The 143,199-nt window shown below is 45.4% G+C and overlaps 3 protein-coding genes and 1 non-coding gene across 10 annotated transcripts; 1 reads left to right on the top strand and 3 right to left on the bottom strand.

Moving 5' to 3' along the window:
- Nucleotides 1-26,096: 26,096 nt before the first annotated feature.
- SNX5 (sorting nexin 5) lies at nt 26,097-53,076 on the bottom strand. 3 transcript variants are annotated; one of them, XM_027620914.2, is made up of 15 exons: nt 52,922-52,969; nt 52,600-52,682; nt 43,449-43,554; nt 42,070-42,174; nt 40,228-40,338; nt 39,290-39,411; nt 38,016-38,139; nt 36,273-36,368; nt 35,014-35,119; nt 34,853-34,928; nt 33,843-33,882; nt 33,668-33,754; nt 31,855-32,014; nt 28,011-28,096; nt 26,097-26,877 (listed from the first exon to the last, which is right to left on the bottom strand). In XM_027620914.2, exons 3-15 carry the CDS (start codon nt 43,458-43,460, stop codon nt 26,827-26,829), a joined length of 1,176 nt encoding a protein of 391 aa, XP_027476715.1. In that variant the 5' UTR covers nt 43,461-43,554; nt 52,600-52,682; nt 52,922-52,969; the 3' UTR covers nt 26,097-26,826. The 3 variants fall into 3 exon arrangements, with proteins under 3 accessions (XP_027476715.1, XP_027476712.1, XP_027476713.1); XM_027620911.2 differs by lacking the exon at nt 43,449-43,554 and having other exon boundaries at nt 52,922-53,076; XM_027620912.2 differs by lacking the exons at nt 28,011-28,096; nt 52,600-52,682; nt 52,922-52,969 and having other exon boundaries at nt 43,449-43,515.
- LOC113938829 lies at nt 46,656-46,892 on the bottom strand. Its single transcript, XR_003525028.1, has one exon. It is a non-coding gene; the product is annotated as a small nucleolar RNA SNORD17 (small nucleolar RNA).
- Nucleotides 53,077-53,202: 126 nt separating the features above from the next.
- MGME1 (mitochondrial genome maintenance exonuclease 1) lies at nt 53,203-76,234 on the top strand. 3 transcript variants are annotated; one of them, XM_027620916.1, is made up of 5 exons: nt 53,203-53,332; nt 53,980-54,559; nt 58,217-58,433; nt 69,685-69,817; nt 74,604-76,234. In XM_027620916.1, exons 2-5 carry the CDS (start codon nt 54,046-54,048, stop codon nt 74,697-74,699), a joined length of 960 nt encoding a protein of 319 aa, XP_027476717.1. In that variant the 5' UTR covers nt 53,203-53,332; nt 53,980-54,045; the 3' UTR covers nt 74,700-76,234. The 3 variants fall into 3 exon arrangements, with proteins under 3 accessions (XP_027476717.1, XP_027476716.1, XP_035584648.1); XM_027620915.2 differs by lacking the exon at nt 74,604-76,234 and adding an exon at nt 70,205-71,672; XM_035728755.1 differs by lacking the exons at nt 53,203-53,332; nt 74,604-76,234 and adding an exon at nt 70,205-71,673 and having other exon boundaries at nt 54,023-54,559.
- A 13,853-nt stretch (nt 76,235-90,087) lies between these two features.
- Nucleotides 90,088-117,832, bottom strand: OVOL2 (ovo like zinc finger 2). Of its 3 annotated transcripts, none has more exons than XM_027622749.2 (4): nt 117,270-117,832; nt 116,376-116,596; nt 103,207-103,396; nt 90,088-90,790 (listed from the first exon to the last, which is right to left on the bottom strand). In XM_027622749.2, exons 1-4 carry the CDS (start codon nt 117,367-117,369, stop codon nt 90,477-90,479), a joined length of 825 nt encoding a protein of 274 aa, XP_027478550.1. In that variant the 5' UTR covers nt 117,370-117,832; the 3' UTR covers nt 90,088-90,476. The 3 variants fall into 3 exon arrangements, with proteins under 3 accessions (XP_027478550.1, XP_027478551.1, XP_027478552.1); XM_027622750.2 differs by lacking the exon at nt 117,270-117,832 and adding an exon at nt 116,912-117,043; XM_027622751.2 differs by lacking the exons at nt 116,376-116,596; nt 117,270-117,832 and adding an exon at nt 109,046-109,124.
- Nucleotides 117,833-143,199: the final 25,367 nt, after the last annotated feature.

Genomic DNA, 143,199 nt, shown 5'->3' with positions numbered 1-143,199 from the left:
GAAAAGAAAACTATATCCAACGTCTCTCATGAACATAGATGCAAAAATCCTCAACAAAATATTAACCAATTAAATTTAACAATGTATTAAAAAAATTATACACCACAACCAAGTGGAATTAATCGCAGGTAGGCAAGGCTGGTCAACATTTGAAAATCAATTGATGTAATCCATATATCAACAGACTAGAAAAGAAAAAATCATATGATCATATTAATACATGCAGAAAAAGCCTTTGACAAAATCCAACACCTGTTCATTATAAAAACTCTCAGTAAACTAGGAATAGAAAAGAATATCCTCAACTTGATAAAGAATATCAACAAAAACCCACAGTTAATATCATACTTAATGATGAAAAACTTGCAACTTTCCCACAAAAATCAGTACAAGGCAAGGATGTCCACTGTCACCACTCCTATTCAACATTGTACAGGAGGCTCAAGCTAATGCAATAAGACAAAAAAAAAAAAAAAAAGGAAATAAAAGACAAACATACTGGGAAGGAAAAAATAAAACTAAAACTTTATGGCTGACATGACGGTCTGTGCAGAAAATCTGAAATAATCAACAAAAAGACTCCTGGAACTATTATAGAAGGTTACAGGATACAAAGTCAATACATAAAAGTCCATTGCTTTTTTATATACCAGAAATGAACAAGTGAAATTTGAAATTAAAAGCACAATATCACTGGAGTGCCAGGACAGACCCAGGAACTGAGTGGGCCTCTGGCCTGAGCACATCCTCCCAGATCTTGTGTTCCCCAACTCTGCATCTTCTCCAGCCAATTCACAATCAACAAAGAAATCTCACACCCTCTCACTCCTTCCTTGTCCAACCCCTGCCTCTGTCCCTGCCCTAGGGACCACCACCACTCTAAAAACATTAAGTCTGGGGCACCTGGGTGGCTCAGTGGTTAAGCGACTGCCTTCGGCTCAGGTCATGATCCTGGAGTCCCAGGATCAAGTCCCGCATCGGGCTCCCTGCTCAGCAGGGAGTCTGCTTCTCCCTCTGACCCTCTTCCCTCTCGTGCTGTCTGTCTCTCATTCTCTGTTCCTCAAATAAATAAATAAAATCTTTAAAAAAAAATAAAAAAATAAAAAAATAAAAACATTAAGTCTGTTTAGAGAGGGGGCAAAAAAACAAAACAAGACAAAACAAAATCAGAGAAAAAACTAACCTGGAAGAAACGAACCATTGTAGGAAGCAGGAAAAAATTTCTCTATTATTATAACTATAGATTAAACATGAGAGAGATATAAGAAAATAATGCAGGGGTGCCTGGATGGTTCAGTCAGTTAAGCGTCCAACTCTCGGATTCAGTTCAGGTTGTGATCTCAAGGTCTTGAGAACAAGCCCCTCACTGAGTGGCACCTCAGCATTGAGTCTGCTTAAGTTTCTCTCACCCTCTGCCTCTCCCCACCCCCCACGCTCAAATGCGTGTGCCCATGCTCTCTCTCTCATTAAAATAAATATATAAGTATTTTAAAAATATAGAAGAAAAGAATGCATCCAAGAAACAAAAACAGGATGTCAGGAAAAAAGGTAACAATTAGAAAAAAAGAAAGAGTCTTTGGAAATTAAAATATGATAGCCAAAATTTTTAAATTCAATGGAAGTGGACTTCTGTTTCCAGGAAGATGGTGTAAACATAGTTTTCCCTCTTCTTCCTTCTGCATTTAACTAAAACTCCTGAACATTATATGTAAAAGAAGTATAAGAATACTTGAAAGGTAGAGAGAAGAAGGTCTTGGTTTTTCTTGGTTTTGTCTTGGTTTTTCTTTTTGCCTTATATATCCCATAGTTTCCTGAGAAGACCACAACCCAGAAATGCCAACAGGCATCCCTCCCCCCAAAAAAGAAGAAGAATACCAAAAAACCCTCCTCTTTAGTCAAAGGACTGGGAGAAAAGCAGACTTGCTAAAAAAATTGAAAGATAAAACTATAGAAATTACTCAATCTGAATAACAGAGAGAGAATGGACTTTAAAAAGAACAAAACCTCAGAGCCCTGTAGGACCATAACAACTTGAATCTAATATTTGTGTCATCAGAAGCCTGATGACATAAACCTATAGATTCAAGTTGTAAGGTCCTCACACAAGATAAACCTAAAGAAATTCACACCAGGGCACCTGGGTGGCTTAGTCAGTTAAGCATCTGCCTTCGGCCCAGGTCATGATCCCAGGGTCCAGGGATGGAGCCCCACATTGGGCTCCCTGCCCAGTGGAGTCTGTTTCTCTCTCTGCCCCTCACCCCACTCGTGCTCTCTCTCTCTCTCAAATAAATAAATAACATTAAAAAAACAAACAAAGAAATTCACACCAAAACACACTATAATCACACTTCTGAAAACTAAAGACAAAAAATCTTGAGGGGTGTCTGGGTGGCTCAGTTGGTTAAACGTCCACCTTTGGCTCAAGTCATGATCGAGGCCCTGGGATTGAGCCCCAAGTCAGGCTCTCAGGTCACCAGGGAGCCTGCTTCTCCTTCTCCCTCTGCCTGCCGCTCCCCCTGCTTGTTCTCATTCTCTCTCTCTGTCAAATAAATAAATAAAATCTTTTTTAAAAAAATCTTGACAGCAGTGAGAGAAATGACATATTATCTATAAGGGAAAATTTGAATGTTACATATATATAATGTAATAACCATCAAAAAGAGCTACTCAAAAAGATACACTCAAAAATACTATAAATAAGTCAAAATAGAATTCAAAAAATGTTCAAGCCACCAACAGAAAGGAAAGGAAACAGAGAAACAAAAAACAGAGACAGCAACAGAAAATAAAAATAAAATGGCAGATTCAACCCCTAGCATATCAATAATTACATTAAATGTAAATGATCTAAATATACCAATTAAAAGACAGAAATTGGTAGAGTGGATCAAGAAACATGACCCAACTATATGCTATCTACAAAAACAAAAAACAAAAAAACTCATTTCAAATATGATATAGGCAGAATGTAAAAGAATGGGAACAGATACATCAAAAGCCTCTCCCCACCCCTTAGAGTTACACTGGAAATGGTTAAAGAAATGGTAGTACATCCATACCATGGAATACTACTAAGTATGAACTATTGGTACAATCAATAACCAGGGTGAATCCCGATTGTGTGATTCCATTTATGATTCCATTGTTGAAATGACAAAATTATAGAAATGGGTTAAGAAAGGAATGCCTGCAAGAGGCAAGGGGGTGTGCTTCCACTAGTGCTACTAGAGAGATCCTCGTGGTGATAGAAGTGTTCTGTATCTCAACTGTAACAATCTCAATGTCCTGACTGTGGTGTTGTACTATAGTTTTGCAAGACATTACCAATAGAGAGAGGGATAAAGTGTACACAAGATCTATCTGTATTATTTCTTACAATTACATGTGTATTTAATTGAAAAAATCCAATAGAAGCATTAGAGGATGAAGTTGATGACATTATCCAAAAATAGAACAGCAACAAAAAATGATAACCTGGAAACCAGGAAAGAAAATATAAGAAAACTACAGCATTAATTGAGATGGTCTGACACCCAGCTAAGAAGAGTTCCAGAAAAAGAACAGAGACAACAGTGGGGGTTGGAAATTATACAATGAAACTACCAGAATGGAGGGAAGTGATTTTTTTATATTGAAAGATTCATATAAAGGTAAATCATCACAAAATGTCACAACTCTTGGGTCAAAGAAGCTGGAGAGGAGAAAATAAAAGAGCCTTTTGGGGGTTCTGTGGTATAAGTCGTGTAACTTTTCATTTCCCCACTGCCTCTTGTCTGCTAAGTCCATCAACAACTCCTCCATTAGCCTTCCAACTCCATTCTTTCCATCTTTGTTGAATTTTGTTTCCCTTTACTGTCATTTGAGCCAAGATTCGGGAGGGAGCCAAGACTGAATACCTGCGCTAAATCTACCCTTAGCTCAGAAGTCAGATGCTAGAGTTTTACTTTATGTTTGAATCTAAAATCCAGATTCTTCCTTCTGTCTCTGGCCACCTCACAGGGGGCCCATATGCAACCAACCAACTAGTCCCTCTCTCAACCTCTCAGGCTACAACTGGGGCCAGGGTGCCATCTTTTTTATGGGAGTTTGCCCTTCATACTTACTATTCAATTCATAGTGCACCTGCAGAGCAGAGCGGATGGTGTGTTCCTCTCTTGGGAGGTAGGGAAAAGTTCCCAACATTTGGTTTCCAGTGTAACTTTGAGGGGTTGGGGAGAGGCTTTTGCTTGCCTTAGATCAAACTTACCTAGATGTTAAATTTGTTTTATGCAAGTAATATTTAAATGCATTGTTTTCATAAAAATTAAAACATAACAGGGGTGCCTGGGTGGCTCAGTCAGTTAAGTGTCTGCCTTTGGCTAGGGTCATGATCCCGGGATCCTGGAATTGAGCCCCACGAGCCCCCACTTCGAGCTCCCTGCTCAGCAGAAAGCCTGCTTCTCCCTCTCCCTCTGTTTGTGCTCTCTCTCTCTGTCAAATAAATAAATAAGATCTTAAAAAAAAAATTCAACCTTACAAAAGATTCCCCTCTACCTACCATTCCCAATACCAGAGGCATGCATTTCCAGTCCCTTTCTATTATTTTCATTCATATTTATGTACCTATAGAAAATATAGAGTGTTAAAAGAATATATAGAGTGCTGTTTGTTGTTGTCTTTTCCCACTCAATGTGTCTCAGCCACCTTTCCGTGTCAAGTTTCATGTCTTTATATTTTACTATTACACGGATTTTACAGTATGAACATAAAATGTTTATTGATAAATATTTAGGTTCTTTTTTATTTTGTTTGTTTTGCAAGAAACACAGCAGAAGAGCTCTACCCAAAGACTGTGATCTAGCACGTGGTGCTGGCCCATGAGCTGTTTATCAGCAGTCTATGATGGGATACAAATAGAAACCGAAGTTAAGCACTGAGGTAAGCACTTTTTTTTTTTAAGATTTTATTTATTTATTTGACAGAGAGAGACAGAGCGAGAGAGGGAACACAAGCAGGGGGAGTGGGAGAGGGAGAAGCAGGCTACCCGCCGAGCAGGGAGCCCGAAGTGGGGGCTCGTGAGGCTTGTGGGGTTCGTGGAGTTCGTGGAGCTCATGGGGTTCGATCCCAGGACCCCAGGATCACGACCTGAGCCAAAGGCAGACACTTAACCAACTGAGCCACCCAGGCACCCCAAGCACTGAGAAACTTCTATTTGACAGAGTGATGTTATGTTGAATCCCACAATAAAAATTGCAGGCTTGTATTTTGTAAGTCTTGAATTTAGAATTTCATTCTCTAGTAATTCATTCTTATTGTAAAATAAAAAATGTGCATGTTTGCAGCTGATCGGAAATTAAAAGCCTACAGATGGTTGAGAAGCGCAGCTTTGGTGAACAGCCTCATGCATACCTACTTCCTTATGCTTGTGTGCAAGGAGGGGTCTCTCTGCAGTAAATTTGAAGAAGTGATTCTCTGGGTTTTGGATATGAACACTTTTTATTGTATGGGCATACCTCAAAGGTATTACTGGTTCGGTTCCAGATCCTGCAGTGAAGTGAGTCAAATGAATTTTTTGGTTTCCCAATATATATAAAAGTTATGTTTACAATATTCTGTAGTCTCTGAAGTGTGCAATAGCATTATGTCTAAAAAAACAATGTGCCTAGCTTAATTTGAAAATATTTTATTGCTAAAAAATGCTAACCATCAGGGAGTTGGGTGAGGGTATGAGTAAAATAGGCGATGTGGATTAAGGAGTCCACTGGGTGATGTATGGAAGTGTTGAATCACTGTATGGTACACCTGAAACTAATATAACACTGTATGATAACTAAAATGTCAACACTTAAAAAATTAAAATTTTTTTTAAAGATTTTATTTATTTATTTGAGAGAGAGAGAATGAGAGATAGAGAGCACGAGAGGGAAGAGGGTCAGAGGGAGAAGCAGACTCCCTGCTGAGCAGGGAGCCCGATGCGGGACTTGATCCCGGGACTCCAGGATCATGACCCGAGCCGAAGGCAGTCGCTTAACCAACTGAGCCACCCAGGCGCCCAATTAATAAAAATTAAATAAAAAATGCTAACCATCATCTGAGCTTTCAGCAAGTCATAACCACTGATCACAGACCACCCTAACAAATATCATAATAATGAAAAGTTTAAAATACTGCTCGAATTACCACAATGTAATACAGAGACACCAAGTGAGCAAATGCTGTTGGAAAATCGTGCCAATAGCCTTGCTTGATGCAGGGTTGTCACAAACCTTTGGTAAAAAATACACTACCTGCCAAGTGTCATAAAGCAAAGCACAATAAAATGAAACATGCCTGTAATACCTAGTGTCAGCTTACTAGCTAGACACCCTCTCCCCATCCCTAGCATCTTGCTTTAATTCCCGTGTACCTGAATACCCATGAGATGGAGCCTCTTTTTATACGCTTATTGTCTGTTTATAGGTCTCTTGAAGCCTCAAGCCCAGGAAGTCAGCCAGGCTCTGGGTGGTAACGATTCTTTTGTAACCTCATTGGCTTTGATGTTCCAGGCATTTCTAGGAGGTGGGCTGGGGAAGGGTAATTTCCCCTTCAACACTGCGATTCCTCCCTCGGGGAATGGAGGCTGGTGTTCCACACGTGTATCTGTTGGCAAAGCCCAGGTCCCCTGGCCCAGATGTCCCTCTCCGGACTCAGAAGGATGGCCCAGGTGCAAAAGTTCACCAGGAGAACAGGCTGGGAATATACAGAGGGTCAGGGAGGGCCGGGGAGGGTCAGGGAGTCAGAATAAGAACCAAGAAGTAGATTTGGGCGGGGCGGGGGGGAGGGGGAGAAGGGGGGGACAGTGAGAAACTGGGACACACATCCCAGTGCTGGGAAATTGCAGCTCCTGGAGGTGTCAGAGGAACCTGGGACTAGAGATTAAACGGGTTCTCTGTCTGGCCAGCAGTCTAAGCAAACAAAGAAGCCAGGAGTTTCTTCCGCCTATTTGCCTAATCTTTTAACACAGCTTCTTGGTGGGTTGACATAACTCGAGCTTCCCTGAAACAGGACAGGAGCAAGTCCCCATCCAAGTCAAACAATGAATGTACAATTACCAAGACATTAGGCTGAACCAACACTCATTCTGATGGGATGTGACATTGTGCAAACATGCACCCATTTCTGAGCCAGTCCACCTTGTGGCAAGTGAGCAGGCAGCAGAGGAGGAACTCGCCATGAGAAGCAGAGGCAAAGGGAGAAGATTTCAGGGTCGGATGGAGACTTAGAACCATTTAACGCAATCTCTACCCGAATCACAGCACTCAGTACCGTTTCTGTGAACCTCAGTTTCTTCAACTGTAAAATGGGGATATGCCTGTAAGTGGGAGCTATTGGTGCCCCACCTGTGTCCTGTAGAAGACCCTTACCATCTCCAAGCACAACTTTGCCTGAGGGACTTTCTCTAGTAGCAAGAGCCCACTCTTGCCTGCATGCTTAGAAGTGCTAGAGAATTAACATGCCCAGGAGGAACCCTCAACCGAAAACTGACAGGAGTTGGTATATAAATACCCCAGCTCATGAGGGACAGGAAAACTCTTACATACGTGTTCTATATGGTCTCCCTCGAGGTTATCCAGTGGGATTGAGCTCCAGGGGCACGTAGTGTTAATGTGCTTGATAATACGACAGCTACCTTCCACTCCCTGTCTCACTTCCCCACACCCCATCGAGATCACGTCCCAAAGCGAAGACTTGCACCTGAATCCTTGTAACAAGGTCAGCTTCTGGGAGAACCCAAACTAAGAAACTTCCCAGCTTTCTCAGTTGTTGGTAAGATCAGGTGAAGCTCTTGGACAAGGGTCAAGTTTATCATCATGAAATCTTGGTGCTATTCTGTATGCCAGGCAAAGGGAGCTAAGGTCAATATGAGCTGGATATTCTGAGGCTTTTGAACTCTAGGTTTTCACTGAACAGACACTAAGGTAGAAGGAACATAATTTGTAGAAGACAGTAGACGTGGAGCCTACTGGGTCCTGCCTGGTTTTACCAGCTCCCAACACAACAATCATAACATCCAAACTCCAAATGGTGGGAATTTCTTCCAAAGAACCAGGTCTGCCAACACACCAGTCAACGAAGGAGTAGGTTTGGAGCACAATCTGGCCCATAATTGATATCAAACAGAAAATGTAATTTGTGACCACAGTAGATCACAGTCTATGCAGAACACAAAGGATACCTAACAGGGGCACCTGGGTAGCGCAGTCGGTTAAGCATCTGACTCTTGGTTTCGGCTCAGGTCGTGATCTCAGAGCTGTGAGAGGAAGCCCCAAGCAGGGCTCCGCACTCCGTGCTCAGGGTTGTCAGAGACCACTTGACCACAAATCTAGGCCATCACTGTGGAGTCTGATTAAAAGATTCTCTCTCTTAGGGCACCTGGGTGGCTCAGTCGTTAAGTGTCTGCCTTCCGCTCAGGTCATGATCCCAGGGTCCTGAGATCGAGCTCCTCATCGGGCTCCCTGCTCCACCGGGAGCCTGCTTCTCCCTCTCCCACTCCCCCAGCTTGTGTTCCCTCTGTCGCTGTGTCTGTCTCTGTCAAATAAATAAATAAAATATTAAAAAATAAAATAAAAAATAAAAGATTCTCTCTCCCTCTCCTTCTGTCCCTCCCCCCCACCCTGCACTCGTGCTCTCTCTCAAATAAATAAATAAGTCTTTAAAAAAAAAAAGGGGGTATCTAACAGTTAGCTGAGTGAGGCCAGCAGCAAATTCTGGAACTTCATGTGAAACCATTAAAAAGGGGGCCTGTTGAAAGAACACAGGAGCTCTGAGCAGCCAGGGTTGGAATCATCTGAACAATAAAATAAATAATGATGGTATTAGAGTATAACCCACAGAATAAAATATCCATGAGTCCACACTGATATAAATAACTACTTGATTAAATAAATCGATGGAGCAGAAGTGACAGGTCTTTCTTGCAATGGAAATTCAGTGAATAAATGTGGAAGGAAGGAGAGAAGGAGAAAATCAGCACTGGGCAAACAGACACCTGCTATGGACCAGATCTGCTGATAGATGCTAGAACCTGTGGAAGGTTTAAGAAGAAAAGGGATTTGTGTAGCCTCAAGGCATCTCTCCCAGTTTGTTAACTGGGGGTCAGGGGGTAGTGAGTAGATATAATCCTACAGAAGAAAAGCTCCTCAGAGACTACCTGACCACAGATCCAGGCCATCAGTGCAGAAGTAAGAGGCGTCAGTGCCATGACCCCGCAGCATGGCGCCTTGAGCAGCACACTGCCCTTGCCTGCGATGCACGACCTCCACCCAGTTGTGAGAAGCCCCAGACAGGCCTGCACTGAGGGGCGTTCAGCAAAGTAACTGTTCAATAACTCTCTGTGGGCGTCCAGGTCCTGAAAGACAAGGAATGACCCTTGCAGACAACAGCACACCAGAGAGAAAAAACCAAGTGAATGCCAACATGGGGTCCCAAAGGACCCCATGGTCCTTGGAGCAAAAGACGGATGTTAGTGCAAAATCATGGGAGGTTCTTACAGGGGCTTTAGTTTGATTAGATGTTAATACCAAGGTCCATATCCAGGTTGTAATCACTATGCTATGGTTTTGTAAGGTTCGGGGAGGTTGTGGGAAGGACAGAGGGAAACTAGGATTTTTTTTTTAAGATTTTATTTATTTATTTGAGAGAGAGAGAGAGAGAGAAAGAGCACCAGCAGGGGAAGGGGAGGGGCAGAGGGAGAAGCAGACTCCACATTGAGCAGGGAGCTCGACTCGGGGCTCAATCTCAGGACCCTGGGATCATGACCTGAGCCAAAGGCAGACACTTAACTGACTGAGCCACCCAGGTGTCCCAGAAACTTGGATTTTTGTCGATAAGTACAGTACAGGACTGTAAATATATTTCTCTTCCTTATGATTTTCTTTTATTATTATTATTTTTAAAGGTTTTTATTTATTTTTTGACAGAGAGAGAGACAGTTAGAGAGGGAACACAAGCAGGGGGAGTGGGAGAGGGAGAAGCAGGCTCCCTGCAGAGCAGGGAGCCCGATACGGGGCTTGATCCCAAGACCCCGGGATCATGACCTGAGCTGAAGGCAGATGCTTAACGACTGAGCCAGCCAGGCGCCCCTTTATGATTTTCTTAATAACATTGTCTTTCCTCTAGATTACTTTAATTGCAAGAACATAGTATATAGGGACGCCTGGGTGGCTCAGTTGGTTAAGCGTCTGCCTTCGGCTCAGGTCATGATCCCAGGGTCCTGGGATTGAGTCCCACATCAGGCTCCTTGCTCAGTGGGGAGCCTGCTCCTCCCTCTGCCTGCCTCTCTCTCTCTCTCTCTCTGACAAATAAATAAATAAAATCTTTAAAAAAAAACACAGAAAACAAAACAAAAAAAAAGAATACAGTATATTATACATATAACCTAAACAATGTGTGTTAATCGACTATGTATGTTATTGGTAAGGCTTCCAGTCAACAGTAAGCTATGAGTGGTTAAATTCTGGGGGGAGTCAAAAGGTATACATGGTTTTTGACTGCACGGGGGTTGGAGATCCTAATCTGCCACCTTGTCCAAGGTTCAACTGTATTTCAAATTCCAGGAGTGGGGAGGAAAGAGCCAAGGCATTCTCCCTCTGAAACATGCCCCTGAGGTTCAAAGGAGACAAAAATTAGATCTCAGCTGAACGGATTTGGAAAAAAATAAATGTTCAGTGACCTGTGTGAGGGCTTCACACATTTATCCATGGCTCCGTGGCTCCATGGCTCTATGGCTCTAGCTTGGGTCTTCCTGGCCTCTGCCAATGCTGGGATCTGATTTCACAGAAAATGATGCTCACATCTGTCTGAAACCACACAACCTTTCACCACAACGACCTCCCTGGGGCTTGTTCGGACTTGGATCTGGAGCCGTGCTGCAGCTAGGAGATTTGGGGAACATTTAGAATGTTCTGAGTTCTAGGTCCATAGTGCAGACACACGACGCGTATGGAACCAGAGGACAGGTTTGGGGGGTCTCTGAGGGGAAGTGGAGTCAAGGGTGATGTGAGAAAGCTCTCCTCAGGCCTGGAGTCCTGCGCTGGAGCCAGGGGCAGAGGCGGGCTGCCCGGTGAGCAGAACGTGCCGAGGACCAGGCAGCCGCAACAGAACACCAGGAAGCAGAGCACAAGGTGTGCCACGTCTGTTCCTGCCCTTTAAGCAAATACCGGGCTGTTGGAGGCTGGGGAAGAAGTAAATATTGACAAAGGTGATGCCCGAGGCCTGGGGGCTGAGGCCGCAGAGAGAAGGTGGCCTAGAGAGGGTCCCCTGGAGGGAGCTCCCAGAAATCCCCAGGCCACTGAGCTCCCCTCCCCTCCCCGAGGTCCTTGATGCCTTTCAGCTGATGCTCCAGGACCCTGGTGGACTCTGCATCAGGCCTCCAGGATGGGGAGCCGTGCCAGGGGCTCAGCAGCTTGTGTTTGGCAAAGGTGTAGCCTCAAGGGGCCACTTGTAATCTCTGGTGAGTGCCAGGGCTGGGAGGTCCTGGGCAGACAGTGCCCCTGCTGCAGCTGGGTACTTGGTGGATCCCGGGTCCAGAGGCAGCTAGCAACCTCAGTGAGTCAGGAGGAGCTTCTCAAAGCGTGGGTGCAGTGCTGTCGTAGAGGCCTCTGGGGTGCTAGGTGAGCAGGCACATTCCGAGGCTGCTTCTACCCCACATCATCCCTCGAGACACTCAGGGATGAAGCCCAGGAATGCGCATTTTTAGCACCTTCCCTGGTGATTCTGATGCCCATTCAGCTGTGAGGCCCATCAGACCCGCTTGACAGAAGAGTAAGCCAAGGCCCCGAGCGGGGGTACAACTTTCTTTGGCCACACAGGGAGTGAGGGGCAGTGAGGGAGGACAGCCCTGGCTTCTTCCTCTCTCCACAGCCCCACCGAATGGAACAGTCAGACCTGCTTTTGTCACTTTGGCTGGGAATGCTTGCCCCTCCCTCCCACCCAAATTGTCCAGTGACCACCACCAAATAACCACTCCAAGCCATGAAAGTCTCAGCCCCTTCCCACAGGAAGGCTTCCCTGATGCCCCCCGCCCAACCCCTGGGCTTCCCTCTCTCGCTGGAGTGTGACAAGCCACTGACCCTTGGCTGCCCCACAGCAGCATGGTGCCTGGCAGGTGGACACAGGGGCAGGGGCGAGGTCACCAGGGTTCTCTCTGCAGTGGCCCACAGGAAAAGCTGGGGTGAGGACGTTTACTCGGGGTAGGAGGGGCATCACCCAAAAGAGAGATGGCAGATGGTAGGCAAAGCCAGCACACATCAGCATCCAGCCCCACCTCCCCTCCTCCCCTCCCCCCACCAGGGAGCCTCATCATGAGAGCTGTGCTGGTGATCAAAACTCTTCAGGATTGAGTCCACTCCTGTCTCCCTGTCTCTCTTATACCTCCTTCTGCCTTTTTAGGGCTGCCCAGAACAACCTTTCCCTTTGTTGGCCTGATGACCCTTCAAGGGTTTGCTGACAGCTCTCAAGTCTTCCACCAACCACCCAAATGCACTCCCCTCACATGGGTGATTCCCTGGCCCTGCACTCCCACTTCCTCTGCCCAAAATTCCAGACCCTTCCCATGCCAGCTGCCTGCCCAACCCTGGACACTTGCTGTTCATCACACACAGACCACTCCCCCTGCTCCAACCCTCAACAGTACCCCATTCCCTGCCATCCCAACCTTCACTCTAAAATCCATCTAAACCTGGCCCCCCAAATAGAACTGGCAGTTAGTCATCCCATAAACCTGTTCTGATTATTTATAATGAAAAAGGTAAATATCTCCAAATTCTCTGACCCTCCTGGAGACTGGACCCACTCGTGGGCACTCTTTTCTTGGGCAAGCTCCCAAGACAGCAAGTGGAAGGTCCTGGGAGCTTGCCTGTCTGCTGAGAGCAAAAGCCTGCTCTAGCCCTCTGGGGGGGAAGGGGATCACATGGAGCCCAGGTGAGCCATCCCAGGTGGGGCCATTCTAAACCACCAGCCCCAACCCACCTGGCAGGTGACCTCAGACAACCAAGGGACCCCAGCTACCAGAACTGCCCAGCTGGGCCCATCCATTCAAAATACACAGTGCTATTTTAAGCACTAGGATAGTTTGTTATGTAGCAACAGCTAACTGAGAGCACACTGGAAATGTTGGTCTATGGCATTGCCCCAAGGTCTCGGCTCAGTGAGGTCATCCTGGCAGGTCCATATAAACCACCCCCACTCACTCTCTCTAATAGATACCTCGTTGATAGCCCGCATTACTTCACCTCTTATATTGGCCTATTGTTTATTGTCTCTCCTGCCCCAACGCTCACAGTAGAGACTAAGCTCCATGAGAGGAAAGATACTATTTTCTCTATGCTAGCCCTGGTGCCCAGCACATAGTAGGGGCTCAGCTGTTGTGGAATGAACGAAGGAGTTCGTCTCACACCCTGGTGATTCCAACCCTCTGGGCATGGACCACCATTCTGGGCATCCCTGCACCTGCCCGCCTTGCTCTGGGCCCTCAGCTTCCCTGAATCACAGTGGTCCTTGCATTTAGATAATCCTGTTAGCGTGTAAAAGGGCCCTCCGCACTTCTCTGTTTGGTTCCCCCTTTCCTTCAGTCCGCCAGTGGGGGACACTCTCACTCCTACTTCTCAGATGAGAAACCAGAGGCTGAGCGGCTTGCATAAGGAATATTCTGAGGCCCATCTTGCCTGGAGCTCCCTCAGATCACCAGACAGAGGTACCTCCTGCTACCACCCGGGCCCCCCCCAACCAAGACTCCCAGTTAGGAGACCTCGCTCTGAGCCTCTCTCCTCCTCCCAGCCTGTGCGGGGGGGGGGGGTGGGGGGCCTGGCCTGGCCCTCCAGTGCAGACGAAAGCCCGCCCTCCCCCTCCCCCCCAACCCAGTAGGAAGCCGCTGACAACCCCAGCCCCTGATTAAATGGACTTTCATTTTGTTGAATGCGAAGCGATCAAAGGAAAAGGCAACAGGGGGCTACCAGGTCTTGGCTGTGGGCCCCTCCACTCAGAGCTTGACGAACTAAGAGAGAGGGGAAAGGAGGGGGCTCCCCTGCAGCCTCAGGTGGCTCCCACCTGCATCTCAACCTCCCTCACTCCCTCGTGGGCGCCTCAGGGAGAATGCTGGGAATTTGGGAGGGAAGCCACAGAGAGCAAGTGTCTGGAGTTTGCTGGTAACGTTTGCCTTAGTCTAGGCTCTTTCCAGAGCGGACACTTTGCTTGGGAGGTAGACCCAGGAAGTCCTGGCAGGGTGGAGGGACTGTGGAGAATCCACGGTCAAGTCATCCCACCGAGGGGCAGGGCGAGGACCCACCAGCTCCCGCCTCCAGCCAGGTGGGGTCACTCCTGGGCGCTGCAGGCAGGCGTGGCCTAGGACTGAGAGCCAGGACCTGTTGTAGGGCCAGGCTGCGTGTGCAGGGACAGCTGAGGTGGCCGAGGTGGCCAAGGCCCAGGGGTGGGGTGAGGGGGGGGACTGAAAACCCCGCGGATGTATCAAAGAATGGCTCCCTAGGGGGTCTTTCTGCAGAGAAGGCCAAGGCTTGGCCCTGGAGGGCTGGGGCAGGTGACTCTGCACCCTCAGGCTGGGAAGTAGTGCATTGTCCAAGCCCGCCGGCCCACAGAGGCACCTACCGGGTCCTGGCTGCTGCAGGAGCTGCCTGCCCAGCCATAGGAAGTCATGACCTGTTGCCTCCAGTTATATTCTGGAAACTTCTTGGGCAGAACTGGAATTTCTAGAATTAGCCCCCAGGTAAATGGCTCCAAACCAAGGGTATGAGATAGCACTGAGGGAGAGTCCGCCTGAGCACAGCCTGCACCGCCCACAGCCAGGAGAGGGCAGGGACCGATCGTAAGACAACAGTCCCATTTATTAAGAACTGTCTGCCGAGTGCTGTGCTTAGAAGGCTTTGCGTTGGGCCCCTGGGTGGCTCAGTTGTTAAGCGTCTGCCCTCACCTCAGGTCATGATCCCAGGGTCCTGGGGTCGAGTCCCACATCGGGCTCCCTCCTCTGAGGGAAGCTTGTTCTCCCACTCCCACTGCTTATGTTTTTGCTCTTGCTATCTCTGTCTCTATCAAATAAATAAATAAAATCTTAAAAAAAATAAAAATAAAAACGCCTTAAAAAAAAAAAGAAGGCTTTGCGTGGACTCCCCCGACTTTTGATCTCACAGCCCCTCAGACTCGTCTGAATTATTCATCACAGAGGGAACCGATATTGCAAATGCCTCTTAGGTGCCGGCGAGGGGGCCAAAAACGTCACCAGAGACCCTCTGCCCGTGCTCACAGTTCCCCCACGTTACGGATGCTGAAAGGAGTGTGTCCCTGGCCACCGCTGCCGGGAAGGGAGACAGCAACCCACCCCTGCAAGGCCTGGATGATTCCAGAACGCCACAGAATCCTTTCCCGCGGGAGCCACGGGTCGGTGGGGAAAACAAGACCCAGAGGAGAGCGCACAAGAGAAGTTAAACCCCAACACAGAGCCTTCACACGGTGACGGTGAGCGCCCAGGTGTCCTAGCCGCTTCTCCCCTGGTGTGGGGGCGGGGGGGGGCCTGCTCTCTTTACATATTCTGGGAAGTTTCTAAGAAGGTGTCTGAAAGACTTACTCCCGAGTGGCACTTGGTGGACGGAAGGGGTTGTGGCTTTCTACTCTGAAACATTTGCCACCGGATTTTGCCACACCCCCTGTAGGGCTTTAGAGCTGCTACCCCCCTCCCCCTGCCCCCCTCCCCCCACCCCCAGGACAGGCAGCCAGCTGCAGGAAAGCAGCCCCTTTCATTAAGTCAGGGAGGGGCCTCCCGCTGGAAACGGAGCCCCCAGGTCCTGGGAAACTGCTGAGGAGGCAATAAAATTAGAGGGAAGGGTGGAGAGCAAATTACAGAGGGGGGGAGTGGGCGGGGCCAGAGAGCCTCTCATTAGCCTGATTAGCTACGGTTGAGGGCCCGGATGGAAGGGAGGGCCGGCCCTGGGGGAGGAGGTTATCGGCCTCCTGTGGGAATAGAGGGCTCTTCCAAAGAGCTCGGGCCCCTAGCCCCAGGCCTCTGCCTTCTGGTCAGACCCTGTCCAGTCACTGCACCGGGTGGGGGGGGGACCAAGAGACTCCCAGATGCACCATTTCTCACCCTTGGCCTCCGGGTACGCGGCAGAGCCTCTGAGCCCCATTGTCCTCATCTGTAGAATGGGGCTGGCTCACGGCAATAACCAGGATTCATGTAAACAAGTGGTTTTATTTATTTATTTATTTATTTTTAGTAGGCTCCACCTCCACGCTGGGCTTGAACTCACGACCCTGAGATCAAGAAACGGATTCTTAACCGACTGAGCCACCCAGGCGCCCCTAAACAAGTGGTTCTTCTAATCCTGCCTGAACGTCGGAACAACCAGGTAAATTTTGTAAACTGCCAACATTTGGGCTGTACCCTGTACCATCGAAATCGGAAACTATGGAGGTGGGCCCAGGCACCAGCTTTTTTAAAAAAATCTTCCATGGTGACAGGCTGGGACAAGACCATGCCTAGGAAAGTGGCTAAGGTGCTGCGTTCATGTCACCAACACCAAGTTAAACCGCGATTCACCCTCTGGGAACCTCACCCTCTTAGAGGAGAGACTACTTGAGGACAGGGCCATCCCCTGTCATGGGCACCTCTGTATCCCCAGGTCCTGGGACAGTACCTGGCATGGAGTGTTTGTTGAATGAATACTCTTAACAGGGAATCTAGGGACAATGAACAGCACAGCCATACCTGAGGGGCATCTGGGAAGATGTCACCCCCTCATCCACTTAACATTCGTTCACTCATTCCACAAATATCTACTGAGTACCCATTGTGTGAAGGGCACTCTTCTCAGCATCTGGGGCACACCAGAAAACAGGAAAGGTGGAGAGTCCTGCCTACCCTCCTTGATCTTATGGTTGAACAGAAATAGATGGAAAATAAGCTGTATGTATAGAGTCAGGATGGAGAGGTTTGTGAACATTTTTTATATAGAGTAAGGTAAAGTGAATCAGGAATTAAATAGGGTTGTCAGGGAAGGCCTTACTGAAAAGTAAGCTTTGAGCAAAGATTGGAAGCAGGTGAGGGAATGAGCCAATATAAGGGAGAACATTCCTGCACAGGAAGGGGATGAAGCAAAGGGCCTGAGGCAGAAGTGTGCCTGGAGTTCCCTAGAGTAGAATGAGGGAGGGGTCTAAGGAGAAAAGGTTGTGGAGAGGACAGGGGAGTTCTGCCACTATTGCTGAGAGCAAACCACCACGATGTCATTGCTTGAAACCACCACTGTCATGCTTCAAGACAGGGTTTAGTGGTTACACAAAGTCTGAGGCTTCAGCTAGGGAGATGTGATTGTCTTGGGGTGACAGGAGTGACTGGATCTGGAATTCTCTAGAGTGCTCTATCCAATGCAGTAGCCACCAGGCACATGTGGCAAATCAAATAAAAATTTAAGGGGCACCTGGGTGGCTCAGTCGTTAAGCGTCTGCCTTTGGTTTAGGTCATGATCCCAGGGTCCTGGGATCCAGTCCCACATCGGGTTCCCTGCTCGGCGGGAAGCCTGCTTCTCCCTCTCCCACTCCCCCTGCTTGTGTTCCTGCTTTCACTATCTCTCTTCTCTCTGTCAAATAAATAAAAATTTAAAAAATATATTTTTAAAAAATTTAAATTAAACAAAATGTAAAGTCGCTTTCTCAGGGGCACTAGTCACATTCCAGGTGCCAGACTTAGCCAATAACCATGCAGGATGCCCAGGTAATTTGGATTTCAGATACACAATGAATAATTGTTTTTAATGTAAGTATATTCCAAATAGTGCATGGGACATACTTTTACTACAGAAGTATTTACTGTTTAACTCAAATTCAAACTGAACAGGGTGTTCTGTGTTCTCTCTACACCTTAGCTAACATGCGGCTAATGGCCACTGTATTGGACAGCACAGATATAGAACATTTCCATCAGACACGAAGGTCTATGGGACACCGCTGATCCAGAGACTTCTAAAATGGGTGCATTCCTAGAGATGTATCAACTACCAAAATTGAACCAGGAAGAAATAGAAAACCTGAACAGACCTATAACCGCTAAGGAAATTGAAGCAGTCATCAAAAATCTCCCAACAAACAAAAGCCCAGGGCCAGATGGCTTCCCAGGGGAATTCTATCAGACATTTAAAGAAGAATTAATACCTATTCTCCTGAAACTGTTCCAAAAAACAGAAATGGAAGGAAAACTCCCAAACTCATTTTATGAGGCCAGCATTACCTTGATCCCAAAACCAGACAAAGACCCCATCAAAAAGAATTACAGACCTATATCCTTGATGAACATGGATGCAAAAATTCTTACCAAAATACTAGCCAATAGGATCCAACAATACATTAAAAGGATTATTCACCATGACCAAGTGGGATTTATCCCTGGGCTGCAAGGTTGGTTCAACATCCGCAAATCAATCAGCATGATACAATACATTAACAAAAGAAAGAACAAGAATCATATGATCCTCTCAATAGATGCAGAAAAAGCATTTCACAAAGTACAGCATCCTTTCTTGATCAAAACTCTTCACAGTGTAGGGATAGAGGGTACATACCTCAATATCATAAAAGCCATCTATGAAAAACCTACAGCGAATATCATTCTCAATGGGGAAAAGCTGAGAGCTTTTCCCCTAAGGTCAGGAACGCAGCAGGGATGTCCACTCTCACCACTGCTATTCAACATAGTATTAGAAGTCCTAGCCACAGCAATCAGACAACAAAAAGAAATCAAAGGCATCCAAATCGGCAAGGAGGAAGTCAAACTCTCACTCTTTGCAGATGATATGATACTGTATGTGGAAAACCCAAAAGACTCCACCCCAAAACTGCTAGAACTCATACAGGAATTCAGTAAAGGAGCAGGATATAAAATCAATGCACAGAAATCAGTGGCATTCCTATACACCAACAAGACAGAAGAGAGAGAAATCAAGGAGTTGATCCCATTTACAATGGCACCCAAAACCATAAGATACCTAGGAATAAATTTAACCAAAGAGGCAAAGGATCTGTACTCAGAAAACTAGAAAATACTCATGAAAGAAACTGAAGAAGACACAAAGAAATGGAAAAACGTTCCATGCTCATGGATTGGAAGAACAAACATTGTGAAGATGTCAATGCTACCTAGAGCAATCTACACATTCAATGCAATCCCTATCAAAATACCATCCACTTTTTTCAAAGAAATGGAACAAATAATCCTCAAATTTGTATGGAACCAGAAGAGACCCCGAATAGCCACAGGAATATTGAAAAAGAAAAGCAAAGCTGGCGGCATCACAATTCCGGACTTCCAGCTCTATTACAAAGCTGTCATCATCAAGACAGTATGGTACTGGCACAAAAACAGACACATAGATCAATGGAACAGAATAGAGAGCCCAGAAATGAACCCTCAGCTCTATGGTCAATTAATCTTTGACAAAGCAGGAAAGAATGTCCAATGGCAAAAAGACAGTCTCTTCAACAAATGGTGTTGGGAAAATTGGACAGCCACATGCAGAAGAATGAAACTGGACCATTTCCTTACACCATACACAAAAATAGACTCCAAATGGTTGAAAGACCTAAACGTGAGACAGGAGTCCATCAAAATCCTAAAGGAGAACACAGGTAGCAACCTCTTCCACCTCAGCCGCAGAAACTTCTTCCTAGAAACATCGCCAAAGGCAAGGGAAGCAAGGGCAAAAATGAACTATTGGGATTTCATCAAGATAAAAAGCTTTTGCATAGCAAAAGAAACAGTCCACAAAACCAAAAGACAACCGACAGAATGGGAGAAAATATTTGCAAATGACATATCAGATAAAGGGCTAGTATCCAAAATCTATAAAGAACTTATCAAACTCAACACCCAAAGAACAAATAATCCAATCAAAAAATGGGCAGAAGACATGCACAGACATTTTTCCAAAGAAGACATCCAGATAGCCAACAGACACATGAAAAAGTGCTCAACATCGCCCGGCATCAGGGAAACCCAAATCAAAACCTCAATGAGATACCACCTCACACCCGTCAGAATGGCTAAAATTAACAAGTCAGGAAACGACAGATGTTGGCGGGGATGTGGAGAAAGGGGAACCCTCCTACACTGTTGGTGGGAATGCAAGCTGGTGCAACCACTCTGGAAAACAGTATGGAGGTGCCTCAAACAGTTGAAAATAGAGCTACCATACGATCCAGCAATTGCACTACTGGGTATTTACCACAAAGATACAAATGTAGGGATCCGAAGGGGTGCGTGCACCCCGATGTTTATAGCAGCAATGTCCACAATAGCCAAACTGTGGAAAGAGCCAAGAGGTCCATCAACAGATGAATGGATAAAGAAGATGTATATATACACAATGGAATATTATGCAGCCATCAAAAGGAATGAGATCTTGCCTTTTGCAACAATGTGGATGGAACTAGAGGGTGTTATGCTGAGTGAAATAAGTCAATCAGAGAAAGACATGTATCATATGACCTCACTGATATGAGGAATTCTTAATCTCAGGAAACAAACTGAGGGTTGCTGGAGTGGTGGGGGGTGGGAGGGATGGGGTGGCTGGGTGATAGACGTTGGGGAGGGTATGTGCTATGGTGAGCACTGTGAATTGTGCAAGACTGTTGAATCACAGATCTGTGCTTCTGAAACAAATAATGCAACATATGTTAAGAAAAAAGAAAAAGAAAATAGCAGGAGGGGAAGAATGAAGGGGAGTACGTTGGAGGGGGAGAGGAACCATGAGAGACGATGGACTCTGAAAAACAAACTGAGGGTTCTAGAGGGGAGGGGGTGGGGGCATGGGTTAGCCTGGTGATGGGTATTAAAGAGGGCATGTACTGCGTGGAGCACTGGGTGTTATGCACAATGAATCATGGAACACTGCATCAAAAACTAATGATGTGGGCGCCTGAGTGGCTCAGTTGGTTAAGCGACTGCCTTCGGCTCAGGTCATGATCCTGGAGTCCCGGGATCGAGTCCCACATCGGGCTCCCTGCTCAGCAGGGAGTCTGCTTCTCCCTCTGACCCTCTTCCCTCTCATGCTCTCTCTCATTCTCTCTCAAATAAATAAAATCTTAAAAAAAAAAAAAACTAATGATGTAATGTATGGTGATTAACGTAACAATAAAAAATTAAAAAAAACAAAAACAAAACAGAGACTTCTAGAGACTTGTCTGGTTCCTGGGCTGGGATGACTGGAAGGCTGGCCTTAGCTGGGACACATGGCCTCTCCCAAATGAGGCTTGGCTTCTCCTAGCATAGCAGCTGGATTGAGACAGAGAGAGGCCCCGGGGGAACAAGGGTCATCCAGAAAGCGAGGCTTCCTCTGGTCTATTTTGGAAAGGTACCTCCCCACGTCACTTCTGTCCCATTCTGTGCCTTACACGTGTCACTAAAGCCAGCTCAGATTCAAGAGGGCAGGGAGAGGAGATTCACTTCCTGTGACAGGGAAGGAGCAAGGTCCCATTACAGAACACATGGGATTGGAAATAACGTCTTAGACGGCTTTGGAAAACACCTCTGCAGGGCAGGGGCAGGGATTCAGGCAGGGCCTTGTCATTGGAAGGACTTCGGCTTTTCTATTGCATCAAATGGAGAGTCATGGAAGGTGGAGGGGCCATAATCGGACTTAGGTTTAAAATACAGGGTAAGGGGTGAAGGTAGGTATGGGGACTTATCTGAAATGGAGCTAGGCTGCCATGCCAGGACCCGAGATGCAGGCACTGCAGGACCGTCCCAGACCTGCACCCCTGCACCCTTCTCCCTTCCCCGCAAGGACCCTTGCAGCCCACCACAGAGCATCTCCATCTCCTGTCCCCAACTCTGAGGCAAGTCACATCTGGCCAGCTCCGTGTCCCCTGCCCCTCCTAGTGGGATGAGCGCTTTAACAGACAGTGCAAGAGCTGCAGACACAAACCAGACCTTGGAAAAACACTGCAAACCCCGTAGGGACCCAGCAGGCGTTTCCAGCGTTTCCCTCGAGACCGCTCAGACGGGATTTCCTGTCTTCTGGGGCATTCGCTGAGCAGGCCAAGATCAGCTTCACCGAAGGAAGGAAGGAATGGGGCTTTATCCATCGCCTATCTGCACACGCTCCCTGGCTCCTTCTCCTCTGCCCCCCTGAGGATCCTTTCCCTGTATTCTTCCTCCTCTTGCTGCCCCTTTTTCTGCCCCTGAACACGGGCTCAGCCACATGCCTCCCAGCAAGACCAAATTAGGGGCTCGTGTGATACCAGCAGCCGCTCCGAGGGAGCCAGCTGCAATCCCGAAGGCTGCCTCTGGCTGGAAGCTTCCACACTGAGCAAACCCCTTTGCAGAAACCTCCCTTGCGCTGGCAGGACGGGGCAATGGGGAGTCGCAGCTTCCACCAGCTTTGTCAGAATGACCATGTGTATCGGACCGGAATCAGGACTCACTGGCAGCCCTATTTGCTATTCTGGAATCTTGCCTCGTCTTGGGTTCATCATCCAGGGCATGAAAAGTTCCTTCTGTGGCTTTGTGGTGTGGAGGGGACATGGCAAAGAAAGGACAAGCCATCTCCATTCCATCTGCAAACAACTCTAAAGTGACTGGAGAGATCCACGTGGCAGCTAAAAAAACAAGACCAGTCACAGACGGTTCCTGAAACACAAGCAGCCCACCAGCCTCCCACCACGCCCCCAGCGCCCAGATCCCTCCCCTCTGAGGGAGGCTAAAAATTCTCCCCACCCCCACCTCCACCCCCGTGGCTGAGGGCACACCCCATGAATTAATGCAAGGGCTGGAAGGCAACTGTCAGAAACAAAAATGGCTGTGGGCTGGGACTATGGGTCTCCTTTTCCTGAGTTTTGAATATTACAGGTCCCACAGTTTAACAAGCTTTAAAGTTTTGTAAAGCATAAAAATAAGACCCAATTAAAATTAAAACCCTCCTAAAATGACCACAGACTTCATTCACAGTCTCAGTAATGAAGCCTTTGCAGAAGGGGGGATGTCTGCTGACAGAGGGCTGGGGGCAGGGAGATGGGCAGTAAAGACAAGATGCCAAAGAGATGTTCAGGGCCATGGAGACCATTCCAGAGAGATACTCAACAGCTAGGAACCTCCAAAAACCACCCCAACCCTGGCATCCCTAAATTGCTTTCCGTAAACCACACTACATATATGGCTAGGGGGAAAAAAATCAGAAACCTATTTAATAACTTTTAAAAAAAGTTTTTAGTTTTTAGTAACCTCTATACCCAACGTGAGCCTTAAACTCACAACCCCGAGTAGCACACTCTTCCAACTGAGCCAGCCAGGCGCCCCTAATAATGGACTTTTATGGGATTCGTAAACTAGAGAACTTTTACTTTCTAGTTTATACGTATTTGTATTGTTTGGGTCGTTTCTAAGTATGTATTGCTTTTATAGTCAGAAACAGATTAAAATCAAAAAGTAAATGCCTTTGGATGGCGACCAAACAAATCTCTGATAAGGAATCTGCTCTGCCCACCCAGGCAAGGGGAGCCATGTGTTCAGGCGACAGGATGGGGAACGGTTCTCCTGGCCTTCCTTCCAGCGAGGTCACATTACCTCATGGCTGTTTGACACCAGTCCCAGAGGCGAATCTCCAGAAGGAGCAGCCTCAGCAAGATGTTGTGTCGTGGGTCACAAGGGATCAGGGGCCCACGTGAATCCTGGAAAGGAATGCCGGTCTGGGAACACACCATCTGGAGTCACTGGAAATCTCGGGTCCCGAAACATTTTTTTTATATGTTTTATTTATTTATTCATGAGAGTGAGAGAGAGAGAGAGAGGCAGAGGCAGAGAGAGAAGCAGGCTCCCCGCCTAGCAGGAAGCCCGATGCGGGGCTCGATCTCAGGACCCTGGGATCATAACCTGAGCCGAAGGCAGACGCTTAACCATCTGAGCCACCCAGGCGCCCCGCCCCCCCCCCCCCCCCCCCCCGTCCCCGTGAGACATTTCTCTTCCTGCCTCAAGATGATCCTTTGAGGGGCGCCTGGGGGGACTCAGTCGGTTAAGCGTCTGCTCAGCGGGGAGTCTGCCTCTCCCTCTCCCTGCCACTCCCCCTGCTTGTTCTGTCAAATAAGTAAATAAAATCTTAAAAAAAAAAAAAAATTAAAGGGCTCCTGGGTGGCTCACTCGGTTGAGCGTTTGCCTTCGGCTCAGGTCATGGTCCCAGGGTCCTGGGATCAAACCCCATCGGGCTCCCAGCTCAGTGGGAGCCTGCTTCTCGCTCTCTCCCTGCCCGTGCTCTCTCAAATAAATAAAATCTTTTTAAAAGATTAATTTAAAAAAATGATCCTTTGAGCAACTGTGCAGAACCACCAGGCTTTCCTCCCCCTCAGTTGCACCCAGAGAAGAGGCCCCACAAGAGGGCGTGTGGCCGCCCTGGGAGCCTCTGCCGCCTACAGGCAGAAGGCTGATGGTGCAAGGCGCTTACTTCCCCGTCGGCAGGGAAGGGCTTCCAAGAGAAAATCCTTACAGGGCTGGGTCTAGGCCTTCTCTCAAATGAAACTTTTAACCCCAAAAGGTGGGCAAGGCAAATACTGACACCCAAAAAAATGGGGTGGGTCATGTGGGGAGGTAGCTGTCCCACAGCTTGTGCTAAGTGACCAGAGTGGTCTTCCCTTGCCTGTGCAGGCTACGCCCTGCAACACCCCTAGGGTGGCCAGCAGGCAATCTCACTGAAGCTTTACTGACACCCCCACACAGCATTCTGAAGCAACCCCAGGTCACCCAGTGGCCCCTTTCACACTCAGAAGGCTCCTCAGCAGCTAGTTTGCCACTGACTTTCCCCCTGCAGAGGCCCACGCAGAAACATTCTTTGCTCTGCACCACGTGGGAGACACACCGGCACCTGAGACACTGCCACGCCTTCAGGTCCCAGGATGTTGGCTACCTCTCTGCGGGTCCACCTGGTGCCTCAGGAATACTGAGCACGGGACAGCACAAAGGCAGGGATGATTCTGTTGACAGACACCGGTGGGAAAGGACTGGAAACACCCCTCACCCACTCAGAACCCATGGTTTCATGGAAATGACTCAGACCCAGTTGTGACTAAATTATTCTTGAGACCAAGATAGTGCAGAAGGTGCACACCTGGAAATGTGCCCAAGATACTTGGAAGTCACTGGTAGAAAATTGGGGAGTACCTAAAGAATTGCTTCTCTCAGCATGCAGGGCCAGGGCTTAGGACCCCAGCATCCTGGCTGCTTATCTGACACCCCGCCAGACCTAGTCCAAAGTGCAACAAGGCCCCAGTTGAGCGTTGAAGCATGGGAGGCCAGCCGCTGGAGCACCTTAGACCAGTTGTGACCCACCCCAACCACACCTAACACTTGTGCTACCATGAACAGTATAGTATGGGGCTGTCAGGTAAGCAGGAGAGAAATAGGGTCAGGAACCCAGACTGGAGTTTCAGCTGTTTAAATTCATTTTGTGCAGCACCATGCTTCCTAAATATGTAACATGGAGAAGCAAGCGGCTGTGTCTGGCCCGTTTAGTAAATTTAGGTATCTGGCTCCTTTTATTAACTGGCTGGGTGGGGAAGCTAGACTTCAATGACAGTTTAATAGAAGAAAAACTGCTCCCTGTGGTGTTCAGACATCAATATTTTGCAACTCTTTTACCAGCTACAGCTAATCCAAGAACAGGATGAAAGTGGTGGGTAAACATCTCTCACAACTAAGAGAAAGAAAAGCCCACAAAACCAATTCTCAAAGGATCTTCCCAATAGTTACCTACAAAGGGTAAGATGTAAAACTTCACAGGGGAATGCCTGGCAGGTACTAGTTATCACCAGCTTAGTTATCACCAACAGGATTGATGCAGCCTTTCTGAGGACATAGCATCACTTATGCTAAGCCTGTCAAAAATGCAAACCCGAATTGAACCCATGAGCAAGCCAGACAAACCCGATCTGGGGACCTTCCAAAAAAAAAATGGCCGTATCAGTAGTCTCAAAAGATGTTAGGATTAGAACAGAGGCTAGGACTGTGGGAAGAGAGACCTTGAAGCCCTCAGCATCAGAGGGTTAGTACCAACCGCAGTCTTGGGGCACACCTGGGCCTTGTTTTCCACAAGAACACTCCATATGGTAACATGATTTATTATTTTATTATACAAAGTACACACACACACACACCTCCCCCTACGGTCAGGAAGGGGGCTCACATCTTAGACTGGCCATCTTCTAAAGTAGGCCATGTTATTTGTTTTTATACCCTAAGATATTTCTCTCCCCTCAAATATTTATATCCCAACTACAAAAAATGGAGCTGCAAAGGGTATATAAATGAGATTTTCTCGCTCTTGTTATAGTACAGTCACTTAAGGTGACTAAAGAACCATGAGTATAAGGAGGGGGGGATCACATTAAGGAATGGAATGTATATGTTACCTGCAACAAGCAGCTGACTTATTTGTTGTCAGTGGCACCTACTCTAAATTACCGGTTTGGAGGGACATGGGCACATGAAACCATGAGACAACATGTGCCAAGCCATTGCTTGTACTTGGTTCCAGAAGGCACATGTTTCCTGCACTCTTTATAACTAAAGACAAATTACAGGAGAACTCAGCATGTAGATTCTGCCCACTTTGAGGTATTAAATGCATAAGGAAAAGATTCGTTATGTCCAATTAGCATGCAATAGAAATATTTTTAAACCAACATGGTTAAGTGTTAAGATTTTTAGAAATAAAAATATTTATTCACATAATTTTAAACTAAAGTCAAAGGTAATAAATCTTGTGATGATTTAAGTGCAAGTGATGCTGGCTTTCTTTCACATTCGTGTCCTTCATTCAGAGAAAAGGCAGATCAGTTGTTCTTGAACAAGTCAATGCAGCTCTGCAGAAGGGAGACATTGTTCTGGAAGAAAGACAAAAGTCGAGGCAGACCAATGAATCTCTCTATATATAGAGTCCAGACCTACATATCTGTAAGAATTCAACTCAAACCCAGAACTTAAAACTTTTCACAAGAGATTTAAAGCCAGCCAAACTGGGTTGGGTCCTTTTCTTCATTAAATCTCAACTGAACCTCATCCTACAACCTGCACCCCAATTTCATGTTAGTGAGTTCCTCTCCCTCTGAGGGTCTGGGACTGCCACCTGGAGAGGCTCACAGCTCCACCGCAGATCTGCTCTCAATGCAATCCTGCCCATTTTGCTTACTGTGACGTAACCTAAATGCTATAGAAGAGTTGTTCTTTGAAACTGAAGGCCTTGGAAAGACCGGATAAAAAAAGTGCTAAAAATTAATTGAGATTACAAATGATAAATATTCGTAAAGAACTTAGCACAAACTGCTTTACAAAGAGGAACTGAGAAAACTCAGAACACCCAGAACATTACGGGTATGATTTACATATACAGGACACTCTAAAACCCCAATTTAAAAGGTCATACACAGCAGGACCTGGACTTAATCAAAAAGTAAATAAATGTTGTAGTCAAAATAAAGAAATTCAAAATACACACATATGTTCAAAGTCTTCCTGCTTAACCAATGCTGATGGGCCAGACAGCACTTCTGGGAATCACACGCAGATGTACCTAGGAACCACCGGAAGAGCCATGCCTAGAAACTGAGCCAATTGCTCTGGGCACCAAAAAGTCTTTAAAAGCTCCTTAAGGAGATTCTAATGTATACCCAAAATTGAGAACCATTTTTCTCCATCTTTTCTGTACCAAATTAAGCTACAGACATTAAATACACAAGGAAGTTCTTCCTTTCTAAACAAAACAAGAAATTAATATTAAGACACTAATATGCTCTTCTCCAAAGCAGTATTTCATCATGATGTTGTAGAATTTTGGTTTGCAGCAGAAAAAAATCCAACAAGTGACTCCCACCTACATCACAGGAGATTAATTGCACAGGAGATTAATACCACAAAGCAAAGCTCATCTGCCCAATGATAGAGAGATAGTGAACTGGGAAATAACCTGAGGGGGGGAACCCTAAAAAGCTTCTGGCTTAATTTGAAGGAAAACACTTACCCTGGCATGCTTTATTTCCAGTTCAGACATTTCAATTAGATTCTTTCTAAATGCTGCCACTCTCTTTCGTTTGAAATTGATTAGTTCTATAAAAGAATGTATACCAACAAAAGCTGAACAATTTCCATCTTTAACTTCTAAATATCATCCTTACATATAATATAATCTCTAAAGCTTTGATACATACATTTTCTCATATTCTTACTATTTCTGCAATTGGGACATATACCTGACATTTTATGGACAATGTAGTGATATGCCTGCCATTGCCTTTATTTATTTAAAGATTTTATTTATTTCAGAGAGAGAGAGAGAGAACATGAATGGGGAAGGAGTGAGAGAGGGAGAAGCAGACAGACTCCTCTGCTGAGCAGGGAGCCTGATGCAGGGCTAGATCCCCGGAACCTGGGATCAAGACCTGAGCCGAAGGCAGACACTTAACCAACTGAGCTACCCAGGTGCCCACCTGTTTTTTAAGATTTTATTTTTAAGTAATCTCTACACCCAACATGGGGCTTGAACTTAGCAACCCTGAGATCAAGAGTCCCATGCTTGACCTACTGAGCCAGCCAGGCGCCCCTGCCATTGCCTTTAAAATGAGCACTAGCACTGCACCCAATTATTGGGCATCAAAATTCAGAGAATGCGACGGACTCGTTGGATAATCAATGAAATGAGCAGTCTTGCCCTGAACTTCTAGCTACCAGTACTTGTAGAAAGAAGGCTGGGGAGGTAGTGAGCCACATATACATACCCACACCAATGGCTATTTCTTTAATGATTATTTTTAAATTTGTGGTGAAACTACTGCTTATGTTCAGACTGCTTTTCTGTAGATATGATCTATACAACATGCCACCTTTACATCTATTATTTCCTATCACCAAACACTATTCAGGATTAATGCCCCATTAGAAATTAGGGTAAACCAAAAATAAGTACTTCCTCCCTTGGACTCCTTTCATGAATGTGTAGTTCTGGTCATCATTCTGTTGGTCAAAACCCTCCCCAGCTCAAGCTGGCGCTCTAGTCCTCAGGAGCAAACTTACCCTCCTGTACCAGGTCTATACAGCACCGACCAAAAGAAAGATGAAGCAGCCAACATTAAAAAGTGAAAACTTACAAATCTTATCATGAGGGCTAATGACATTACCTCTGATATACTAAATAGGTCTTTCCCAGAGGTCAGGATAAACTCGTCTTTCCTCTAGGCCTGCACCCAGGACCAGGACCCAACGCTAACCTGTCTCATCTCCCGTGATGCCTGTCCACACCCCCACCTTTTGTACTATGCTCCCATTCAATGCAGTATTCTACACAACACAGTACTTTTAAATATAGCATAACCAGGCTTATTTTGAATAAAAAGGATAAAAATCTAACACAGGAACAAACCTTAGGTAAGGACAGGCCTAAATTGGCACCATTTTAAAGCTTTGTGGTTTTTCTTTAATCCCCTCAGAAGTTGTCAGGGCTAGTAAAGTCTGGCCTATGTAATAACCTAAGATTTCAACTCAGGAGTTTTGAAGTTTGTTCTTTTCCTCATAAATTTAAATTAGCTAATTAAAGTGCAAAAATTTATTTTACCGTGGCAGCAAGGAGATTCCTTTGAAAGAATCCAAAAGACAGCCAAGCGAGGATATGTGCATGCCCCTTTCAAGATTTTTGTACAGAGAAGCTCTGTCTCTTACAGCTAAGGAATTATAGTACTGAAAACAATGCGCCAACACACTCACTGCTATTATCAGAACGTTTTCAAATAATGCTTAGATTCCGGAACCATAGGGGAGGGGGAAAAAGTTCTGAGAAAACAAAGTCTTAAAACAACACAGGGGGCGCCTGGGTGGCTCAGTTGGTTAAGCGACTGCCTTCGGCTCAGGTCATGATCCTGGAGTCCCAGGATCAAGTCCCGCATCGGGCTCCCTGCTCAGCGGGGAGTCTGCCTCTCCCTCTGACCTTCTTCCCTCTCATGCTCTCTACCATTCTCTCTCAATAAATTAAAAAAAAAAAAAAAAATCTTTAAAAAAAAAACAACATAGGGATTTCTCACAGAAACTCAAGTTGGGGGTGAATTCGGTACAGACTATCAGTATAATTACATTCACATTCAGGAAAATACATTCTTTACTTTTTGGCGTGTTCCATGTCCCCTGAGAACTGCCAGGTAGTGAGACCCCCCCCTAAGGCGAAGACTACAATTTACACTCCTATTCTGTGGAAATGGAACCCTATCTCCTGAATTAAGGTAAGCCATATTCCCCCCTACTCTGGAATTGGGTAGGCAAGAAACAACCCCAAGGCTATAGATTGGAACTGAATCACCACCATGGACTCATGATTTCTGAAAAGAGAGTTACACACCCCTCCATTTCCTGGCTCTGTCTCCTGAAGGGCCTAGAAGCAAACATACCCCAGGAGGAATGAGCACTTAGTACCCAAATCTTGTCACAATTCTGTAAATAGAAACCCAGGGGCGCCTGGGTGGCTCAGTTGGTTAAGTGTCTGCCTTCAGCTCAGGTCATGATCCTTCCTGCTCAGTGGGGGAGCCTCCTTCTCCCTCTGTTGCTCCCCCTGCTTGTGCTCACTCACACACTCTCTGTCAAATAAGATCTTAAACAAAAACGAAAACCCAAGACTCTAATAATGACAAGGAAGGAAATGTGGTAAAGAAGGGAAGGCTTGTGTTTAAAGGATGATGATGCCAAGGGCTTGGAAAGAGAATGCTAGAACTGGGGGAGGGGAACTGCCTTTTCTGCCACCATCACCGTAAAGGCTGGCGCAGACAAGAATCAACATAGACTAAATTTAGGGAGAAAGTATGATGAAGAGCAAGCTATCTGCAAGGTCTAAAACTGTCTCCCCACACACTGCTGATTAGTGGCTGGTGGGGGGGATTAACTATACAGTGGAGAAACTGGGCAACACCTTGATTGGGTAATCAAAATTAACACCACAAATGAGGGGAAAATGGGACATAGGTGCCCTCAGATGCGACACCTGAAAGACATTACTCAGACAGTATTCTGCTGGAAACGCATAACCAGAACCTATTCATAAGGGAATAGACATTCCGAAAATGAAGGACACTATTTGTAGAGACTGTGGTCCCCAAAAAGGCAAATGCCATTTTATTTTAATATGTATGTATTTTTTTAAGAATTTATTTACTAACTTTTCAGAGAGAGAGGGAGAGAGCACAAGCAGGGAGAATGGCAGGCAGAGAGAGAAGCAGGCTCCCCCGTGAGCAAGGAGCCTGATGCGGGACTTGATCCCAGGACCCTGGAATCATGACCTGAGCCGAAGGCAGACGCTTAACTGACTTGAGCCACCGAGGCATCCCTGCAAATGTCATTTAAAAAAAAAAGGCAGGGGCAGGGGTCCCTGAGAAGGGTTCCTTCCAAATTAAAGGAGACATAAGAGCTATGGTAACCTAATGGCAACCCTAGAGAGGAGGACGTTATTGGGACAAACAAAATGAGAATATAGACAACAGGTTGGAATGTATTGCATCAAAGTTTACCAAAGTCAGTAAAAATACTATAGGGATGTAAGAGAAATACACAACCAAGTTTTTTTAGGGATAAAAGGACAGTAGATACAACTTAATCTCAAATGGTTGAAAAAGGAAAAGAAAATTCCACCCTGTGTGCATTTATAAACATACACGTGCCACTACATGTGTGTGCAAGTGACAAAGCAGAAGAGGCAAACTGGACAGCTAGGGGACTCCAAGCAAACAATGCACAGGTGTTCTAGAACTGCATTATCTGTGCAACTTTTTTTTCTATAAGCTTGAAATTATTTCCAAATAAAAAGCAAAAAGTAAAGAATAGCCCTGCTCAACCTTCTTTTGCAGATTCAGAAAGCTGTTCAAATTTCTGGCAGCATTCCTGCTGGTTTGCCTCAGCCAACTTAACATCTTTGCTTTTCAAGCGGGCCTTATCCAAGGCTTTGTTTGAGTTCTCATAGTCAGTGAGGGCTTTGGTGCGTCTGTATAAGAGATCCTGAGAAAAAAATTAACAGATAGGAAATAGTAGTTAAAGTTATCCTGAAAAATGGCTAGAGAACAAAACAGGAGGAGTAATTATCTAAACTACTCTAAAATTTCTAAAATTAAAAAAAAAAAAAAAAGGCCCAAGTATCACGGTGCCAATGCACTCTCTGAAATGTCAGAAGGCAACAATCTAGTCCACTTCTACCTCCCCCTCTTCCATTATGTTTATTTCAAGATTATCCTAGGAACAGCAATTCTTGCAGCACTGTTGAGAGCTTTTTGAAATTTATATGGATCAAAAAAAAAATCCAAAAAACCCCCCAAAAACAAAACAAAAACAAAAAAAACACCCAACAGTGAAAACTAAAGGATCGAATTTCCATAATTCACTCATGGGAAGCAGTTTCAGAAAATTAACCACCTTCTACCAAAACAGCAGGCACTGCTGGGTGTGTCAAGTGATGCTACTAGAACACAAGTGAGGCAGCAGGAAGAACATTCTTCTAACCTCACCCCACCACAAGCCCTGCCTCAAGTCCGACAGAGGCTCTCACATGCGAAATAAAGATTATTTGCAATCTCCAGCAATGTACAACTTACCTCCGTATTTAAAACAGAATAGATACGGGAGGCTCAACATACATGATTTTGTGTGCACTCAAAAAACCTGGGTTTATAATCAGCTCTCAAGTCCATTAAAATACTAAATAAGAAATACAGTCTGAAGTATATAAAATATATCCAAATATAAGACTAAGGAAACATGCCAAAAGACAAGTTGACTAAAAATGAAACTATGAGGAAAATCATGAATTTCTACTTCCTAATGACATTTCAGGGCAGTGTTACGGCCAGTGAAAGCATGTTTCATTCCCAAAGGTCATTCTGCTTACCACTTAGTCTTGGTTTTGGTTGAGTAATGGTTTATAGACTCAAAAACTGCAATTCAATAAAAAACTCAAAAAACCCAATAATCTCTTCTCCCTCAGAGCCCTTTTGGAATGTGTTCAGTTATACCCGCATCCAATAACCTACAATCCCCCAAATTACTATCTGTCCACTCAGCACCACTCCTACTGCTCCTGATATGAACTAAGGACACAATGCCAGAAAAAGGTATGTTACTTGTAAAAAGATTTCAATCTAAAATGGAACCAGAGGCTATGAAATAGAGAATCTCACACACATGCCCTCAAATGAATGAAACCTAAGAACTAAGGGACTGATTGCAAATGCCCAATTTATAGAAGACCCAGAAGATACTTATCTCCTGTCTGATCAACTCACTTCTTGGCACAAACATCCTCAAGCCAATGAATTTAACTGCTTGGATGTCCCTCTCTTCACACTCCTACTAAATACAAGCCCAGCCCAAACCCTTAATGCACTTGCCTGTAGCTTGCTACAGCGTGTGTTTCCTGAACTGCAATTCTTCTGCTATTCCCAAATCAACTCAATTTCTGGTCAAACCTGTCTCGGTTTACCTCTTTATTTAGTATTACTTACACAAACAATCCTGACAAATTCCTAACCTTCTTTCATTTTCAACAACACAAACAACAACAACAACAACAAAATAATACATCTCTAACAGGAGACCTCTTCTGGGTCATGGCAAGGTGGTCTTGTATTGTTCTGATGAGTTAAACACCTGCTGCCTTACCTTAGCAGCCTCTATGTTGAGCATGTAGTATCGGAGAAGCTCTGTCAGCTTTAAGTCTTCATCTGAGGAGACTCGACTTTCTACTTTCTATTAAAAAAAGTAAAGGTCACCATCATCTAAGCAAAAATCTACAGATTATAAAATATATAATGAAGACCAACATAAAAATCCTTACCCTAAGTTTTTCAAATAGCTCAGCAACCTTCAATAGGTACCTGAAAAGATACACATGATTTTGTCTTAAGGTCTTAAAATCATGTATGAAACAGGACCTTCTCAGTAAGACATGAATGAGTAAATGCAGGAATCTGAGCATTTGGTGCTTTAGAATTAATTTATCAAAGTAGTACTTTCATCACCAACTGGCCCAACCTAGTAGAGAAGATGGTTACAGAACTGAGCACATCTACAGTGCCACACTCGTGGCTATCAACCTCTCTCAGTGCCCCTCAGCCACCTTGCCATGCCGATACTGTGTCCCTAGATAGTCTTTAACCAACGTCAACGCTGTGTTAACTAAGGGCAGGTTCTAATGAGCTGCCACCATGGGTGTCCCAAAACCATAAATACGCTATTTAAATAAAAAAAATAAAAATAAAATTTTTAAAAAGCTACTGTTTCATTTTGACATTAGCCTGACGTCCATCTTCAAATCAGAAATACCACCACCACCACCTGTTATACCAAGCCTTAAGTGTTAAGTAGAGTGCAGTCTCACACCAGAAATACCCAGGATGGAGGAACTGTGAATTCATATAAAAAAGCTCAAACCAGACTGGGGTCATTGCATTACCCTTAAGACCACCTTAACCAAAACAAATTTCTTAAGTCCAGGGCTTTACCAGGTGAAACACCACTTGCCAGAGAACATAGAAGGCAAACATCATTCAGAGACAACTCCAGAATTGAATCAAAAAAAGGAGACAGTTTGACAAAAATAAGTTCTTTGACAATAGCTACCACGTTTGGTATAGAAGTGCCCTCTGAGTACCCCACAAACATCTTAAACTGTGTCTATGTTCAGATGGTATATAAAGATTTGAGTGCTAGAAACTATACTATCCTCTACTCTTGATGAGCTGGTACTCAAAAGCAGAAGTGAAACTATACAGTCGTTCCTCATTATACCACTCAGGACTTTTCAATTAGGGGAGCAGGGAAAATGCTTTTCCAACAAAAACTTACTTTTTGATGACCGTGGGCTCTTCTAAAGCCAGGCTATGCAGACAGGCTGCAGTGTGGATATAGTCATCTGCAACATCTGCAGAAACAAGGACAGCCCTTTTTATATGAACAGAGCTAGCACGTTAGCAAAGCTACGTGGCTAGTGGGCGAATGGTATTTACTTTTATGAGATCGGGTCATTTTGTCAGCTTTTGCACATGAATCCTTGATCCTATTGTAATAGTTAATAAGGAAATTCTTCTCTTGCTCAAAGAAGTCATCTACCTCCTAAAAGGGGAAAAAAGAAACTTAAGAAGCAAAACTCTTAAAAATACGAATGTATTATGCATTAAAAGAAACATTAAGGAAATAAGCTCATGCATTAAATACTTTAACTTCTATGGACAAGGAAAGCCAAACTGACAAAAGACAGCATTTCATACCCAAGATTAGTAAACCTCAAGCACTGGCAGGAAATGTCAACAGAGAAAACAATTAAAGAGCCATTCAACAATGCCCAGGAAAACTCTGGTATCCTAACATCCAGCAATGCTGGCAGAGAAGTGGTTCTGGCTGGCAGGTTGCAACTCAGTAGTGGATACCCACATGTTTGTATGTGGGGGTATATTTGGTGGGCACCAGTCAGAGATGCCAAACATCCCGTGATATGTGGGTATAGGACAGCCCCATACACCTTAAAATGCACCAAAGAGAAATTCCTAGAGTTTCCAAATTCCTGACAATGTCCACTACTCAGCACCTATAGTCTGGGCCCCTTGCTCAAGTCCTCAACAAGTGGCAAAGCTAAACACAAGATGGTAACTCAGTTAAAAAATGGAAGGGGCTGAGATGTGAGAGATAATATCACCCTGAGGGTAATGAGAGACCTGTTTGTTAGTCTTTTAAAACAGCTCTGTCCAACAGAAATATATGAACCACATGTGCTACTTAAAAATTTTCTAGTAGCCACATTATAAAACAAAAACAAAACACAGATGAAACTACTTTTAATATTTTACATTCTTTTCTTCACATCAGATCCTTGAAATCTGGACATACAAATAAAATTAAAAATCTGGTGTGGCTGGGACTACCAAAATGGACAGTAGTCCTGGAGAATGGCATGAAATACTAATCTTGTAGCTTATTTTCTTCTTAAAAAATAAACTGAGTAACCGCTCTCTGTACAGAAAAGGAGAAAATGAAGAACTAAGTGTGAGACTGTTCTTAACCCCTCACTTAAGAGAACAGGATATTTTAGGAATATAAGCAAAAATTCAGTGAGTAGATAAAAATAACCAAAATTTAAAAAATTATTTACATTTCTGTGAGGTTAATACTAATACCATTTGTTTTACAAATCTCTTGTGAAGAAATAAATGCAGCAGCAGAAATAAAATGTCACATGAAGAGTTTTCTACAAACAGCTAAAAGCCCTTACCTTAACTCCAGAAAAAAGGACCTCATCAGCACTTTTCACCACACTTTTGAAAAAGCCACCAAACATCTCTTTGGTATTTTTCCGCCTAACACTTAGCTGGAAAAAAAAAAGAAAATTAGGAAAAAATAGCTTACGGTATACATATTTCTCTAAGTACTTTAAGCTCTAAGTATCTTCCAAGTGATACTGTGTACTAGCATAGGAACACACATAAGATACCTTTTAATTCCATCTTAGCCACCAAATCTAAATAGGAATAAACAGCAAAACCTAAACACAGGTCATAATTCTAAAAGCGTGACCTAGGGGCGCCTGGGTGGCTCAGTCGTTAAGCATCTGCCTGCTCCTTGGAAAGCCTGCTTCTCCCTCTCCCACTCCCCCTGCTTGTGTTCCCTCTCTCGCAGTCTGTCAAATAAATAAAATCTTAAATAAAACAAAAGCGTTGACCTAAAGATATTTTGGAAATAATACCTGGCACTAAGTCTCAGTGGCTTTTATTTTATACCTTATTTTTAAGTAGGCTCTACACTCAACATGGGGCCTAAACTCACGGACCCAAGATCAAGAGTTGCATGCGCTTCCAACTGAGCTAGCCAGGCATGTGTTAGTGGCCTTTAAATCCTTGGCTGAATTACTATACTGTTCTATGTTGTTCACTGAACTTCACTGGTTAGACGATACTGAGTAACTTAAGTCAGGGCTTGCCTCACACATATTAATTAAAAAAATTAAAAGAAAACAAGGCCAACAGGGCACCTGTGTGGCAGAGATGGTTAAGCATTTGCATTCAGCTCAAGTCACTATCTCCAGGTCCTGGGATGGAGCCCCATGTTGGGCTCCTAGCTCAGCAGGAAGGCTGCTTCTCCCCATCCCTCCTTCCCTAGCTTGTGTGCGCACGCACTCTCTAACAAAATCTTAAAAATAAGGCAAAATATACAACTCCTTCCAACAAACAGGTAACCAGAAACAAATGTTAATTGAAATTCCTCTTAATCCCAAAACTGGGGTGCCTGAGTGGCTCAGTCAGTTGGGTGTCTGACTTTAGCTCAGGTCATGATCCCTGCACATCAGGCTCCCCGCTCAGTGGAGTCTGTTTCTCCCTCTCCCCCCACACCCTCTTGTTCTCTCTCAGATAAAACCTTTCAAAACAAACAATCCCAAAATTAACTGAAGGCAAAAACTGGTCCTTTATTAAAAGGGGAGAAAAGTAATCTACGCATTTTATAAAAATGTCTTGAAATGGATCTATGGGGGAGGTGGAAACAGTATCTAAAAAAAGGATTCCATTGTGCCATTAAAAAATTCAGTACTTTAAAAGTCAATTTTTCAGAAAATGTATCAGGCCATCAAGTATATTTATTTTTTTAAAGCAATCTCCACACCCAACATGGGGCTCAAACTCATGACCCCAAGATCAACAGCTGCATGCTTTTCTGACGAGCCAGCATGGTGCCCCTCAAGCGTATTTTTTTTTTTTTTTTAAATAGTCACACGTGGGGGCTCCTGGGTGGCTCAGACAGTTAAGCATCCATACCTAACTCTTGATTTCAGCTCAGGTCATGATCTCAGGGTTGTGGGATTGAGCCCCGCATCAGGCTCTGTGCTAGGCATGGAGCCTGTTCCGGATTCTCTCGCTCTCCCCCTGCCCCTCCCCCGACCCCCTTCCCTAAGTGGGGGGGATAGAAAAAAACACCGTTATGCGCATTTTCACTGGATCATGGAAATGGAACAAAAATGCCTTACATCCTGATCATATTCCAGGAACACATGGAAGTTGCGATCTTTACTGAGAACAGGGTGAGAAGAGAGCCGCTGTAGAAAGACTTCATGGGAGGACACGGTCTTCTTAAAGACCGCAAGATACTCACTGGAAGAGAAGCACACAAGGCATTCAGCTGGCACCGCTCAACTAAACCAGTATTGGTCCTGGTTATCACCATTGTTCTCCTCATGCTACTAAGGGAAAACACCTGAACTGGACCAAAACATTTTGGTATAACCTTTTATCTAATTAGTAATAAGGCATTTGCCATTTGGGAACCTGTGGAATAAACCAAAGAAAGGGCAAAGTAATATTATAACCGGAGTTGAGAGAGCAAGTCTACAAAGCCCAAACCTACATGCAATTACTGCTAGTATTTAGCAGCCACAGAACACTGGTTTCTGTCAAACAATGAAGAAAACGCCTTAGTCCTGCACCCACATACATAGCACTGAATGCTTGGAATTATCACACATTATAAAGTGACTTTATCTCAACCTAAGTATTACAGATCACTCTAAACTTCTCCATGGTAGGACTTCAGTCTGTTGTGCTGTATCTTATTCTCAGAACAGGCCATGACAGGTACTCTAGCATGTGCGGAATGACTTAGTACCTGGAGGTGTGTGAACACTGGCCCTTGAGAATACGGCCATGGGGCAGAGCAGAGGACAACTGCTGAGATGGGCACCACACTGATGATGGAAGAGGGGGAGGGAGCCAAGTTAGAGATGTAAGGGTAATTTAGTAATTTTAATGCAAATCCCCAACTGTGATACAGTTTTGTTTGAAATAATTACAACCAAATTAAAACATGCTTCCTGTGAACCTAGGACTTCTTTCAAACCATCAATGTGATTACTATTCAGAGTGCTTCTCCGCAACTGCATCAGTACAGTCTAGTTTCAGCTATACTTTAGTCAGCGAACTTCAGGGAATAAGACTTAGTACACTATCAGCAGCCTGAAGAGTTCTTTATCTATAAAGACACAAAGGCTTACTTCTTCACTATGCCAGACCAGCATTCTAGAACAAGTAGTCCACATGGGGGAAAACAATCAATCTATCCAGTGTCCCCCATCCCCGCCCCCCGCCCAAGGGAATCAACAGCAAAACACAGTTCTACAGGACAGCGCACTAGGCAACTAATTAGCTGCCAAACTTTTAGAAAACCGCCAGCTTCTCCTGATTTCTGTACACATCACCACTTTGGTTCTTCTCAAAAGATACAGCCCCATCAAGAAAACCCACTTACGCTTCCAGCTCTTGCTTCATCTTAGCAAATTCTTCTTTGGTCATAGACCCTTCACCCTCTCCCAATTTCTGCATCTTTTCTCGAGGGCCATCAAAGTCAGGCTTTGTAGGAGCGGGCGGAATCTGTAGGAGAGGCAGGTTAACTCGCAAGCATCCTTGTCCCGGCAGCGATGTTCTACTCAGTGCCTATGCACAAGGAGGCAGCCACCCCAGTGGGGCTAACAGGTCAAGCACTGTTTTTCTCTTAACCTTATTCCTTTTGGCCATATAAAAGAAGTCTCCTCCCCACAACTGGGCACTCAGACTGTAATCATTTGTTCAGGTTATCCATTACGGATGATCTGTAGGGGATAACAGTGTTTAACCTGCTCAATGTCAGTTTAAAATGTATATATGACAATCAGTGCTAAAATGAAGTCTATGAAGCACCATCAAAATTAGTCTCTAGACATCAAAGGCAATTTTTAATTCCACAGGATAAGATTCTAATTTTGAGTGAACAGAATATTCTCAAACACAAGCTTCAACACTACTTTTATTAGCACAAAGACAACTGCTTCCTCTACTCCTTGAGCGGAGGACACTTTTGAGAAATTTATTGTACACCATTACCATTTTGAGGTTTTCCTAGAAATCAATTCTACCTGATGCCTGGAAGTACCAGAGAAATACCAAACCCAAAGGTAGAAAAGATTCAAACCATGAAACCATTTAGTCTATCATACAGGTCTTAAGAGTGTATGTACGCTTCACCTCACAGCTACAATACGATTCTCATGTAGTTCAGCCTTACCAATAGTACATCGTCTAGTTGGTAGATGAAATCAGACAGTTTTCACAATCCATTATAAAAAAATGGGTAAAAGTCTCAAACAAAATGAGTAAGAAGGTAGAAGAAACTGGCTTCAGTGATTATTTGATTTTCCAAAATGCACTTACGATAAGCCCAGCATAGTCTGCAGTTTCAATAAGAGTGTCATGTAGCCACACAAAGTCTTCATGTTGCCTTGTAACAGAAAACTCTGGGCTCTGAAACGTGGGCAGCGTGGTCTGTGAAGAACAGAGTAAAAAGTTAACTGGTAACCACCACTTTCTGATATAGCGGTTTGGGTTTCCTGGGCTGTGCTATGGGAAAATTCTGTGTAACAAAACAGCTCAGTGAGACCCAGTCAAGAACAAAAGCAGCAACACCTGATCTCCTCACTATAAAAGTCATTGCTGAAGATTCAACATGTTCTTTAAGGAATTCTTTTCACAAAACTCCACCTCTCAGGTCAACTCAGGCAGATATAATTACATAGTCGTCACACTGTCTCCTGAGCGAGGTACGCTAATCAAGCCACCAAGGTATTAAAAGAAAACCACATGGGGGAAGACTGTACAGACAGCGTGTCTATATGCGGGAGATGGCATGTAACCCAAAAGCTTTGTACAGAATCAAACTGCTCAATTCAAATTGTGCCTCAGCCATTTATTTTACTTAAACCTGTGGCTCGGTTTCCTCACCCATATAAGGGAATAATACGATACTATCATAACGTTATTAAGAGAAAATTAAATCTATGTAAACTCTTTACAATGCCTGGTGTAAGACAAGCATTCAATACATTTTAACTAGTATGGAAGGAGAAAGGATACTGAAAATGTTCCCGAAAGGATGGATTCTGAAACATTACATTTACTCTCCACATTTTTCAGATTGGCATTATTGCCTTTGTCAAGTTAAAAATTTGTACATGTGGGCGCCTGGGTGACTCAACTGGTTGGGCGACTGCCTTCGGCTAAGGGCATGATCCTGGAGTCCCGGGTTAGAGTCCCGGGTTCAAGTCCCGCATCAGGCTCCCTGCTCAGCAGTGAGTCTGCTTCTCCCTTGGACCTTCCCCCCCTTTCATGCTCTATCTCATTCTCTCTCTCAAATAAATAAATAAAATCTTAAAAAAAAAAACTTGTACATGAGGCATCTGGGTGGGTCAGACTGACTCGATTTTTGGCTCAGATCATGTTCTCAGGGTTGAAGATGGAGCCCTGCATCAGGCTCCAGGCTGGCTCAGTGGGGAGTATGCTGAAGATTCTCTCTCCCTGCTCCTCTCCCTGCTCATGCTCTTTCTCTAAAATCTCTAAAATAAAATCTTTTAGGGCACCTGGGTGGCTCAGTCATTAAGCGTCTGCCTTCGGCTCAGGTCATGATCCCAGGGTCCTGGGATCGAGTCCCACGTCAGGCTCCCTCCTTGGGGGGAAGCCTGTTTCTCCCTCTCCCACTCCCGCTGCTTGTGTTCCTGCTCTATCTCTGTCTGTCAAATAAATAAATAAAATCTTTAAAATTAATTAAATAAAATCTTTTTTAAAAATTGTATAAGGAAAAAAGTGTTTTGATTACAAGAAACAGGAGGGGCTAAGGCCAATAACTTACTAAATATGGGAAAAAGCAAGCACTTCTCACTCATGCAAATAAAAACAAAGGTGGAAGATCTGAGCTGTGTAGGAGGTAGTGGCTCCACACATCACTATGCCTGGTTTGCTTCCTCATAGAGCAGAGTATATAAGCCACACAAACATCAGCAATACCCACACCCTAAGGCTCCACCACAGTGGAAAATGCTGAAGCAAAAGAGCACTTATCTGATGCTCACTACAACCAAGATGAGGGATGTTCTCAGCAGTAGTGCTATACTGCAAACAAACAGCAACCATTTCGGTTCAGGACATCTCTTCTTGCCCCCTGTGAATCGCAAAGCTACAACATAGCACTGCTTTGATTACTGAAGTCATTCTGTCACTTACCTTGGTGTGCACTGTAAATTTGACCTTATCTCTCTCACTCAGTGCATCGGGTATGTCAATCTGAAGCGAGGGATCAACATTCAGGTCCACAGATACAGATCTCAGCTGAAATACATTTTTTGGCTATTAGTCTCAATTTCACTGTAGTGTTAAAAAGTATCCTTCCAAAAATGGAAGCTAGGAATTAAAAAGCATTCTATATAAGATCATTTATAACAAAGTGAGTTTAGATATCTCTGAAGTTTATTTGAAATTGTGGGGAAACCTCTTTAAATGAATGGGTAGGTCCAAAATATTCCTGTATTTCTGAACAAAGCAACCACATGATTTTAGGTCTACACGAAAAATACACTTAACCAAATATTTCAACTAAAGCGGCGTGGAAGCAGACAGAATGAGATCTTGAACTTCTCACATAAATGCCCCAACTACAAAGAAGCATTACCAGACAGTACACAGAACTGAAAGAAGTTAGAAACTAAGAAAAAGAGAAGATACAAGAGAACAGGCATGCGGTATAGGGTTCCTAAGTAGAAGGATAAGAAAGAAGGATAAGAAAAATCAGCTCGAGAAAACAATTTATAGTCAGGGATTGTTTCAAAGAGATGAGAAATCTAGACACAAGATGTGATTTATTATAAAAACAAAGGTCTCAATTAGGAGAATCCCACTGTGGTGACACATAAGGACAAAAGTGTGAACACTGCCCTGGAAGCAAAAGTAACAGATTTGGTGATCCGGAAATTCAGAGGAAAAGAATCTCAATTTCCTTTTCCCAGTTTAAGAAGAATTTTGGAAGAACTAGACCGTTGGGGGTATGTGGTTAAAATGGCTTTCCTATTAAATTTAAAACATAATAAATTTCCTAATTCTGAAAGCAGACAATGATGGTCAATCTGAAGATCTGACACAAACACAGCATGGCAGTGTATGTGGAATAAGCAGCTCATCCCCCTCTCACCCAACTAGTAATCTAGTGCTGAAGCATCACAACACTGATTAATGAACCCGGTGAATGCCAAGTGAAGACTGGCATTAAGGGGATGACAGAGCAAATTCCCTCTGAATTTCCTTTTGGATTCTTTGCTTCAAAATTTGAAGTTCAACACCAAGGTTTAACTTCTGAAACTAGAAAGTCTGGTTCAATCAGTTCTATAAAGTTTAAATATATTCACATACAAAAAATGGATTATTTCTCTCCCCTATCTTAGAAGCGATCATTACTCTCCTTTCCCAGTGAGCACTGCAACTAAAAATTTTAAACTGTAAAAACCAGTCAGCCCTAGAACAATGGCTTTCCTCTAAGAAAGAAGCTTCGAATAATAAAGTTATTATACAAAGAAAAGCTTCAGGTATTAATAAAATACAGTATACTTAACAGTCCCTGACATCTCAACCCCATACTTCTTCCAAATGGATTCTTGATGACTCCTAGGAAATATTTGCTTGTTTGGCTCAATTTCCACATGTCCATTTATGAGATCTCTGCAAACAGAGATAAAGTTTCAAGGTCAGGGATACTTCATTTTATCACAACTGGGACTCCAGCTCTGACATTTCTGATAAAAGCTTCCTACCTTCTGTTCATTTACCACTGGGCAAATACAGTGTTGGAAAAGACCTCAAAATACACACAAAATTTGATTGCAGAGAATACTGGCCATCCCAACTATCTTGTGTTTTTATCTGGTAGTCCAGGAAATATAAAGTAGGCCAGGTACAAAAGAGACAAGAGATACTGCTGGGAAGATAGGGTAGCCCATGGGACAGGTCTAAGGTGCATTTAAACTGTTCTTTCCTAAGATTCCAACTCCCAAGTAACAAATCCTGGTTTCTAGCCAGCTCTCAATTTTTGAACACTGACCATTCCATTTTGGCCCACTACAAGTGAAGCAAACTCCATGAGTCTACAAACTCCACATGGACTACATTTTGAATTAAGATTGAAGGACCCAAGGGGAACATAATCTAGTAAATGGGTTCATTTAAGCACCTCAGTCAAAGCTACAATGGACTTTCCCAACTGCTTTTTGTTCCACTCAACAAATTATTCTCGTTTCCTCTCTTCCCATACTTTCAACCATGGAGAGGTAAAACCCCAGACTATTTACTATTATTACCACCTTCCTTTTTTGTCAGCACAGAAATAACGGGTTTTGGTTTTTGTTTTTTGCAACGAGGACATAAATAAATAGCAAAAACCACTGGAGGTTTCAAAATACTTTCCATCATAGGACACCAAGCATCCAAGCTTCTTCAGCACGTCATCATTTTTTGCAGAGACAAGGGATTCAAACAAAAATCCAACCACCTGACATGATAGTCTTAACCACCAAAAAACCCCAGATAACACAGTAAGTCTGCATTTGAGCCTTAAAGAATTGTTGTCTGAAAAAAAGATACTAGCAGAATTCTAAGCATTCAAGCCATCACCAACTCAAAGAGTTCTCATTCACAAGTTAAATGAACTTTCTTGTACTGAAGAAGCATATAACCCTCCAGATAATGAAGCAGATACATCATCAAGGAGTAAAACACTGAAATGTTCAAAGCTTCTAAGTCAGCACCGTATCCTGACTCGAGAAGCACAAGTGTGAATGAATAAAAGGTCAGCATTCCTTCTGCTTAGTCAACAAAAACAACACCAGACAGCCCCATGCCACAGTACTTGCTAAATAAAACACCAGGATGGAGGGTATAAGGATAACACCCCTCCATATATTTTTCCCATTCATGCACCTCCATCCCCTATCCTAAATAAGTATTCAGACTACTGCTTAGCACTGCAGGCCAACACTGTCAGTCTAACTTGGGCCACAGAGGCCAAAATGCCTAGAATGGCTGTTTAAATCAGCAAGGAAACGGACTTCAGAACTATCTGACCTTAGGCATATTAATTTTTGTTTCCCAGTTCCCTTAGGTACCTCCTGAGAATCGAATTCAAAACGTTATCTACTCTCAAACAACAAAGTTTTAAAACTTTCTTCTGGGGCGCCTGAGTGGCTCAGTAGTTAGGCTTCTGCCTTCGGCTCAGGTCACAGTCCTCGAGTCCTGGGATCAGAGTCCTGGGAACCTGCTTTGCCCTCTCTCTCTCAAATAAATAAAATCTTTAAAAAAAAAAAATCTGAATGCTTGTAAGAGAACCTGAAAAGGAGAAAAACTTGATACAGAATTCCTGTGCATTTCCTCACCTGTTTATCACCTTTACAGCTGAGACATCTGATACTGCTTGCAGAGCTCTGAGCTGCTAAGGACCACTTTTGGTCCAAATCTTACTTATGACTCACCCTGGTACAAGACAATACCACTGCAAAGCTCTCTCTTCAAATGGCTTAATGGCTTACAGATGGCAAAGGGTACCTACCTCTGTGACTGGACAACACAGAAGGCTAGATTCTGAAATTCAGAATCACCAAGAGGAACAGAGAAATACTTACATAAGGTATATGTTATGGTGACTACAGACTCCAGTTTACACTACCACCATACAACCAAAATGACAAGACACAACACAATGGGAAGAAATTTATCTCACAGTAACTCTGTTCTGCTATAATGGGGGCTAGCTGAATAGCCATTTACATCGAACTTTTAGGGCAGGGGATGGGCTAAATAAATTGATGGGTATTAAGGAGGGCACTTTCGATGAGCACTGCATATTATACTAAGTGATGAATCACTAGATTCTGCTCTTGAAACCAATGTTACACTGTATGTTAACTACAATTTAAATAAAATTTGAAAATAAAAAGTAAAACCAGTTTTGCACACAGGAAGAAGTTGGATATGCTAGCACATGTGACACTAGTGAGTCTTCCCTTTAAACTGTTTCTATCTCCTAAGGATTTTGCCTTGTTATCCTTCCTACTGCCTAGGAACTAAGACCCCTTTCAGGGAGAGGGGCAATATGACATGTCATCCATGAATGGTCTGTTAACATGAGCCAAAACAGGCAAGAAGCCTGCCTTGTAAAACAGATTTTCATTTTGATCACAAGAACCAAGAAACGAGGGATTTCAGATAGAAAAGTATGTATACCTTGCTCAGCCCAATATTCATTATTGAGGAAATAAAAAAAATGCTCAGCTGCAGACTTACTCTAAATTTGTATTAGTTCTGAAAATAAGACTCACATGATCCTACTTATGAAACACTTTGCCATTTCAATTTGTAAGACGTGCTCTATTAGAAATTCTAATACCATATCCTCCTCCAAACCCCTCTTTATGGTTCAAGTATTGCTACTCCAAGTCTTTGTTACGTTTTCCTCCATCCTGAAAGGTAACCACAAGCTATTTATTATCTGAATTCAATTCCAGCTTTTCATCATAGCACTGGTGCATGAAAAACAATTCAATCAACTATAAGCAATGTATGAGCTCTACTTTTACAGATATTTGTCCTCATCTCCTGCCTCCCTCCCCCCACACCAACTGGATCTCCCCTTCCTATAATTCAGGCCTGCCAGTATCATCTTAGTCCTCAAAGATAACAGAACCACAGACTTCTGGAAAATTTCAGTCTACAAACACAGTAATAGCTATGGAAGTCATATGCTTTTAAAACTAAATAAAGGGATGCAGCAAGTGATCAGATTTCCACCACTCATCTTGGTGAGATGGGACCGAGAGGGACCCATCCCTGCTGACACCAACCATTCTAACCGGTAGTCTACCAACACACAAGCTGCCCACGGTAGAACACCGCAGACTGCAGGGCATTTGGAGGCTACGTAGCCCCAAGTTCCTAGAACAGGAACCGAGGCTTGGAAGAAGGTCAGTGCAGCGCACTCAGCGAATGGATAAACTGAATCATCACTTCACAAAGCTGCAAGCCTATGAACTAGTCAAATTCCAACAAGGAACCAGAAAGATTAAGTTGAATTACTGGCTTAAATACATTAATTTCAAGAAATCCATCTATATGCCAGATACCTGAAGTATTTTGAAATGAGCTCACAAAACAAATAGGTTGAACTATATGATCTGTAATGATCTTGTAGCACAGAACTTTTACTAGGAAGCAATAAACCAACACTACAGAGGAAGTAGCTCCAACAAATCCATTCAGAGCTCAAGTCCTTTGCCTCCCCACCAAGGCTGCTCCCAGCAGTTTCCTGGTCTATCAAGTCCAGGGCCCTCCTGAAACAAACCTGGCATTTTACACGCTAGTTATGTTGACAGGGTGTTTAGAAACATTAACTACCATGCTTGCTTAGGCAGCACATATACTAGAAACATTCACTACCCGATCCTCATGAACTTACTTTATGATCAACCCAAGATGAAAGACACAGGTTTGAGAATAAAATTGACCTTTACAACCAATGAAGGGGTAGAGCAACATGGACAGAGAACTGTCTGAAGTTAAGCTTGTGTCATCTAAATTTGAGACACAAATGGTAGCATACAAAGAGAAGGCAGCCTGCTTTGTGGTGGTGTTTCTTCTGCTTTGAGTCAGAGGTAAGGCACATTTCCCAGATCATTCAGATGCAAAGAATGCAATACCAGCTTTTAAAAATTTTATCATTTACCAGCTCTCTGTATCCATCAACACAAGGTTCAAGCTTTGTAGTGCTCTCCGTGAAAGGTCAAGTGAAAGCCTTGGAAGTTGGTGACATCTGCATTTGTACTCTTCACGATTTACATGGACTAGAATGAAAACTTTTGAGTCTGCCCCACCAAAACAAGTAAACCGTAAACTCTTCGGGCAGAAAACGCACAGCGCAGGTTAACATAAGCAATTATCTTGAGAAAATTACCCTTTCTCTCCAGACCATAGTAGTACTTTAAAAAATTACACCAAATTTGTGAAAGGAAAAGCAGGAGGGAATCAAGCCAAGGACACAATTTCTAAAGTGAAGTTCAGTCATTTCTCTGCTCCTCCAACTACAACTTACACACTCCCCCCTGTGGTATTTATGGTTTGCATTTGGGGTGTGAAACAGCTGATGATTTCCACATTCCTCTTTTGGGGGAAGATCTCTTTTTAAGAGTTAACTCATTGGCCAATTATAAATAGGTGTAAAGAGGTAAAGAAATAGCTTTTTGGAAAGCTAGATCATGCAGACAAACTTCAATTTATACTTGTGAGAAGTTTGCCACATTCATGTGAGACAAGATGTCCTGCAGCTGTCTTCCTGCCGTTTCAAAAAGTAAAGGCAGAATTTTACAAAGCTCTGAAATACTTTCCTCAAAAGAACCGGGTTCATTATAAGTTAGGTCGTTTCCTTAAATACTGCCTAACTTCACTGCATGAGCCTTTCACCACTGGCTATTTGAAGCATTCGGAGTACTAACCTAAAGAACTACTCTTGCCTAATTTCCTCAAGCACTCAGGCCCTGACAAAGCAAGATGTTCAAAAAGCAGGATTTTACAACAGTTCTACCCACAGCACACTTCTCAGTGAGCTTGCATCTCGACCCACAACGCTCTGCAAGTGCTGTGTCAGAGCCTCAGCAGCCTCAGGTTTCCGAAGTGGCACTGAACTCCACTGAACTCCACCATGGTAAACAGAGCTGCCCCTGTAACCTTCAACTGCCCAGAACCTGCTGAAGAAAACCACCTTTTTTACCATCTTTTGATATGGTTCCTCAATACTGGTAAGAAAGCTAATTCCAAAGATGATCAATAATGCTTATGTTTTTATACAGCATATTATTTCCTTAGGATTTATCAATCCTAGACCTGACAAAATTTGAAATGGGCTTACTAAATATTAACCTCTGTAATACAACCTGACCCACACATACTACACATTTTAGGGAGAAAAGTTACCAACTGATTCTCAAGGGACCTTTGACAATGCATAATTTTACTCTCACTACTGGAGGGAAGGGAGCGATCACCTAATAGAGGCCAGGAATACTGATGAACACCCTACAATGCACAGGACAGTACACCACAACAAAAAATTATCAAGCAAAAAATGTCCACAGTATTTAGGTTGAGAAATCCTGCTTTAAAGTAAAGCTCTGTATTAGATGGTTAGGTCTCACCAAATGAGAATCTCAAAGTGTAGAAAATTCTCCTCTAGCCATTTTTTCCTCACAGCCATAAAAAAAAATGAGAGATTATGACCTGCCAAAGTAGTATTCACAAATAAGGATCCTAAGACACAGTGTACAAGTTACTGATCCAGAACTAAGGTTTGGGCAGCTGTGATTAAGTCACACTTCTGGGGTGTAGAAAACAAGGGAAAAAATGAAGTCAACCATCTAGTATAAACTTCAGTCCGGAAGAATTAGTAAATTTGGACTTGTAATATTATTAAAAGTTCAAGACTGTTCCTGTAACAAATTGTAGGTCACTCTTCATTCAAGCTGAAAGAGGACAGTGTCCCTGCAAACGTCCACAAATAAATAAAATCTTTAAAAAACAACCAAAAAACACAGGGCGCCTGGGTAGCAGTCTCTTAAGCATCTGACTCTTGGTTTCAGCTCAGGTCATGATCTCAGGGTCCTGGGATTGCACCCCCCAGTCAGGCTCCACTCAGGTTCCACACTGCGTGGAGCCTGCTTAAGGTTCTATCTCTCCCTCCCCGTCTGTCCCTCCCACTCGTGCTGTCTCCAAAATAAAAATCCTTAAATAAATAAAATAAAAACAACTAGTTGTAAACCAGAGCAGCACCATAAACATTAATGACTGGCTGAGAAGACCCCATTCAACCAAATTCCACATAACCAACTAGTTAAGGGGCCAAGCTGTAATGGCAGTAGATGGGGAGGAGTTATCACCACAGCTTTTGTGTGTTAAACTTAACCACACTCTAGTAGCAATTTGTCATTAAAAAAAAAAGTCCAAGAGGCAATCAGGACCCACAATTCAATTTACCATAGGTTTGCTAGACTAACAGGAATGAGACTCATCAACTTAGAAAGATACAAAATGACACTTTAAGTAGAAACTCAAAAACATGCTGTCCACCTATTTTAATGAATTTTTGGCAAAGGGAAGGCCCAGAAAGCCTAGAAAAGCACAAAATGACTGAAGGCCAGGGTAACTAATTTGTAAGAACAAGGTGCTGCATAATCTCCAATTATTTTTGCCTATCTATGAAAAACTCCAAGACACCAGAGAACTCTGGAGGAATGGGGAATCTCAGTACTAGTTTATCATGACAATAAGGCCTAAAATGGTGTTAATATTTTAACCCTTTCAGGAGCTAGACTGGGTAAAACCTTACTTTTCTAAAGATCAAAATACAATCTTCTTATCACTAAAGGTGGAGTTAAAAACAACAAAATTAATCATGTATCTCTTTTCCTCAGCTGTTTTCTGGGAAAGGAGACAAATCCCAACACCCTCAACTAACGGATGTAACTAAACGGAAATATCAGGCTACCAGATACAAACCAATACTCCTTTTAGTTTTGCTGAACAAGCTGAAAAAAGTACTTGCTGCATGAGCATTCAAAATCCTCAAGAGTCTTGGGGCGCCTGGGTGGCTCAGATGGTTAAGCGTCTGCCTTCGGCTCGGGTCATGATCTCAGAGTGCTGGGATCGAGCCCCCATGAGCCTCCCTGCTCGGTGGAGCCTGCTTCTCCCTCTCCCACTCTCCCTGCTTGTGTTCCCCCTCTCGCTGTCTCTGTCAAGTAAATAAATAAAATCTTGAAAAAAAAAAATCCTCAAGAGTCAATTACGTTCCCTACTTTACTAGTGGACCTAAACCCCATGAACCCTTATCCTCATGTAAATCCCTAAGTAAGTGGGAGGTTTACACTTAAAACATTTTCTGTAAAAATGTAAAATACTTCACTTGACTAAAAGCTATATTATGGCAAGAAAATAGTTTGCCCAAGATTTGACTTCCTGTTATTTCACATTTGTCCCAAACTCCCTTTTGCTTAACAGTGAAAACCACCTAGACTCAATCCATAGCACAGGGCTAGCATCACAGACATAAGAAAGCAAAATGAGGGTGCCTGGGTGGCTCAGCCGGTTAAGCGTCTGCCTTCGGCTCAGGTCATGATCCCAGGGTCCCGGTGAATCCCACATCGGGCTCCCTGCTCAGCAGGGAGTCTGTTCACCTTCTACCTCTGCCCCTCCCCCTGCCTGTGGCTTTCTCAAATAAATAAAATCTTAAAAAAAAAAAAGGGTAAAACAAAGCCATGAGTTAGAGTAGTATTTTATTAAGTTTTTTTATTTCCTGATTTCTGTAACTTAATAATGCTGTATAATCCTTTCCTGTATCCGCTAAAACTGGGAGGGAATAGCCTTTATAATCTTCCATGGAGTTCAGAGTGGTGGGAAAATTACTTTAAAAGCCCGCTACAATATAGTGCAGTAACATGAGAAGGTCAGTTGAAGGAGTTAAGTCCTTTTAAATAGCTGTATAAAACAGATTCTGGATCAAGAGATGAGGTACCAGATGGGGGGGCTCGTCAAATTGCTGTCAAAATTCCTATTCAGCGTCTAAACTTCTATAGAGAAAACTCTGTCTATAGTATTCTAAGAAGAATCATGATCAAGCTCCCACTTTTAGTTAAAAAAAAAAAAAAAAAACACTTCAACTCTCAAAAAATAAAAAATACCCCAATCAAGAACCCTACCTCACAAAGTTGCATTTCAATAACTAACGCAGCAATGATACCCTTGTTGGAAGAATTCAGCTAGCTGTGTGTTAACTTCGGTACTTCCTAGATGAAAAAAAGGCTCTCCACACGTGCTGTGTGGATCAAAGGCTGCCTTTGACTTCTAAGTAGACGGAATTCTGTAAGATGCCCTCCAGGTTACTTACTTGAGAGAGCTTTGTATTCTTAAATTTTATTTTCTGTCAGAAAAACTTTCACGGTGATGATTCGGCACTTAACCTTGTGGCTCGAACCCACCTCTATGAATTGCGAAATAAGTGTAAACGACCAATGAAAGATAACCTGAACTTACTGCGTTAGTTTCTAGACCTCAAGATTTAAGAAGCCTAGGGCTAGCTTACATAAACACGCAAGTTTTTGGAGGGCAAAACTTAAGTTTAACAAGTATTTGAGTACCTACTAAAAATGACACAATTCCCGCAGTGACGCATTTGGCGTTTATAAAGTTCTAAAGAACATGCTTCAGATTTGACTTGATGGAATTTCCTCAGTATATGGGCCAAAAGGGGGGGGGGGTGCAGTTCGAAGGCAACAAAACCAAAATACACCATTTACTCCATGTCAAGTGGATTTCACGTTCACCGTCAAATCTTTACAAAGCTAGAGTTCTCACAACTTTTTACGTGAGAGTACTTTCTCGAGTCTCCAGAGAAAAGCTCCAGAGACTCGCCGCGCGCCCTCGGTACCGGACACGCCGACGCGTGCTACCAGGACCGGCCCCGCGACGCTTGCTCTCGCCTTGGGTCCGCAGCCCTCAAAAAGGAGGAAACAAAGGGCACAAGGGGTCCGATGGGTGTCTCCGCGTGGCGGGGCGGGTGGATTTCGCGGGCAATGAGAACTGCAGGAGTGGCCCCTGAGGAATAGGGGAAGGAATGTGGGGCTCCGGGAGGTCGGCGGGGCCTCCCGTCCTGGGGCATGAGGGCGAGGAGGGCCTCACCTTGCTGCGGTCCTCCTCCTGCTGCTGCAGCAACTCGGGAACCGCGGCCATGGCGACGCGGGCCTCGAGCGGCGGCCTTCTGGCTGTGCGAGGAAAGAAGAGGCTGGGCCGCCGCCGCCTCCGGGGCGCCTCTTAGGGGCGGCCGCGGCCCCGCCTCCGCCAGCCTCCCTGCCCGACGGCGGCGGGAGGCCTCCGGACTCCGCCACCATCCCAGCAGCCCCGGGAAAGGCCAGCAGCGCGCCACGTGCTCCCCCAGAACGGCCTCCCCCGTCCCCGCTGCCGTCCATCTTGGAGCCGGGCAAAAAAGCTACGCGTGGCCTACCCTCGCTCCGGGCCACGCGGAAACGGCCGATCGCAGGGCCGCGACAAGGACTCGGAGCAACGAGTACTCTCAGCAACGCCCGTCTCAAGAAATCCCGCGCTCTCGTGCGGGGCAATTTATTACTCAGCCAGAGTCCAAGATGGCGACAGGCTGTGACGTAAACAAGATATCGTGAGAGCGTAAGGGCGCGATTTGGAGGAGCCCGCGCTAACGCCCGAGGGGAGGGACTCCCCAAGGATCTCGGGAGTGTCAGTAGCAGTGAAGAAGAGGTAGCGGCGCCGCAATGCATGCCGGGACCACCGCCCCTTAGGCGGAGCCTAACTCGAGATCAGAGCGCGGGACCGAGGAAAGTACGGGTCCCGAGAGGTTGACGGCGCTCTGGCAGTTGAGTGAAGTCTGGTGGCTCCTGAGGTATCTATCCGGGCCGTGAGCTGGGCTTCTATTTAAGCCATCTCTTCCTAATCCTGACTCCCACGCCAGGGGCCCCAGCCGTCCTGTCCCCACCGTGTTTCCCCACGTATGGCGGAGCGGGAGGGCCCCTTCTGGGGATCACGATGATGGGCCCCGCTGACCACTGCTTACCCGCTCTTTCCTGGTGGGACCCTTCAGAAGCTCAATTTCCACGTCTGTAAAACGGTGTCGCAGAAGTAACCACCTTAAAGGGTGTGAGAGTTTAGTGAGAAGTCTTCTCCTGGAATACTTAGTAGGGAGCCTGGTATCTAGGAATCAGTGGTTCACCGTGACCGTCGTGGCCGGTATAGGACGGGTTGTAGCGTTCTGTTTTTCTGTCTCACACATGCCTCCCCTCCTAGGCTTCCCAATTCTTCTGATTGAATATTGGGGACGTCTTGCCCCAAGCTGTACTATTTCACATTTAACAAGTGCTGGTCGTTCTGGCTATTGAAGAGAGTCTTTCTTTGGAAATAGCTTTGTCCAAACATGTTGAAAAAGCTTAATGGAATGCAGGTTAATGCGCCTTATCGTACTGATGCAGCTTACATTTTAGCCGTTCAAATATTTAATACATTGGTATCTAACTCCACTTTTCTCTTTACTAGGAGTGCAAAAATAAAAGGCCCTCAACATTGCAAGTAGCCTAGAGGGAAGTGAGAAAGCATCTAAAAATGAAGGCTTTTCAGACCATCTGCAGACAGCTCAGAAGTTCAAAGGGGTTTTCTCTAGAACCAACCGCCCATGTGGATTTTTCCACTTCCTCTTACTTTTGTAGCCGGAAGAAAAAAGTGAACCCTTATAAAGAAGTAGACCAGGAAAAGTACTCTGATTTAGTACAATCTGTCTTGTCATCCAGAGGCCTTGCTCAGACTCCAGAATCATTGTTTGAGGAAGATAATTTACTCTATGGACCTGTGAGTAAGTGTAAGCCCCAAAAGCAAGATGAGGAAGCAAAAGCTCCACGAAACTGGTGTCCTCTCTTAATTCCAGAGAGAAGCGTAAAACCAAATGCAACAAGCACTCCTACAATTCCTTTGAGAATCCCTTTGCAAAGAAATACCATACCAAGTGTGACCAAGATCCTTCAGCAGACCATGACATCAGAACAGATTTTCTACTTGGAGAGGTGGAAACAGCGGATGATTCTGGAACTGGGAGAGGATGGCTTTGCCGAATATTCTTCAAGTAATTTTCTCAATCCTGGTTCTGTATGGTTACTGTGTTTTCTAGAATATAGAGCAGTGTCAAAAGACTGAGGGTGTTTTTGACCTGAACTAGTGAGGCACTGCTTTCTAGTGATAATTAGCATCAAATAGCAGTTTATGTGTATTAACTCAATCATCATAACAACCCTATGCAGCATATATACTATTATTCTCATTTCACAGATGAAACTGAAGCACAGAGAGCAAGTAGTTTGGCTAAATGATGTGGGAAATTTTCATAAGCTACAAACTTAAGTATTAAAGTTGCCTGTTTTCTTTAAGGAAAAGAATCAGTCACCTGATAATGGAATTCTGTTTGTTTGCTAGGCATTCTATTCAGAATGTAGTAAATACCCCTTGCTCTGCTTATCCTTATTGACATGTAAATTTAAGACTTGGAGTAAACTGGAACACATGATTTGTATTTAGATTTTAGTAAATTGAGATAATCTGATGCTCTTAATTAGTAACTGAGAATAAATAAACTTTAGCTTTCAACTCCTAATTTACTAACTTCTTAGGTAAGAAGAATAGCTTCCTTAAAACAGGCTCCATTCAGAAGCAAGGTGAAGGACCATTGGCACAGGTGAATTAGCTGGTCCCCATCAGGATCATATAGTTGCCTTTTATTAAAGCTAGGTTTTTTGTTGATCATTCCTTAGCCCGTGCTTCCCTAGTGGTTGGTAGAGAGCACTTTTAATTTTAAGGGTAATGCACTTATTTTGTGGCATCTTAGAAAAAACTGTGTGTGGGTAACACATTAAACGTGTCACATATATTAAGTATATAGACAGCACCTGGATATGGCAAAAAAAGGTCAAGGTCCTCATCCTTTAGAACATTCCTCAGCTGTGTGGGGGGAGGAATATATGCGAGAATTAACTGCCTTTAGGTAATAAGTAACAATACTAAGCTATTCTTTGCTTTCTAAATAAGCAACATAAAATGAAATTTTTTAATGACGTCTTATGTTTTTTATTTGTACCACTAGAATTTAGAATAGATGTTGTTTCCTCAGGGGAAGTTGTTTTTTATTTTCCTTAAACCTAGAATGTCATAGTTTATGGGGATCCTGAAATCACTGATAAGAAAAGTAAAGGCAGAAACCTGCTAGGAGTGTGGGAACCTAGGACTTGTAGCCCTTGGCACAAAGTAAAAAAGTACTCTTGGAGGCCTCCTTGATAAAGGAATTTCTGTTGGGAATGTGAAGGTGCTCCACTATCCCAAGCAGAGATAAAACTATGGTTGTTTTCCATATAATCAGCTTTGTTGATCTAGATTATTACTCTGATGTGTTTCTCAGTTAATTCAGGATCAATTTTAAGAAACAAGCAGAATCACTTTTTTCTCATAAGAGGCAATCACAGGATTAGTGTCATGCTCCCCCCTACCAACAAAAAAGAAGGGAAGAAAAGAATGAAAAAGCATGTCATTGCCCACTAAATTGATTAATGGGTCAGGAGAGGCAGTTTTTTAAAATACTGTACTGATAAATTCCTTTCTGCCTGCTCTTCCAAAGGCTAGAGCACAGAGATGTGCCCAGAGCTGGCGTTCTCCACATTTGGTCAATTTCTCAAGCATCGGTTTACCTTCTGAAGATTGCCAAGGATAAGAAAGTCTGACTTGGATTTATATTTAAGTGTTGATCATAGTGGAAAGGGATGGGGTTTATTTTTTCCAGTTTATTGCTGTAGTGACTTTTTAATCTTAAAATATTATCCATCCTGCCAGTTTATCAGTCAGAATCTTGGAGACTCATGGATTTTTTTTTTTAAATGCACTTTACATACTGGGACTTGAAAACATTTCATTTTCATTGGTCAATTTAATTTACTGAATGAATATTCTGACTTGATGCTATCTGCAATAAATCTTGTGCTTTTTAAAATTTACTTAGATGGGGTGCCTGGGTGGCTCAGTCAGTTAAAGGTCTACCTTTGGCTCAGGTCATGATCCCAGAATCCTGGGATCAAGTCCCGTATCAGGCTCCCTCCTCAGTGGGGAGTGTGCTTCTTCCTCTCCCTCTGCCCCTTCCTCCTGCTCATGCTTGCTCTCTCAAATAAATAAAATCTTTAAAAAATAAAATTTACTTAGACAAATTCAATGATATTTAATGTTCTGAGCCTTACAATCTAGGGGATCCTATAATCTAGATTCCCATGTTTGCTGCCTCTTTTTTATTTTTTTAATTTTTTTAATTTTTTTGTTTGCTGCCTCTTTTATGTGAAGAACCCAGCCAAGGGTTAAGTCTGCAGTGGAAAATGAATTGTTTATTTGCTTGGCAATTGATAAAGCAGTTTGTTTTTTTCCTGTTTTGACCAAGCTTCATTAAGCTTGTCTATAGATGAATGCTGTACTTTTACCTAGATTTTAATTCCATCTGTCTTAAAAATCTTGTAGGCCTTTCATATGCTAATAAGTCCAATTGAACCGAGTAAATTTGGAGTGTAATAGCTCAGTTCTTCAGGTGAATTTCATTTAACTCTCCAGGTAATTTCCCAGAAGTGATTCCATTTTTTGACAGTGGTAGAATTGACCTTTCAAAATCCTGGTAAAATAGTATTTGACAAATGTAAAATATGGTTTAAAATTACCTTATTAGATCAAATTTTCCTCATTTTCTATGGGTCTATCTCTATGCATGTATATTTCCTACTCTGCTTCTGTGTATATCTAAATGATGGTCCCTAATTTTGTCTTACTCTGTTCTATGATGGACTGGAATTGAACATGGACTCTGGTGCCAGGCTGCTAGTCTACCTTTTTTGCCTTGGGGCAAATTAACAGCATTGTGTAGGCCTCATTCGTTAAAGTGGGGGTAATGATTCTTATCTTGCTGGTTTGTTGTGTTTGGAAAGTTAAATATTTTGAAAGCGCCAAGGCCACTGCTTAGCACAATGCCTCCTCTTTGTTTCCTTCCCTTATCAAGGAGGAAGTGAATTTGTCCAATTTCTTGGATTTGTTTGTGTTTTCTTAACTTAAAAGTGTGTGAGGATATACAGATAGCAAATCGTTATGTTGTATATCTGAAATGAATACAATCTCAATTATACATCAAATTTTTCTTAAGCATATGAGGAAAATTTTCAGGACAGAGCAACTGTCTTAAGCTGTTCTAGCCCCTCCAAAAAGTGCAGAAGAGTGTTACATATTTCCTCTTGCCCCCAAGCCCAAAACATCCAATTTGTTTTTGATATGCCTTGATTTTCATACCTTGCCATTCATTAAGCCTGTTAGTAAAAGGATTCTCCCACCTATATTCATTAATTCAGTGTTGGTTGTAAAAAAACTGAAAACTGAACAGAAGTTACTAAAATGGATACTTAAAATCACAGTATGGTACACTAGGTGTGGTGCTATTGCCCCCAGATCTTCAACTGTAACTTTGGCCTAATTCTACTAGAAATTCTTTATTTTAATTCATTTTATTGTTCAAACTATTTTAGTTCCTTTGCTTTTCAAAGTGCATTCTTAGATTTCACAAGAGGCTAAATAAAATGTGGTATCTTAGCAGTTGTCACTTAAAGGTAACTTAATATTATTTCTAATTTTATTGTTCAAAGGTTTTTAAGTATTTGTTTTTTAGTACTAGCTTTGTTCTTGTTTGTTTTTCTTTTCCCCCTGATTTTCTTTTCAGATATATTTTTACAAGGGAAACGGTTCCATAAAGCCTTGGAAAGCATACTTGCACCCCAAGGGGACTTGAAAGAGAGAGATGAGAATCTCGAATCTGGATATATCGAAAGTGTCCAGCATATCCTGAAAGATGTCAGTGGAGTGCGAGCTCTTGAAAGCGCTGTTCAGCATGAGACCTTAAAGTATGTAGGTCTACTGGACTGTGTGGCTGAATATCAGTAAGTATTAGATTTTTTTTTTCTATCAAAGTGTGGAGATAAAGTAATGCAGGTCTGTCAAACTCTGTTTTTTCCTCTGAACTCCTGCTTCAGGGTGCAGCCCTGTGAAGTCAAAACCTCTACGATACATAAAAGAATTGGGTATGGGGCAGGAGGTAAGGACAGATACAGGAGGAAGAGCCTCATAATTCTTGTAAATCTGTGTTCCAGAATCAAAGTGTTTGGTGGAGAAAAGGTATAATTTTTCAATATCCAGCATGTTCCTTCTTCCCTACCCCCAAGCAAGCTACTAACCACTAGATCCAATTTGATGGGGCACCCAAGTGGCTCAGTCGGTTAAGCGTCCAACTCTTGTTTTTGGCTCAGGTCCTGATCTCAGGGTCATGAGATCGAGCACTGGGTCAGGCTGTGTGCTAAGTGTGGAGTCAGCTTAAGACTCTCTCCCTCTCCCTCTGTCCTTCCCCCTCCCCCCCGCAACTCGCATGCATGCTTTCTCACTCTCTCTCTAAAATAAATAACTCTTAAAAAAAAAAAAGATCCACTTTGATTCCTGCATTTTCTTTCCCATTTCCCTAAAAATAGCACCTTGACCTGTTTGCCCTGAAAATCATTTCTTTTTCTGACTTCCAGGCTGTGTTTGACATGGATAGGAACCCTGAGCTTACTAAAGCTTCCTGTGGTTTTTAAATAGCTGCTCTGTTACTGTTTTCCCCATTTACTCCAGATTCCAAGGGGAGATCTAACCTGCAGATACCCCTATTCCAAAAAGATGTGGGCGACCCACAGGATAGGTAAAAACCTGTAACTCTTGGGGCGCCTGGGTGGCTCAGTTGGTTAAGCGACTGCCTTCGGCTCTGGTAATGATCCTGGAGTCCTGGGATGAGTCCCGCATCGGGCTCCCTGCTCAGCAGGGAGTCTGCTTCTCCTTCTTACCCTCCCCCCTCTCATGCTCTCTCTATCTCATTCTCTCTCTCAAATAAATAAAATCTTAAATAAAACAAAACCTGGAACTCTAGTCAAAATTTAAATTTTAAAAAAATTGACAATATTCATTAGTCTGGAAACTGTTCAGGCCACCCAGCAGTTCTGTGCCATAATTGCCTCATATCTGAGAAGAGCCCTGTGTGCCTAGAAATTTAATAGGCTATTTTTAGCTGCCCTTTAGTTAACCGAGGTAGCCATACAATCAATTCTACCCAAGGCCTTCCAGAAGTTCCTGACACCATGGGTACCTGGGGGCCTCAGTCAGTTGGGCATCTACCTTCGGCTCACGTAATGATCCCAGAGTCCCTAGTTAGAATCCTGAGCAGAGAGTCTGCTTTTCCCTCTAACCCTCCCCTCTCTCGTGCTTTCTCTCTCTTTCTCAAATGAATAAGTAAAATCTTAAAAAAAAAAAAAAAAAAGTTCCTGACACCAAACACTTCACAGTGATGTCCACAGTACTGATGTTTGTTTTCTGCTCTTTAGGTGGAAAGCATCAACATTGAGAATATATGCATTGAATATTTTTGAAAATTAAGGTTTCAGAAATTTTAAAATTTCAGAGTAATAATCTAATATATGTGTTTGGTTAACCCAAGCTACTAAAATAAGTCTCCCATCTCCACTTTTTCTTTAAAAAAGGTTTTTAATGTGGTAAAATATACGTAGCATAAAATTTACCATAAACTTCACCATTTTTAAGTATACAATTGAGTATCATTAAATACATTCATAATGTTGTACAGCCGTCAACACCATCCATCTCCAGGACATGTCATCTTATAAAACTGAAATTCTGTGCCCATTAAACAGTAATCACTGTACTCTCCCCTACTTCTAGCCCCTGGCAACCATATTCTACTTTTAGTCTCTATGAATTTATTCTTTCCTACCTCATGTGGGTAGAATCAAAGTATTTGTCTTTTTGTGACTGACTTATCTTTATCCTTGCACTTTACACACTTTTTTTAAAAGTTTTTCCTGTAAGCCAATTTGTTTATTTTGTTGTTGTTGCCTGTGCCTTTGGTGTCACATCCAGTAAATCACCACCAAATCCAGTGTAATTAAGCTTGGACCCTATGTTTTCTTCTAAGAGTTTTATGTAGTTTTAAATCTTACCTTTAGGTCATGGATCCATTTTGAGTTAATTTCTGTATATGGTGTTGGGTAAGAATCCAACTTCATTCTTTTGCATGTGGATGTCCAGTTTCCCCAGTACCATGTGTTGAAAAGACTGTCCTTTCCTCATTGAACAGACTCGGCACCTTTGTCAAAAATCATGTGTATGTGAGGGTTTATTTCTAGGCTGTCTATTCATTTCCATCGGTCTATGTGTCTGTCTTTAAACAAGTACCATACTATTTTAATTATTAGAGCTTTGTAGTAAGTTTTGAAATTAGCAAGTGTGAGTCCTCCACAGTTTTGTTCTTTTTCAAGTTTGTTTTGGCTTTTCAGAGTCCCTTGAGATTCCATGTGGATTTTAGGATGGGTTTTCAATTTGTCCAAAAATCGTCATTGAGATTTTTATAGATTGTATTAAATTTGTAGATCACTTTGGGTAATAATGAACATCTTAACAATATTAAATCTTCCAATCCGTGAACATGGGGCATATTTCCATTTCGGTCTTTAATTTCTTTCAGTAATGATTTGCAGTTTTCATTGTGCAAGTCTTTAGTCTCCTTGGTTAATTCCCAAGTATTTTATTCATTTTGATGTTATTATATGGAATTGTTTTTGTAATTTCCTTTCCATATTGTTCATTGTTTATGTATAGAAATGCTCTTGAATTGTGTGTTGACTTTGTATCGTGATACTTTGCTGAATTTATTTATATAGTCCTACTAGTTTTTGTGTGGATTCTTTAGAGTTTTTAACATAAAAGATCATCCATCTGTGAACAGAGATAATTTTACTTCTTCCTTTCTAGTTTGGATGCTTTTTTATTTGTTTGTCTTGCCTAATTGCTCTGGCTAGAACATCCAGATCTGTTGAATAGAAGTGGTGAAAGCAGACAGCCTTGCCTTGTTCCTGATCTTAGAGGAAAACCTTCCAGTCTTTCAACATTGAGTATGATGTTTGCTGTGGGCTTTTCATATATGGCTTTTATTATTTTGAGGTAGTTTTTTTTCCTATCCCTAGCTTGTTGAGTATTTTTTTCATAAAGGGTATTTCATTTTGTCAAATGCTTTTTCTTCATCAATTAAGATGATTTTAAGTGGTTTCCTTCATTCTGTTAATAAGGTATATCACATTGGTTGATTTTTGTGTTAAACCGCCCTTGCATTCCAGTAATAAAGCCCACTTTGTGATGGTGTATAATTCTTTTAATATGTTGCTGAATTTGATTTGCTACTATTTTGTTGAGGAGTTTTGCATCTGTATACATAAGGATTATTATTCTGTAGTTTTCTTGTAGTGTCTTTGTCTAACTTTGGTATCAGGGTAATGCTAGATTCATAGAATGAGTTAAGAAGAGTTCCCTACTTTTCAATTTCTTTGGAAACGTTTTTATTATTGGTATTAGTTATGTAAATATTTGGTGGCATTCGCCCATGAAGTTATTGGATCTAGAGCTTTTAGTTGCCAGGAGATTTTTGATTACTGATGAAATCTCCTTTTTAATTATAGAGCTGTTCAGATACTCTATTGCTTCATGATTTAGTCCTGGTAGGTTTTGTGTTGTTAGGAATTTGTTTATTTCATCTAGGTTATCCAACTTGTTGGCATATGATTTTTCATAGTGCTCTCATCCTTTTTATTCTGTAGAATTAGTAGTAATGTCCCAGTTTCATTGCTGATTTATGTAATTTGAGTTGTCTTCCTTTTTTTCTAAGTCCATCTAGCTAAAGGTTTGTCAATTTTGTTGATCCTTTCAAAAAACCAATGTTTATTTTCATTGATTTTTTTTTTCCTATTGGTTTTCTATTCTGAATTTCATTTATCTTTAATCTCTCTTATCTCCTATAAAGGTTTACTTTGAGGTTGTTGGTTTTTTTTTTTTGGTTCCTTAAGTTGTAAGATTAGGATGTTGATTTGATTCTTACTTGTTTTTTAATAGAAGTATTTATTGTTGTATAGCTTCCTTAATACTGTTTTCACTGTGTCCTGTAAGTTTTGGTATGCTGTGTTTTCATTTTTATTCACCTCTAAGTATCTTCTAATTTCCCCTGTGATTTCTTCTTTGGTTGATTATGTTAATTTCCACACATTAGTGACTTTTTTCCAATTTTACTTCTTTTATTGATTTCTAACTTCATCTTGTGATTGGAGAAGATACTTTGTGTAATATCTGTCTTTTTAAATATATTGAGGCTTAATTTATGGCCTAATAAATGGTTTGTCCTGGAAAGTGTCCTGTGTGTGCTTGAAAAGGTGTGTATTCTGTTGTTGGGTAGAGAGTACTATATGTCCATTAGATCTAGTTGGTTTATTGTGTTGTTTTAAGTCCTTTATTTCCTCACTTCCTTCTGTCTGGTTCTATCCATTATTGAAAATAGGTATTGAGGTCTCCAACTATTACAGAACTGTATTTCTGGAGGACCTGGCTGGCTCATTTGGAAGAGCATGTGACTGTTGATCTCAGGGTCAGAGCCCCATGTTGGATATAGAGAATACTTAAATAAAAGTTAAAAAAGAACAACAACTGTATTTCTCCCTTCAATTTTGTCAGTTTTTGCTTCATATATTTTGCTAGTCTGTTACTAGGTGCACAAATGTCTATAATTGTTATATCTTCGGGCACCTGGGTGACTCAGTCGTTGAGCGTCTGCCTTCGGCTCGGGTCACGATCCCAGGGTCCTGGGATCAAGCCCCGCATCGGACTCCCTGCTCGGCGGGGGGCCTGCTTCTCCCTCTCCCACTCCCCCTGCTCCTGTTCCTGCTCTCGCTGTGTCTGTCAAATAAATGGATAAAATCTTAAAAAAAAAAAAAATTGTTATATCTTCTTGATGTATCGAACCTTTTATTAATATATAATGTCTTTCTTTGTCTCGTCTTTTTCTATTTAAAGACTATTTTGTCTGCTATTAGAGCCACCTTTGCTTTCTTTTGGTTATTATTTGCATGGAATATCTTTTTCTATCTTTTCACATTCAGCCTATTTGTGTCTTTGAGTATACAGTGAGTCTCTTGTAGACAGCATATAGTTGAATCATGTGTTTTATCCATTCTGCCAGTCTCTGTCTTTTGATTGGACAGTTTAATCCATTTAAATTTAAATTAGTTATTGATAAGGGGAGGTGTCATTTTATTTATTTTCTATAGGCATTATAGCTTTTTTGTCTCATTTCCTATATGTTACTGTCTTTTTTGTGTTTTGTTTTCCTTTTTTGTAGTGAAACATTTCAATTTCTCATTCCCTTTTGTGTATATTCTATAGCTATTTTCCTTGTGATTACCAGAGGGATTACATTTAACATCCCAGTTATTAACACTCTAATTTGAATTTGTACCGACTTAACTACAATGACATACGAAGACTGCTCCTTCACAACTCTATCCCTGTCCATTTCAGTTGTTGATGTCACAAAATTGTCTTTATATATCAGTGCCTCAAAACATAAACTAATATTTTTTTTTAGGCTTAGATTTATTAATCTCTTAAATTATGTAGAAAACAACCCACTCACCCATCCATGGGCCCCTCCCTCTTTGCGGCATGCGGTCTCTGGCACCTGAGGTGCATGGCTCATTGCCAGCAGCAGGATGCTGCTGGCAGGTTAAGGCTAAGAGTTAGAAAGGGAGTCAGTATATCTTTAAAAGTCTTGCAGAAGTGGCAAGATTGCTTGGTGGATCCAATAGAATGTGTAATATTGTGGATTTACAAATATAAGGAAATGTGACTGCAGAGCAACTGAGACAAAAGGAAATGGCCAACTTGGAGCATGATTGAGAACTAGCTCTGATGGGGCAGGAAATGATGGAGAGACCAAAGTCAGAGGAGCTCCTGTTTCAGCAGCAATAGCTAATATTCCAGCTAGAGTTGGAAATGCAAGACAAAGGTTAGGAGAACTGCAGAGAGCTCAAGAACAATCAGAGAAGGAGATGAGTGGGTCAGCTGGGTGGCTCAGCCAGTTAAGCGTCTACCTTCCACTTAGGTCATGATCTTAGGGTTCTAGGATCGTGCCAGCATCTGGCTCCCTGCTCCTCAAGGGAGCCTGCTTCTCCCTCTCCCTCTACCCTTCCCACACAACCCCCCCGCCCGCCACACTCTTGCTCACAACACTCTCTGTCTCAAATAAAATCTTAAAAAAAGGGGGGGGAGATGAGAATGAGTATAAGAAATAAGAGTAAAGATGTTTCCCATTCAGAGGATATAGCAGCAGACTCAGGCAAGACACTAGTTGAAATTAGTGCTCTGTATGGGGCAGCTAACTTGAGCAGAGTGGAAGAACATGATGAACCAGTGCTATCTGATGTTTCATTAAACATTGATCAAGATTTGTATGATCAACCAACCTAAAAGCAATAATTTCTTCTGTTTGTTTCAAGTTTACAAAAAAAAACTGTAGAAGACAAAAAGTGGAGTTATAAATCATTGTTACAAGAATGCTTGCTTTTATAATCGCCCATGTATTTACCTTTATTGAGGTCTTTAGGCATCTTTAAGACTAAAAAGGTCTTTGTCTAGTAGAACTGCCATCACATCTTTTTCAGGGACAGTTTCTGTTGATTTATTTTTTTCCTTTGAATGGGCCATACTCCTGTTTCTTTGTATGCCTTGTGATTTTTGTTGTTGTTGAAAACTGGATATTTGAATCTAATATTAATGTAATTCTGGAAATCAGGTTCTCCCTCTGCCACAGGGTTTGCTGGACTTTGTTCATTGTGGGATTTTTTTTGTTTTGTTTTTTTGTGGGGTTTTTTTAATTTTCTTTTTTTTTTAAGGTTTTATTTATTTATTTGACAGGGGGTTGCGGAGAGAACAAGCAGGGGGAGTGGCAGGCAGAGGAAGAAGCAGACTCCCTGCAAAGCAGGAAGCCCAATGTGGGGCTGGATCCCAGAACCCTGAGATCATGACCTGAGCGGAAGGCAGACACTTAACTGACTGAGCCACCCAGGCGCCCCTGTTCATTGTTTTTGTTTGGGGTTTTGTTATTGTTCTTGTAGGCTATCTCTGTGCTAAGGATCAGCCTGAAGTATAAACTTAAGGTCTTCTCAAGGCTTTTCTGAGCCTGTGTCCTTCCCTGGACATGCACAGTCACTTTCTAATTTTCCCCGTAGATGCAGTTGCTTTTGGATGTTGTAGTCTTTAGTATCTAATTCCCAAAAGGGGAAAAAGAGAAAAATGAAGAGTTGGAAAAAATGGGCATCGGCCCTTTAAGTCCTCTGGAAGTCATTCAGTTGGAGGGTGAGGGGCTTATGGCAGTAGGGGGAGGTGCAGTAACAATGGCCACCCTGCTCTTGTCTTCACCTCTGTGACCAGTGATCAGTGATGAGAGCACAGATCCCTGACATTTGGAGAATGGGGCCCTTTTTGTCCACTCATTCCCACAAGCTGTGTACCGTGCTGTTCCAAGATCATGTGTACAGCTGCCTGCCCCATGAGAAGGAGCGGGGGAATGGGTAGCTGTTAAGAGCCGAAATTGACCAAAATTAACCAAGAGTTTACCATCTAAGCCTTCAACAGGCTCTAGATTTCCAATAATTAGACAGATTCTGCCATTGCAGTTGTCTAGGTGGGCCTACAGATTTCTGGTGCTTCCTACTCTTCCATTTTCCCAGAATCCTCCACCCCCACTCTGGTTTTAAGTTCTTGGTGACCCTGGGGTGCCTGGGTAGCTCAGTCGGTTAAGCATCTGGCTCTTGATTTTGGCTCAGGTCTCGATATCAGGGTCGTGAGATCAAGCATGGGGCTCCAGCATGGAGCCTGTTTTAGATTTCCTCTCTCTCTCCCTCTCTCTCCTCACCCCCCCATTCCTCCCTCCCTCCCTCCCTCCCTCCCTCTCTCTTTCCCTCCCTCTCTAAAGATAAAGTTCTTGTGGTCCTGAGATATTTTATGACTGTATTTATAATCATTTGTCTCCACCCCCACTTACTAACACAAAGTGCCAATCCCTGCGTTTTTTTCATTCTGAAAATATTTTAGAGATCTTCCCTTATTAGTTTATGTAGATCTGCAACATCCTTTCCTCTTTTAATAATTCTCCACCACTCAATTAACAGTTATAAAACTTAGTCACATCTGCTTCCGATTTTTTTTTAAATATACCATAAATTAAGCTCACATCACCTGTAACCACATCTTCCCTCCTCTCAGTCCCCTGGCCAAAGACAATCACTGTGAGAAGTTTGCTGCTGTGTCCTAGGCTACTTCCTATACTACTTAACACGCCCACCATACCGGATAGTGCATATACAACACATTGCCAGTGTGCTTTCTACATACATACACAACACTGTGTATAGTACACATACACAGAATACCATGTATTGTTACCTCCATGTCTGTGAGAGTCACAATATATAGAAATTTCTATGTACCTAGTATCACAAAGCTGGTAAGATATTAGGCTCTGGAGCCAGGCTGGCTGGGTTTGGTTTCTGGCTTTTCATCTTAACCTTAGGCTAGTTAGCCTCTCTGTACTTCTGTTTGTTCATCTGTAAAATAAGACAAAAGGACTTACCTTATAGAGTTGTTATAGAGTTTAATGAGACATTCTCTGTATAGTACTTAAAATGCAAACTACTCAATAAATGTTAGCATGATGATTTTGATCTTGTTCTCTCTTTTTAACTGTTGTTTAGTATTCCTTTGTATTTTTTTTTAAAGATTTTATTTACTTACTTATTTAACAGAGAGACACAGCCAGAGAGGGAAAACAAGCAGGGGGAGTGGGAGAGGGAGAAGGGAGCCCGATGTAGGGCTCAATACCAGGACCCTGGAATCATGACCTGAGCCAAAGGCAGACGCTTAATGACTGAGCCACCCAGGCGCCCCTGGTATTCCTTTGTATTAATGAACCATTTCCCTTTTGGGAACATTCAGGTTATTTCTAGTTTTTCATAATTACAGATTGCAGCAGTGTACATGTCTCCTTGTATATGGCTGTGAGGTTCACTTGTTGGTTTGTTTTTGTGGATCATATATATAGTTTGGATAAATTCAGTTGGTCTGAAGTAGGCCTGGATCTGAATATGTAGATTTTCCAGGCACTTTTCATTCACACCCAGGGTATCAAACCATTGCTCTCCAGTGCATACCGAAAAGGGAAATTGCTGGCTTAAAGGGTACAGGCATTTTCAGTTGTCCCAGGTGTGAGTGTGCTTATTTGTGCACACCTTTAATGACACAGTATTAGACACAATTGATTAACATTGTCTCTCATGGTTTCAGTCTGCATTTCACTTAAGTTAGGCTGCATCTTTTTTGTTCTGAACTGTCTTAGTGCGGTTTTAATTTAATTTTTTTTTAAGATTTTATTTATTTATTTGATAGCAGGAGAGAACAGGCAGGGGGAGCGGCAGAGGGAGAGGGAGAAGCAGGCTCCCCGCAGAGCAAGGAGCCCGATGTGGGGCTCGATCCCAGGACCCTGGGATCACGACCTGAGCCGAAGGCAGATGCATAACGACTGAGCCACCTAGGTGCCCCATTAATGTCTTTTTCTGACTTTGTTTAGAACTCCTTCCAGAATGCTGGGGTAACTCGGGGCTTTCTGTTTCTGGCTCTATGATATTGAATCCAGAAAGACTTTTCTGTGGATAGTAAACTCATTCACGTTTTGGAGGTATGGGGTAACACTTAGAGAAGGAGCCAGAGGGACCACATTGAGCTTTCTGTTCCCTCTTGGGCGGTCACCTACTACTAAAAATGTCTTTTCCACATTATTAAGTTCTGCAAGTTATAGTATGTTGCAAGAAACAGTGGTCCATGTCGGAAATCTTTATTTTAGGGTATTTTGATTTATTCCAGGTTGAGAACTGTGAAGCCCCCTGGTGATACTGGGGCCCTCTCTTCATTTGCATAGATTATAATTGTTTTGTAATATTGCAAAGTTTGACAGACAGTAAAACTACCTCTGACCTGCACTGTCCAAGAGAGTACCCACTAGCCACATACGACCATTAAATACTTGAGTGTGGCCAATCTAAAGTGAGGTATGCTGTAAATATACTACAAAGTAGGTTTCAGTGACTTAGTACAAAAAAGAATGTAAAGTATCTCATTAATAACATTTTTATATTACATAATGAAATATTTTGGGTATGTTTGGGTTAAATAAAATATTAAAATTTCACCTATATTTTCTTTTTTGATGTGGTTACTAGAAAATTTGAAATAACATATATAGCTTGCATTTTATTTCTTTTAGTGCTACTCTAGGTTGACTTTATGAGTACCTTGCATAAGTTGTAACTCTAGAGCTGTGGCGACAGGTAGGTAACATGCATACTTTGTACAGAATCTCCCTCTAAACTGCTGGTTTTGAAATTGAAGTTCATGAAAGACAGAATGAACAGATGGTCACCAGTTATCAGTCTGCTCACCCTGTGATCCTTCTGATATCTGCACTTGGCAAGTATAAAATCCCACCAGGAGAGGGGTGATAGGAAGGAATGTACTGGTTATTTGACTTTTTTAAAGTGGCAGGAATTTTTTTATTTTTTTCAATATCCCTAATAGTAAGACACCAACCCTGTGTGTAGACTTTCAGGGTAGGGACCAAGTCTTCTTATTTGTATTTTTGCATTTGTATTTTGCACTGGTGCCTATTAAATGCTGATAGATCTGAACCCCAGCTTTGGTTTCTGAGCAAGAGAATTTCCGGAGCAGCGTGATGCTTTTGTCGTTTATGATGGGGACTTTGCTTTTGGTCTGTTGTGGTTCATCCTGATAGATATTTGAAATAAGATCAACTAAGATAATGATAGACATAGTTTCAATTCCCGTGTCAACTGTTAAATAAGGCCATGGAGGTCCAAAGGACTTTGGAGAAAGTTTAGAAACTGGAACTGTGGGAAAGTTCCCCAGCACTTCTGCATGGGTCCACACCTGTAACTCTAGCCAGTGTGCTTCCGGAAGCATTTCCCATCATGCCCCTGACAGGCCTATTACTGACCTGAACGTAGAACTCAAAGGAAAGAGAACATCACACTTCTCTGATTCCCAGAAGTAAAGCTCAGAGGAGCTGTCTTTTTGGAAAGTGGAGAATAGAAGCAACAGTCATTGAGTGATAAGTAGTAAACCATACCTAAGAAGAGGCTTAACCTCTTACAGTTTCTCAGTTTGAACCATTACCTACGAAGACTTCCTTTGGTTTCTCTTTAGGGGCAAGCTGTGTGTGATTGATTGGAAGACATCAGAGAGACCGAAACCTTACATTCGAAATACATTTGACAACCCGCTGCAGGTTGTGGCCTATGTTGGTGCCATAAATAATGATGTCAACTATAGCTTTCAGGTCAGGACACTGAGCCTCAACTTACATAATGCCTTGCTTCGTGCTTATTTATGGCTACTCAACTCCTTGTGATTCTTACTCTGTTTGTGTCCCACTGCTCACTCTGTTCCTTGTCCTTCTACCACCTTAAAAAGCACTTCCCGCTGTTCTGAGCTTTCCGTCATCGCTAATAGTGCTCGAGTGTTTACAGTCTGTTCTTCAATATCTTGTCATCTTTGTGTTCTTATGTATCCTGGTGCAATCTTTTATCAACCCCTCTTAGAAACAGTTAGGAGCTATTACTATAGATTGTTTTGTTCTGAGTTTGCCATAGAGCAAGAAGGAAATGAACCTCAGCTCTGGTCCTATATTGTACAAATACCGGAACTGCCCTGTGTTTCTTCCTAGGTTCAGTGTGGCCTAATTGTGGTGGCCTACAAAGATGGATCCCCTGCCCACCCACATTTCATGGACACTGAGCTCTGTTCCCAGTACTGGGCCAAGTGGCTTCTTCGACTAGAAGAATATACAAAGAAGGAAAAGAACCAGAATATTCAGAAACCAGATTAGGGGACAGAATGATATCTGGGAACATTCACTAGTTCCTCACAGTTTGGGAAGATCTATTGATGTTTACGGTAGAGATGCCACAGGATCTGAGAGCTACATAACCCAAGTGGAAGTATTTGTTGAAATGTATTACAACTAAAAAGATCAAAAAGTCAGAAAAGTTTAGATTTTAAGGGTTGGACTTGAGCACATAAAAGAAGCACAAGTAAGGATGGTCTATCATTTACCTGGAAAAGGGAAGCAGGATTCACACAGCATTGGTGGCTCTTGGACTCCCCTGTAGAACTTTCTGTATTCCAAGCAGGACGCCCAGTCCTTGAATTAAGATTGGAGGGCATGAGGCTTGGTGTGCAAGAAGTTCCCCAGGGTACCCCAGGAGGGAAGGGGTCACACGCCCCCACGGTGTGTGTGGTGGGAGAAATCGCATCGGCCAACTCCTGCTGCCAACATGGTTTCCTAAAACTGGTTTTAATATGTTGAGGTTTTCTATATATTTCACTTGGGGGAAAAAAACTTCCATTTAACATTTCAAAAAATTTATTTTTTTCATATTTAATGTGATTCCTTAGCCTCAAGTAAACATTGCTCTCTGGAAAGATGGAGCTTTTTCACATGGTTGATAATCCCCCTTAGCATACCAGTAAATAACCCCCAGGAGTAGCCAGACCCCAGTCTGAGATTCATAATCATGGATATTTTAGTAGCTCTGTTCTGGTTTGAGTCAATGAACCATGTACATAAAGAAAAAGTATCATGTGTGAGATTTTTAAGCTAGGGGGAACAGTAATTTTTGTGTGTTTGATAAGTAATAAAAAGTACTAGTTGTCACTGGGATCGGGAAACTTAAATAAATGCCCACTATAGCTTTGGGGGAAGGCTCCTTGTTTTATGGAATGGGATAGCATTTAAGTTACAGTTGTGGTCTTAAAATAGTAAGGTGCTACAATTAGTTTTTTTCTTTACTTAGCCGTTAATTATAAGAAATAAAATATAACATGTGAGTAAAGTAATGAGACTGTTGGTTCTGTTTCTTTTTATTTAGATTTATGTGTTTATAGAGTTAATTTCGTAAACCTGGAAATTGTTTAGATTTTGTATTTAGAAGTTCAGAATTCACAGTATTGCCACTGGCCCAGTAGCTTTGGTGTGAGTTCTACCTAAGTGCGAACAAGAAGGAGGCATCCTTTGCCATGGTCACCTGGCAAGGAAAGTAAGCTTCAGGTAGGAAGAAGCAGGATTGCGGGGGACCTTTCACTGATATACACCTCTCTGTTCTCTTCAAGCAGCAGATATTCACGTAGCCTGTCATTTCCAAACTCAAAAATCAAGTGAGATCATTCAAAGTTGTAACAGATTTTTCCACACTGCTTTAATAAGCCTCCCTCCAGAATTTAGGAGACTAGGCCCAGCAAGACTGCATTTTAATACAGTTCTCTAGGGTTCATAGAAATGTACCTTGGACTTGTCTTGCACCGACTTGCCCAAGCTAATGGCATGCAAGACCCTCAGAGTCTGACCAGGCATACCTTGTATGAGAACAACCAAAGTTAATGCCTGGGCAGGCTTCCCAGAAAGACAAGAACACACCGGTTTCTCACTACAATCCTGATATTCCTCAGATCTCACCAATTAAAGAAGTCTCAATTGTCTTGAGAGGGAAATGTCAATGAAAAGTTTTTTCCCTGCTAAGGCATAGAAGAAAGCCAAGTCTGAGTTTTTAAATGAGACAACTTTTCAAGAATTAGCATGTATATTACTAAATTGTGGGTACCACCTGTTCCTCTAAGTGATATGGCATATTAAACTCCAATGAAATGAAACAAGATTTGTGATGAGGGATTCTCTAAATGAGGATAATGAAAATATTTTTTTTACATTTTTATTTATTTGAGGGATGACTGGGTGGCTCAGTCAGTTAAGCATCTGCCTTTGGCTCAGGTAATGATCCCCGGGTCCTGGGATTGAGTCCTGCATCGGGCGCCTTGCTCAGTGGGAGCCTGCTTCTGCTTGCCACTCTCTACTATGCACTCTCTCTCTCTCTCTCTCTCTGGCAAATAAAAACCTTTAAAATTTTTTAAATGTTTTATTTAAACATTTAAAACCATTTATTTGAGAGAGAGAGTACGGGGGGGCAGAGGGAGAGGGAGCCCAGTGTGGGGCTCGATCCCAGGACTCCAGGATCGAGACCTGAGCCCAAGGTAGATGCTTAACTGACTGAGGCACCCAGATGCCCCTAAATTTTTTTCAAAGGAGGTAGAAATTGCTCTTATGAGGAGTCTCCCTCATAGTATAGGACATAGTGTTACAGGCTTTTGGGCTTTGAGACAATCCATTAGGTTCGATGCTATCCTTTTCCTCTGCATTTCTGCACATTCTCAGTGCATTCATCAGCTGACAAAAGCTCCATGCTGGCTGGCACTAAAACCCAATTTTCAATTTTATACAAAAAAGTTACGCCTTCCCCCCCTTCCCATCCTCACCCCCCAGATCTGACCTCTTGCTCAGAGCCATTATCCCCTATTAATCGGAGAGCATTGACCTCTATAAACCTATTATAGTTCTAGGAAAACCTGTCACCATATGACCTGTGGTTTCGTGTGTGTTGATGCTGGTAAATAAAGGAAGATGGTTAGTTGTAAATCATTGTGTTTCTAGGTAACCAATTTGCCTACCGGCTTTAAATGGAGTTAGAAAGGGGTAATTTGTTTGAATCACTGTGTCTTTCCACCTGAGCAATTAAACATTTGATTATAACCTGCCTTCCCCTTCCCCCTCCCAAAAGTGAAGCAAGGAATAGTTGGAACTTTACTTGAAACACTTCAGTTTGAAGCTGGGGCCCTAAAGAGAACCACTGTCTTAAATGAGTCGCTAAGTACAGGCAGAAGGCTCCCTGTCCCCATCCGCCCTCCCTTCTTTCCAACCTCAGAGGCCTACAGGCTTGTGCTGCTGCAGGAAGTCTAAGGTGTGGAACCTCAAGTGATTTACACTATAGAAGGGAACTTGAGAAAAGCTCTCTGGGGAGATGGCCCTGATGGAGCAAAAGGTTTGTATGGTTGCTTGACAATAACAGTTGTCAGGTTTGAGGAATGGAGTTATTTGAGAGGATCCAATCATAAAATGATATTCTGGTTTAGAGTAGGGTTTGAGCTTTTGCCTCTTGGCTTAAGAGACAGGTAGGTAGAAAGAAAATAATAGCACATTACAGATAATTTAAAAGCCCTTGTCTTTTGTTTCCCGAGTCCTATTTCCCTCACCCCTGACACATCATCATAAATTTGGTATGTATCTTTGCAGTGTATCCTTTTACAGTTTTACTCTCCACGCTGGTCTCCGTGAATAATAGGCAGTTTTGCTTCCTGTCTTTTTGATATTTGCTCGCTTTATCTGAACATTAGTTTTTGCCGGGTTGACCACTTCTAGTTGCATGGCTTTAACGCTCTGCAGTATTCCCTCAGGCTTTCTTGTCTCACTGACGCAGTTAGGCTAACGCACTGCTGCAGTGAACACCCTCCTCTGTGTGTGTGTGTGTGTGTGTGTGTGTGTGTGTGTTCCTGGTGTACACGAGGCACGTGCAGTGTACTAGAAGCAGGGTGAGTATCGGAGCTCTGCCACTTACTAGTCCTGACCTTTGTGTGCCTGGATTCCTCCTTTGCAAATTGGGAGGGAACTACTCCTACCTGCCTGCATGGAGTTGGGAGGACTGGATGAGGTAAGCACTTAGGGCAGGTTCTGGCACAGAGTCGGGACAAAATAATCGTGAACCGTCATCATCCTTCTCAAATGATCAAATCCAGACGTGTCGGGGCTGGGTCACATGGTATGCGCCGCGTGAACGTGACTCTCAAATCCCTCTAAGATAGTGCTATGCACTTACGCTTCCACCAGTGCTTTCTGAAATTCCCTGCTTTCCCACATGTTCACTAACACAAGAGTTTTAAGACTTTTTTTTTTTTTTTGCCAACATCATGGGGTGAAAACAGCTACTTTTTATCTTTAGCAGCATTATTGCTTGAATAAAATTTGCTTTAAAACGGGGTTGCCATCTAGTGGTGGGAAAAGTAGACTGCACTTCCACGGCACAAGCCAAATCTGGGTGGACCTACATGTAGCTTGGGGTACTTTGGGCATTCGAGTCACTACCACGGGTCTGGTTGCTTTAATTCCACTGTGTGAGGGTTCTTCTATTATTCTCCCCCCATTTTTAAGCAGCTCGTGATTTTCTCCTCATTTTTTCCAGCACGGCAACATGGAGACCCGTCTGCACCACCCTGTGCGTGCAGCCTCACAGCCCAACGAATCTGGGTCACTGGCTCAGAAAAGAGGAGTGAGATAAATTAGGAACGAGGCTATTTACAAACTGGCAGGAGACTGTGGCTCCCAGCAGAGCAGGCTTTCCTTGAGCGATCCCAACTCCCCAGTGGAGAGGTGGTCAAGTGCCTGCATCAGCTTCATTCCCTCAAACCGCCACAGAGGGCTGAGCGGGGTCCCAATTACCATGCTTCCAAATCTGGGACTTGGACTGTCTGTTGTGAAGACTTTTCAAATCATCGTCTACAAAGATTTAAAAGTGCCTGACAATGTTAGATATTAATCATCAAAGACATAGGTACTTTTTTTTGAGATTTTATTTATTAGAGAGATGGAGTGAGCACGAGTGGGGGAGGGGCAGCAGGCAGAGGGAGAAGCAGGCTTCCTGCTGAGCAGGGAGCTCGTTGCGGTGCTTGATCCCAGGACCCTGGGACCATGACCTGAGCCAGCTTAACCGACTGAGCCACCCAGGTGCCCCACATAAGTACATTTGTAAAGATCTGTACAAAAATGTTCCATGAAAGATAAAGGTATAAATAAAGCAGTGTTGCTGAAAAGCTTATACAACATGCATTGAATTAAGTACTGTTACTAAAATAATGGGATATTAAAAGTTAAACAAAACAGTCTCAACAACAACAAGCAAAGGTCAGCTGTGGTTAGAAACACCCAGTCAGGCGGATCTAGACCATCCCTCAGCACCAGGCTCCTACCCGTATCTAAGCTGTTTTTTGTGTGGATGCCTTTGCCTAAAATAACTTCCCTTCCTCTGTTCAGCCAGATCGTCGTTTTCCAAGTGCTTGGGCCTAAACCCCAATCCGCCCTCAAGTCTTACCAACGCTAACAGGGAAGGGGATGGTGTAGCGTAGAAGGCACGAGCCTCAGAATCAGGCAGACACTGAATCCGGCCTGCTGCCTGTTTCTGTACTGTCTGTGAGCTAACAATTGTTTTCACATTTTGAAACAGTTGAAAAAAATCAAAAGACAATTTAGTGACACAAGAAAATTACAAAAATTCTAATTTCAGTGTCTAAAAATAAAGTGTTCTTGGAACACAGCGACACCCACTTGTTTAACAAGTGTCTATTGTCTACGGCTACAGAGTTAAGTATGTCCAACAAAGGCTGTATGACCCGCAAAGCCTAAAATTTTTGCTATCTGGACCTGTAGAGAAGAAGTTGGCCGGCTCCTGGTCTGGATGGGAGCTGATGGTGACGTGGGCAAGAGAGGTGGCAGGAGATGCTGGACAAGAGCCAGATCTGAGAGATACTTTGGGAGGCTTGCCTGGCCGTTTGGATGAGTAAGGTTGAGGAAGAGGTGACTCCTTGGTTTGGGGCTTGAGCAGGTGAGTGTTACTTGCTGGAATGGGAAAGACAAGAGTGAGAACAAACCAGGTGAAATCCTAGCTCTTCCCCCATTGTCAGTGCCATCAGCTAGCTCTGGTGTGTTACGGATCACCCCGACGTTAGTGGCTTCAAACTTATTTCTCATGAGCCTGAGGACAGGCTCTGGTGTAGGGACTCAGCTGGGGCAGGACGATCTAGGATGGCCCATGGTTAGCTCAGCACCAGCTGGGGCCATGGAGCGGCCTGGCCCTGCATCTGCTGTCCTCCATCCAGCAGGCTAGCCTGGCTCACTCAGAAGGCAGTGGTGGAAGGGTTCCCAGGCCGCAAAAGAACAAGTCCCAGTGCACTGTGTTTTTCAAGCCTGTCCGGGGCATGTTCGCTGATGCCCCAATGCCCAAAGCACAAGATTTCGGAGGGGGTGGGGGGGGTGGGCAGGGGAACTGTTAATTACATTTATCACCTCTTGATGAGAGAAGCCAAAAAGACACCTTGCAAGAGAGGGTGGGGGTGGATCCAGGGAAGGGAAGACCTGGGGGCATTTTTACAATGTACCATGCTGACGGCGTGACTCAGGCAAGTTACCCAACGTCTTTTGAGCTTCAGTTTTCTCATCTGTAAATGGGCAACACAACAACAACTTCGTAGAATGTTTATAGGGATTAGAAATAGCAGATTTAAAGTCCCTGGCATAGAACAGATACCCAATAGTAGCTGTTTTATTGTGATAATGAACAATGATCAAGTTTAATCTCTATCGGGTACTAGCATTTCCTAAACATCAGTCCCTCCCCGCCACCACCAGGATTTTTGCCATTTTTGAGGACCACTTAGACTCTTATTTACACACTATTTTTCTTTAAACAGGTTCACTCTTTTTATTTAAAGAATTTTAGGGGCGCCTGGGTGGTGCAGTGGGTTAAGCATCTGCCTTTGGCTCAGGTCATGATCTCAGGGTCCTGGGATTGAGTCCCAAAAGGCTCTCTGCTCAGCGGGGAGTCTGCTTCTCCCTCTCCCCGCCCCGCCCCCGCTCATTCTCTCTCACTCGAATAAATAAATAAAATGTTTAAAAAAAAGAATTTTATTTCAAAAGCAAACTATCTCACTACCACAATAAAAATAGGCCACGGCTTGCCATAAATAGAAGGCAACTATAAAATAAATACAATAAAAACAAAGCAGTGCTATTAACCCAAACTCAGTTCTCTTGCTTTCCAAAGGACAAATCTGAGACCTGCTATCTCTTTGTTAAAAGAGGGTATTCACGGGGCACCTGGGTAGCTCAGTGGGTTAAGTGGCCGACTCTTTGATTTCGGCTCAGGTCATGATCTCAGGGTTGTGGGATCAAGCCCCTCGTCAGGCTCTGCGCTTTAGTGGAGTCTGTTTAGGATTCTCTCTCTCCCTCTCCTCCTGCCCCCCTCCTTCTCTTAAAAAAAAAAAAAAAAAAAGGTATTCAAGAAAAAGTTGCCAAAGAGAACCTGCAGAGGCTTTCTTCTCCATATAACCAGCAGGATAGAAGACTCTTCCGCTGTGTTATCTCCAGAGCAATACGTATAATGAGCAGTCATTTAGGAAACACGAGTGCAGGCCAGAGACGAGGAGAGAATTGCTCCCCACCCTCATGAAGACCCAATGGGCCTCCAAAGGGTAATAAGAGGAGGGAGACAAACGGGACCTGGGTCAAAGACCCAGGTGTGCCTCATGGACCTGCCACTTCCTAGCCATATAGCCTTGGCCCAACTGATTGACATTTGGGGGACCCTGGTTTCCTCAACTGTAGTTAAGAACATCATACCTGCCTCAGAGAGTTGCTGTAAGGACCCACCATGAGCCTGTATGTCACAGTGCTTCTCCATCTATAAAGTACTAGCTAAATAGAGCCAATTATAAGCATGTTCCAAAAGGAGCCAGCCAGTCGTACAACCGGGGTGGGGAGAGAGTGCCAGGGGCTTCCCCAACCACCTTCCAACTCCGGGGCCCTCTGCTTTGTCCCCAGGGCCATCAGCTGGCTCTCCCTGCTAGGACGTGGCACTGACTGAGAGGCCTCGGCCCGCTTCCGGTGTAGCCTTCTGTGCTGAAGGCCCGCGGACAGGTCTCGGGTTAGGAATTCTGGGTGTCCACCACCCCAGAGGCAGCCATCATACGAGTGCAGTGGTACATATATGTAACCCCGAATTCCTATCTGGTTCTCAGGACCCCACTCATGTTCCCTGCTCTGCAAAGGTTCCTGGTGCCCTCAGTGGTGACCTGCCCCCCCAGAGCCTTTGCATCCGTGTTCACCGGATCCACTTCATATCCATCTCGCCCACTAGACTATGAGCAAGGGTCTGGCCTCATATGCACAGCATCTGCCTAGGGCAGGCGACAGACAGCGCTGCTTGGCGAGCAAACACCACCTGGCCCTGCCCGTACCACCTCAGCGCTCACTGTAAATGACGAGCTGGATGTTTGTGTCCCCCGCCCCCCCAGATTCATACAAAGAAGCCTTAATCCCAATGTGATGGGACTGGGAAGTGGGGCCTTTGAGGGTGGAGCCCCGTGGGTAGAATTAGTAGTGCCCTTCCCGGAAGAAGCCAGAGAGCTAGCTTGCCCTCTTTCCACCAGAAGACAAAGAGTCGACAGCAGTCTGCAACCCAGAAGTGGGTACTTACTAGAAGCTGACCATGGTAGCACCCTGATCTTGGCACCCCACCCCCGCCCCCAGAACTGTGAAACAGAAATCTCCACTGCTTACAACTCCCGGGTCCATGGTGCCCTGTTCTAGCAGCCCAAACTAAGACAGAGGGCCTCTGCTAGGAACCTGAGAACTCCCTGAAGGTTTGGTCTAGCTGCAAGGCAGGCCTAAGTTCCAAGGACTGAGGTCCTCTGGGGGTCCCCCTCAGGCAACAGGAGAAACAGGAGTCGGTGGCTGAACGGCCCGGCTTCCTCACACCTCGGGTGGGACAGCTCTGGGGCACACCGTGCCCAGCCGCCCACAGCAGTCACCCGCTCGCCGCCACACCACACCCCATGTAGTCCTTCTCCCCTCCCCTGGCTCACTTCTGCACCACCCTGTCACACTCCCTGGGGTCCAGTGAACTACTGTCTCGGGGTCTGCTTCTGGGGCAGTTGGCGAGCTGGCTGATTGGATGTAGAGGAGGATGCTTAGCGGCAAAGAAAGAAATGGAAGCCAGCTTGCCCACTGTCCCTGAGCACATGCCGCTGCTTCCGCAGTGTCTAGACTACGCTGGGGCACGTGCACAGCCAACAGCTCTGGCACAGGAAAAAGCACTTCTCAGCTGTCCCCACCATCCTGCTATTTGTCATCCCATCCATCTGCTGTCCCCACGAAACGCTCACCCACGTCAGCTAAAATGGTGCACTGGGCTTGGAATCAGTTGAGAAAATGTCAGGCCGATGGAACAGAGGAGAGAACCGAAATAGCAACCGTACGGACCATGGGGACCACACAAATCTGCCCCTTCGCCTGGCAGGCAGGCCTCCCGGAGCCCAGAGGCCCCTCCTGGGAGGCTGGTATGGAGTGGGGGGGTGCGGGGCAGGGCCCTCCCCTCCGTTCCTCCACCTGGCACCTGGGTGCTCTTTGCCCCTTCCTAAGCCTGGCTTTGCATGAGCTCCTGCTTCTTGCCCCCTCTTCGGGGTCACGGGGGCAGGGGGTTCCCCAAACACAGAACTGGATTTGTTTAAAGTTGCTGCTTGGGGCACCTGGGTGTCTCAGTCGTTAAGCGCCTGCCTTCGGCTCGGGTCATGATCCCAGGATCCTGGGATCGAGTCCCGCATCGGATTCTCTGCTCGGTGGGGAGCCTGCTTCTCCCTCTCCCACTCCCCCTGCTTGTGTTCCCTCTCTTGCTGTGTCTCTCTCTGTCAAATAAATAAATAAAATCTTTTAAAAAATAAATAAATAAAGTTGCTGCTTATTTTTAAATGTTCATGTGAGTCTTCCAATCAGTGTTCCCTGTAGAAAGCGCTCAACAAAAATGTGTCGATTTCATGCCCCAGGTCAATGGCAGGATGTACCCCACGGACCAGCCTGTGGCCCAACGCGCTGGGGATGGGCTGTTCTTCCTCAGAGGAAAAGGGCCCTTCTGAAACCAAGACCATTCTGATCGCAGAAGAGTGGATACTTATTATACTCATTCAACCCGTCCATTCATTGTTATTCATTCATTCACGAGTTATTCATTCACGGAGCGCCTGTGACTAGCCAGGCGCTGTCCCGAGCTCCAGGAATACAGCAGTGAGCAGAACGAAGATTCCCCACCTTTCGGAGATCAGAGTGGGCGGGGGGAGACGGCAGTGAACAAAGGCACACATCAGTGTCAGCAAATGGGAAGTGGGGTGAAGGAAAAGCAGGGGCAGGGCAGGGACAGAGACCACGGCTTGTGCTGGGCAGTCAGGGAATGTTCCGGGCATCTACGGCTTGCAGGACAAACCACCTCAAAATGAAGAGCTTCAAACAACAATCTTTGTCTTACCTCCAGAGATTCTGTGGACTGACTGGGCCCAGCTGGGTGGTTCCTCTGTTCCCCACGGATTTTCGCTGGGGCTGTAGTCTTCTGAGGCCTCCCAGAGCCCGAACGTCCAAGACGAGTCACTCACACGTCTGGTGAGTGAAGGACGGGAGAAGGCTCGGCCCCTCTGGGACGTCAGCATAACCGGAGCCCTGTCTGCAGGCAGACTCCGGGCCTTTCCCTGCTGGGGTGGCCTGTCCAGATGGCCCTTCCACCTGGCCTTGCCAGCAGGGTAGCCAGACTTCTCCCACGGCAGCCCAAGGCTCCCCAGATTCAAAAGCAGCGGCCAGGCCGTCTCAAGGCTCAGGCCCAGAGTAGGCACAGCCTCCCTTCTGACACATTCTGTGGGTTAAAGTGGGTCTCAGAGCTGACATAGATTCAGCATGTGTGTGCAGGGGATTGCACCAGGTGGTGGTAACTGGGAGGCAGGGCTCGCTGACCGTGGGACACGGCAGCAGACACCAGAACAGAGTGGACACGTGAGACCTGCAGCGACCCACGGGCACGCAAAGGCCCTGAGCCGGGAGTGTGCTTGGGGTGTGTGAGGAGAGTAGGGTCCACCGCGGCACGAGCCGGGCAGTGAACCATGGGGCCCACAGGCAGCTAGAGGCCACACCACCTCAGCGGCGCAGGCCCTACCAAGGGACTTGGGAGCTAGCCGTTAGTGTGATGGGAAGCATGCCATGTGCCATCGTCCACGATGGTCACCTGATCCCAACGCTGCTGGGGTCCTGACGGGGGGGGGGGTCAAGGCTTCCCCTCAGCTTCTCACGCGGGCCTCCCAGGATCACGCTATTTAACTGCGGCCCCCCCTCCCCTCGCTCTCTCCCTGTGCCTTCTCTGCCCGATGATTCCTCCACACCACTCAGCACCAACTACATACGTGACATTGACTCGTTTCTCTTAGCTACTGTCCACCTTTTCCCTCTAGCACGGACACTGCAAACACGCTGGGGTTTTGTCCATTCCATCTGCAGGCCTGCTGCTAATATTTGCTGTAGGAATGATAATCGGGTGGGTCTAGCGCATGGCTCCTATGGGGATCGTGTGCCTGGTAAATACTGAATAAATGAATTAATTTGGCAACCAACTAACTTTTATAGTTGGACCGCGCTTATCTAGAAGTTACCTTCCAGTCAGCAATTATCTGGGGAAAATGAAGAAGAAAGGAAAAAAGCCTTCAAAGCAGCCTCAACAGCGACTAAAGGTCACAGGACAGCCCCTTGTTTTACGATTCTAGTGAGCTCGATAAGCCGGTTATCGAGCAACTGTGGCCTGGAAGGATCTGGGTTAAAGAGAGAGGGCCTCTGCTAGGACAAGAAGGAAAGCGACAGCTGCCAGGGAGGGGAGGCAGAAAACTCCCCATGCACCCAGAAGGTGCAGAGCCGAGCAATCCCGAGGGGGGCCCATGGGCCACGGAAGCCATGTCCACAAGTGGTCTGATGACAGGCCACATGTGGAATGACGACTGAGTCCCTTCCAAAAGGTCAGACTGTGCTCACTGTGCTCTGTTTAAGATGAGGAGCTACACCTACCTGAGGAAGATTTTCACTCAAAGCACCTGCACCACCTCTCACCTCATCCCCCCCTTTCCTAGGCAACTCCTTCTTATTCTCCATGTGGGAGTTCTTCACGCCCCAACGTCTGCACCGGCCTGCCCAGGCCTCTTCTCACGGCCACAGAGGACCGTGGCCAGCCTCCTGGATTCATCTTTATTCATCATTCTCTGGTCGAGGAACACTCACATTCCACCTCCACCCTAGACGCCCCACCACCTGCTCACCTTGTCCTCTTGCTCATGAGACCCTTGGACGTCTCTGATTCCTCCCTGACCCAGCGATGTGCAGACACTCCATCTCAGTAAATGGCGCCATAATGCTTCCAGATGCTCAGGCCAAAAACTTTAAAGACGTTCCTGACTCCTCGCTTTCTTCTCATAACTAGAGGGCCATGTCACTCATTATATAAACTAGAGCTGGCCCAGACAAACCAGGATGTGTGGTCTGGCCATGAACCCACATCCAATTCATCAGCAAACCCAGCTGGCTCTACTTTTAAGTACATAGCTAGACTCCGGCCATTCTCCACACCTCCTGCACTATCGCCCTGGCCCAAGCATTCATCCTGTCCTGCCTTGGTTTTTGCAATGGCTTCCTAACTGGTCTTCCCACTTCCACCCGTGCCTCCCACCTCCGAATCTGTTCTCACAGCAGCCACAGCAAGCCCATTAAAACCTAAGTGAGATCACGTTACTCCTCTGCTCAAAATTCTCAATGGTTTCCCAATTCATTCAGAGGCAAAGCCTCGGTCTTTACCAGAGCTTTGCCTTTGCTGTTCCCTCAGCCTGGAACGCTCCGCCAGGTAACCACAGCGCATGCTGCCTCGCTTCTTCCGGTCACAGGTCGCTGCTCCCTACAGAAATCGCCAACAGTCTTCACCAACATCACCTACGCAGCCCCACCCCAGCCCTCCTTGCGTGATGCGACAGACTGCATTTTCTAACAATGGCCATGGCAATCCGTACGGTCCCACAAACTCTTCTAAAACCACTCCTTCCATCAAAAGGGAGTCTTATCCACCACCTCTTTGATATGGACCTGCCTTAGGAACTCACTTCTAACAGACAAAATGTGACAAAGTGACACTGCAGGGCTCCGGAGGTGGGCTCTTCCGAGGAGATACAGCCTCCCCCTGACTCTGTCTCTCAGGACCTTACCCCTGGGAACCCACCACTCCAGAGGAAGCCCAAACTAGCCCACCCAGAGAAACCAGAAGGCGAGGAACCAAGGCCCCAGCCAACAGCCACCATTAACCACCAGCTGCTTGAGTGAGTAAGACTTCAGGGGGTTCGCAGGCTCTGGGCTTCAAGTCTTCCAGCTCAGGCCCTGGACATCAGAGAGCAGAGAAAAGCCAGCCCCTCGCCCTGTTCTGTGCCCTGTTCAAAGCCCCGACCCACAGAACTCCTCAGTTTTGGCACTGTTGATTACACAGCCATAGTAACTGAAAAATAAATTTGATTTTGCTGTGAGCTAACACCGTATATATTTACTTGCTTATTTCTTGTGTCTCCCCGAAAGAGAATGGGGACTCCTGGAGGGCAGGTACATGTGTCTATTTTTCCCGAGTCTCGGTATCTAGAAAAGTACTTGGCACACAGTGGGCACTTGGTAAATACTTGTTGAACAAACGAGTCTTTGCTAATTAAAGACAACTGCTCCGTACTATAATTGCAACACCTTCTGCTGAGGCACGCGACCTTTTCCTGAAGAAAGCGTTCTCTGGTGTGTTTTGGACAAGCTCCCTGTTAAAAAAATATCTCTTGTCAGCCATCTGGAAAATGATAAAGTTGGATCTATACCTCCCACTATACGCCAGGAAACAGTCCAAACGGATCAAAGATTTATACGTGATAAAACGAAACCATTAAAATCCTAGAAAAAGGCACGACAGGATTCCGATATAACCCTGGAGTGGGAAGGCCTTTCTAACAACGACTCAATCTCTCGCAGCCATAAAAGAAAAAGATGGATCGATTCAAACTGCATAAAAATCACAAAACTTCTGTTTGGCCGAGGAAAAACAGCATAAGCAAAATCGAAAGATAAATGACAATCTGGGAGGAAAGCCAGTCACTTCCATCACAAAGAGCTAAACTTCCTGATATATTTAAACAAACAAACAAGCAAACTTCTAGAAGTTGGACAGGAAAAGAGGCCAACAACTCAGTGGAAACATGGCCATTCAAGGCAATTCGCAGAAAGGGCTCTTAATCGCCTGAAAAAAGGCTCCACATCTTTCTTTCACACATAATGAGAGAAATGTAAAGTAAAACTACACTGAGAAACTATTTCTCACCTATCAGATTGGCCCAAATCCCAAGCCGCAGCAAATGACGTTGGCAGGGTGGCGAGGAGAGGGCTTCTCTCACGTGTGGCTGGTGGGACGGTGAACTGGCTGTATCCACCAGTGTTATGGTGGCTATACCCTTAGCCCGAACAATGACATTTCTGGGAATTTACCCCACAGATCGGTTTGCACATATGTGAAATAACGTATATATGAAATCACTCACCTAGCATTCTTCAGAGTAGACAAACATGGGAAACAGCATAAACGTCCATCAGTAGAAGATGGATAACCTACATTATGGTACATGCATATAACACAATACTAGAAGCTGTAAAGAAGAATGAGATCTTTGTTGTCCTATTATAGAAAGAGCTAACAGATGCATTATAAAAAGGAAAATGCAAGGTTCCAAACAGTATGCATGATGCTATCTGCTAATTTAAAAAAACCTGGAGAACAACAATACTTCTATTCCTGTTTGTTTATATATGAGTAAAGAGACTCAAGAAAGTTACACAAGGGGCGCCTGGGTGGCTCAGTGGGAAAAGCATGCAACTCTTGATCTGGGGGTCATGAGTTCGAGCCCCGTGTTGGGTATAGAGATTACTTAAATAAATAAATAAAAACTTAAAAAAAAAAAAAAGAAAGTTACACAAGAAGCTAACAGTGGTTGACTATGATGGTAGAGAGGCTTGGCAGATGAGGAACAGATTTGGAGGGAAGACTGTTCTCAGCATGCATTTTAATATTTTTTTTTTATTTCTCCCCAAAACACGACATAATTTGCAGGAGTGATTCACTCCTTTAGCTCCAAAAGAGGTCCCTTATCAAAAAGTAAATAATCCATGGAGAAACAGCGAGAGGTTACAGACCTCAAGCTTTTTCACCCCTAATAGTCCATTCCTGTGATTAAGCCCCCGGCTGCTTAGAACACTGGCAGCTAAACAGCCCAGTGGCCATGCCCTTTTCCCCCTCCCCACCAGGGATAACCCAAAGCCAATGACTAGTTCCCCAGCCACAAAGAGGGACGGCGTCTACAGTGCCATTCACCCTACAGAGTCCCCCTGGGATCAACCTGAGGCTAGACTCCAGCTGAGCCCACATCTTTGCCTGGTTTCTTCCTGTTGTAACTTGTTTCCATCTCCTCCTTACTGGTTTCTCCTGAGAGCCTCTCTCAAGAAATCACTTAGTGGGGCACCTGGGTGGCTCAGTCGTTAAGCGTCTGCCTCCTGCTCAGGTCATGATCCCAGGGTCCTGGGATCGAGCCCCGCATCAGGCTCCCTGCTCAACGGGAAGCCTGCTTCTCCCTCCCCCACTCCCCCTGCTTCTGCTCTCTCTCTCTCTCTCGCTGTGTCTCTCTCTGTCGAATAAATAAATAAAATCTTAAAAAAGAAAGAAAGAAAGAAAGAAAGAAAGAAAGAAAGAAAGAAAGAAAGAAAGAAAGAAAGAAAGAAAGAAAGAAATCACTTAGCCCAGAATTCCTGTCTCAGGCTCTGCTTCTAGAAACTCAACCTAAGACATCAACCAAATAAACCACCTGAACTGATAACAGATCCCTTTCTCCAAAGTGCACCACCACTAGGCACTTCTGACCAGCACATGCGTGAGTTTCCACACTGTGCTGACCTCACACCAACCAAAAGCGAAGATACTGCTGGCCAGACTTTGTACAAGTTCATACATGGTTTCCAAAGAGGGATAGAAAATATTGACAATAACTCGTGCATGCATTTCTATGCCCACCACCCGCGGACCTAAGGTCCCGAGGCCCCCAGCCTGAGAACTAGTTCCCCCTGAAATCATGATCCCAGACACTTTAGCTGGATTTCCTGACAATTGGCTGAGAGCAGGACAGGCAAATGGGGTTGGGAGGAGGAGGGTCATGGGATCGAGCCCCACATTGGGCTCTGCACTCAATGTGGAGCCCATTTGAGATTCTCTCCTTCTCCCTCTGCCCCCCCAACTTGCTCTCATTCTCTCTCTAAAATAAGTAAATAAATAAATTTTTTTTAAAGATTTTATTTATTTATTTGAGAGAGTGCAAGTACAAGCGGGGGTGGGGTACAGAGAGAGAGGGAGAAACAGACTCACCACTGAGCAGGGAGCCCGATATAGGACTCGATCCCAGGACTCTGGGATCATGACCTGAGTCGAAAGCAGATGCTTAACCAATGAAGCTGCCCAGGTGCCCCAATAAATAAATCTTTTAAAAAAAGAAGGCCAGTCTCTGACTGATGGCATGAGGAGAGCCACCACTAACCCTGAACTGCTAGGTGAGAAATAGTCTCTCTTCTTTAAGCCACAGAATTTGTAGGGAGTCTTTGTTACAGCAGCTGTGCCTTGTCCTAGCTAGGAAACCTGCCCAACATCCATTTCCTCTCTGGTCATAGCACCCGCTTTTCTGCTGGGGAACCACTTTCCTACTCCCAAGCCGGTGGTGTGGCTGACCTGCTCACACCACTCTGGCTTCAGGAGAGGCAGGAGCATGGCTGCCTATCTCCCACAGCACAGTGACAGTCTCAGGGTGGAACCAAGAGCCAAATCGAGCCACTTAGAGACAAGAAGCATCAGCCCAAGATCTTTGGCTGAAAGACAAACCCTTCTTCTGCTGAGCCGCTGTACTATGGGACAGGAGTCCAGAGCAATGGTTGGCCATGAGATCCCCACTTGAACCTGCCTGAGATTGAAGTCACCTTCAGGAAAACCAGATACAAGACAGAGAGAAAGATGAGTGATAACATGATTTAAGCACCTAGATCCAGCCATCGCTGGAGCTGGAACAACCCTAGATTTGTCAGCCAATACATTCTCTTTTCTGTTAAAGTCATTCTACTTTTTTTTAATTTATTTATTTTTTAAAGATTTTACTTATTAATTTGACAGAGAGATAGAGAGCACAAGTAGGCAGAGGGAGAGGGTGCAGAAGCAGGCTTCCCGCTGAGCAGGGAGCCCGATGCGGGGCTCAATCCCAGGACCCTGGGATCATGACTTGAGCCGAAGGCAGATGCCTAATGACTGAGCCACCCAGTCTCCCCAAAAGATTTTATTTTTAAGTAATCTCTACACCCAGTGTGGGTCTCGAACTCACAACCCTGAGATCAAGAGTTACATGTTCCACCAACTGAGCCAGCCAGGCACTCCTGGTAGTCATTTAATTTAATTTATTTGTTATTTTTTAAAAAAATATTTTATTTATTTATTTGAGAGAGAAAGTGAGACCGAGAGAGAGAGGCCAAGTGGGCAGAGGGAGGGGCAGAGGGAGAGGGACAAGCAGACTCCCTACTGAGCAGGGAGCCTAATGCGGGTTTGATCCCAGAACCCTTGGATCATGACCTGAGCCAAAGGCAGACACTTAACCAACTGAGCCACCCAGGCACCCCTGATAAAGTCATTTTAAACTGAGTTTCTGTCACTTGCAACCAAAAGAGTTCTGTTTGATAAAAATCTGTGCCAGGGCCACCTGGCTGGCTCAATCAGTGGCACATAGGGCTCTTGATCTCAGGGTTATGAGTTCAAGCCCCATGTTGGGCATAGAGCTTACTTTAAAAAAGAAAAAAAATTTTTTAAATCAATAACTAAAAATCCATCCCTAAGGAGAACATCATGTCAGCTAGTTCACAATTCCCTGTGCAAACCAGACCAGAGACCAGCTGCCCCAGCTAGTCATTTAGATCATCCCTTACAGGAATACTCATTTTTGTTGTCAAAATTACCCAGATCACTGTGGAAAGCAAATCATGCTCTCTAGACGCTCTCCCCTGCATCAAGTGCTAGGAGACAACAGGATGTCAGCAATTGGCCCTCTGCAGCCAGGGCCAAGGCCTCGGCGCTGGCTGTCCCAGGAGGCTGCACCACGTGGCCTTCACAACATCCCACTCTGCTGCTCTGAATCCCAAGTGCATCCCCAGCCACCGCGGATGCTTGAACGTGGCCACGTAGACCAAGCTCCTGGACCTTCATGCGAGGCAGAGCTCCTAGGACCACGGCGACCCTTCAGGATGGCTCTGGGGCACGGGGTGTTGCTGTTCAGAGAAACCAAAAGCGTGAGGATCTCCCAAAGCCTGCCCTCGTCTCATGCCTGCCTCTTGCATAGTCCAAATTGAACCGGGGATGGGGGGGTTGCGGGGAGTCCTTTCCTTTCTTAAGGGTGGGGAGAGGGAAAGGGGTATTTTGACCAGAGTTAGGATTCCTGGCACTTTCCTCCGGCCACCAGCCGATGGCCCCTGTGGCTGCCTCATCTGCTTCTGGGCACCAGGACGCTGACCCCCTTGGGAGTGCTCTGAGGATTGTTCCAGAGAACGCTGTGCAGCCAGGGGTGCCAAGCTGTGTGCCCCACATCATAGGGGCTCCACAGAACGGTTTATTTCCTCCACCAAGAAAGAGGAGTGGTGGCGCACCTGGGTGGCTCAGTCGTTAAGCGTCTGCCTTTGGCTCAGGTCATGGTCCCAGGGTCCTGGGATCGAGCCCCTTTGGAGGACTCCCTGCTCAGCTCCCTCTCCCACTCCCCCTGCTTGTGTTCCTGCTCTCACTATCTCTCTCTGTGTCAAATAAATAAATAAAATCTTAAAAAAAAAAAAAAGAAAGAAAGAAAGAGGAGTGGACTTGCAAGAGAAATGTTCACTTGCCATGCAGCTGAAATTGTCCAGATCTTGGCATAATGCCTGGCCCACAGTGTGGGAAAGGAGGACATTGGAGGGTGGGGGGTGGGGGAGAGAAGCAGGAAGAGAGGTGGAGGGAGGAGGGAGAGGAAGCGGGGGGAGGAGGGAGGAAGTACGAAAATGGCGCCATCACCCAAATGTTCCCCAGACCAAGAAGCGGCCTGGTCCTCACACAAGATTTTCTTCCTCTTCCAGGGTGAAAATGAGGCTGGGGCCCTCAGACCCGGGGCACCGGGGCAAGGCAGCTGAAGGACCGCAGGGTAGAGTAGGTCAGCACTCCAGTCTGTTCAGGCAGCTCCCCGGACTAGGGAAAATCTCTCTCGGCCACCATGGTTCCGAGGGTTCGGGCCCTTCCTGCTACCCCTCCAGTCATGGAAGGACCCTGGAAACCACCTGGCCACCCCTCTCGTCCCCAGGGCCTCCTGCCTCTCCTTTGCCCGATCTCCGTCTCAGGTCTGCTTTATTGTGAACCTCCTGGGCCTCTGGGGCAGGCCTCCCAGGTGAGGAGATGAGGGTGGCCAAAGGTCACAGAGCTCAGCAGTCACATGCCCCGAAGGAGACTGCTGTCCCTCCCACAAGGGCACAGCGTGCACCAGGCCAGCCAGCATTCCTCCGGGTCCCGAGTTCGTGGCTTCTCCGCCAGGGCCAAACTCAAGGGAGGGGCAAGTGCCTGCAGCCACCAAGTCCCAGCCCCAGAAAGCCAGAAGCGTCTCCACAGTGACCTCAGGGACACAAAAAAGCACGGATGACGAAAGCATCCATGAATGACCTTCCCCGTCCACCCCAGACGTCTCTGCCCATCTGCCTTGGGGGACCTGTTCACCTGCCCTCCTACCCAGTGCTCAAGATCTGCTTCCTCGTACTCACCAACCAATACAAAATCACCCACCCCAAAGAACCTGAAGTCGAATGTCACACATTAGGCCCTAGACAGGGAGCTAGAACCCAATGCTCTGTTTTGTTTTTATGAGGAAAGTTCCACAAGAACATTTCATTTATTAAAATAATTCCTGTAAACTCTTTCGGAATAATAAAATTCATTTTCCTTGCTTGAGTAGCACGGCAAGTGAAAGTACTTTTATTTCAAGGCACCATAAAATGAGTCTCTCTAAGAACACCTCTGCCTCCACATGTGAAAATCCTAAAAGAAAGAAACAAACAAACAAACAAAGAGACAAAGAAAGAAACAAAGAAAGAAAAACTCCTCATGGTGATCATGACCATCCACAAACTTTTGTTAATTTCGACTATTCAACAGGACATGGGGTACGGGGGGCGGGGGGGGCCAGACACCACTATTATCATCAACAACCCTTAGATCTGTTCTAGGCCCTGCTCAGGCCCCAGAAGGGCAGCGGGACGAACTGAACCCAAGTGGGGCAGGGGACCTTCAAAACCCCAAATCCCTGTAAACGCGGCAGCTCTGGCTGCCTGCCCCCCCCCCTCACTTCTCCTCCTCCTCACTCAGGTTGGCATTCTCCTGGCACGTGGACATCAGCTTGGTTTGCAAAAGAGCCGCTAGTTTTTTGGATGTCTTTTTGAGAAAGGCGCTGCCCGGGTGGGCACTGTTCACGTGCAGGTACAGGTCCTCCTGGGTGGGACCCGTGTAGCCACAATCCTCGCAGACGTAGAGCTTGTCCCGGCGTTGCTTGTAGGCGTACTGCTGCTGCACCCCGTGGATCTTCTTCAGGTGAGACTCCAAAGAGCAGCGCTGGGTGAAGGCTTTGTTGCAGATGTCACATTTGTAGGGGCGAATGCCTGTAAGGTCAACGGGCAGACACATCACCAGTGGGTCACAGCCAAGCCAGAGTCTCCGAACCATGAAGCCATTGAAAAACACGACGCACAAAAACAAAAACAAAAACAAAAACCATGATGCACAACCCAATAGCAAAAAAACCAAACCGCCTGGTTCAAAACCGGGCAGAGGAACTGAATAGACCTTTTCCCAAAGGAGGCATATGCAAAGAGCCAACAGGTACGTGACAAGGTGCTCCACACCGTTGATCGTCAGGAGAGTGTGAATCACCTCCCACCTGTTAGAATGATTACCATCAAAGACAAGAGAGAGCAAGGGTTCTTGAGGATGTGGAGAAAAGGGAACCCCCGGGCTCTGTTGGTGGAAATGTAAACTGACACAGCCATTATGGAAACCAGTATGGAGGCTTCCCAAAAATCAAAAATAGCACTATCACGTGATCCAGAAATCCCACATCTAGGATATATATTCAAAGGAAATGAAAAGAGGACCTGAAAGGCACATTGGCACACCCGTGTTCACTGCATTATTCACAACAGCCAAGAATATGCAAATAACCTAAGTGTCCATCAACAAATGAACGGATCAAAAAGATGTGGTATATATTTATACAATGGAATATTATTCAGCCATGAGAAAGAAGGAAACCCTGCTATTTGCAACATCATGGATGAACGGCGAGGGTATTATGTGAAATAAACCAGACGGAGAAAGACAAATGCTGCGTGGTACCACTTATGTGTGGAAAAGTCAAACCCATAGGAACAGAGCGGATAAACAGTTGCCAGGAGCTGAGGGGTAGAAAAAATAGGGAGAGAAAAAAAGTCAGCCTGACCAGGGATTCAACATGAGAAAAATGATTAAGGCAGGAGACAAAGTATGTCTACAAGGGTTCGATGCAAACTTAGCAAAGAAACACCACCTGGCTTTGGGAGGAAGGGTTTTGGTTTTCCCACTGGTATGCCTTAATGTTTTGATTTTATAGTGGGCAGAGTAAACCTCGTTTCTATTTTAGTTGCGGTTTTCCTGGGAACAAACCCCGTGACAAAAATCCCAGCAGCACCTGTCGGTGAGTGAAGAGGTGGGGCAGCGAGAGGAAGGAGCCCTACAAGGTGGGGACAGCAAGGCAGTCACTGCTGTGGGCGGAGTCCACTTCCACCGGACAAGGTAGAACACTTACCTCTGAGTCATCCTGCCCCTCACGGCTAGGGTCTTCCTCCCACCCCCGCCCCACTCCAGCAGCCTGCCAGGGGCCATCCCTGGGGGGTGCACAAGAACACTCTCAGGCAGAGTTGCAGGTGTGGGCAGCTGCAACGTGGATGGGTGTGCCCAGAAATGGCAGGAGCCAGGGGTGTGGGCGGGACATGGGTGGCATCTGCTATGGTTATGAAAGCGTTCCCCAACTAGATCTCATGCTGGCCTTAGCAATGGGCTAATACTGGTAGCACTTGCCTTCTAGATGGAGAGTTCCCATGTGCCATCTCCACCAGGGAGCTCAGCCTCGTGAAAGCACAGACCTCCCTATTTCCACTAAGAGCATTCATCCTGACTGTGAGGGCAGAAAGTCACATGGACTGATGTAAGTCAGACCTAACGTAGGCTCTAAAGGGCGAGTATCGTGCTGGGGTACAGGGAGCAGATAGGGGGCGGGCCCCACAGTCAGACCATCTTAGAGCCCAGAGGCCAGCTGAGCCATCCCCTACGGGAATCCCCGAAGCCTGAGATGCAAAACTTTAAGGGCATGCCAAAAACTCATCAGTCGAGTGAGATAATATTTCAAAAATCGAAGCACATTAAAAAAAAATCCATAGGACCCAGTTATCAAAATCTTAAACAAGACCCAACAGTGCCATCCTGGAGCTTGAGGCAAAAGGAAAGACGAGCACTCTATGTAGATGTTTTCATGTATTTTTTAAATGGTTATTCTTTTCCCCATAATGTGCTAGCTGTTGAAAAAAATATACTGAACAACTGAAAAGTAGCTGAATTAAAACTCACATTTTAAAATGTTTAAATATTTTTTTTAACACAAAAATGGAATTTATGATGATTTTACTATCCTGGCTTTAATGGAAGCAAACTTATCCAAAGATATTTTCAAAATCTACTTTTTTAGCTTCAAAATAATCTGGAGGATTTCTCCATGTTGGTGACTACAGTTCGGTTTCATTCCTTTTCACAGCACCGTGGTGTTTTGTTGGACGGCTATACCCAAATGCCATCTTTCACAAGCCAGAGACAGACTGACTGCCTTGTACAACCGGTCCTCACGCGTGCTCCTCGGGCCAACAGTCAAACTGCGTCCCCTGGGAGCTTGTAGGAAAAGCAGAGTCCTAGCCCCACCCACCCCACACCCGCCCCGACTAAATAAAATGTGGAACTGTGGTCCTCAAACCCAGGGGGCTCATCAAAACACAGATTCCTGGCCCCAGCCCTGGTGTTTCTCTTTCTGGGACAGGGCTAAGACTCCTGCGTTTCTAGCGTGTTCCCAGGTGATACGGAGGCTGCTTGTCCCAGGACCTCTTTGAGAGTCACCTGTCTAAAGCCTTGCCAAATGAGGTGTGACCAAAATGAACATTTGAGTAGACCCATTACCAGCAAGGAGATTGAATCAGTAATCAAAAAACTCCCAACAAACAAAAGTCCAGGACCAGACGGCTTCACCGACAAATTCTACCAAATGAGGCATGAGGACGGCACTTTGGGGGTCTGAAAGCAGCTCTGGCCCCAGTATTTTCTCTCCCAGGTTAAATGTCCCCACTTCCTTAATGGTGGCTCATGGAGGGGGGACGAGAGAACCCCTCCTGTTCACAAAGTGCGCAGATAATACGGGAAGTTGAAATGGAAAAAAATATCCCCCCCACCCCCATCCAACCACCTGAACAAACCAAATCACTTCCATTTCTCATGCAGTCCACGTCCAGAAGCACACACGTGAAGCATATCCCGTAACACTCAAGCAGAATGCAGGTCGATCTCATATTCCACACATTCTAGAAAACTGCCAGAAGTTAAGAAACTCCTTTATAATCCTCGGCATTGAGCACGTAATAGGTGGTCAGTAAATAATTTTTAAATGAAGGAATGAATGAATGAACCCCTACTGGCCCGGAGAAAGAGATTTCAGAAACAAATTTAAGGAACAGGGCTGCTTTGGGTTTCATGCTCGAGCCCTAGAGGGCTCTGTATCTCTTCAGGCTTTCTGGGCAGGGACAGCAGCTGGCTCCCCCACCTTCTGGCAGAGCAAGCAACAAACCTGATTTCAAACCCACAGCTCATCACAATAGAAATTCACCCAGAGGGGCGCGTGGGTGGCTCACTCGTTAAATGTCTGCCTTCCGCTCGGGTCATGATCCCAGGATGGTGGGATCGAGCCCCGCATCGGGCTCCCTTCTCAACAGGGAGTCCACTTCTCCCTCTCCCTCTGCCTCTGCCTCTCCCCACCCTGCTTGTGGCACTCTCTCTCTCTCAAATAAATAAATAAAATCTTTTTTTTTTTTTAAAGAAATTCACCCAGAGACCAGTTACTCCTTTCAATAGTTACTGGAAGTAACCCACTACTGTTTTACATCCAAACTAAACATGTGGGGAGAACAGTGCACTTACCCCTGGCGAGCTCCTAGCCCCCCAGGAAGGGAAGCTTCCAGTCCTGCTCTAGGAAGCCCCGCCCCATTGGTGACCCAAAAAGGTGATCTGAAGTGGCTGCTGACCAGGGCTTTGCCAGATCCCTGGCCCCTGGCAGAGGTGAGCGTGCCAGGAGCGCATTTCCTTCTGCATCCGACAGGTCAGCCGAGCACTTTCCATGGACAGAGCACCCAACAAGGCCCGGACAGCAAAGACTAGAGATTCCAGAGCCCTCCATCATCCGGATGATATAGAAAGAATGGGAATGACCACTGCGGGTGGGCTTTGCCCAAGGAGTGTGGGATGTGAGCCTGGCTTGGAGGAGAGGGGACTAGCAGACACCAAGATGGATGGAAGACAGCAGACACCGAAAACTCCAGTTCGGGCAATTCTGGCTTCTGCACACGCACTTCCCGTCCCTTCTCTGGAAATAGCACATTCATCCATCATTCACTGGTGCAAGCAGACACTGTCATGCAGCAGCCCCCTGGGGTGACCCTTTCTGGGCTTGGGAACAAACCCCTGCCTCCTGGAAACCCCGTCCCGCCATGAACTCAGGGGTGGGTGGGAGATGAAGGTGGCCAGAGAGGACCCCTGGGCAAAAGAGACTGATGCCAGGGCCTCCCCAACTTCGGGGACTCACCCACCTTAGCGCTCTGGAGCCAAGGCCAACCTTGTCCATGTCCGGAGTGGGATACCAGAACTGGAAAACACTACACCCTACCAGACATCATTAACCTACTGACACCACACAACAAGAGTCCGAGGCCTCTGAAAACCCACACATCACACACCTGCTTCTCATCACGTGAGCCCATGATAGACGGCTGAACCCCTCCATACCTCAGTTTCCTCACCTGTAAAGTGGGGATAACACCCATATCCCCTTGTTAGGCTGCTCTGGGGATTAATGGAGACATCATCTGCAAAGGGCCCAGCACGTATTACGTACTCAGTGGATACAGCTCCAAAGAGTTTACAATCCAGCCTAACACAACACCAATATGCTCTATTCCTAAACTGGCTGGTGGGCACATATGTAGTATTTGTCTTTCCATTGGCTCTCTATATGCACTTTTTGTATTTGCACGCACTTTGGGATGTGTTGTTTATTTCACAGTGGGAAAAAAAAAAAGGGATAATTGTTTTCAATGTGGTCATTAGGTGTCTGGTGGAGAGACCTCCTTCGCCGGCAACCCTTTCAGATGTTGTGCTTTATGGCCTCTGTGACCTCATCCAAAAAATACTGCATTGGGTTATCCAAAAGGATTTCTTCTCTTCAAATTTTCTATTCCTATTACCAAAATCAAGCTTCATATCACACATCTCCAAAGAAAATTCTTCGCTACTGGTGCTTTCTGCTTGCTCTCCTTGCAGTAGCCACGAGCTGCATTACTGAACTTGATACAAACATGAACTTCAGCAAGAAGCTTTTTACAGGCCTCCCTGTGGGAGTGGGTATTTAGGGCAGCCTCCCTGGGAGGCAATGTGGCCATGCCCACCAAAGATCGCCATGTGTCTACCCTTTGGCCCACTTTAGGGAAATGATCTACAGAAAGACTCACAGAGGTAGACAAAGGATGTGTAAGAATATTCGTGGTAGTCTGACATTTAAAAAAGGAAGGAAGGAAAGAAGGAAAAAAAGAAGGAAGAAAGGAAAGGAGGGAGGGAGGGGAAGGGAAGGAGGAAAAAAGGGGAAGGGAGGGAAAGAAAACTCTGAGAATGGAAACAAGTTCATCAGTTGGACAAGGGGAAATCATGGTGCCACCAAATTCGAAATTGTCATAATCTCATATTAAAAAATGCTCTGACAAGCATTAAAAAGAGGTGTATCTGCCCGTGCAGATATGAAACGGTGCCCGAGATATATATGACATGAAAAAAGCAATGTGTATTAACAACTTGGGGGGGGGCGGAAATATTAAATGGTGGTTTGCTTTCTGGTGGAACTTTTAGGGCTTGGCAGGGGGAGGAAGGCTTACTTTTTTTTTTCTTTCATTTTTTCCCCCTTTCGTATTATTTCTTTAGCTATAAAGTAAGTCAAAACGAAATAGAGCAGTGACAGCCTGATGAGCGAAGGAGGTGATCCCACCAGACAGCCTTGAACTCCCTAGGGGTGGAGTTTACTTTTTTCTTTTTCTGCCATCTGCCCCAATCCAAACTTCTCCCAATCTGCATCCCCCACCTCAAGTCAATCCTTCCCTGTAGGCTCCAGACAAAGACTCCATTGTTTCCTCTTCTTCAATCAAGATGGGATTTGTTTGCCTTCCAGTCCCACTCAATGTGGCCCGATGGAAGATAAGGCCAGAGGGCGTCCCAACGGGTGGGGCAGATACCGAAGCTTGGGCCCGTGCCTCCTCCCCACTTCCCGGCCCTCGAAATCTGCTTTCCTCAGCTTCTTTCTCTGGAACTCAAGAAGCTTCTACAGGAATGCCGGGCGCCTTGACCAGACTCCTTTATTCCAGTGTCATAAAGTTATAACCAACATGGGTTATACCTCATTGGCACAACCCCCCTAAAGGCTGCACTGGGGACCCCACAGATGCGTGTGCCCATTTCGGCTGTTGATAGTGGCTTACACTTTCTTGTCTGCATTGGCTGGAGTCATTTTCCGAACAAGAAAAATAAAAGACTTTCAGTAAATGCTGTACTTGTCTGAAGGGCCTGGCACATCTGGCCATACCAGTCAACAATGCCCGGGCCACACCTGACACGCTGTGGCCTCAATGAATGTGGTTCCGCCTCTCCAACACGTGCCCAGGGGCCACTGGTGGTGCTGGCTCCCGAGCAGTGAGGTGGGGCACTTGGTGCTCAGTCTGGCACATGCAAATGCCGGGTATTACGTTTTATTCTAGAATACAGATCCCATCCAACCCCCGCCCCCCACCCTGGAAAAGCAAATCATCTCCTTCCATGGATGGCCATTCTTAGGATGCATCCCAGCTGGTTCAACCTAAACATTTAAACAAATCCAAAAGAATCTTCTCTAAAAACAGGGCCGTGATGTCTTCCACAGGCAGTGAACTGAATATACATTCGTTTCTTTCTTTTTTTTTTTTAAGATTTTATTTATTTATCTGAGAGAGAGAGAGAGCTCGGGCAGAGGGGAAGGGGCAGAGCAGGGAGCCCAATGTGGGGCTCGATCCCAGGATCCTGAGATCATGACCTGAGCTGAAGGCAGACACTTAACGACTGAGCCACCCAGGCGTCCCATGTTCGTTTCTTTAAAGCTCATGGCCCCCTCTCTCTATTTTGACCAGAATCTCCCACACTGGCCTCAGTGGTCCTGTCAACTCCACTTAAATAGAGCAGTTACCTCTACTATGTGTGTAGTGGATTGCTGCTGGTCCCTTTGCAGACCCCCTTTTCTGAGCTAGTGCTTCCTTCTGCATCTATCATGTGTGTGGCCCGCTAACAGCTCCCGGCTGTCCCCTTCTCCAAGGAATGGGCAATGAGTTTCCAGCCCAGGGAAGATGCAGCCCTCAGCCAATGTCTCACTGACACTGAAGTGTCCCCCACTTGCCTATAGTGCTGTTCACATCCCAGAACCCCCGTGGGACCAGGCTGAGGCCACATCTCTGCTCACCCCCTGCCCTGCCCTGTCCCGTTCCCCACCCCGCCACCTCCCTCCAGGTTTCCTCCGACCCCTCCCTTAAGAAATCTTTTTTTTTTAAGATTTTTCTTTTTCTCTTTCTTTTTTGACAGAGAGAGAGAGCACAAATAGGCAGAGTGGCAGGCAGAGGGAGAGGGAGAGGGAGAGGCACGCTTCCCGCCGAGCAGGGAGCCCGATGCGGGGCTCGATTCCAGGACCCTGGGATCATGACCAGAGCGGAAGGCATCCGCTTAACCAACTGAGCCACCCACGTGCCCCCAGAAATCATTTTATAAGAATCACCATCTCAGAATCTGCTTCTAGGGAACCTGACCCAAGACAGTCTGGATTGAAAACAGCCCCTTACTTGCTAATCTATTTTCACAAAATGTTACTTTTTGTGCATCAGTTTCTGTCTTCCAACCTTGAATCAGATGTCATTTGACTAACATCTCCCTCCCCATCACACACACACACACACACACACACACACACACGCGCGCGCGCGCACACACACACACACCCCCTCTGAGTTACTTTTTTCTTGGTGAAGTCATCCAAAAAAAAAAAATCTTAATCTTTTCTTTCATCCACTTGGATATTAAGGTAAGACATTTACAGACTCTGGTTTCCCTGGGCCTCTTTCAAGATGTCTCCTTGTGTTCTGAGTCTTTCCTTAGATGCCTTGTCCCTCCTAGCACAGGACAGGAGGTGATTCGAGGGAAGGAGAGATTAATCCTGGCTCTCTACGCCACTCTCTTTGCCCACCTCATTGATACCGTAGCTATAATTCTCAAAAGAAGGGTCCTGCGATCCCAGGAAGTCTTTAAATTAGTCACGACCGGTCCAATCAGACTCTAAGCAAACCCAGCCTTCACTCAACTGCCGCCTACCGTATCTGTGTTCACACATCTTTGCTTCTGGTCTAAATCGTTAATAACATAAATCCAAACTTCATGTCTTAATCAAGACCCAAAGTCGCAGAATGCTGGTAAGATCTTTTGGAATCAGGAAGATTGTTTACAAGAACTCTGAAAATGTTTGAGAACCCCAAAGTTTTGCTCTTTTTACTAACTAACCATTTTGTGTAGAGCTGGAGAGATGGCAGGGCAGGCCCCTCCCACCAGGACGCCATGGCGGCCCCTCCTGCTGCTGGCGTGGCCGCATCCCCAAATCCAGGAATCCTTTTTCCGTTCGCTATGTCCTAATTTGCCAGTAAGCCCTTCGCTCCTCGTTCTGGTCCCTTACTACCTTAAGGCACATCTCCAGCAGCAAATAAACCAGGGCAGGAAAAACAGGTTCAAGACATTTCCGTAATTCTATTTGTTGATCACTTTAAGAGTCAAAATTATGTTTTGAAAATTTTTTAAACCATTACCTGTAGATTCGATTCGATCTTATAGTCAATGCTGTCCAACAAACATTTAAAATGCAAGCCACTTTGTAATCTTAAAATGTCCAGTAGCCTCATTAAAATAAGTAAAGAGAGGCACCTGGGTGGCTCAGACGGTTAAGCTCCGACTCTTGATTTCAGTTCAGGTCATGATCTCAGCGTTGCGAGATCGAGCCCTGCACGGCTCGGTGCTGGGTGTGGAACTTTCTTAAGATTCTCTCTCATCACTCTCCCTCTGCCCCTCCCTCCCTACCCTACCCCACCCCACCCCCGCCCCTGCACATGCGCACTTTCTCTCTCTAAAAAACAAGAAGAGGGGGAAATTAATTTCAGTGATTTTGTTTAACCCAGTGTATTCGAAGTATTACCATTCCAACGTGGAATCAACATTAAAAACAGGGATGTTTTACATTCTTATTTTGCATTAAATCAAAATCTAGTGTCGGTTTTACACTGAACACCACATCTCAATCGGACCGGCCACATGCTGGGGGCTCTGTGGCTACCTGTGGCCAGGGGCTGCTGTACCCGCCAGTACGGCTGCAGCTTTCCCCCTCCTAGATGCCTCGCCTTCATGGGGTAAACCGTGAGGGTCTTTAGGAAAGCACTAGGTGGAAGGCATTATGATTCACCAACTTCAGTAATTTCCAGCCCCTCTATGAGTCACTAGAAATGTCACCTTTGAGGAGCCAGAGATGCTGGCCATCTCCTTCCTTGCCCACTCTTGTGGGTATCTTGGCGCCAATGAACACACACACACACACTCAAGACTCCCGTGCAACCTGCCCACCCCCAGGCTGCAGTGTGCAGTCTGTGCCAGGCCTGAGTGCCCCCTCACCTCACCTTCTTGCAGGGCAAGCGGGCTTCCAGAAACTGGAATGGGGCAGGCTGGTGAGGCCTCAGTCTCGGGGAGAAACCTGAGTGAGGAAGGCACTGGGAGGCAAAGGGGACGAGAAAGGGACGGACAAAATGGAAGACCATGAACTCCAGCACCAGCCGGTCTGGTTCCCGGCTCCACCACCTATGGTTATCTGACCTCCCTGAGCCTCGTCTCCTCATCCCTTACGTGGGGCTCGCTGACCCCTTTGGGCTGAGATAGCAGCCTAAGTGCTAAGGGCCTGGCATGGAGGAAAGTGACCACTCGTGGCTTGCTGCCATCTGAAGAAGCTGTGTCACCCTCTGCAGGGACTCCCAGCCTCTGCCAAGCCACACCCCTTGCTTTCTAACTCTTCTTGTCCCTAAGAGGACACTGCCAACACCCCGCCCCCACCCCTGAGCCTTTCACTGGGTCACCTCAGTTCCAGCAAAGTCAGTGGCTTCCTGCGTCTCTCTCTGCTTGAGGAGATTCCCCAGGAAACACCAGAGACCTGCAAGGAGCTGCGGGCAGGAGCTGCCTGGGAAATGAGGGTCCCAGGATGGACCCCCATCAAGAAGGGATGGGAGTTACTGGATAAATATCCCAGCTTCCTCACCCCTGGAGCAATTCTGCGGTGCATTCTACATGGTTCTTCAGAGGGTCCCCAGCGGGGTTGAGCCCCTGTTGCCCACAGTGATAACCTGTTCATTAGCTTTCTCTTATTGGCTGTTTTCCCCTCCCCGTCTCCCCTCTGTAGCCCCTCACTGTGTTTCCTGAGATCACCTCCCCAAAAAACAGCTTATACCCAATTCCTTGGGTCAGGGTCTGCAACCTAAACCCACAAGAGCCCCGCCAGCCCACCACTCCCTCAGCATTCTCCTCGCCCCAACCTAAGGTGCCAGCCTAACCACACAGAGACCAAACTTTTACTGATTCACCGGTGCTAGGGACTGAAAAAGAAGCCTAACAGCCAGACCCGGGAGAGTTCACACTACATGATTCCGTCTCTATTACGCTCAAAACCAGGCACAGTAATTAATGCTGTTCCAAGTCACACGGTGGCTCTTGGAGGGAAGAAGATAGTGACACAGGAAGGAGCAGTGACTTCGGGGGGCTAGACGTACGGTAGCCCCCCTCATCTGTGGGTTTGCTTTCAGTGATTTCAGTTACCCATGGTCAACCACAGTCCAGAAGCAGATGATCCTCCTGCTGACCTAGCTTCGGAAGGTCAGTAGTAGCCTAACGCTACGTCATTCAGCTCACTTCATCTCATCACGTAGGCATTTTATCATCTCCCATCATTGCAAGAAGGGTGACTATAGTACGAAAAGGTATTTTGAGAGAGAGAGAGAGACAACGTTCACTTAACTTCTATTACAGTATATCTCTGTAAGTGTTCTGTTTTATTATCAGTTCTTGTTGTTAATCTCTTACTGTTCCTACTATATAAATTAAACTTTATTAGGTATGTATATATATGATATAGAGGGTTTGGTACTACCTGTGGTTTCAGACATCCACTGAGGCCTTGGAATGTATCCCCATGAATAAGGGGGACTGCTGTATTCTGTTTCTTGATCTCGGTGCTAGTTACATGGGTGTGTTCGCTTTGTAAAAATTACTTAAACTCGTCAAACTCTACACTTACGATCTGTGTGCCTTCTGGACGCATGCTACATTTAAATGAAAAATCCACTTGAGAAAAGGTATTTTAAGAAGGAAAAAAGGAACTTCTAAGTATGCCAGCCCACTCTCTCAGGTGGAGGACACTCTTCCCAGGCCGGGGAAACAGCTCCTGGCCAGCACTCTCAGAACACAACAGTGGGATAACGGCTATACAAGAAATCTGAATACACAGGATCAGAGAAGGGCCCTGTGTGAGGACTGAAGAGCTGGGGTCGCCATCCGGATGGAGGAGTGGACACTGTCCTATCCCACCAAGATGCCAGAGGGAACCCCAAACTCTGAAAGGACTTGAGGATCAGGAGACGATCTATCGTAAATTCTATGAGGCTGTAGAGAGAATGGGTCATGAGTAGGATGGGGCTGAATGGCTCAGACCGGACAGGTTTAAATGAGATGAAATGGGATAGGACGGGGAGTTAAAGTTGGGACCCAGACTGTAAGGAGCTTACATGAAGTCCATCAAGATGAGGAGTCTGGATTTCATCTCACCCAGAGGTGGAGAATTTTCAGAAGGGAAATGGCATCCTTAGAATTATCCTCAAAAGATCCCTCTTTTGAGGTGTGGAACTGTGGGCCTCAAGGGGAAGCCTAGAGGCCAGATGTGTCTAAATTAAAACGAATGATGCCTTAACCAGTCAGAAGGGCTGGCTCTAAGAGAGGCCAATGGGCACCCCTAGGATCCTCTGTGAATTGAGCCGATAAGGACCCAGATCCATGCTTCATAGGTCAGGAAACTGAGGAAGGACCAACGGGAGGAAGACACTTGCCAGCCTCACATAGGAGCCGAGCATTTCCTTCTCTTCTTGAGCTCTCAGGAGCTCATTCTGAGACTGGCTTACATCCCAACAAAGGAGCAGAAGACACCAACAGTGAGACCACAAGAATCCATTCTAGCAGTCAGCCAGATGATGGCTGAACTATGCCCCCGGGGAGCCTTGTGTCAGACTTCACAACTCTGAGAACACTTCCAGCCAGTGATGTGTCTTGAGGGACCCTAGAACTTGGGCCATTACCACATCGTACAGAGGCGAAAACAGCGTCAGCAAAGGGCCGTGCCTGGCCCAAGGTGACTCAGGGGGCTGGTGGCACAACCAGGAGGTGAGCCCAGATGCACTGGCCTCAGACACCCCAACCTGCCGTCTTTCCAGAAATACCACACTGCTCCATGCTCCCGATGTGGCTCTCTGGTGGCCAAGGCGCAGGAGCTCCGTGGGCCAGAACCACAAAAGCAACCGCGAGGCCCACGCCCCCTCCCCTTCCTCACCTGTATGCGTGCGGACGTGCCTCTTCAGGTCGAAGGTGTCATTGAAGCCCTTGCCACAGAAGGTGCACAGGTGCCTCTTCACCTGGTTGTGGCACTTGAGGTGGCGGTTGAGCATGCGCTGCAGGCGGAAGGCCTTGCCACACAGCTCACAGCTGTGGGCCGCGGGGTCGCTGCACGTGCCTGTGGTGAACTGGGACAGAGGGGGGGGTGTGTGTGAGGGCCCCGGGGCAGGCGGGCACAGCCGGTGGGCTCAGCCCGGGGGGCACACCTCCCTGTGTGTCTCCAGGCTTGGCCAGGCTGGGGCTCCTGAGCCCTACAACTTCCAAGCGGGTTTGGGAAGGAAATGGCTGGAAGCTCCTCCCCGCGTTCATTCCCCCCTCCTTCCTCAGAACAGACTTCTGATTTCTGGGCACAAGGGCCCCCAGCTGAACGTCTACAGCAAGTCACGGCGGCGGGACTAGTGGGCCAACGGCATATACCCCTTCTGTGGGGGAAGAGGGTGCCCTCTTTCCTGCTTTGCTCCTTCCTGCTGGCCAGAACTCCAACAGCCACCCTGGACCATCGAGGGGAAGCCAGTGCTGAGGACGGGAGAGCAGAAAGAGAGGAGTCCGGGTCCCAATGAGGTACAGAGTCCCCGAAGACAGACACAGTCAATTCCTTCCTCCCTGTGCCTGCACGCCACTCCATCCATCAGGAGATTGGAAACCCTTTCCTCTCCCCTGGGATCTGGGCAGGGCCTGTGTAAGTTCTAGGTCTTAAGACACTTTGCAGCTGGGGCGCCTGGGTGGCTCAGTCAGTTGAGCGCCTGCCTCTTGGTTTTGGCTCAGGTCATGATCTCAGGGTCGTGAGATCGAGACCCACTCATTGGGGCTCCGTGCTGAGGAAGCATGGAGCCTCCTTGGGATTCTCTCTCTCCCTCTCTCTCTGCCCCTCCCCCCCAACGTGTGCGCTCTCTAAAAAACAAACAAACAAACAAACAAAAACGAGAGAGAGAGAGAGAGAGAGAGAGAGAGAGACTATGCAGCTTCTACATGTTCCCTTTTGGAAGCCAGCTGCCATGTAAGACATCCAAGACCACCATGCTGCAAGGAAGCCCAGGCAGCCATGGGGAGGGCAAGGCCACTGGGAGAGGCACTGAGGTGCCAGATAAAGCCTCACTGGGCCTCCCAGCCCAGCCCACGGCTGCCATCAGCTAAGTGACTCTGGCCAGTGCCACCCAGGGTACAGCTGCCTTGCCGGGCCATGCCCCAGCTCCTGACCCACCAAAGTATGAACCCCTAAAATGATCATTTTGGGAAGTGACTTGGTCAGGATCCCACAGCTTCATTCTCAGCAAAATAACCACACCCCAGGCCCTAGGCTTCCAGTCCCATGGTCCCTCAACCATGTTTGCCGCCCCTAAGGCAGAAGCTTGAATCTATAATTAAGTGGTGAAAAACATCAGAGCTGATATATTCATCAAAGTTTTCCTAGTTACCAAATCAAATCCTTTAGAAGCTTGAGCCAATTGCTCTGCCATTTGTAAAAGGGCCTAATAACCTGATTTTCATACAAACATCATTAACAGGAAGAGTTGGTCCTTGCCTGGATCAACACCTCCATGGCCTCCAACACCCTTCCGCTTCCCTCCGCCCTCCGTATTGCCCTCCACTAAGTCCCAGCTCAACCGCTCCCTCCCTGATGCAGCTTCTCCAATTACTGCAGCTTCTGCCCAAACCGTTTTCTGTACCCCTAAGACCAGGGCCCTCAAACCCCGGTGTGTGCACAAATGCCCTGGGGGTCTTGTTAAAACGCAGGTTCTGATTCAACAGGTGTGGTGGAGTCTAGATGCTGCATTTCTAACCAGCTCCCAGGAGATGCCACTGGGGCATGGATTGTACTGGAGACATGAGGCTAGGGTATGACCCTCACACAGTTCAGTACTTTATTCCACTCATTCCAGAGGGTTCCATTATGCATGGATGTTTCCTCAGTGTTCCCCTTGTTTCCTCAAGTAAACGCCTTTGCAGAGGTCAGCAAGTGTTTGTGCACATTCCTGCCCCCCACCCCCCAAGCTCAGACTCAGGCCCGGGCACCAAGAGTGTTGATGGGCAGTGGCTCACAAGCGGCAAAATACAAAGAAACCTGGGGAAGGCACAAGACCCCAGAACACAGTTTTTCGGTCGGCCTCCTCATCTGTTTGGAGCTTAATTTGTCTCAGCCGACATATGGAGTGCCGGGTCTGCAACAGGCCCTGTACTCAGAGCTGGAGGCAGCACAGTCACCAGGATGGCTTGTCCCCACGAAGTTGCCAGTCTAGTGGGGAAGCAGACCCATCAAAAGGCCACTGGTATCTGGGAAGCTCCGGGAGTGATGGACACCTCGGACAGGCACCTACCCCAGGTGTAGAGTATGAGGGAAGGTGCTTCCAAGGAAGTGGGCTCACTCCTCAGCCAGGTAGAGATGAGGAGGTAGAGAAGGGCAATGAATATTCCAGAAGAGGGCAATGGGCAACAGGGAGACTGCATGTGGTTCCACGTGGCTAGCCTGAACCCAAGAGAGCAGTTAATGAAAAGAGCTGGGGTAGCAGGGCAGGGCAGCGTCCTCCTTGGGGCTCTATGTTGGGGCCCTAAAGAAACTCAGTTCTATTCAAAAGACAGAGGGGTCACTGGAAGGCACACAGAAGGATGGCCCCTCAGGGCTTGAGTTGTTGACCCAGTGGGTAGCCACCCTGGGCCTCCAACTGCTCAAACCCCACCTCTGTGTCCTCCAAAGGGGTAAAGCCTGGTCCTCGTCCTGAGGGAGACCCAGATGAGCCCAAGACTTTCTTATTTCTGTCACCAAGATGGGGCAGGTCTTTTCTTCTTGCCTGGAAGTCCCCATTCTGGGCATTGCAGCCCTTGAAGGGATGTAAAAAGACTAAATATGGCCTGGGGTGCCTGGGTGGCTTAGGTCATATTCCAGGGTCCTGGGATCAAGTCTCGAGTCGGGCTCCCTACTCAGCAGGGAACCTGCTTCTCCCTCTCCCTCTGCTCCTCCCCACTGCTGGTGCTCTCTCTCTCTCCCTCATGCTCTCTTGTCTCAAATAGATAAATAAAATCTTAAAGAAAAAGAAAAAAAAGACAAATATGACCCAAGTCTTGGCAAACTGAATACCTGGAGTTTCTCAAAGCCAAGTCTACACAGGAGAAAGGTCACTGAGAGCTGGTGAATGCCTAATAAAACAGAACACAGACAACTGACCCATGTAGTTTGATTAAGAACATGCAAAAAGCTAGAACTCTTCCTGAAGAATGTTCTTAAGGACTTGCCAACTTAAGAGTCCAAACCCAAACTCCTGTTTAAGCCTTTTGTTAAATTCCTATTTTTAAAATTCTCTGCCTGTAATATGGATACCTTCTATTACAGCCCAGGATGAAAATCTCACATCACTGGCATTATTTTGTTTGAAAAGAATAAAATCTTGAAGGGTAGAGAGAAAGGAGGTTAGTGACAATTTAAGGGAGTGCAGGGCCAATGGATCATCTGACCAAGATACAGAAAGCCTTTTAATACAGGGGAGAACATGAGAATGGGGGAGGAGACTGGGGACTAAGCTGTTCTCCTCTGGTTTTCTTGTAACAAAAATAGAAATTCTCCAAGTGTACGTCAACATAGGCAAATTTTCCATTTCTCCATTTTCATATACATCCCCATTCCACAGGATGGCAAACTGAGCCAGCACCAAGGGGCTCATTTAGGGAATCCATGAAGCACTGTTTGCCACCTCTCTCTATCTATGACCAACCCAGCACCCGGACATTAAGGAATTATATTTGAAGGCTTAAAAGGGCCTTGTTGAAAGATGTAAAGTTAATTAAATGGCAAAAGACCATGGCTGATGAAGCCAGCTTCTGCCAGACTATTTCAATCCTCAGAAAGGAAGGACTATTTGTAGGATAAACTCCTAAATGTGAAATTTATCCCAGAGTATATTTCACATGGCAGGTGCCCTGAAATTCTGTCTGTAATGGCAAAAGACCAGGAACTACCTATAAGTCCATCAATAGGGGCTTTAAAAAGATGGTAGAACCATATAATTAAAGAATCTAGAAAAAGGAAACAGTGTCAGCTGTCAGACACGTGATCCAGCCCAGTTAAGCCCCCAGAAGATTCCAGTCGGCTGCCATTTGACTGCGACCACAAGAGAAACCTCAGGCAAGAATGGCCCAGCTAAGCCCAGTTATTCCACAGAACTAGAATATAGTATAATAAATTAGGCTGCTAGGGGCGCCTGGGTGGCTCAGTCAGTTGGGTGTCTGCCTTTGGCTCAGGTCATGATCCCAGGACGTCCTGGGATCGAGCCCCTTGTCGGGCTCCCTGCTCAGCGGGGAGTCTGCTTCTCCCTCTCCCTCTTCCTCTGTCCCTCCCACCCACTCCGTGCCCGCATTGTGTGCTCTCTCTCTCGCTCAAGTAAATAAATAAAGTCTTGGAAAAAAAAATAAATTAATAAATTAGGCTGCTAAATGTGGGGTTATTTGTGAAAGTGCAATAGGGAACTGGAACAGTAAGAGATGTATCACATTCTCTCCAGAGCACCAGACCTGCCACATTTCCTAATGATCTCTTCCAGGATGGGCTGCAGGATACAGACAACACATCTGATTCCTGGAATGACATCCCATGGGCCAGAGCACCAGCAATCCCTCCCCAGGTCACTGGGCCATCTTTACAATGTTTACAGAGGTTTATACCTAACACCCGACCTCCTAAAAGTTCAAAATAAGGTTAACCAATCATACCTATTACTCCACTTTGCAAGTAGTAGACCCAAACTAGTTACATCTTGGCCATCTTGGTTACAAAATGAGCAGACAAGGAATGCTGAGGATCAAATAAAAACCTATACCTGCCATCACCCACTTGTGAGATGTCATTTAATATCCCTGCAACACCATTTCCCACGTGTTAAGTATGGTAAAATGGCGGGGCACCTGGCTGGCTCAGTCCGTAGAGCATGTGACTTGATCTCTGGGTCCTGAGTTTGAGCCCCACATTGGGTGTAGAGATTAGTTTAAAAAAAAAAAAAAATGAGGGGCACCTGGGTGGCTCAGCCGGTTAAGCGTCTGCCTTTGGCTCAGGTCATGATCCCCGGGTCCTGGGCTCGAGTCCCATATCGGGCTCCCTGCCCAGCGGGGAGCCTGTTTCTTTCTCTCCCTCTGCCTCTTTCTTGCTCTTTCTATCTCAAATAAATAAATACAATCTTTAAAAAAATGATAAAATGGTATTAGATGAGCCATCTTCAGCAGTATGAAGATCTAAGGGCAGAGTCTTTTTTCCTTTTTCTTAAGTTCAAGCCTGCTCCGCCACTTAGTCTGTGGGGCGTAGGCAGGTTACTCCCCGTCTCTAAGCCTTAATTTCATCACCTGTAAAATGTGGACAGTATCTATATTTGCCTCTTAGGATTGTTAAGGAATTAAGTAAGAAAAGCTAGTAAAAAGGACCTGGAGGGGGCGCCTGGGTGGCACAGTGAATCAAGCCATGAACTCAGTTTTGGCTTTCAGCTCCAGTCACGATCTCAGGGTCTTGAGGTCGCCCCGAGTGTGGCTCCATGCTCAGCGTGGAGTTTGCTTAAGACTGTCTTTGCCCCTCCTGATTGTGCTCTCTCTCTCTCTCTCTCTCTCTCTCTCTCTCAAATAAAATAAATAAATCTTAAAAAAAAAACAAAAACAAAGGACCTGGAGATCAGTAACTCATATACCTCATAGACCAGATCCAAAGTTCTGTGATCCTGAATAAAAGGTAATTGGTCAAAATCTCTTATTTCTCTGTTGCCCTTTTGAATTTCTCTCTCTCTGATGAAAAAAAAAAGGGAACTAACCTTCAGTATGAGCTGCCAACCCCCAGTCCTTCATCCACGACTCTGAAATCCAAACAGCTCTGAAAACCAACATTCTCACATATCTCCCTTTGGCAATACAAGTGGGCCCGAGCAGACACGGAGCTAGGCAGACTTCATCCCATTTGGTGTCAATATTCATGTGTTTTGATACGAAAATTACTAATGTGTTTAATTATAGGGTACTGCTCCAGACCTGCTGGGGGTGGTATATACACCATGCTACCTTCTGGAAAAGCTCAACAGTTTCACCCTGAATCCAAAATTAACACTTCGCAAAAGGCTTATTAATGAAATGGGGGAGCTACCATGGATGGTGGGAGTTGACATCGGTCTGGGGATTAATTCAGGGCAAGAAAGATGAAGAGAGACTGAGTGATTCTCCAACCCCATGGCTGGGGGGCGCTTTCTTGCTTGCTGTCCTGTTTTCTGCAGGATCTCGACTTTCATTTTAAAAAACACACAGGTTTCCCTCTAGTTCTAAAAAAACAAGTCTTTGCAGCAAAAACAAACCAATCATTGTATCAGGGCTGTTGAAAACTGCAGGAGTGTCTGGGGAGGTAGGGACTTTGGCTGGCCCTCTGACCAACATCAAAGCTGGCTAGGGTCACTTACCTGTCAAATTTCTAAAGAAAAAAAAATCCTTTATTTTCTGTTGATGCTTCCGCCAGACAAGTTTATTAAATTATTAATGGTCCTATTTCCTGTGGCAGAGTACTGTGAAGGTGGTGGCCATTTGGATAAGATTTCCACCGATACATTTGCTATGCTTCAGCATTAAAACATGCTAAGCGAGGGGCACCTGGCTGACTCAGTAGGTAGAGCATGGGACTCTTGATCTTGAGGTCGTGAGCTAGAGCCCCATGTTGGGCATAGAGATTACTTAAAAAAAAAAAAAAAAAAAAACAACGACAAAAAACCATGCTAAGCATATTGTCCAATTCCCTTGGGATAAAAAATTCCCTCCTGGTCCCTGTACCACTCACTTCTTTAGGGTTCACAACCCCACAATATGGTAGAATGGAGAACGTTCTCAAATGCAGAGATAATGAAGAGAATACAACCTTATAATCCAGAAAAAAACTGAGGCTCCAAGAGAACTAAACTGCCCTTGGTCACATGACTTGTAGGTGCCCACGCTGAGATTTTGGATGTGGCCTGTTATCTGCAAAATCTGTGCCTACACTTCCCCTAGACAGGTCCATGGATCTGGGCATGATGTGGGGGAGAGAGAGGGGATGAATCCTATTGTTTGTCTCATATCATGGTGAGCAATAGCTTCATGTCAGACTGTCAACACTAATGGCTGAAGTGTCAAAGATACTCCCCACAATGCAATACAACAACCCTAAAAGGATCCTTGGGTTGGACTTTGCTACTAAAAACTGTGTCAGATTCAAGGAAACCCCTCTGGGCTTTCCCCTTCTTTCCTCGAAAATGAGGGGATTGGACCACACAAGCTTTAAAGGTCCCTGTAGTGAATCCTATGGATGGACACTCTTCTCAGCATCTCTTCCTACTTTTTTCTGGTGGGCCTTCCTGTGCTGCAGAGGCTAAAAAGCTACAAACTACATTTCCCAGACTCCCTTGCAGCTGCGGGTTTTAGATGTGACTTGGGTTCCACCAATTTACATGCACTATCAGGAGATGTGAATTTGGGCCAGAGTTAAGTGGGCAGAGCATCATGATGCAGGAGCAGGCACCCACAGAGGCAGTAGGCTGTAGTTCCCTTACTGGCCCAGTTCTGCACTGTGGCTCTGGGATTACAGCCTGGTCTTTCTTTAGTCCATTCATTACCCTATCATTAACCATGCTCAGCTGAAGCTAACTACCATGGATTCTGTTGTCTACAACTAAACCCACTTCACCCATGTTCAAATTAAAAGCCAGTGCGATTAACACTTATATGGTTCTATTTTTCCCCTCCTAATTAATTTAGCCTATTTTGAGCATCTATTCCAGGTATTTTCTGAGATCTATGTTTCCTTCTTGTTTCCTATTTCCTTCCAAATGCTGTCATTTACATCCAGGGACTGCTGACCCCTCCCCCCCCCACACCTGTATTTCTGTTCTGTGTTGACCCATGTCCTCCTATGAGTCAGGCATTACTGTACCAGATGCTGGGGATACAAGCCCAGTAGGAACATTCCCTGCCGTCGGTGGGTCTAGAGTCAAGAAGAGGAGGAGTCTGGTCAGCCAAATGTCAGGCACATGGTCAGTGAGTTACAATGGGGGCGGGGGTGAGGGGCAGCCAATTCTGTCTCAGGAGATAAAAGACAATAGGTAAGGAGTTAGGGACAGAGCTTATGTTCCCTTCCAAATATCAAATGGATGGGTTTTTAAAAACCCCTTAAATCATGATTCACAACAATATTTTGAAAATAAACAAGTTGGCCATCGCTGTAGAATTCTGGTGAACCAACAGATTAGCTTGAAAACTGGTAAATAAAGGGAATCTTACTTGGCCTTTCCTAAATGAACTGCCTCACTGGGAACCAAACAGCAGGTGAGGGGAAATATATCTCTATACAAGAGTATCAGCTAAGAAATGAAGGACAATATCACAACCCCTAATAACCTAAAATATTTAGACCCTGACTATCAACAGCTGCTCATATCACAAAGAGACAACCAAATATTGTGTGCTTCCTGATGTTAGTAGATGACCCTCCCCCCGACATATTTTTTAGCTAAAATAAATACCCCTGAGCAAGCATCTAAAGCAGTGTTGTCCAATAGAACTTTCTGCAATGACAGAAACGTTCTAATCTGCACTGTCCAATACAGTAACCACTGGGTCTCATGTGGTTACTGAGCACCTGAAATGTGGTTACTGAGCACCTGAAATGTGGCTGAGGAACTTAATTTTTAATTTTACTTAGTTTAAATTTAAATAGTCACACGTGACTTTGGCTACCAGAGTGGGCAGTGCAGCTACAGACCCAACTATCCATTTAGAGAAAACACAGAAGACCAAGGAGCGTTAGACTCCGTGGTGATGCATTCCTCAAAATCCAGATTGTTAGCAACTCTCCAAGCAAATTACTCATCTCTTCAATAATTAACTTGTAAGGACACGGAAAAGAGATGGAGGGAACATGGACAAATTATGAAAGAACTGAAAGACATGTCAATCAATTACAATGTGTAGACATTGTGTGGACCTGATTCAGCAAACTGAAAAAAATATGAGTTGATGAGACAATTAGCAATGTGAACACCGCTCTTAATGTGGGTGTGATCATGTATTTTGGCCTTTATCTACTACAGGCACATTCTGAGGTGTTTATAGTTGAAGTAATGTGATAAATGAGATGTGCTTCAAAATCATGTATTGGGGATGGGCGGGGGTTGGACGGGCAGGAATAACCATGGATTACTGGTTGTTGGGGTGGGTGACAAATGATAGGAAGAAAGGAAAAAGACTACCGCATATTCCTATGTCCGGCAGGACTCGAAGACTTGGACTACAGAGCCAGGTAAAAGGCCAGAATTCCTTCAGAAGGAACTCTACACTCCATTCCTTGTGAAGTATCCTTGGGAGAGGCCAAAGGCCGAGAACAGAAGGAAAAAGGGGGAGAAGACAGATTCACCGGCTACTCTACACCTCCACCTGGGTCCCACCAGCCACTGAGTCAGGAAGGAAAAATGTCCGCCAAGTAACTGATTTAACTTCAGAGTTACTTAGTTCCGATAAGCCTTCAAAGGAAGGGCCATGGTGATCAGGGTTTCTGGGGGTCTCTGCCCCACAGTCACAGGCGATTTGGACAATCATTTGAAAACGGCCAACACCACAGAAGATAATTCTGGAGGCTTGGAGTATCTTAATACCAAAATGTCTCCTATTTTCGGATGGAGGCTGAGAGGGAAAAGGAATCTAAACATCCTCAGTAAATAAATGGAACTTCTCTGGAAGCTGTGCTAAAATTGAGGAGCTAACACTATACCCCATCCCCCAGCCCCGGGGCAGCATGTAGGCAAGATCATAGAAATAAGACTGTGGTTTATGTATTCCTTTAATCCAGGGATCCAATGGAGCTGTTTGCCTGGGACAAGAGACAGCTCCTCAAATGTTGGTTAAGGGACTGGATCTTTTTTCCCTGCCACTTTCTTCCCAGGGTAATCTGGGAGTCCTGTGAATGGGACAAGCAAAAAGAGACTTAAAGCCACCTGGATCTGTCACTACCGCCTTCTTAGATACACATGATCTCTCCACCTCAATCTGTTTGGAAAATTACTGAATCCTCGGTAGTAAAGAGAGAATTTTGCAAAATGCCCTGAGGCACACAGTCATAGGCCGATAGGCTAGGAAAGGCCGGTTTCCTAACCAGCACCTGCAGCTCCTTTCCAGATCCACTCACCACCAGCACAGCCACATTGGCAAATCCCTTGTCCCCACTGTAGGCAACAGAATATTGGAGGACCTTAAGGAAACCTGCCGTACATAACTTTTTGCTAACTCCCTACTGGCAGTTCACACATGCACAAAAGTGCTAGACTCTCTGCACCCCTCATTCCATCTAACCAACCCTTCTGAGAGGCCGATTCTATTGCTTTTCCACCTTACAGGTCAGGGAAACTAAGACTCAGGACAGATAATGTATCCCTAACACAGCTGGTAAGATGGACCCAACTGAGGTCTTCCTTCTCAAAACCCTTCCAGAAGCCCTCCTGTGCCTGTGCAGGAGCATCCACACCTCTTGGCTTGGCCCCTTCATCATCTCGCCCTGGCCCAGCTCCTCAACTCCCACTCTTCTCTCTGACCCTACCAGGTCCATTATCCATTTTCAGGCACTAGAACTTTGAGTCCTTTACCTACTCAATCTTCGGGCTCAACCCATGCCACTGCCCTAGAGCCCGCCTCTCCCTCTTCTCCACTGCCCTCAAATCCACACCAAGAAACCTTTCCCGGCTCAGAATGTATTACATCTTTGCTTGTGCTTTAGCATTCCCTTTGCTGTAACAGAGTTAATAATATTTGTGTCTCTCCACCAACCCATATAATTCTAGCTAGAGTTAATGGGCACCTACCACGTTCCTCTCTTCACTCATTTATTATGTTTACCACTCTATAAGGTAGGTATCATTATTATTCCCATTTCACAGACAAGGAAACTGAGGCCCAGAGGGATTAGCAACCTGCCCAAGATCAGGCAGCTAAAAAGTGAGCCTAGAGGCTTAACTGTTACTGCCAGATGATTCTAGAACACCAGGCAGGGAACATTTTTATCTCCTGGCTGCCTGGCACGCAGCAGGCACTCCATAATGTTAGATGGGATGTTGCCTCTCTGCGGGGCACTGGCTCAAACCTGCCCCTCCCCTATAGTCCTCTGAACCAACTAACTGCTCAGTGGGTGTCTTGAAGTCATTCAAACTCAGTCATTATGCATCATATATGGGCCTCATACTGGATTGGCATTCCTTTTCTTCTGGTTAAGAATTAAGAGAGCAGCAGGTTTTGCATAGAACTCTAGAATTAGGAAATATGCTAAGTCACTGGCGATTTGGACAATCATTTGAAAACGGCCAACACCACAGAAGATGATTCTGGAGGCTTGGAGTATCTTAATACCAAAATGTCTCCTATTTTCGGATGGAGGCTGAGAGGGAAAAGGAATCTAAACATCCTCAGTAAATAAATGGAACTTCTCTGGAAGCTGTGCTAAGGTTGAGGAGCTAACACTATACCCCATCCCCCAGCCCAGGGGCAGCAAGTAGGCAAGATCATAGAAATAAGATTGTGGTTTATTTATTCCTTTAATCCAGGGATCCAATGGGGCTGTTTGCCTGGGACAAGAGACAGCTCCTCAAATGTTGGTTAAGGGACTGGATCTTTCTTCCCTGCCACTTTCTTCCCAGGGTAATCTGGGAAATTGGGGGACAGAGGGGCAAACTGACTACAGTCAATCCCAAAACAACGTTGCAATTGTCCTTCCAGCCTGGTGATAAATATGCAAGTGGGACACTTTGTAGAATTTCCTGGAGGGCAGAGCTACCAGCCTCGGGCAAACTGTCCCCTCCCACTTAACCCCATCTGGCCCAGAAAAGCCCTCAGGCCAGCTGACTTTGAACCTCAGCAGTCAACTTTAACACCAAGCAGCTTGAGCCTAGCAACCTTTAAAGATGTCTTTCCAGAGGATTTCGGCTCCAGCCTCTAGCCTCAATTCATAACCAAATGCACCCTAGCCAACCCCCAAGCCAAACCCCAGGAACCAGTAATATGCATAGGAAGGGATGGCCTCGCCCAGGAAAAGTAACCTGGTCTTACCCAATCCACAGCAAACACTAGAGTTCCTCCTCCCCATCCCCCCATCCCCCGCCTGGGCAGCAGGGCTGAAGGACCGCCTTGGCGCGCGCAAGAATTCTCGCCCACCACCCAGGGCCTGGAGCCCGCAGAGTCCCACCAGGCTAGGAAATGGGGTCATGTGACTCCTAAAACACCACTCCCTGGCTCCAGCTGACTAAATCAGTGGAATGAGATTCCTTAATCTTGCGGGTAACGGATACATTTGAGCAGGCGATCATGGAAGTTCTACCCAGAAAAGCCAGATGAATGTCCCGATAAGATGTCGCTTACAATTCTAGAAGACTGGGGGCGAGGGAGGGGGGGGTTGAAGAATGATAATGCAGGGTAACAAACACTCCAACCCACTGGGGGCGGGGCACTGAGGCAATTTGCAGTTGAACCCCTTTATCCATCAGTTTAATTCAAGATTTGAGAGAGATGACAAATTTCAAGTGCCCAGCACAGACCTGCAGTCTAACGGGCACTTCATAATTGTCAATGGGAAGAGCTGTTATTGTGAGAGGTCCACTGTGTGCCAAATTGTCTCCACTGCCTCCAGAACGCAAGGAAGTGTGTGAAACTCGGAATTCTCATAGCGCTAGGAATGCGCCGCAGAGAATGGAATTCCTGAGAGCCTGGGTCCCTCCTTTCCGAACCCGGGAACCCCGACGGCCTGGTGATTCTTCAAGGCTCTGCACAGAGAATGGGCTGCTGGAGGGAGGAAGCTGGGCCTGGGTCTTTTAGGCAGTTCCAGAGGCCACCCCCGCGGACCGTGCCGGCTCAGGAGCCGGCCTCCAGGGCTCAGCTGCGCCGGCCGCTGGCTACCCAGCAGACAGGAGGACGCGCCGAGCCGCCCTGGCCGAGACCCAGAGGCAGGTGCAGGAGCGGCGCAGAGGGCGCACTCGGTGCCCGGGTGCCTGGGTGCCCGGGTGCGCGGGCGGTCGCGGCAGGGAGGGGCGGGGGCTCCCAGAGCCCGACGCCAGGGCGTGGTGCAGGTGGCGGCGGGGGGCAGAGTCAACACCGTACCTTGATTTTCGACCTGGCGACCGGGCGCTGCATCGCCGCCAGGTGTCCGCCCGGGCCCTCGGCGTCGCCGGGCTCGGGGATTTCGCGCTCGGGGGCGCGCGGGGACGAGCTGCTCTCGGCGCCTCCAGGCTCCCCCGCGCTGCTGCTGCCGCCGCTGCTGCTGCTGCCGCCGTCGCTGCGGCAGTCCTCGGGGGGGTCGTGGAGCAGACGGCCCAGGCCCACTGCGGAGGAAGGGGCGGCGCCCCGACACACAGACACGCGGCGTCAGGCCCGGGCGTCCGCGGCAGTTTGACCTGCGGGCGGTGCCGCCGCCGCCGCCCCGCCCTGGACCTGGGCACCTGGCCAAGTGGGCAACACGCGGGGGTGGGCCAGCGAGTCCCCGGCCGGGCCTCCGGAGCGAGCACGGGGTTCGGGGGGGCGGCTCCTCGGTTCCAGTCCCCGCGCCCACAAGGAACCGAGGGCCTTGCGGCCGCGGACCCCGTGCGCCAAGTTTCCTCTCTCTGGGATAGGGGGTTAGGGGTCTGACCTCAACCCACCTAGCCCGAGGGGATGACGGATCCAGGTGCAACCCCATGAGGACATGGGACTGAGAGTAACCCCTACTGGCCTTCCGTCTCCCCTCCAGGTTCACCCCGGCCCGCGCGGCAGCCAACGGTCCCGCCGCCGGGCAATTACGGGCGCCCACTAGGGGGAAGGGGGCGCAGAGCGTCCCGGGTTCCCCAGCCTCTCACTCTCGGTCTTCCCGCTCCTCAAGGACCCCCCTCCCCGCCCGCCCCGAAAGAGGGGGCATGAGGTGGGGAGTCCAGCCCCCGCCGAGGAGCTGAGGGGACCCGACCACCCCTGCCCCCACCTCGGGAGTCCCGCGCCCAGGCCCGGCCCCCGCGCGACGCTCACCTGGGATGTAGGTGTCTGCCCTTTCCTCATCCGGGAGCTCATCCCAGCTGCGGACGGAGACCCCGGGGCTCCTCCTCTTCACCAGGAAGACTTTGGGCATGGTGTGGCGCCCCCTCCCCGGCCGGCGGCCCCTTCCTCCCGGCTGCTCCCCGCTAGAAGCTGCGGCAGGGACTCGGTCCCCGGCTCCCCGCGGCCAGAGCCCACCTTCCCGCCTAGCCTGCCCTCTCCCTCCGCCCCCCGCCGCGGCGCGGCCCAGGCCTCTCCCCCGCACGCCCGGCGACTCCCAGCCTCCAGGCTCGGCGACACCTATGCCTTAAATCGCGGGTGAGACCACGCCGAGGAAAAAGTTTCATAAGGTGGAATAGAAAAGGCACCAGGAAACTTGGGAGTGAGCATGCGCCCTGCAACATAACGGTGTCAACAAGCTCGCTACCTGTCCGACCGGTTCCGGCGGCCGGGGCTGCCTGTTCCAGCCCTTCCTTAGGCATGAATGTTTGCAAAAGAATTTAACGTCTGATTCTTCCCCCCCCCCCTTTTTAAAAAGGGAAGAACGTTTTTTAATCAACCTCTCGCCCCAGTTCCCATCACATGCACCTCCGGGCTAACTCTTAGAGGTAAGCCGCCAGGTCCGCTTCCCAGGGCATCCATCCTGAGTTGGAGCTTCCTACGAGTTGCACCCCCCCCTCCCCGCCCCCAGGTGGATTTGTCTCCGACTGGCAAGCAAGAAAATGGCTCAGTTCCTCTGGACTTGGTGGATGGTTTCCGCGGCTGGCTGAAATCTCGGCGGGCGGAAGGTAGAGGCGGCGGGGAGACTCTCCAGGACTCTGATCTCGTAAAGGGGGTAACTTGGAGGCTTAGGTTCCCCATCATTTACAACAGTCCCCCAAATAAACACAGTAATAATAAAATTTAGAACACGTCGTTATTATTGATTTGTGCCATACAATCTAGGAAGAACAAGTCGGCTAGCTCTGCTAAAGCAGCTTCCACCCCAAGACCTACCACCCCAAGAGCCCCATCAACCCAATTAAACACACAATGGAAACAAAAGCCAAGCGCATGTTGTGCAAACGCGGCTTCGTAACAAATTTCTTATCCTTGCCCACTCCCATTATGGTCTCCCCATAACCGCCCGCTCCCCAAATTCCGAGGCTGGGAAATACGTCTCCCAGTTAAGTGAAGTTGGGCTGCTACTGGGGAGGTGGCTGGAGAGCTTTGTATTTATTTTTGGTTTTGGCTTTTCCTCTCTGCCTTTATACCTGGAGGGGGAGTTGGGAGAGAAGGAAGAGGAGTTGGTAAGAGAAAGATGCCAAGTTTCAAAGAGCAGCCGTGCCTGCATTTGGGGGGCGCGCGCGCTGTCCCCCTCACGGCCGCTGCTCGGGTGCGCCCGGGGACGCGCAGCGTGCCTCCACCGCTGCGGTGGGAGCACCACTCCGGTGGGTGATCGGACTTGCGCGGGCTCCGGCGGCACGTCTCGCCTGGAGTTCCCTGGCGCCCGCAGCTCGCCCATCCGCCAGACTCACCTGTCTGTAACCTGACCCGCTGCGCGCCCAGCCGACAGGGCCGAGGAATCAACACAGCGGTTTTCCCGGTCCTCTTCCGCCCTGGAATGGCCCTTGGGGACACAGCAGCCTGGTAACGGATTTCTCGGCTCGGCGGGAGTACTCTCCCCGCGCACGGAGAGGGGGCGCAGCTCTCCTGGGTCTGAGAAGGGAAGAGAAGCGCCATGCCTCAGGGTCTGCCCTCAAGAGGTCACCCTCTCCTGGCTCAAGCCTGTCTGAACTCCAGATTTTCTGAGAACAATCAACTAAGAATGAAAAAAGACTTTGATCCGCTTAAGCCCGGAGTGGAGAAGGGAGACATTTCTATAGCGGCACAAGGAAACGAGGCTTCTTTTTAGTCTATGAGGCTGATGGCGCAGCTTCTGGGAGAATCTGAGAATGTATTTTTATCTACCAACAAACGGAAGATTTTCTAGAAAGAGGGAGCTCGGTTGAATGAAAGTAAAATAAAGTAAAACTATGAAATCACAGAATTGCCTCCCATCTCATAAAAATTTTTTAAAACTTTCCTTCGTTCAAAATTCCTTACATTGCGAAAAAGCCAGTCAACCCCATTAACAGTTTTTTTTCTTTTATTGGATTTCAGATCAATGAGTGCCTGAACTACTTTGTCCTTTATGTGAAAAGAATATTAAATGACAGAATATAAGGCTAGAAACCTCAGATTCGGGATGAAAATTAACAGGAATTACTACACTTTTTTTCAAGGATTGTTGGATGCACACTTACTATGATATTTGCTAGCTGTTTCTTTGGGAGAAAAGAATTCTAATGTGTTATCTTCCTCTCTCTCTCTCTCTCTTTTTCTTGATTGGACTTGAGAGGGATTTATCAATATTAACATTTTCAATGTTTTGTTTTTGTTGACTTTATTTTATGATTAGTTTTCTAAGTATTATGAGGAGCTGATAGAGCATCCCCTAAAAGTAGGATAAGAAATAAGCTCAATTCTTTAAAAATCTCAAAGCTGGTAGTTGAAAGAGACAGAAGTCCTGATCTGGCCCACACCCTGCCCCCCACCTCTCCACTGAGAGGATGGGGTGGCCCTCCCTAGAGTCCTTAGTAGGTGTGTGTCCAGCCCTGCTTAAATCCTTTGTGCAAGGCTGAGAGCTCACTTTTTCAAAAAGCAGTCTATTCTGGTGAGGTGACAATACGGTTAGAAAGCTTTTCCTTCTGCTTTATGGAAGTCTGTTTTCCCGCATTTCCATCTCTCCTCTGCATTCTGCCCTCTGGGGCTGCTGAGACTCCCTCAGCCTGTGCCCCCTTCCCCTGATAGTTTTTCAAATGCGTGTAAACAGGCATGGGTGTTCTCACTTAAGACTTCTTTTCTTCAGTAATATGTAGTCAGGTTGAAAATAGACAGGTGCAAACCAGCTCAGTGGCATCCTTAGGGGAGAAGGAGAGGTTAGGATGATGGGGAAATGGTCCTAAAAAAAAATTTTTTTTTAACTTTTCACTGAAGTATAACATAGTGGGTTTTTTTTATTTTTTTATTTTTTAAAGATTTTATTTATTTATTTGACAGAGAGAGAGACAGCGAGAGAGAGAACACAAGCAGGAGGAGTGGGAGAGGGAGAAGCAGGCTTACCACCGAGCAAGGAGCCTGATGCGGGGCTTGATGCGGGGCTTGATGCGGGGCTTGATCCCAGGACCCTGGGATCATGACCTGAGCTGAAGGCAGACGCTTAACGACTGAGCCACCCAGGCGCCCCTAACATAGTGTTTTTAAAAAAGGCACAAATCATAAGTACACAGCTTGATCAATTTTTACAAAAAAAATTGTAGGAGACAGCACCCCAGAATGAGACCAAGCTGCCTACTCTGACCACTCCCCTTCACATGAGACCGGCTTTTTTGTGGGTACACAGTAAGACAGAAAAGAGGAAATAAAGGTATAAGGATCGGAAAGAACAGAAGCAAAATTATCATCGTTTGTAGTCAGTATGATTAGCTATGTGGAGAACAGAAGACTCTGCAGATAAATGATTAGAACTAATAAAAGAGTTTAGTAAGGTTGTTTTATATAAAAGCTGTGTGTGTGTCAGTTGCATGTCTAAATGTCAATAACATTTAGAAATCTCCCCAAAGTCATCTGTGGATTTAATACTTGAAAAAAAGATCTTTTTGTGAGAATGACAAATTTGTTCTAAAGCTTATAACCAAAACATTCCTGAAGAACAAGGTGTATAGATTCATTCTATCAGATATCAAGAGTAATTAAAATAGCGTGACATTGGTGCACAGACAGACTGCCAGTGCAGAGTGGAGAGCCCAGGAACAGACCGCACACATGTGGACTTTTGATTTATGAGAGAGGGCATTGCAGAGCAGTGGGGAAAGATGTGAAATGGGAATGACTGGTTATGCATTTGGGGAAAAATAAAGGAAATTGCATAATGCACACACATATCATCAATTTCCAGTGGATTAAACATTTAAATGTGTATGTGTATACATATGCATAGATAAATAGAGAGATAACGGAGAATATCTTTATGACCATAAGATAGAACAGAACTTTATCTATTGATTCATTCATTCATTTTTCTTATTGAAGTACAGTTGACACACAATGGAGCAGAATTTATTTTTTACTTTTTATTTTTTAAAAATTTATTTTATATTATTTAAATTCAATTAACATATAGTGTACTGTTAGTTTCAGAGGTAGAGTTCAGTGATTCATCAGCAGTACATAACACGCAGTACTCATTGCATCACATGCCCTCCTTAATGCCTATCACACCCAGTTACCCCATCCCCCCACCCTGGAGGAGAATTTCTTAAGATACAAAGAACAAACCATAAAAGAAAATATCTGATAAATCTGACAGCAGAAAAATTAAGAATGACTACTTATCAAAAGACACAGTAAGGAGAATGAGAAACTAAATCATAAGTTGAGAGAAACTTTGCAACACATTTATCTTATAAATGATCAGAATTCTGATGATACAAAGAATTCAAATGTCAGAAAAAGAAACATAATTTTTAAAAATGGCAAAAGACATGAACAGGCATTTTCCAGAAGAGAAAACATGAATGGCCCATCAACATATAAAAAGATGCTCAATCTCATTAGTAAACAAGAAAATGCAAATTAAAATGACAATGAAATACTATTTCATGTTTACCAGACTGGCAAAATTAAAAGGTTTGACAATACTGCTAAGTGTTGCTTTGGATGTAAGAACAATAAGTTCATGCATTGCTAATAGGCATATAGACTGATTCAAACATTTTGGGAGTTTGATTTTATCTGGTAAAATTAAACATGCACATATTGAATGAGCCAGAAATTCCACTCCAACTTTTTAAATTTAGAAAAAGTCTTGCACTTTTGCACCCAGAATTACAGGCAAGAATATTCACGGTTGCATCATTTATCATATTCAAAAATATAAAAACCTGAATACAACTGGAATGCCCATCAATAACTAATTGGATTAATATATTGTGATAAATGCATCCCAGCGGAAATGAGTGGCCCACAGTCACACACAGTAACAAAGGTCAATCTCAAATACATCTTGTTGAATGAAAAAAAGCAAGTGACAGAAGAATTGTACAGTAAGATTCAAATGATTATTAAAAATGATTCAAAGTAGGGGCGCCTGGGTGGCTCAGTCACTGGGCGTCTGACTTTGGCTAGGGTTGTGGTCCCAGGGCATTGGGATGAAGCCCCACATTGGGCTCCCTGCTAGGCGGGAAGTCTGCTTCTCCCTTTCCCACTCCCCCTGCTTGTGTTCCCTCTCTCGATGTGTCTCTCTCTGTCAAATAAATAAATAAAATCTTTAAGAAAACAAAGTGAATCAAAGTAAACAATACCTTGCTTAGGAATTCAAACCCACATGTTAAAACCATTAAGCACCAACCAACCACCTGAAAGAATCTCTAGAGAGCTATGCCGAATAAAAAAAAGCAATTCCATAGGTTTTGTGTTCTCTGATTCCATTTATATAACATTCTTGAAATGAGAAAAACATAAAAATGGAGAAAAGATTAGTGGTTGGTTGTCAGGAGTTAAGGATTTATAAAAGGGCAACACGGGGACCCCCGTGGTGATGGAAGTGTTCAGGATCTGTGGTAGTTGATACCCAAGTTACACATGTGATAAAGTTGTATAGAACTACACACACACACACACACACACTCACAGACACACACAAATGAGTACAAGTCAAATTATCAATCTGAGTAAGAACTGCGGATTGTCTCAATGTCAATATCCTGCTGGTGACACTGTCCTCTAGTTCTATAAAATTTACCACTGGGGGATATTGAATGAAAGGTACACAATTGCATGTAAATCTACATGACCTCAAAATGAAAAGCTTAATTTTTAAAAAAGTCAAAAGTTGCTGAGAGAGTAGATCTTAAAAGTTATTGTAAGAAAAAAATATATAATTATGTGTGGTGATGAATGTTAACTAAACTTATCATGGTGAGCATTTGTAATATATACATGTATCAAATCACTAGATTATACACCTAAAACTAATAAACTGTCATATGTCAATTATATCTCAATTTCAAAAAATACTAGGCAAAGCAAGAAATGATACAAAAGTCAAGATAGTGGTGATGATCATCTGGGGAGAGGAACAAGTATAAAATTAGGGAGGGACAGGGATGCCTGGTTGGCTTAGTCAGTTAAGCATCTGCCTTCGGCTCAGGTCCTGGGATCAAGTCCTGCTTTGGGCTCCCTGCTCAGCGGGGAGCCTGCAGCTCCCCCTGCTTGTGTTCTCTCTCTCTGTCTCTCTTGCTCTCTCTATCTGACAAATAAGTAAATAAAATCTTAAAAAAAAATTAGGGAGGGAAATAGGGGCAGGTTTCCAAAGTACTAGTAATGCTATATTTTTTAACCTGGTGGATAAGAATAATTGTTATCGTTATTTAACCGTGTATGCATATTATAATCACTCTTGTCTGTGTCATGTATTTCACAATAATTTTTTTAAGATTTTATTTGTTTACTTGCAAGAGAGAGAGCACACGCAAGAGCAGGGAGAGGGGCAGAGGCAGAGGGAGCTGCAGACTCCCAGCTGAGCAGGGAACCTGATGGGGGGTGGGGGTGGGGTCTCAATCCCAGGCCCCGGGGATCCTGACCTGAGCTGAAGGCAGACGCTTAACCAACTGAGCCACCCAGGCGTCCCTATTTCACAATAATTTTTAAAAGAAAACCAGGGGCTCTGGGCTGGCTCAGGAGGTAGAGCATGCAAATTTCAATCTCAGGGTCATGAATTCAAGTCCCATGATGGGCATGGAGCCTACTTAAAAAATAAATAAATAAAAATAAGTAAATAAAAGAGAAAACCAAATTAACTGGCATAGTGGACATGCACCATGCTTGAGGAAGCTTAGTACTGCTTGTTCACTTTTACTTTTGGGTAGTTTTCTATATGAGTCTCACTTCCTCACAAGGGAGCCAGAAAATAGCTTTCCCAGACTCCCTTGCTACGGGTACAAGAATGTGACCCAGGTTCTACGAGTGGGATATACCCACAGACTCCATTTAGGAAGGAGGCCCTGGTCAGGTCAGGGTGGCCATGTCCTGTGCTCAGGGAGGGTGGTAGGAGCTCTGGTGTTCTGGGCCCGAGATGGCAGCGACAGAGCCCCTACGGAGAAGCCAGGAACTGCAGTTTGAGCAACATTTCAGGCTTCCCCATTCTAGGACTGATTCTATGTGATTCTTTGTGGAACCCTGGAGGTTCCACAAACCACCTAACATCCTTTAATGAATTGCTTTTCTGATTCAGCTAGCTACAGTGGGTTCTGTGCCACATCTTGGCTTATCTATTCTGTAACTGGCACTGTCCCCTGGACAGCATTAAGACCTTCAGTTAGCTGTCTCCTAATATAGGACAAGATTATGGTGTCTCATCATCCCCGCTTTACTGTAATTCAGAATAAAAACAACACTAACCCACAAAACATTTGTGCTTATTTTAAATCTCTTCTTTCTAGAATAATTTGCAAGGTTCTGGTTAAACTCATTAAAGCAAAATCCACATGTCTTCCCTTAGTCCCCTGTCTTTTGTACTCCTGCTTTTCTGGAACCCTAAATGCTAATCTCCAGTCCTGCACTGTCCAAAACAAGAACCACTGGTTGGTCACATGCGGCTATTGAGCACTTGAAATGTGACTGATCTGAACTAAGATGTGCAATCAATGTAAAATACACACCAGATTTTTGAAAACTTACTACAAAAAAAAGACTCTAAAATATTTCATTAATAGTTTTGTATGCTGATTTACATGTTGAAATGATAATATTATGGATATATTGGGTTACATAAAATATAGTAATAAAATCAACTTCCATTTTTTTGTTATTTTGGGTTTTTGTTTTACTTTGTTTTGACTTTTTTATGTGGCTACTAGAAAATTTAACATTACATCTGTGGTTCTTATCATATTTCTGTTGGGCAGAGCTGGTCTTAGAGTGGCATAAATAGCCTGTGTTGTTCTGGAAGGCTGTCCTTAGGCATCCCCACATTTTCTTGGTCAGCACTGTGATTTGGGGGTAACAGGGAGGTAGCATTGAGAAGCCAACTACTGGACTTTGAAATCTGGCTCTGCCACTGAGAAGCTCTAAGGATATGGCAAAATCATTTAAATTTTTGAGCCTCAGTGTCTTCATCCCTAAAATGGAATAATAACGTGTCTCTCACCTACCTCACAGGGTTGCTATGAGAATAAATGGAATCATATTTGTGAACCTGCTTGTAGGAAGTATTTTTCTATTGTTCAAATAACAACGGCCAATGTTAATCGAATGCCTTCTCTGATCAAGATGCTGAGTAATATGCCCTAGACATATACTGTTTCACTAAGTGATTTTTTTTTTAAGATTTTATTTATTTATTTGCCAGAGAGAGAGTGAGAGAGAGAAAGAGCACAAGCAAGGCGAGCAGAGGCAGAGGGAGAAGCAGGCTCCCCGCTGAGCAAGGAGCCCAATGTGGGACTCGATCCCAGGACTCTGAGATCACGACCTGAGCCAAAGGCAGATAAGCAATCTTTTGTGAGAGAGAAATGCTCATTTTATACCCATTTCACAAGAGAGGTTTAGAAAGGTCAAGAACCCCTGCTCTTAAGCCCCTCATTAGGGATGCACCATGATGCTAAGAATGTGCATCCCGAGCTCAACAGAAACAACGGTGAGCCCAATAGGGTCCTCAGTCGGTCTGGGATGTGCCATTTGGGGGACCCCCTTGCCTGCAGGTTCCTCAGTTTGTAAACACACTGAGTTTTCTAAGAACATGATCTCAGTGTGTCTTCCACACTAATGAGCTCTCGTTGCTCTTGGGCACATCTGTGCGTGTGGGGAAGGGAAGAGTCTACCTGTGGAGGGCACCTGGCATTTTCACCTGCCTTCTGGCATCTGATCCGCCTTCTTCTGGTGGTTGAACGTGCAGTTCTGGGCAGGCTGACTCCACCCCTTCTGGGGGAGGCGGGCATCTCACCTGGTTAATTAGAGCCTTCCCCTGGGCCACAGTGATTGCTTCAAGGGCAGACGTATGAGATCCAAACTGAGACTCCCTTTCCCTGAGGTTGAGAGAGGAGGGGATACAAGCCTGGGGCAGCCAGCCACCTTCGCGACCAGCAGTTGCCTGAGGTTGAAGCCAACACAGAGAGAGCAAAGCAAGAGATGGGAGAGCAAGACTGAGTCCTCATAACAGTCCTGGATCTATCCCTGCCTGAAGCAGGTCTACATGGTCAAATAAATTCTTCTATCTCTTGGTCTCTCTCTTTTGCTTGAGCCAGTTGGGAATTGTGCTTTCTCACTTGCTGCCAGGAGTTGCAGCTAAACACCTATTAAAATGACACTGCCTTACTTCTCTCCTCTCCCGTGACTCATGGAAAAGGCAATGTGTCCTTCTGCGATGAACTACAAGCTGGTTTTCCAAAAGTCACCAGACCACAGTTAATTATCAGCTTACTCCTGTGAGACAGAGGGCATGTAAATTAAGGGCATACACGTGGAACAACAAATCTCTATTATTTTGGGTATCACAAAATATAAATGTACATGGATGACCTGGGAGTGAGTTGACTATCACTATAAAATCACTGATGTAATATTCTTTTTTTTAAGATTTTATTTATTTATTTGACAGAGACAGAGAGAGCAGGAACACAAACAGGGGGAGTGGGAGAGGGAGAAGCAGGCTTCCTGCGGAGCAGGGAGCCCGATGTGGGACTCGATCCCAGGACCCTGGGATCATGACCTGAGCCGAAGGCAGACCCTTAACGACTGAGCCACCCAGGCACCCCACTGATGTAATATTCTGAAGATGCTTGTAGGTATATGTAAATCCAGATCCACAAACCAGGGTGGGAGACAATGTCACATGATTTTATTGTCTTTACTTTGACTCAAGGGTCCATCCCAATATGGTGGGTTTGACACAAAGCCACCTTCTTCTCCCTCCCTTCTATAAACCCAGTGCTCTAACCCCTGAGCTATGAAGGCACCCCACCCCTCTAGATCCCACCTCTAGCGGGAGGGTCCTCGCTGCTCTCTGAATCCTGGACCACTGTCCTCCTCTCTAGCCTGAGCGACCCTTTCTCTCCCTTCATGCTGTTGCCTCCATACCTCTGTTCCTCACTCACGACTTTAGGCTTTCTTTTAAGACTTCGAGAGAGGTGCCTTCTTAAGATTTCACTTTTGCAGGCGCCTGGGTGTCTTAGTCATTAAGCATCTGCCTTCAACTCAGGTCATGAGCCCAAGGTCCTGGGATCGAGCCCCGCATTGGGCTCCCTGCTCCGCGGGAAGCCTGCTTCTCCCTCTCCCACTCCCCCTGCTTGTGTTCCCTCTCTTTTTGTGTCTCTCCCTGTCAAATTAAAAAAAAAAATCTTTAAAAAAAAAGACTTCACTTTTGCAACATAGACCTCCTCAAAGACAAGAAAGCATGAAGGAGCATTTACCTGATTGGTGTTAATGGAGAAAAAAGTAGTGCTAGAAAAAAACACAAATTAATATCTCAATAATTTTTCTACCACAAGGCTTACTGATAATGAATTCATCATTTTCAATCACGTGCAAGACTCTGGGACTTTTGAGGTACTTTCGCTAGTCTACAGTTAAGTGTTAACTTAGAAGTCTCAAGTGAGAAACTTTTTTTTTTTTTAATTCTCTTTTGAGCTTCCTAAGTCCAGGAGAAAGTCTTAGCTTGGTGCTAATAGGTTTTTAACACATCTGTAACGCTCACCAGACCCCCTTTAATGCAAGCCAACCTCAGACTTCGATCCTAGAGCACATAAGCCATGGGTACCTGGCTAAAATTTAATAACATAATTTTGTTCGTCTATATGTCTATTTTCAGCTTTTCTTCTATTTATGGCAAGTGATATCCGATTTCTATTTCTAGTAGTGAATGCAACATTTCCTTTCAAAATACATTTACTGAATGACTTATTTAAAGATGAGTATTTTTTTTTAAGATTTTATTTATTTATTTGAGAGAAAAAGAGAGAGAATAAGTGGGGGAGAAGGACAGAGGGAGAGGGAGAAGCAGACTCCCTGCTGAGCAGAGAGCCCGACGCGGGGCTCGATCCCAGGACCCTGGAATAATGACCAGAGCTGAAGGTAGCCACTTAATCGACTGAGCCACCCAGGTGCCCCTAAAGATGAGTATTAAGTAGGTAATAGGTGCTAATCTAGATTGCCTAAGGATCAGACACCAAGCAGGGGTTAAATTCACAAGACTCTTATTAGGGGATATGCCTGTGAGAGAAGATGGAGAAGGAACCAGGAAGAGTGTGGCAGTGGGGTTGGGGGGGGAGCAGTCAGTCTGAGTAGACGGCTCACCCCAGTGAGGGAGAGGGGGAAAGGGGGGGTTGAAGCATTGTACGGAGACTGCCAGGCAGATCTAAGGAAGGTTCAGTCCCAGTCATCTCTCAGAGGCGTTCCATGTCTCCCCAGGGATGGGCCTGCCTCAGTATCCCTGCTGTGCTCCGACACCAGCTGGAACAAGCCATGGGAAGCATGACTTCGCCCTCAATGCAGTGATGGATTTCAGAGAGCAGCAGTGGGGACCCAGGGCTGACCACCTCTCCCTGCAGTCGGAGACGCAAGTGGCGCATTCTTGTGGCCACCCTATGATGACATGGGTGTGGCCTACGTAGAACTAAGATCCTACAGGTGACGGCAGAAAGAATGATTTGGGGGCAATATTGTTCTGAAGGAAGGCCCTTTCAAGTGGGGGAGGCTGACACAGTGATGTTCTCTCCTCTTCCTCCTTCTTCTTTCCCACTGAGCCAGGCTGCAAAATGCCCCTTACCCTAAAGAAATGCATGCCCTAATCCCTGGAAGCCAGAATGCGATATTATTGGGCAAAAGAGACTTTGCAGATGTAAATAAGTTAAGGATATTGAGATGAAGAGATTATCCTGGGTTATTTGTGGCAGGGGCCTAAATGCCATCACAAGGGTCCCTTATAGGAGAGAGACAGAGGGATGTCACACAGAGAGGCGGAGGCCATATGAACAGAGGGGCAGGGATGGGGTGATGTGGCCACAGTGTGAAGGAATGTCAGTGGCCACCAGACCCTCCAAGGGGGCTAGCGTCTCCAGCCCCGCCAACACTTTCATTTCAGCCCCTGGATACTGAGCTCAGACTTCCGGCCTCCAGAACTGGGAAAGCATCAATTTTTAAGTTCGGTGGTTTTAAGCCACCAAATTTGTGGTCATTTGTTACAGCCACCCCACGAAACAAATAGATCCCTTCCATTCCTTCTTTCCCTTCTTTTCTCCCTTCCTTTTGTGCTTCCTCCTCATTTTGACTTTCTTTAACCACTTTCTGTATTTTTTTCTTACTCTTTTTATGGTATCAGCAAAAGTAATTTTACGTGCTAATTCATGTCCCTTATATTCCTGTTTTTCAAGAAAACTCTGGTCCTGAATGTTTCTCCTGCTTTGTTTTCTCTTTCTCTGACTTCCACACTCCCTCAGTAGGCCTTCCGCCATCAAAAGTTTCTCCAAAACTGTAACTCAATATCACATTCATTTCCCCAACCTATGTTAGGTGATGAGGACCCAAAGGTGAACAAATCCTGGTCCCTGACATCAAGGGGTCACAATCTAGAAAAAGGAGACAGAAATGTTAATTTAAAAGAGTCATAACACCTTTCTAGTGCTTTTTTTTTTTTTTTAAGTAATCTCTATCCCAACATGGGGCTTGGACTCATGACCCTGAGATCAAGAGTTGCATGCTCTTCTGACTGAGCTGGCCAGGTATCCTTAAGTGCTTTGATTAAAGTCTGTACTGAGTATTGTTGGGCAGATGTGGTTGTTAATTCTATTGCAGGGTGAGGAGTAAGGAACCTCCCTTAGAGGAGGTGACCTGGAGTCCTGACTTCCCAACCCATCATGGCCACCATCTCAAACATTGCATCATACCTACTACCCACCAAGTACCCAACAATGACCTACACACATAAATGCGGGTGACATAATGTGGTACAGCTTTCGCTTATTAAATATCCATTCCCCACTTTTTCCTTGATAATGGAGCTCTGATATTGTGTGGCACAGTAATCTCCCGAGCTCCATTCTCTCTTTCTTAGCCTCCCTTTCATCTAGTTCTGGCCATGTGACATGTACTTTAATCCAATGAGTCCTAAACAGAACCCTGTTCAGATTTGATGTCTGGAAGTGTGGCAGCCATCGTGTGACCATGAGGATAAGCATGATGATGAAAGCCCAGATGCCAATGTTGGCAGAGCAGAAAGAAAGAGCATGGCCTTTGAGGGCAACCTTGAACAGCTGAAGCAATCCCTACAACTTTTCTTTTTCATATTTCTTATAATGAAAGAAAAATATCTTCTCTTGTTTAAACCGCTGTCATTTCTTGCAGGCAAGGGAGTACTTAGCACAATAATATTTTAAGAAATTCTGATTTAGAAAATGTTGGGGGGTAGGAAGAAAGAGTGGGAAAGACAGAGAGAGAGTGCTTTTATAATAGAGAGTAGCGTGGATTTCTGAAGACTATGAAATTTTCTCCCTGGCACTTCACCAAGGCCCTCCTTTGGAATCCTGGCAGGTTCTGTGACAGCATTGAGCAATAGAATATGGTCAAGGAGATGAATGGATAAAGAAGATGTGGTCTATATATACAATGGAATATTATGCAGCCATCAAAAGGAATGAGATGTTGCCATTTGCAACAATATGGATAGACCTATAAGGTGAAATAAATAAGTGAAATAACTTAGTCAGAGAAAGACAAATGCTATATGATTTCACTCATATGTGGAACTTAAGAAACAAAACAATTGAACAAATAAAAAAAAGAGAAAAAAAACCCAGAATCTTAACTATAGAGAACAAGCTGACGGTTACCAGGGGGGAGGCAAGTGGGGGGAGAGGTGAAATAGGCAAAGAGGATGAAGAGTTCACTTTATCAGCGTTAAGCACGGAGTGATGTATAGAAGTGTTGAATCACTGTATTGTACACCTGAAACTAATATAACATTGTAAGTTATACCGGAATTTAAAAAGTAAATAAGTGAATCAGTAAATAAATAAATAAATAAATATTGGATGGAACTGGAGGGTGTTAGGCTGAGCGAAATAAGTCAATCAGAGAAAGACAAGTATCACATGACCTCACTGATATGAGGAACTCTTAATCTCAGGAAACAAACTGAGGGTTGCTGGAGTGGTGGGGGGTGGGAGGGATGGGGTGGCTGGGTGATGGACATTGGGGAGGGTATGTGCTACGGTGAGCGCTGTGAATCATGTAAGACTGATGAATCACAGACCTGTACCCCTGAAACAAATAATGCATTATATGTTGACAAAAAAAAAAGAAGAAGAAGATAGCAGGAGGGGAAGAATGAAGGGTGGGAAATCAGAGGGGGAGACGAACCATGAGAGATGATGGACTCTGAAAAACAAACTGAGGGTTCTAGAGGGGAGGGGGGTGGGGGGATGGGTTAGCCTGGTGATGGGTATTAAAGAGGGCACGTTCTGCGTGGAGCACTGGGTGTTATGCACAAACAATGAATCATGGACATCAAAAACTAATGATGTAATGTATGGTGATTAACATAACAATAAAAAATTAAAAAAAAAAGAATATGGCCAAGGGATGGGCCAGGCTCATGGCTATAAGGAACACAAGTTTCCACTTCCTGTCTTCTTGAATGCTCACTCTGGGGGAAGCCAGTTGTTTTTTGTTTTTGTTTTGTTTTGCTTTGTTTTAAGATTTTTATTTATTTTTGAGAGAGCACAAGCAGGGGGAGGGGCAGAGGGAGAAGCAGACTCCCTGTTGAGCACAGAGCCAGACACGGGGCTCAATCCCAAGACCCTGAGATCATGACGTGAGCCTAAGGTAGACACTCAACCAACTGAGCCACCCAGGCGCCCCAGAAAGCCAGCTGTTATGTAAAAAGTCTGAGTATCCTGAGCAGAAACCCAAGCTAGCTATGGGGGAAGTCATATGGAGAGAAAGAAATACCTGACCAGCTCCAGCTGCACCAGCCACCCCAGTCTAAGGCCAGGCATGTAAGTGAAGGCAACCCACGCCTTGGGCACCATCTAACTGCAGCCACTTGAGGGACCCCACCCAGCACCCAGCTGAGACAATCAATCCTCAGACCATAAGAGATAATAAACAGTGCTTCAAATTACTCAAATCAGGGGGGGGATTGTTACAGGGCAATAAGTACCGAGGAAGGTATACCCTACTATTATCAGCATTTTAGAGATGGGAAGATGGAGAATAAAAAGGGTTCTCCAATAAAATCAAGCCAAGATGTGGCCAGCTCGTATGTGAGCCCCTGTTGTCTGACTCCAGTCATCCTGGTTTGGAGAGAGTTTAAAAAGGTGGATGTGGCCGACAGTGTCAAGGGAGTGCAGGTCCTGGGGATGCTGGCCTGAGCAGGTCTGGGGAAGGAACATGGGCAGATGGAAGACTGCATGGTTGGAGGCATGCTCAGAAAGTAAGGATGTGAGAAAACCAGCAGAGATAATGCCTTCGAGAGGTTTGGCTATGAAAGGAAGGAGAGATGCAGGCTTTTATCTAGAAAGAGTAACCAGTGTAGGAAGGGTTATTTTTATTTAATGCTTTTATTATGGGAATTTTCAATATTCATAAAGTGGAAAGAATAGTATAATGAAGACCCAGGTACCCATCACCAGATACACTAATCATCAAATGGCTCCCTCTTCTTTCTTTCTTCCTTTTTTTTTTTTTTAGATTTATGTATTTATTTTAGAGAGAGAGATCGAGAGCACATGCACATTCGTGGGCATTGAGGGGAAGGGCAGAGGGTGAGGGAGAGAGAGTCTTAAGCAGACTCCGAGCTGAGCGCGGAGCCCAACACAGGTCTAGATCTCACAACCCTGAGATCACGACCCGAGCCGAAACCAAGTCAGACACTTAACCCACTGCACCACCCAGGGCGTCTTTCTTTCTTTCTCCTTTCTTTCTTTCTTTCTTTCTTTCTTTCTTTCAGACTTTTATTTTTTTTACATAGTCTCTACTGGGGCTCGAACTCACAACCCTGAGATCAAGAGTCACATGCTCCGTTGACTGAGCCAGCCAGGTGCCCCGTCCTCTTCCTTCATTTATGCCCACTACTGAGATTATTTTGAAATACATCCCAGATATATAATTTCACCTGTTAATATTTCAGTATGTATTCCTAAAATATAAGAACACCTAACAGGGGTGCCTGGGTGGCTCAGTCGTTAAGCGTCTGCCTTCGGCTCAGGTCATGATCCCAGGGTCGTGGGATCGAGCCCCGCATCGGGCTCCCTGCTCGGCGGGAAGCCTGCTTCTCCCTCTCTCACTCCCCCTGCTTGTGTTCCCTCTCTCCCTGTGTCTCTCTCTGTCAAATAAATAAAATCTTAAAAAAAAAAAATCACAAACCAGGCTCGTTTCACAAATCTCAAGCACCCTCCACGCAGCTCCACAGCCTGACTACGTCTCTCCAAGAATGCACCATTGATTCTTAAGATGTGACTAGTGAGTCTGAGGAACTACATTTCTATTTTTATTTAATTTTAATTGACTTAAATATCCATTGTGTCATGTGGCTAGTAGCTACTATATTGGACAGTGCAGATTATAGAACAATACCCGATTACAGAAAGTTCTATTAAGCCAGTCTAGAAAAGTTTACTTCCTGGCCCCCAAGATGACTAGTTCATACCTTCTCTCTTTGCCTCAAATCTCCTCCAACATTTACTGTACTCTTGCAGATAAAGTCTTCATTCTTTGTCAACACTACAAGCAAGCTTGCTCAATCTCCCACTGCTAATCTTCAAAATCTTTGCACACTTGCTGCCTTGGGGTAAATGTCCATTCTCCTATCAGAGGCCAAAGTCCCCACGATGCTCCAAATCCAGCCCCCTTTTGAGTTGCCAAGGGCTGTCCCTTCATTTGCCCCCTCCAGTTCTGCACCATCCATCTCCCCCCACTCTACTGGGTTGCTCCCACCAGCAAGCAAATATGCGGTTACTTTTAATCTTTAGAAGTCCTCTTTTCTCCCCACTCTCCGCTGGTTCCCTCATGCCCATTCATACCCAAGCATAGTTCATTCTGAGAGTGGTTCTCAAAGTGTCCTTAGGCTAGTGGCATCAACATCACCTGGGAATTTGTTAGCAATGCAGATTCCCAGGCCCTGTTCTAGACCTCCTGAGTCAGGAACTCTGGGCCCAGACATGTTGGTTTTATAAGCCCTGCAAGTGTTTGCTTGATTTCAAGAACCACAACCCGTGTTCTACAATAAGGGCCAAGACTTTTTCGCTTTGTGTTCACTCTTCCTCCCATGGAACCCCTCCAGCCTGGCTTCTGTTCTCAGCTCTTCCTCAGAGCTTGGTCCTGCCCCTTTTCATCTTCCCTGTTCTTCCCCAAGGATATCTCGCCCATTTCTTAATGTTACATCCCATGACCTTCAAAGTCATAAGTGCACGCCCCACCTTCCTTAGAGCTCCATGTTTCCCCAGATCCAGTTGTTTATTTGCTGACTCCATCTGAATGTCTCCAAAATATCCTAGTAAGTTGGAAAACATCTTGATGCTCCCCCTCAATCTCTCCTTCCCCATGTCCCTACCCCAGGCTGCGCCATCTCGGTAAATGGCATTCGTTCAGCATCCCCAGCCAGAAACCTCCAAGTCATCCTTGATTCTTCCTTTCCCTCACCACCCCTGCACATCCTTATATGCTCTGCACTGTGTAACACACTGACAAATTCTGAGAAAGAGGACATGGACCTCTTGGCGGGTGGGGGGTATTATTCTGCCTTCTGCACCATTTTCTAGGAGGTGAAGCATCCCTCTCCACTCCTCAAGTGTGACTTCCTTCCAAAAGGGACAGTATAGAAAAGAGTAACTTTACAGTGGAGAAACCTGACAAACACTGTCTCAACCAGGTGGTCAAGATCAACGTCAATGGTGATAAGTCATTCGGATAATATGCGCTGTTGATAAGATGCAGTGAGAATGGCACTTTACCTCCCTTATCTTCCCCCCCCAAAAAACCCATAACCCCAGTCTAATCATGAAGAAAATCTCAGGGAAAGTCTAATGAGGAATATTCTACAAAATATCTGTTTGTACCCCTCAAAACTGACAATGTCATCAAAAACAAGGAAAGTCTGAGAAACTGTCGCAGTCAAGAGGAGCTTAAGGAGGAGGTGCTTGGGTGGCTCAGTTGGTTAAACGTCTGCTTACAGCTCAGGTGATGAGCTCAGGGTTCTGGGATTGAGACCCGAGTGAGGCTCCCTGCTCAACGGGGAGTCTGTTTCTCCCTCTGCACCCCCCCACCCCCTACCCAGCTCATGCTCTCTCTCTCATGCTTTTTCTCTTTCAAATAAATAAAGAAAAATCTTTAAAAAAAAGAGAGTAGTTTAAGGAGACATGATGACTAGACGTAGTGTGGTCTCCTGGATAGATCCTGGCACAGAAAAAAGGTTATGAGGTAATAACCAAAGAGATCCAAATAAAGCATGGATTTCGGTTAATAATAATGTGTCAAGGGGTTCCTGGGTGGCTCAGTCATTGAGCGTCTGCCTTCGGCTCAGGTCAGGGTCTCAGGATCCTGGGATCGAGCCCCACATCGGGCTCCTTGCTCAGCGGGGAGCCTGCTTCTCCCTCTCGCACTCCCCCTGCTTGTGTTCTCTCTCTCACTGTCTCTCTCTCTGTCAAATAAATAAATAAAATCTTTAAAAAATAATAACAATGTGTCAATATTGATTAATTATAACAAATGGACCATACATTTAAGATGGTAATAATAAGGAAAATGGGTGTGTGGTGTATGGGAAGTCTCTGTACTATCTCTGTAATTTTCATGTTAGCCAAAAATTGCTCTAAAAAATAAAGATTATTTTTGGGGCCCCTGGGTGGCTCAGTCAGTTAAGCCTCCGGCTCTTGATTTTAGTTCAGGTCCTGATCTCAAGCTGTGAGATTGAGCCTCATATCATGTTCTGAGCTTAGCAGGGAGTCTTTCTGAGATTCTCTTCTCCCTCTGCCCCTTCCCCACTCATGTGCATGCACACTCGCGCTCTCTCTCTCAAATAAATAAATCTTTAAAAATAAAGATTATTTTTTAAAAATAAGAATTAAAATTTAAGCCCCCATTTTAAAGATAAATACTGTTTGCTTCCAATTCAATTATAAACTCCTTACAAAAAGACACACCTAAAATAAAAATTTTTTAAGTTTAAAATACCTCTTAGAAATGACTTAGAGCTAAACAATTTACCAGTGAGATCCTTCAAGTGTCCAAGTTATAAGGATCAACTAATTCCCATGTCATACAAATTACTGTATAAAAAAAAGAAAGAAAAAGAAAAAGAGATGTTTTTCTAATGCCCCCCATTCCCAAAAAGATCAGAAGAGCCAGACACCATGAATGAAGTAAACAGATCATAGTAAAATATTTTTTAAAAGTAGGAAAAAAAAAAACCCCACCATAGTTAGTTAAGAAATCAAGATAGGGGTGCCTGGGTGGCTCAGTCGTTAAGCGTCCGCCTTTGGCTCAGGTCAAGATCCCAGGGTCCTGGGATTGAGCCCCACGTCGGGCTCCCTGCTCAGCGGGAAGCCTGCTTCTCCTTCTCCCACTCCCCCTGCTTGTGTTCCCTCTCTCACAGTGTGTCTCTCTGTCAAATAAATAAATAAAATCTTTTTAAAAAATCAAGATAAGGAAGCAGAAGTCCTTTTTAAAGTCACCAAAGGAACTAATGGAAGGATTTAAAAATAAGAGAATAAAAGGAGAAGGGGGGGAAAGGAGGAAATGTAAAGATGCTCAATTGTAATATTCATGTTGGGGAAATGATAGTCGTCACCCATTTTGATACATCAACCAGTTGAAGGGTTAGGATTGTGGCCAACATCTGCAGGGGACTTCTGGGGGCCCAGCATTCATCCACTCCAGTTCCAGGAGCAACTCTGAGTTGTGTTGGGATGTCCACACTTCCCAATCCTGGTCCATGTGCTTTAGGTGGAGAGGTCTCAAACTCAGCTCCTCTGTTCCTGTCAACTGAGTCAACTATGCCATTTTGAGATCTTTAGCTTGTGGCCCAGAACACTGTGCCTGCCTGCAAACTTTTTCTTCCTTTTACAGGGCAGTACCTGTGAAATAGGCTCTGCTTGATACTAAGGGGAGCTCTGAGTGCTCTCTTATTTCTATGGTATGGACTTGATGTTCTCTTTCGTTTTTCAGAAGGAAGAATGTGTCTTGCTCAGGGGGTCCAGAGAAGGACCCAACACCTGCTTTGGGTAAGGATCCCTAGCACGGGATGGGGGAAGGTTGGAGGATATTCGTTGTCCTGGCATCCTGTGGCAGACACTGCTGGTACGTCACACACATCCCCTTGGCATTCACTGCTACACGTTGGGGGCCACTTGCTGCAAACACCTCCAAATTCTCTTGCCTGAGGACTTTTTTGGAGGGGGAGCTGGGGTGCATAGAGCAAGCTTAGCTGGTGTGCAGGGCAACCTGAAGTTCCGCAGAATTAATGGGCTAGAAGAAGCCCTATATCCATGGTAGATGAGTTGGATAACTACTCCAGTTTCCTTGCCCCTCTGTTGGGATAACGTTGAGGCAGGCTCTACACTGTATCCCAGAGTTCCTCAGTGGGATTGGACTTCAGCCGCCCACAGAAGAAACTTGCTTGATAGCACATCCTTTCTTTATTGGCTCTCTTCTCTTTCTTTTCCTGCTTCCCTACTCCCCTGGGATCATCTTCTAAACAAACTACTTGCATCTGAATACTCAGCTCAGGGTCAGATTCTGGGAGAACACAAACTAAGATGCCCCACTGTCTCAGGAATAGCACCTGGGTTTTGATTTCCTTAAAATTACCCCACCCCCTCATTTTCTCTTTCTCTCTCTCTCTCTCCCTCAGTTTCCCTAGTGGCCCCACTCCGGCTCCCGCTTAGGACAGATGGATCAGACTTAGCCAACCAACATTGATCTTTCACTAGTCACAGAGGGTAGCATGTTACCCATTCAGAACCAATGAGATGCAATGAGACTTTCATTTCACTGACTTTGAGCCTGGGAGAATTCTCAAGTTCAATTTAATGTGTCAGTTTGACTGGGTTAGGGGTGTCCAGAGGGCTGGTAAAACATTATTTCTGGGTGTGGCTGTGAGGGGGTTTCTGGAAGAGATTAGGATTTGATTCAGTAGACTGAGAAATCTGCCCTCATCACTGTGGGCAGCATCATCCAATCCATGGAGGGGTGGGCACTGAATAGAACAGAGAGAGGAGGTGCTTGCCTACCTTGGCTAGGTGGCATTAGTACCTGCATGCACAGACACATGATAGGATTGTTCTCTGCGTACATAGCAGGGAAAACTGGTACAGGCTGCTCTGGTCTCTGAGGGGCACCAGGGAGGGCAGCCTAGGGGAAGGAGGGATGCTAGTATGTTCAGCCAGAGCTCTTCCTTCCAGACTCTCTGAACCCAGAATAAAACAAGCTACCAGCAGCTCCCAATGAATACTGCAATTAAACCCAGGTAAGATTAAAGGCAGCAGATTTCTACTTTCCTTCCAGGAATATCTGAGCCCAAACAGACAGATCAGGATTTACATGAAAGCAGTCTGTCCCCTGAAGGTGACCCCAGGGAAACCAAAAGACTTGCCCTACTCCAAAAACACCCATCCACTGATATTGGGACACAATACTGTCCCCCCACCACCAAATATTGTCCCACGTCAAAATGCAGATGCCCCTAGGAGAGGCCGTTCTATGAGCTGTTATCGGATTTTAATTTATTATAGAATTTCACAGATTTTGTAAGACAGCATGAAGAAAGTAAGGTGAGGAACTTGGAGGGAAGGGTGCCTAGTGTAGACTTTGGACTGACTACAGGGAAGATGGAGACTCAGGGAACATTCTCTTTCTCAAATTAAAAAAACAGGGCGCCTGGGTGGCTCAGTTGGTTAAGCAACTGCCTTTGGCTCAGGTCATGATCCTGGAGTCCCGGGATCGAGTACCGCATTGGGCTCCCTGCTCAGCAGGAAGCTTGCTTCTCCCTCTGACCCTCCCCCGTCTCATGTGCTCTCTCTCTCTCTCATTCTCTCTTTCAAATAAATAAATAAATCTTAAAAAAAAAATTAAAAAACAAACCACTGCGCCCTGCATTTACCTCATGTTCTAAGCATTTACCTGATTCTCTAAGATCCACCCTAAGTCTAATCAAGTCACGCCCACTCATTTACAGAGGCCGGCCATGAATGCTTGGGCACTACAATGGCACGCTGAATCCTTGTGAGACTCCATGATCTGTGGAACCTAAAATATTTGCTCTCTGGCCTTTCACAGAGAAAATTTGCTGAGCCCTCCAAGCCGGTGGTTCTCAAACTCGAGTGTGTGTCAGAATCCCCTAGAGGGTTTGCCAGCAAACACACGGGCAAGCCACATGCCAGAGTCCCTGAGCCGGTCCACCTGGGGGAGGGCCCAAGAATTTGCATTTCTTTTTTTTAAAATTTCATTGTTATGTTAATCACCATACATTACATCATTAGTTTTTGAATTTGCATTTCTAACAAGCTCCCAGAGCTCCTGCTGCAGCTGGGTTCTGTGGCCCACCTTTGAGAACCAGTGCTCTTACCTCACTACCTCGACACTTAAGATAATGCCATTTCTTGCAGTGCTCCATTCTACAGTTACGGCTGCGGAGGCCTGGACTCCACGGCCGTCCTGAATGCGGCCCGCCAGGTACTCCCACAGCTGCAGCCCACTGGCCCCAAGTCCCGGCGGCTCGTGGGTCAGCGACGACAGTTGCACTAGGTATAACACCTGGGAAAGGGCGGAGGCTTAGCTGTGGTAACAAGGAGACCCGAAAATATAGAAGCTTCAATAAGAAAGAGGTCTGCTTCGACCACGTCAACATTCTAGCGGATCCAGGATGACAGGGTGATTCTGAGTCACGTGGTCATTCAGAGACCTGCTTTCTTTCCCTTGTGTGGCCCGGCCATCCCCTAGGATGTTGTCCTTCTCTGTTTGGTCAAGGAGAGGTCCTTGCCATCTCCAAGAGATGACCAGAAGTTTGCTCATACCATCCACTTCTGCCTACCTACCACTGACCCAATACAGGAGGCTGGGCAATGCTCCCCTTGTCAGGCAGCCCTGTCTAGGGAGATGCAGGAGAGATTGGAGAGAAGGACAAGCAGGCTGCCCCAGAGCACTGCCCTATTCTCTAGTGACTTAAGAAAGCAAAGGCTTAGAGCTCGCTCATGCTCTGCATCCATGCCCAGCACCTAGAGGCATGATCCAGGTTGATGCTGTCCTCACTTCTGGATCCAGGTTGAAGAAGTGCTACATTTTTCAAATTTTGCTTTTTTAACAATAATTTTTGTTATGATTTTATTTTTAAGCAATCTTGCCACTCAACATGGGTCTCAAACTCACAACCTGGAGATCAAGAGTCTCATGCTCCACACACTGAGCCAGCTAGGCGCCCCCCCCAAAATAATATTTTGAAAAATGCACAAATCAAAAAAAAACTGTACTAGGGGCACCTGGGTGGCTCAGACGGTAGAGCACTGAACTCTTCATTTTGGCTCAGGGTCGTGGGCTAGAGCAGAGCATAGGGCTCTGCACTCACTGGGGAATCTGCTTGGGATTCTCTTTCTTTCTCTCCCCTGCTCCTCCCCCCACTTGCACTCTCTCACTCTCTCTCTCTAAAATAAATAAATAAATCTTAAAAAAAAAAGTGCACTGGAAGCCCCCTCATGCTCCATCAAGTTACCATCCCCCTGTCAAGAGTAACCACTGTCATGCCTAAAGCACAGATTAGTTTTTCCTGTGTTTGAACTTCATATACCAAGTGTTGCTGGAGATACGGAGAAGCCAGACCCTCATACACGGAATATCATACTGTATGGACTCTTCCATATCCAATGCCTTCACTTAACATTCTGTTTCTGAGATTTATCCAGTTATTGCATGTGGCAAACAAGCAATAGATGTTTATTGCATGGGTGTTGGGTTGGTTTGTTTGTTTGTTTTTGTACTGCTGGGTAATATTCCATCAATGAATGTCTTGTTTATCCATTCTACCATTGATGGACATTGTATTCCAGTATTTGACTATTACTAATAGTGCTCCTATGCACATTTTAATGCATGTCTCTTGGTGGACATGTATTGCATTTCTTTTGTATATTTACCTTGAATGGCATTGCTGGGTCGTAGGGACAGGGCAGGTGTATGATCAGTCTTGGTCCTCACTGCCAGAGATTTCTCCAAATGCTTGGACCACTTCACACACCCATGAGCAGTGTGTGGGAATTCTGGTTGCTCCACATCCCCACCAACACTTACAACTTCAAGCAGTGAGTCTGATCCAGTTGGACTTGGCTGGAAAGTACAGAGACAGACCATCTTTCACTTTCAAAAGCCACAGGATGCTAGGAGAGACACACGTGCAATGTATGCCGAGTATGACACCTCATCCAGTGTTCTCATTCTCGGCACCAGGGAGCTCAAATTGGCAGCCCAACACACTTTACAGCCCAGGTATGAGATCTGGAGATTTCATATAAAAATATGGCTTTTTGCTTCTGGGATAAAAGTGGGAGATCCAGCAATACAAGGTCCGTGCTCCCTCATGACTGGAATTGCCTGCAGTTGAAAGCTGGTGGCTCCTGACCTAAAATTCCCACCTTTCCCTACACCTGCCATGATTGACCCATTTCATTCACTTACATTAGCTTCCCGACCACGGTATATAACTGAGTTTCAGCACATGCAGTGAACTCCCCAGCTTCCCTCTTAGCTCTGATCAAGGCATCCAACGACAGCAACCAGGGCATGCTGTACCTTTCAGAGGATATGAGGAATGTGTCAGAAATATCTTCTCTGCACCCAAATATCTCACTATTACAACTTTTACTTTGCCCTAACAATGTTCTAGGGGTGCCTGGGTGGCTCAGTGAGTTAAGTGACTGACTCCTGGTTTTGGCTCAGGGTCCTGAGATGGAGCCCTGTGTCAGGATCTGCGCTCAATGTGGAGTCTGCTTGTCTCTCTCCCTCTGCTTCTTCCCTTGCTCTCTCTCTCTCTCTCATAAATAAAGAATCTTAAAATAAAAAAGTTCTCTTCCTGCAAGCATATCTTAAATAGAATAAAAATTACTGGGAATAATGAAACTGTAAATTGTCCTTTTGATGGTGAATACTTCCGGTTTCAGGTGTCTTTTGCTGTGTAATCAACCATCCCAAAACTTAGTAGCTCAAGGGGCGCCTGGGTGGTGCAGTCAGTTAAGTATCCGACTCTTGGTTTTGGCTCAGGGTCCTGAACTCAGGGTCATGATCTCAAGGTCATGAGATCGAGCCCTGTGTCAGCCTCTGAGCAGAGCATGGAGTCTACTTGAGATTCTCTCTCTCTCTCCCTCTGCCTCTCCCGCTCATCCTCTCTCTCAAATAAATAAATAAATCTTTAAAAAAAAACCCAAAACCAAAAAAACCTTAAAGGGTCACCTGGGTGGCTCAGTCGGTTAAGTATCTGCCTTCATCTCAGGTCATGATCCCAGGGTCCTGGGATCGAGTCCCACATGGGGCTCCCTGCTCGGCAGGGAGTCTGCTTCTCCCTCTGCCTTTCCCCTTGGCTTGTGCTCTCTCTCTCGCTCTCTCTCACTCTCTCTCTCAAATAAATAAATAAAATCTTTAAAAAAAAAAAAGGAGGGGCGCCTGGGTTGCTCAGTCGTTAAGCATGTGCCTTCGGCTCAGGTCATGATCCCAGGGTCCTGGGATTGAGCCCGGAATCGGGCTCCTTGCTCAGCCGGAAGCCTGCTTCTCCCTCTCCCAATCCCCCTGCTTGTGTTCCCTCTCTTGCTGTCTCTCTTTCTGTCAAATAAATAAATAAAATCTTTAAAAAAAAAAGGGGGAAATACATTCCCCC

Source organism: Zalophus californianus, chromosome 8 (assembly GCF_009762305.2).
Source record: "Zalophus californianus isolate mZalCal1 chromosome 8, mZalCal1.pri.v2, whole genome shotgun sequence".
Lineage (NCBI taxonomy): Eukaryota > Metazoa > Chordata > Mammalia > Carnivora > Otariidae > Zalophus > Zalophus californianus.
The sequence above is the reverse complement of the archived record's forward strand: the minus strand, read 5'-3'. Positions and strand labels throughout refer to the sequence as shown.

Bases quoted from the DNA above. Each gene is read 5' to 3' on its own strand.
- SNX5 (XM_027620911.2), bottom strand. From the start codon at position 52,650: ATGGCCGCGGTTCCCGAGTTGCTGCAGCAGCAGGAGGAGGACCGCAGC. The intron at 36,369-38,015 runs GTAAGGCATTTT...TTTTTTTTCCAG, and splicing joins TCCTGGAATATGATCAGGAT to CTAAGTGTTAGGCGGAAAAA. The intron at 32,015-33,667 runs GTAAGGCAGCAG...TTTTTTTCTCAG, and splicing joins TCAACATAGAGGCTGCTAAG to GATCTCTTATACAGACGCAC.
- MGME1 (XM_035728755.1), top strand. From the start codon at position 54,046: ATGAAGGCTTTTCAGACCATCTGCAGACAGCTCAGAAGTTCAAAGGGG. The intron at 54,560-58,216 runs GTAATTTTCTCA...TTTTCTTTTCAG, and splicing joins CTTTGCCGAATATTCTTCAA to ATATATTTTTACAAGGGAAA. The intron at 58,434-69,684 runs GTAAGTATTAGA...GTTTCTCTTTAG, and splicing joins GACTGTGTGGCTGAATATCA to GGGCAAGCTGTGTGTGATTG.
- OVOL2 (XM_027622749.2), bottom strand. From the start codon at position 117,369: ATGCCCAAAGTCTTCCTGGTGAAGAGGAGGAGCCCCGGGGTCTCCGTC. The intron at 103,397-116,375 runs GTACGGTGTTGA...CCTCTGTCCCAG, and splicing joins TCGCCAGGTCGAAAATCAAG to TTCACCACAGGCACGTGCAG. The intron at 90,791-103,206 runs GTGAGGAAGGGG...TTGACCTTACAG, and splicing joins GCACGTCCGCACGCATACAG to GCATTCGCCCCTACAAATGT.